Here is a 144,179-nt window from a genome sequence, read left to right as displayed (position 1 = left end):
CTATCTACCCAGCAGCCAGCTGGACCAAAGCTATGCCAACACCAACCTTTCTGAGCACTCCACAGTTGCCTTGAACAAACGACACTATAATCAGAAATGATGTCTCTGGCTCCTGTAGGTGCGGCCTCTGCCAGGGCTTTTTCAAACATTTTTGTACCAGACACATTGCTATACGAGCTGTCGTGAACTCTAGATGACCTTGCTTGCATTTATTTCAACCTTGGCCAGAAGTGGGAACATACTTCCCCTTGTGACCTCTCAGAGGCTACCCTGACTGGTGCTGGAGGGACCATGCTGGGATTGTCCTCAAGCACAAGCCTTCATTTATAAGCAAGGTTTATTATGATTGGAGCAAGCACTCCCTCTCTGCATGCATAAGCAGACGGCTTCACTCTTGGTGCAGATGGGAGACACCCCCAAGTTGTCGCTACTGGTAGTGCCCAATAAAAGGCTTCTTTGACACTATTTTTAGTATTTATTTATTTATTTATTTATTTATTTTTCCCAATCTGCTTTTATACCATTTTAATTACATGCAAGTATTAAGGTCAGTTCTAAGTTGAGGAACTAGCAATACAATAGATCCAAATAGTCAAGGAACAAGCAAGACAATAAACACAATAGTCAAAGAACAAGCAAGGCAATAAACAGAGTCCCGTGATCAATGTTTCTAAGGGCTTATCAGGATGACCAAGCCTACTTTCCTGTCCTAGCCCAAAGTCATTTCCATGCCTGAAGCCTACTTCTTTGTTCCAGCCTTAAGATTTAGATTCCTGCCTGAAATTACTTCTTTGTTCTAGCCTAGTGTCAGATTCCTACCTGAAGCCCATTTCCTTGTCCTTGGCCAATGTCAGATTCCTGCCAAGCAGCCCCAAAAGCTCTCCACAACTGTCCTGACACTGTTAAAACCTCATATAGTAAAGTCTTCTGCTGTATCAGAATGTGTAGATAAAATCATAATGGTGAAAGATATAGAAAACTTATGAAAAGTATAGAAAGTTTTTATGACCCCTAGACCTGAGGGGGAAAAAAAAAAAAAATGCAGGCCAGCTGGTTCAATAGTTCCACAAAGAAAGCAGAACTAAATGTGAGATTTCACTGCCCCAGCGGATACATTCTACATTCCTGGAGGAGTACATCATCCCTGAGTCAAAGGACACTTGCTGGATTAACATTTAGGAGAGGAAGGGAGGGACTGATTAACATTCCTCAGGCCTCAGGGAAGAGAACCCACCTGCAGGTGGGGAAGGCTCAAAGCACAGAGATACATTCCACAAGGTGAATGGTACAAAGAAAGATGCAAGTCATCTGGGTGGTTTCAGGAACTAGCTGACCGACTGAATTATGGGTTGAGACTGTTTTTGTGATATGTTTCCTTGCTTACTCCCTCATCCCCCCATGGTTTGTGATTTTACCCTTTAAAATTCCTCCTCCCCTGGGCCGCTGGGTCAATCCCTCTACTCCTGCGTGAGTTATGGATTAACCATCAGACGGTTGATCCCAAAATATACCTCTTGCTGATTGCATCTAGATCGGTGTCTTGTGAATTATTGGGTGGCCATGACATCCCGAGACTTGAGTAAGGGACTCCTCTCTCAGGGATCTTTTGTAGAGTGAAAAATTATAAAGGCCATTTTATGAAATATGTGTAGATTTTTCGCCTTACAGAACTCGGAACTGAAAATAAGATTTCAGGCCTTCACATTCCAGGTGAAGGACACTTGCTGGATTACATTCCCCAAGCCTCGCCCAAGGCAGGAAGGCATTCCTGATTACAGATAAAGATGCTACCACCTAGGTGGGGCCATAGCCCTATAGCCGGAAAAAGTAAAGATAGTAATCTGAAATGGCAGAATAGGACACAATAGCATGGTGAAAACCACATTTTTGAGAAGAATGAGTGTGCAGAGTGATCTCACATGACTCTAGATCATTTGGGCTAGATTCTCTGAAATGTTCCACTGTTCTTGGTTACCCCTCCCTTGGTCTTCCCAGTGCTATGTTCAAAATTTGTAAAACAACCAATCATGTGTAAGCGCGCGAAAATGCCTTCCTCCCCCCACCCCATGCTATAAAAGACCCTTTAACCCACCACACAGGGCCAAAAACCCTGCTCTTGGAGCTAAAGAGCTTGTCGGTTTTTGACCGCCGGCTCCTCCCCTAATAAACCTCTGCTGATTGCATCCAGGTATGGTTTCTTGTGATTTTTGGGTGGTCGCGATTCTGGAGGCTTGAGGAAGGGTCTCCCGAGTATGGAGGTCTTCACTTTCAATGGTTTAATATAAATTTTAGGACTGAAAAGTGTGACTTACATAAATTTGTCCTTGAAAGTAAGAATGACTATAATTGAAATTTTATACTGGAAAACGTCATTTCTAAAACAATATTCATTAATTTAATCAAATCTGTCTGTAAAATATAAAATTCAATTGGTTTGATGAAAAAAGATACAGAGGCCATTGCTTAACTATTCTGGATAGAATGTTAACCCAAGCTTAGCTTGATACAGTGACATATATTTGAGAAGCAGTGTTGCTGAACATGTTAATATTGATGCTGCCAAAATGAATAAAAATAGAGAGAGAAATAATAGTACAATAAGGTACAACAATGAGGCATTGAGAACATAAAAGCATCATAATGGATCAATGGATTCTACACATCAGTAGACTATGGGCTATTTGAGGTTGAGATAGTGGAAGGTGTTTAATGGAAACAAGAAGATATGTATGAATGGTTTTTGGATACAGGTTCATTGGTGTTAGAGACCAGAGAAAGGAGCTGATAGCTCCTCAGCATTGGAGGCACTGTTGCTGGGCAGGGCTGGGAGCATCTTGTCTGAACTTCTGCAGTCTCACAGAATATTAAAAAAATAAGCTTTGTTCCAGAACTACCATGAAGACCTGAGCTTGATCCCCAGAACCTACATTAAAAAGCCAGACATAGCCATGAGTGTCCATAATCCTAGGACTGGTGAGGCAGACACAGACGGATTCCTGGGGTTACTGGCAACCTAGCCTAGGGTATTTGGTAAGCTCCAGGTTAGCTACAGAACCCTATTTCAAGACAGTTATACAGCAATAATAGTGGATGAGACCCAAGAAGTAACACATAAGGTTTACCTCTGGCCCTTACACACATGTGCATGTCATACACAGAGGGGGGGGAAGGGAGGAGGAGAGAGGGAGAGGGGGAGAGGGAGAAGGAGAGGGAGAGAGGGAGAGAGGGAGAGAAGGAGAGGGAGAGAGGGAAAGAAGGTGAGAGAGAGGGAGAGAGAGGAAGAGAGGGAGGGAGAGGGGGAGAGGGGGAGAGAGATAGAGGAGAGAGAGAGAGAGAGAGAGAGAGAGAATGAATGGGAACTCAAAGCAGTAATTTGTTAAGGCTGAGATGAAAGCAATGTCACTGGAGCAACTATTGCTTTTGGTAATTTCCTGGCCAGGACTGAGATTCCCTTATTAAGGACATATCTGGCAAACAGAATGGCTGTTGCAATATACCACTGAGTTGAGTAGCAAGAACATTGGCTGAAATTGGCTGATAGCTCTAATTGATAGAGGCTAGAGTGATAAGTTAACAAGGCTGGAAGGTTGTTTCATTCAGGCACAGAGCTTCCAAGGCTGCTGAGAAAATTCCCCACCTCTTGTAAATGATTGACTGCTGTAGCCAAACATCATTGCTTAATTACCATGTATCTTTAATTTACAACCTCACCTGAACTCTAACATCACATGTAAGATAAAGAATGTGACATCACAAATCAGAAAAGAGGGGTGGAGAGATGGCTCCATGGTTAAGAACACTGGCTGCTCTTCCAGAGGTCCTGAGTTCAAGTCCCAGCAACTACATGTTGGCTCACAACCATTTATAATGGGATCTAATGCCCTCTTCTGGCACACAGGTGTACATGCAGACAGAGCATTCATATACATAAAATGAATAAATAATTTTTTAAAAAAGAATTAGAAAAAAGATATTTTGTAGGATTCTCTTGATTTATAAAAATATTCTCCCTCTTTGAGAGTTGTCAGCATAAGTGGCCTTTCCTTACATGAAACCAGGATGAGTTTTGACTTGTCTGGAAGCCCTGCAATGATTTTTTTATCAACTCTAGTTGTTTTGTTAAGGAATGCCACCTCTCCTCAAGCTCACCCTGACCACCTTATTGTAGAAAGACTTGAGGGGACTGAAGGGGACTGGAGGGGATATGACTCTCATCTTAGATATGTATCTGCCACCTAAATCAACTAGCCATACCATTCACAGATTTAGTGGTGCCTTTCAGTAATGTAGTTTCTTGATAATTCTATTTAAAAAAAACAACAGAAGTCACCATAATTTTGGAGATATTGACCATCAAACATTTAGTCCACTGACTGAGCCAAGGAGCCAGGACAGGAATAGAATAAATCTAAGGTATATCCTTGATTTCTTCTCTAATTAATGGGCATATTTCTAGCACACACAAAAGAGGCTCTTTAAAGTGGGAAGGGATAGCTCACATGCATGTTAAAGCTGTTCACATGATCTATCTATCTATCTATCTACATATTTATCATATATGTAGATGTAGGTAGGTAGGTAAATATGTATATATACATATTTACAGGTCTGTGATCCAACAATTTCATTTACTTGCTCATATCTTTAGTTTTTGAGGATGCTGCTCTTTGGCTGTCTTTGAGAATGAATGTCATTCATCTCATGAGTGAGCATCATAGCTTAAAAGAATATTAACTCCTTATATCAGGGACAGGCATCCGTAGTCCCCTTTCTTCCCAATGGCTCCATGGACATAAAGTACCAATCCCCACAGGCAGAGCTGGTGTTGCCATGTTACTTCTTATCCTACCTCAGCTGTGAGGCTCAGCCAGAAAAACAACTCATCTTTATGGGCTGTAGAGCATGACCAGAGAACCTCAGCCACCCTGGAGGCTCCACTTAACAATCTCTTAGACCTGGTCCATCTCTCAGGTTTTTTTTGCTTTCTTGTTTCAAAAGTGAAAGAAATTCCTTTAGTTGTTTTCTTGAATGTTTCTACTATCTGTTCTTTCCCTTAATTAGGTTCCCCCCCCCCCCCGATTTCTAATCCTCTGACTTTACTTTGGAACAACTGGAGCCTTGCATACGCCATTCCTAACTCCCACACCAAGACCCTCTTCCTTTAGGTTGTTGTCTGGCATCAATAGCTTTTGTAACCACCTCTCTCATCTGTGGCCACACAACCTTCTCATGTGGGTCTTCAGGGTTTGGCCCAGCAGATGTGCAGCTTACACATACATACAGCCCCATACACAAAGCTAAAACTATCCTTTCCTATTGCACTCATTCCCTTCATTCGAGCTGACAAGCGATCAATCACAAAGTCTTACAATTTTCCACCTACAAAATCCCCCATTCACCCAAGCCTCTGAGGTAACACAGGACCTGAATTTCTGTGGCCTTCTTTTTAATTTGTCTTGTCATTTTCAATTTCCACAGTTGACTTAGAATTCAACTCAGAAGTTCTTGCTTTGCAGGACCTGAAAGTAGACACAGATGTTTCAGAAGCAGGGCTGAGGCCACTGTAGAGGCAGCCATCTGTTGCTGTCTCTTTACCCTCAGGTACTTCTAACACGCAGCTCAGTGTTGGTCAAGAACCATTCTTAGCCAGGTTCAAATTTGTTTTTTCTCAAGTGTGTGTGTGTGTGTGTGTGTGTGTGTGTGTGTGTGTGTGTGTGTGTGTGTGTGCGCGCGCGCGCACGTGCACATATAGTTTTTCATCAAATTTACTTGCCTTCCCTTTGGCTTGGTATTTATTTCTCTACTGTAGATTGTGTTTAAGAAAATTTTCCTTCCTTTAAATAAACCTACAACTTTTTAAGATTGTTTTTTATTGTATGTGTCTATATGTTAATGTGAGTATGGGTATAGATATGCCATGTATGACATGCATGCCCCAGTACATAGGCAGAAGCCAGAGGACAACATTCTAGAGTCAGTTCTCTCCTGCCACCATGGGATCTGGGGTTGACCTCAAGTCAAGCTTATGCCAGGAGAAGAACTAAGACAATGTTTTCTAATGTTTGGTTTTAAGAAATTATTACAAAAATATCAAACCCAATATAGGCAGACAAAGGAAATAAGAAGAGAAAGAAGAAATCAATTAAGTAGAATACAAAGGGGCTGTGATATTGTAACTGGCATCTAGTTCCTTTAAAAGATCAATATAATTGCTAAGCCTTTAGCAGACAAGCCCACTGGGGGTGGAGGGAAAACAACATAGAGTTATTATTTGTAATCACTTTGGACCTCACAAAAAATAAGAGGATAATCACAAATAGCAACTTTATGTTAGTAGCCTAACATTTGCACAAAAGGAGAGGAGAAGGAGGAGGAAGAGGAAGAGGAGGAAGAAGAAGAAGAGGAAGAAGAGGAGGAGGAAGATGAAGAAGAGGAGGAGGAGGAGGAAGAGGAGGAGGAAGAAAATGAAGAAGAGGAGGAGGAGGAGGAAGAGGAGGAGGCAGAAGAAGGGTCTTGAGCTAGGGTGTAAACTACTCTGCACCCAATCGCCACACCTGCCACTCTAGGCTGACGCCCAACCTGGCAAAGCTGTAAATAAAATCGCTTTGGGGGTCACATCACTCAGTCTCTGGTGCTCTTCTTAGGTAGTGAGGATCATTGCTTCTCACAGGGACCTCACACGACCTTTTTTATTTTATCCACGTCCAATTCATCATTTTATACAGGAAGACAACTGGGCCAAGGAGTACGTTGAGATTCATTTGTGTTCTCAGTGGTAAAAGGATCAAGATTTCCTTTGTTCCTGAGCACAGGACATGTGACACAGTAGTAACTCGGAAATTACTGATTTAACGTTAATACTTACACAGACATAAAAATATTCAGATTTAAAATAGCACTCCAAAGCACTTACATACTATTTTAAACCTAAGAGTGATGAAACTTCAATTCCTCTGAGGAAAACTAGATCCTAAACACCCATATTTGAATAGCTGACTCTATAATTAGTTTTGCTAAGTAACGTAGGGCTGAACCTTTACTTCTTACGAGCTATGGATTAAATGCTCAGTTTTATGAAGAACTGGAGAAACAGTTCTGCTTTACTTTCTGGTTTTGTAGGACTGTCTTCCATCTTTGCATACTGGAGTGACTTGACATACCCTAAGGACTGTCTACCAGTGAAGCAAAGCAAAGTTTCCTTTTTAAATGCTTTACAGACGTGCTCTGGGCATACCTAGAGGGGTGGTCACCTCAGGAATAAGGCCAGTCTCTTGTACCTTCTGACATGTGTGGAGAGCAACATCATTCCAAGTTACAATGTACTGAATTATAAGCTGCTTAAGGACACAAAAATCCACCCATCCTCTTTTCTCCTGCCTGCCTAGACTGTGCTTCTCTTACCTGTTGCCTAGGTGACAGCTCAAATGTCCTGGCTTGGTTCCTGCTCCATATAAAGACTGAACCTAGGTCCTCACACATGCTAGACAAGTACTTTACCACTAAGCAAAGTCGCTAGCCTTGTTTTGTTTTTGTTGTTGTTGTTGTTGTTGTTGTTGTTGTTGTTTTGCTTTGTTTTACTTTTTATTTTGAAACAAGGCCAGACTAAATTTCAGTCTAATGACATTAGGCCAAGCTTGGAAATGTCTTTTCTTGTGTGAATGAGATAAACCTGTTAGTCTCAGCTCACAATGTATATCCCATGCTAACATCCCAACACTACAATACCACTTAGGGTGCTCGGCTTGTCAGAGCAAAGGTTTACTGTGTCTCACAGTACAGAAAGGGACAGCCCATTGTGACCCCATTGCTATTAGGGCCCTGAAGGGGTGTGGAAAAGCATGTTGCAATCGGAAAAAAGCATTTACCTTCTAGCCAATATTCAAGATGAAGAGAAGAAATGCAGGCACGATGCCACCATCCCTTTTAAGACCATTACCCCGAGGTCCCAAAGACCTCCTAGCAGGCCCTTATGCTTCCATTCTCAACAGTGCAATGCAAGGTACCAAGCCCTTAGCACATGGACCTTCGGGTAAATTTAACATCAAAACTGTAGACGCCCCCTTACCACTCACTTCTATGGCTCTACTTTCTTCCCAGTTTCCAGTCTACATTTTGCCTCCTATGATTCCAAAGTGTATTGTCTACAGACCCTAAGTCCCCCAGCCCTAAGAACACCTCTGTCTCTCTTTACAGAGCCTCCTTGTGAGCATTTATAGAACTCCTATGCATACACACCTCATGATTCAGATTGGGCATCATCACTCCTGACCTTTGCATTCTGAGTTCATTGCTGCAAATCTCTGTGCCCATCCTCCCTAAATGTCTACTTAATATCTTCCACATCTGACCTAAAGTTCTCTTCAATTTGTGTATCTCCCAAGGAAAATTTACAGTCTATACTCTTCCCACCATAAGAGCCCATATATACACTATAAAAGTTAAATTTATTTAAATTACCCTGGATTTGGGGTAGAGAGAACATAATAATTGGATGCTAAAACTCCCCAGTTTCCTCTGGCAGAATATACTTGTCACTAGTTCTAATTAATCTGGAAAGCTTCAGTTCACAGCCACCTAGGACGGCAGACTGCATTTGTCATCCATAGAGATTTTAACATTCTAGACTAAACTCATTAGCACTAGCCAGAAACTGTGACTTCTTGTTTCACAACTTGTAGCTATTCATAGACTACATAGGCAGTTGACCAGAGTAAGATAGATGCGATGTCCACCTTCAAGTACACCGCCTGGGATCCCTGAGCTAAGAGGCACTGCTGTGTTAGGTTTATTTTGTTTTTGTTTTTGTTTTTTTGAAACAGGGTTTCTCGTATAGTTCTGGCCGTCCTGGAACTCACTCTGTAGACCAGGCTGGCCTCGAACTCAGAAATCCGCCTGCCTCTGCCTCCCAAGTGCTGGGATTAAAGGCATGCGCCACCACTGCCCGGCCACTGCTGTGTTACTAACATATTACTTGCGAAAGGCTCAGAACTTCTTGAGCAAAATATTCTAAATTGGGAAAAAATGCAAAGTATTGCCATGTTCCTATCTTTAAAACACATCCAAGTTGCTTGTCTATTTCATTCTGAAGGCAACAAAATATCCAAAAGTGTTGGTGACTAAATAAAATTGTCCTCATAAGTATCTTGAACCCGTCTGACAACAATAATAAAGTCAAAAGTCCCAAAAGAAGAAAAAAAAGTCCTAGTAATGGTCAAGTTAAGGTAAACTAAATCTACACTAGATAAATGACATTGAGAAAATGGTTGGTTGTCATTCAGATGGTATGACCCATCCTACAATAACTGAGCTCCAAACACAGCCGACTATGAAGATAACTAGACTTTCCAGCAGAGCTTACAGAACCCTTCAGGACACTTGCCTATCCCTCTTTTAGTCAGTATCAGACCTTCTTAGGTTAGGCATGGGGACCCCAAACCAATAGTGATCCACATGTGTGGGAGACAGCATCTTCTCTCCAAGCATCTTTTCTAGTTCCTCATTCTTAAATTCTACTTAAATTTAGAATATAACAAATATATGGGTGCTTCAGATGACAAACAAATTAAAAACATGAGTGGTCCTTCAACTAGTTCATATTTACTCTCAAAGGCCACAGATGGGGAAAGGAAAGGAAACAGGAAGGCAGGACTTGCTGACCCTTCTTGTGTTTTTTTGTTTCTCCATAAGCAATGAATTAGTGAGATTAATGATCACCAGATACCACCCCCCCCCAGAAAGATGAAGCAGATGTCATTGGTTAGGATTTGCATTTTAGGTTTTAATCAACATAACTGAGAAACAGAGCTAGGCAAGGGGCCCAAATGCCCACAACACACACGGGGCAGCTGCCTGCAGGGAGAACAAGGCACACTCTTTTTCCTCTTGGCAAATACAAACTGGCACTGAAAGTGCATTGGCCACTGACCTCAAAAGAGGAAGCTCACAGCACAGGGGAGGTCAGAGGTAGCAAAGGTGTTTTCCATTACGAGGCAGGGCCTCAGCCACATCTCAAATTGGAGTAAAAACATTAAAATTCCAGCTAATATGGCTAATCTTAGAGAAAGTTGGGGTTTTCAGGTAAAAGCCAGTTCACAGAATGGGTCTTCCTGGTTCCTGGGGGAGAAAATGCTCTTTCTAGCAGCTAAGGTGCCTTCCTCTAATCTAGGCTTCAAAAATTCAAAAAACTTAGTGAGGGAAAAACAATGTTGACTCTGTCATTGACCTTTTTGAACTCAGTGTTTGGTAGCCTTCTGAAAGGGTTCAAACTCTAGAAGTCATCTTGGGTGCTCTTCTCCATTGAAGTGAGGTGGTGTGAAATGCTGAAACCAAACAGAAAGGCTCTTTCAGAAAAGTGGGGTATGAGTTGGTTGCAGAGCAGCTTTCTGACAAGAGTCTCTCTCTCTCTCTCTCTCTCTCTCTCTCTCTCTCTCTCTCTCTCTCTCTCTCTCTCTCTCTCTTTTCACCACACAATGAACTACCATTGAGAATTACCATAGGCCCATTTGCCAAAAAAACATCATGTGAGGTAGCCTTGCATCTGGCCTTGGGCTACTACCCACTACCCAGAGGTTAGAAGAGAATTTCCCAGCCCTGGTACCACTGTTGAGCTAAGTCCCCAGCCACCCTACCCCAATTACTGCAGCTACAAAGACACCAATAGTGAAAGGCAGGATTGTCAGGTCAGATGTGGCCAGCAGCAGCAGAGCTAGGGAAAAGAACTCCTGAGAACAGCTTCCAATGGCAAGCAACAGATGACACAAGGGCCTTATGACAAACATGCATTACCTCATAGTTTCAGAAGCCAGAAACACTAGGGAGAGGTGTCCCTCTAAGCTTCATCTAGAGGCTCCAAAGTACAACCTGTCCCTCTTCTCAATTCTGTTGGCTGATGCATTCCTTAGCTTATGGTCACACCACTCCAGTCTCTCCATGGTCATATACCTCCTCCTCTTTTGTGGTCATGGGTCCTCCTTCTGCCTCTGTGGAATGCCCTGGTTACTAGATTTTTCTGAAGTCTAGATTAGCTGAAGCTTCTTTTGCTACTAAAAGGCCATTTTCTTCTCCAGCGATAATCAAGGCTCATGGCCCCATTTCCAGATCCGTAATTGAATCTTTTCCATATAGGGCAGCTGGCATTTGTATGCTCCAGAATTTGGGACCCAAAACCTTTGAGTATTCAATCTGCTATAATCAACAAGAAGCTTCCCTTTGTTTAACTCACTCTGCTCCTTTTGTACTGTACCAAGTCTGTTTAGTGGATCATATCCAAATAACAAAGAAAAGATGGATTAAAGAATAGATGTTTATTGCCTCACAGTGGTAACTGCTGCATCTGTGAGGTCAAGGTGCCAATATGAATGGTTTCTGGTAAAGGACTTCTCTCTCTAGTTGAAAGAGGTCACCATCTTGTTGGGTGTGGTGTGCGCTTTGTGTACCATAAAGGAAAGAAAGTGAGGGGAGTCTTGTGTCTCTGCTTGGAAGAGCATCAATTCCACCATGGACCCCACCTCATGGGCACATTAAACTTAATCATTAACCTTCCTAATCACCTCCCAAATGCCTCACACTCAAATGCTGTCACACCCATGGTCAGGATTTCGACTTTCTGATGTGGTGGAGAGATAATGTTCCATGAATCACACCTAACTCGAAGCTCAAATGGGCAAGAAAGGGTGCACAGCTGCAAAGGAGAGTCACCCAGACACCCAGAGTCACCTGAGACACTTGGGTCCTGCTCCATCCATAGCAGACCTGGCTGTGTATGGAATAACAGCTCACCCCACAAGGATGGGAACATTTTCTCTCCAGGATGAAGATGGTGATGTAGGCTTTCAAGACCTTGGGTAAGAGCAAGACAAACACTTTGCAGGGTACAAGTTATATCACTAAATGTTGTCCCCTACACATACCAATATTTAATTATTTTTTCAGCTATGAAACACAGCTATATTTAAAAAAAAAAAAAAAGACAAACGTGCAAAGCTACTGTGGTGCATAAGATCTAGTTCATAGCAATTCTCTATGACTGATGATTAAGAGCCAGGAATGCCCTACCTTGCATGAGAATCCCACACCATCTGCCATGCTCGTTCCTCTGCAGCTTTGCATCATGCCTGTACAGTCTGGGCTTAATCTTGAAACACCATGCAACGTTCTGCTGGGCAATAAGAAATCCTATAGCAAACTGAAAGACAGAAGGATGCTACAAAGTATCATGAAGGAATACGTTCTTGGGTTCTGAACAGCAGCCTGTCCTTGGAGAGCAGCAGTACCTGTTTCCTGGTAAGTGCCATGTTCCCTTAACAACAATGACAAAACAAAATGTGTGACTGTCATCCCTTATTCTCCCATTGACTGTGAAAAGGAGAGATTACAAACGTGTATTTTAGGGAGCGCCCACAACAGTGGCACTACCTAGTAAGAATCTCAGAGAAAGAGATAGAGAGAGATGATCACATCGGAAACAGAGCAGATCACAAAGGCTGTCTCAGGACCAGCTGGTCCTGACGCTGTACCACTAAACTGCTTGAAAAGTATGGTTTGTACTATTTATGGAGAAATCGCCCAGATTTTAAAGCACCTTTACTTTTTATGGAATTAAAAGCAACATGTAATTTAAATCTGAGTAAAAATGGGTATAAAGAGATGGCTCATGGGTTAAGAGCACTTGCTGCTCTCGCAGAGGACCTGGACTCAATTCCAACACTCATATGGGGACTCCATTCATAACTCTAGTTGCTGCAGTTACAAGGGATCTGACGCCCTCTTCTGACTTCCCCAGGCATGAGGCATGCATGTGGTACACACACATACAGACATACACATACACACACACAGACACACACACACGCACACACACACACACACACAGAGAGAGAGAATACTCATACACATAAAATAAAGTAAATACATTTAAAATCCAAAGGAGCTTTATAAAAGGTTTTTCTAATAAATAACCAAAAATAAGTAATAAACAACACAACCTCTGGCTGTGTTTCCTCTGAAAAATTATAGCTGTACTATAAAATATGCTGGATTTTGCTTGAAATATATACACTCCATCTACCCACCTCTTCCATTTTAAGAGTGCTTCGTCTTTTTCCTATTTGTAAGATAGTAATTACCACAGTGTGATGAGGGGAATTTTCGAATGTCTATATGTGATTTTTGTTCCTCTAAGGATAATGGAGCATTACATAAATGTGGAGGAAGTGATGCATAAATATCGCATCCATAATGCTGTGCTTCTTAGAGACACAATTGAAAGGTGCTATTATCCAGAGACAACTACATGGAAATTTCTACACAGCTTGATATGTCTTGACCTTAAGCACTCTTTCAGGGGCTTTGCGGGGAGATGCTCTTCCTCAGTAAGTGGGTAAGAAGCTTGCAGATGACTGGTGTGGCAGACAGGGGTGCATTTGCACTAGGGAGAGCTTCCTACCAAGAATGGACTGTACTTTTCCCTGGACCTCTCCCCTCCAGGCACTTGCTATTAAGCCCTGCCCACCCCCACCCTCACCCACTGCTACACCTAGGTAAACATTGGGTAGACCTGCATCTAAATGGTTATGACTGGAGATAATGTCTCCTTTAACTGGAGCAGCCGGCTTCATACATCAAGGATCTGTGAACTATAGCTTGCCAGACCAAGCCATTCCTTTTTGAGCTTAGATAACTTTTATGTGCTGAAACCATACAATTTTCACCCCATCCAGATCTGTTAGGAGAGCAAGAAGCTAACCAAAACAAACAAACAAACAAAACATTGCATAAACAAGTTTCTTTCTATTGTTGAAAATTCTGGAATAATTTTGTTTTGATGTATAATATTCTAATCAATTACTTAAAAATAAAAACACCAGTTGTGTCCCCCAAAAAAGTAAGCAGTAAATAGGGAATAAGACACACTATATCTGAAGAACAGAGTGGCTTCTCTGACCACAGCAAGGCAGAGTTCTTAGTGACTAGCGCTTGTGAATAGCCGGTTGCTTAGGCAAGAAACTCTTTACAGGGAAACATTTCCCATCCAATTAGCTGCAAATTAGCCCCAGGCCTCCCCTGTCAGCCTGCCTATGCTGTGGTTTTATGATAATTATTGCCTGTATCATCAATTTGTATTTACTATATTCCACTCTTAAGTGAAAACAGAGTTTACTGCATAAACCACAAAAGCCTGGCTATTGTTCTCGATCCAGCATGAATAATACATCTCAGTTCGATGTTCGTGGATGCTAGTGCATTTACAAACTACACATTAACCATCAAGGCCTCCCAGGCCTCCAGAGAGCCTACTACCCTGGCAGCCACAGAGACAACAGAGATGGATCAGCTGGGCCCTAACCCAGTAGCTGCCCACTGGCCAGCACTCATTAAAATCCTCAGCAGTGTCTAGATCCCCCAGTTCGAGGGCAGACACTGAGACTCGAAGTCTAACTGGGTTGGCTCCTCAAAAGGAGGCATCTTTAAATAACCTTCTCCTGATTGTGACTGATAGTGTTGTAATCACTAGAAGCTGTATACAAGTGGGGCACCATAGACATTTTACATTTAAGTGAAAACATCCATTGCAAATAAAGATGCCTCCTTGAAGCCTCGATTTTGACATTTCAAGACAGACTTAATACTTTCCACTCCATATCCAATAACAGTCTATTGCTTTTGTGGTGGCTTTAAAAGATGAGGGACCACACATCCTGTGTGACTGGTGATACCTGCTACATTCTTGCTCCTGCTCCCCTCCCTATTGTCAGAGTTCTTATGAGCCCATAGCACCAACATTACCCTTCACTCTGCACATCATTCTGCCTTTCTGTCTTTTCTCTACCTCTTTGCTTACACGTACTTCACCATTTCCCACCACCTTACCCCTCTTGTTGGAAATCAAGGATTTTCAAGGAAGCCACCTCTGGGGTGGTGTCATTTACAAGCTAGGCACTCCAAAACAAGTTTATCCCGACTTATAGCAAGCCCAGGAGTAGATCCAGGGAGATGCCTGCCTTTAAGTAGTCTTGTGAGAATAAAATGAAATCATACTGTGGCAGCATCTGACAAGCTTGGAACATGAGCTTTTTTCTTTTCTTTTCTTTTCTTTTCTTTTCTTTTCTTTTCTTTTCTTTTCTTTTCCTTTCCTTTCTTTTCTTTTCTTTTTGCTATTTTTTGCTACTTTTTAATTGAATATTGTATTTATTTACATTTCAGACCTCATCCCCTTTCCTCATCCTCTCCCCCACCCAGAAAACCCCGTCTCATCCCCCTCCTCCTTTTGCTTTTATACCACTTTAATTACATACAAGTATTAAGGTCAGTTCTAGGTTGAGAGACTAGCAATACAATAGATGCAAATAGTCAAGGAACAAGCAAGACAATGAACACAAATACTCAAAGAACAAGCAAGGCAATAAACAAAGTTCCTTGATCACTCCCATGATCACTGTTTCTTAGGGCTTATCAGGATGACCAAAATATCTGAGCCTACTCCCCCATCCTTTTGCAAAGTCATTTTCATGCCTGAAGCCTACTTCCTTGTTCTAGCCTAAGATTTAGATTCCTGCCTGAAATTCTTTCTTTGTTCTAGCCTAATGTCAGATTCCTGCCTGAAGCCCACTTCCTTGTCCTTGGCCAATGTCAGATTCTCACCGGAGCAAATATGGAGACAAAGTGTGGAGCAGAGACAAAAGGAGAGACAGTCTGTCTGGAGACTATCCCACTTGGGAATCCATCCCATGTGCAATCACCAAATGCAAACAATTGTGGATGCCAGGAAGTGCATGCTGACAGGAGCTTGATTTCCCAATCTCCAGAGAGGCTCTACCAGAGCCTGCCATATTCAGAGGTAGATGCTTTCAGCTAACCATTGAACTGATCACAGGATCCCCAAAGGAGGCATTAGAGAGAAGACTGAAGGAGTTGAAGGGGCTTGCAGTCCCATGGGGAGAGCAGCAATACCAACCAACCAGAGCTCCCAGGGTCCAAACAGCCAGCCTGGGAACACACATGAAGGGACCCATGGCTCTAGCTGTATATGTAAGGGAGGATAGCCTTGTCGGGAGAGGAGGTCCTTGGTCCAGTGAAGGCTGGATGCCCCAGTGTGGGGAAATTCGAGGGCAGGGAGGCAGGAGTACGTGGATAGGTGGGGACACAGCCTCATAGAAGCAGGAGGAGGAGGGGGGATGGGATAAGGGGTTTCTGGGGGGTGGAGAATGGGGAAAGGGGATAACATCTAAAATGTAGATAAATAAATTATCCAATTAAAAAACAGATAATGAAACTGGCTATTGCAGTCAAGCATTTGAGATTTTTGGTCAACAATTTAATATTACCCATATTACTGGGACTCCTTATAATCCTCAAGGACAAGGGACTGTAGAAGGGGCCCATGGAACTTTAAAACAATATCTTCATAAAATAAAAAAGGGAAAGGTGTATTCCCTTACACCATGAACATATTTCTAAGTTCTAGGTTTCACTGACCTTTGTTCCTAGGTCCTAGTTCTCTGTATAACTTGACTTGATCTGAGATAATACCTTTTCTAATGAATATTTAGCAACACAATGAATTCTTGCTGTTTTACATTACTTCAGCATCCATTGCAAGTTTGACACCAGTCATTTAAAAGCCAGTCGTTCATACCTTATCACTTCCAGACAACTTCTCCCACCTCTCATAAAGTGATTTATTATATACCCTGAATGTCCCTCATTCCAGTTATTTTAAAAAAAAAAAAAAAAAAAAAAAAAAAAAAAAAAAAAAAAAACCAGCAAATCCCACAACTTCCACCATGGTAAAGTCTAATGTCAATATTAGAATCAGGTGAGAGTGGTCTCTAATTCTCACCCATATTCCTTAGGCTAGTCAATCCATCTCTGTGGGAAGCTCAGAACAACCCTGGGTACCAGTACAGCAGAGCCCCATGGTCTCCCTTCTCTCTTAGTCCTGTACCCTGCTACCTTGGGACTTCCTGTGGAACTAGAGCTCCCATTTGTTTTCCCAGATCTATAAGGAAAGCAACCCTTAAGCTACTGTTTTCAGTGTCCCCTTCTCTGTCTCATACCAGACACACACACACACACACACACACACACACACACTTGAGCCTGGCCATGGGGCTTGAAGATTTAAGCTGTAACTGGTGATGGCATTAGATAGGCAGCAGAATTATCAAGATGGACTCATGATTTAGAGATGATCTTTTATGACCACTAAGATAGCAGAAGCAAAATGGGAAGTGTTTGTAATAGTGTGGGAAGAAACATCTCTCTCGGTGGTCTTGTTCAGCTATCAGTACTAACTCATTTAGAAGACCTTCAACCCTGGGAGGATGCCTCATTTGCTTGTAGAACAATTCAGAGTGGAACAAGCCATCTTGGGCCCCTCCCAGTAAGTTAGTGGGGAAATCTCTTAAAGGAAGAAATATCTAGTTTTCTCAGGCAATTTAGTTTCTCTAAATAATGAATGTCTAAGTGATGAAGAATAAACCCAAGATGATTTCCATAAGCTATGAGTGGATACGAAAGTGGCAAAGAAGAATCATCATGAGCAATTTAAGTTTTATAAGCCACATTATCTGAATGTCATAAAAGAAACATTCGTGTGGCTGCTTTTTTTTTTTTTTAACATTGAGTATATTTTAAAGAGTAGGAGAGGACAGAGGCTGATTCCCTATTCATTCTTCTTCAAGGAGAGTATGATCCAGCAGAGGCTGTTTACAGAACCCTGGACAAAAATACTTTGCAAACTGAAACATTCGAAAGACACAGCTAAACTGTCTTGAGTGTTTGAGACTAGCATCTTCTTCTAGAACATATAGAGTTAAATGGTTGGCAAATTTTAAAAGGCGCTAAAATAAAAGTTAAAAGGGGAAGGGGGTGGGTTTTTGCTCAGCAATAGAGTGTTTGCCTAGCAAACATAAGGCCCTGGATTTGGTCCTCATGCTCAGAAAAAGAAAAGAAAATATGTTTGGGTGACTTAGTCACTATTCTACTACTGTAAAGAGACAGTATGACCAAAGCAATATAGGAATGAAAGGGGGTTCGGACTTACGCTTCCACATAACAGTTCATTAAAGGAAACCAGGACAGAAACTCAAGCAGAACAGGAACCCAAAGGCAGGAGCTGATGCAGAGGCTATGGAAGAGTGCTGCTTACTGGCTTGCTCCTCTTGGCTTGCTCAGCCCGCTTTCTTACAGAACCCAGAACTATCAGCCCAGAGATGGCACCACCCAGTAATGGGCTGGACCCTCCCATGTCAATCACTACTTATGAAAATGCCCTGAAGACTTGCCTACAGCCCAATCTTATGAAGGCATTTTCTCAACTGAGGCTCCCTTCTTTCTGAGGACTCTAGCTTGTGTCAAGTTGATAAAACAAAACAACAGAACCCTAGCCAGTACATACTTTAAATACATAGACACTGGAGTCCATTGAAGACTTAATAAATTTTTATTTGGTCAGTCAATGAGAAGTAATTAAAAGTAATAAAAGACATAATGTTAGGTGTGAGTTTTTACCTGAAGTTCAGCACGACCCTGGGATCCTGATTTTTTAAAAAAGCAATGCAAAAAACCACAGAGATGTGTTCCTTGTCGTATGATGCTATGTTAATCGACCCAGATACTTTAGGGCTGAACCTACTACGTTGTGTTTGTTTGGTTTGGGTTTTTTTTGTTTGTTTGTTTTTGGTTTTTTGTTTGGTTTTTATTGGGTTTTTGTTGTTGTTGTTGTTATTATTTTGGTTTTTTGAGACAGGGTTTCTCTGTGTATCTCTGGCTGTCCTGGAACTCAGAAATCCACCTGCCTCTGCCTCCCAAGTGCTGGAATTAAAGGCATGTGCCATGACTGCCCAGCATGTTCCTCTTCTTAAGATCAACTTTAATTCATATAGAAGGATCATACCTCAACCTTCTATCTCTGAAACTCTTGAGGAATGAGCATTTGGAATGAGCAGGCACAGATGGGTGGTGGAACTAAACAAAGGAATGTTGTTCCAGTTTTCAGCAACCACATGTGAGCACAGCAAGCTGGACCATTGACAGCACCAAGCACATGTCTGTGGCAGAAAGGAAACCTCCCCAGAGTTCATTTTGTCAATGCATAACTCCAGGCTAGATACCTTCTCAAAGTTATTTGACCTGCACAGACTCCGTTTGTTTTACCACGGGCATGGCCTTTGGACAGGGATTAGTCCACACATCACTTACTGAGGACAAAAAGAACTCACTTCTAGGAGAATCGACACTGGGTATGCCAATTAAGGTAGCATGTATATACTCATTGTCCACTCAGTTGTCAACCAGGGCCTGGAGGCATTATGGGAGTGGGTGACGATGAACACAAAGTTACAGTTGCTCAGCGTGAAAACACCTAAGATGCCTATACACCAACTCTCATCCAGTGACCAAAGACCACCTTCTGTAAGTCCATACTGGCAAACAGAGCCTTTGCCATTTGACTCCATGGGCCAACAAAGAGATGGAAGCAGATGTTGTTAGGCCTGGGTTTTAATCTGACAAGAGCAAGGTGAGCCTTGTGGGAACAATAGCACATACCACTCTTGAATGGTCAAGGCAGGCACTTTCAGATCAGTGCCCCAGGTCTGAGAGTCAGTAGACAGGCCACCCTCAAAACCACCGTGGGCTCTGCTGACTTTATTGTGAGCCTGGCGGTAACTGACTCATCTATCATACCCCACCCCCTGTCAGTCTCATATCAGTCTCCACATAAGAAGACACAATGCATTTCTAGAATCAAAACCAGGAGCCATTCCCTGTCCCTGGAAGCCACCAGAGAAGCGAGCTCTGACAATTGAAGATTCACCCCTTGCTATTTCCCAAGAACAGGAGAAAAATAAACCACAATGTTGAACTCTGCCAAGATACTTGCAGTCATCCTGAGAAGACTGAAACAATTTCAGAGAAAGAACCAAAAAAGCTCAGGCCAACTGAATTGGGAACATCACTCAAAGTTGCTCTAAAATAAATTAATATATCTGAAGCCTGTAATGGCTTTCTGATGACCGTCTAGAGATTTAAAGAGAAAACTTCCCGGCTAATGTCAATCAGCTGTGGACAGACTCAGCCCAGTCTGCTTTCTTTCCACAGCCAGTCCATGACAGATGCCTTTGTCAGACTGTCAGCTACTGCCATCTACAAACATGGCCTCCAGCTGCCCTTCGAATACCTGTGTCTGTAGTGACCAGAGCTCTGCACAAGTGTCGCAGTCATGGTGAGACCATGTTCAGCTCAGCTAAGGGGGTAGGCGTTTCCATGCAGGCTTGGGATTTCTGAGAAAACATTTCACTTCAAGGACTATGAGAGTCTGAAATTCCCGAAAGAAAATATGCTCCTTATGCCTTTGTCTTCAGCAAGACTGCTTCTGCCATATTGCAAATGTCCGGGCTCAAGGGCGTTATTTGTTCTACAGACACACACATACACACACACACACACACACACACACACACAGTGGTAATACCTTAATGAAGATTCTATTAATAGGTAAAAATCAGTTTATTCTTACTTTAGTTGTTTAAGCACACCTCTTTGCTTGCATTCATCTTAGCTGTTTTTAGAGTTACATGCATTTGTAGTGTAGTTACCTCATTTCCATGCTTCCTTCCCCAACTACTTCTCAAATTCATGACATCTTTTTCTTCGGTGTGTGTGTGCGTATGTGTGTGTGTGTGTGTGTGTGTCTGTGTGTGTCTGTGTGTGTGTGTGTGTGTCTGTGTGTGTGTGTGTGTGTGTGTGTGTGTGTATACAACCTTCTAAATGCATTCAGTGTTCCTCATACGGTAGATATGACTAGGGGTGACCACTTGGGATTAGATAACCTGTCAGAGGGCCAAGCAGAAGGGTCAACTGTTAAAGCCATGTTTGAATAAAACAGATATACACAAACTGTAACCAATAGAGCACTCTCTTTTACTACCCCATTTTCTATGGCCTCCAGCAGAGAGGAGAAGGACTGCTTTTCCCTTTCTGAGGAGTCTTTAACTACCTGTAGCACTTCATCTAGGGGTGAGAGTCTTGTGAGATTTTTTTCCCTCATTTTGATGGGATGGCAACTGTCGTTGTCACTGTGCAAGTCTTGTTTAGACAACCACACTGATACGGTTTCCTGGGTTAAGTACACTTCTTAACTTATGTATTTTAATTGCTTCTTTCTTATTTTTTAATTATTTCTTTTAGATTTGTTTATTTTTATTTTCATTTCTATGAGTGCTTTGCCTGAATATATCTAAGCGCACTTTATGTGTTTCTAGTGTCTTCTGAGACTAGAAAAGGGTACACTATCCACCTAGCCTGGAGTCACTGATAATAGTAAGTTGCCATGTGAGTGCTGGGAACTAAACCTGGGTCCTTCGCAGAGCAGCCAGAGCTCTTAACTGCTAAGCCTTCTCTCCAGCCCCTTTCAGACTTCTGTTAAAAAATATTTGTTGTCTAAACTAAAGATGCTAGCCATGTGCTAGATTTTAGATGCCATCACAAGAAAAAGTAGCAATATTCTAATCTTAATACTTGCTCTTAAGTCAGTATTTCTCAACCTTCCTAATGCTGCAACCCTTTAATACAGTTTCTCCTGTTGTGGTGATGCCCAACCATAAAATCATTTTATTGCTATTCATAACTGTAATTCTGCTACTGTTATGAATTGTAATGTAAATATCTGGGTTTTCTGATGGTCTTAGGTGGCCCTTGTGGAAGGGGTGACTCCTGTGGAAGGAGTGACTCCTAAAGGGCTCACGACCCACAGATTTAGAACCACTGTCATAAGTGAAACTCTGTGATCCCAGTTAGTTGGGCAGCTGCTTGGACCCAAAGCCTTTCAGAGCTTTCTACTCACCACAGAAGCAGATTATATTTACAAGCAGAGAAAAGGAAGAAGCCAGCAGGAAATTTAGGAAAGAGACGGCCTGATTGGTTAGTCTGTGCATATCTACTTTGTTCAAACATGGCTTGAAAAGTTGCCCCTTGTGATTGGCTGACTCTCAGCTGCTTGGCTTCACTTCACTTGTATATTGAATTAGTTTTTAGTTCACTGTGTACTGAAAAACCTTTGGACCTTTGTGTGTTGAGGCAGCTTATACCCAAACTAAGAGTACAGCGATGAACTGAGGTCATCTCTCCCACCCTGTTACAAGCACCCAATGAAGAAAGCCACAAAGAATGCTGTGGGTACTTTGTTTTATTAACACGTGTCCTTCAGTGCTACCCACTGCCTGCATGTCCTTCACACGGCCTAGGAACCCTGCCAGTCTTCCTTTGAATGGCTACCAACACCTTTCCTTCTTTGTTTGTTTCTTTCTAAAGAAGAATTTATTTGCGCTAATGGTTTCAGAGGGATAAGAGTCTGTCATGGCAGGGAGGCATTATGGCAAGCAAGAGCAAAATGATGAACATACATCCTTTGTGCAAGCACTAAGCAAAGACAGCATCTTAAGTAACTTCTAAGTGAATAATTTGTAGGGAGAAGAGGTTAATACAATGGTATCCTAATTTGCTTTTATCATATAATTCTGCAACTACATCAAAAAGAGCATCCTGGACATGTTTTCTATACCTTTAGAACTAGATTCTTCTCCTTCTATTATCCATAGAATTGGTTTCCTCAGAGCTCTAGATATATCTGTAAATCCCCACTGGTACCTTCTTATGTTTTCTTTGTCATTGTTGATTGTCCCAGTTCCCGAGCTTGTCTTCCACTCAGTGTTCAGTCCTCTCCTGGCCTTTCTTATTTCATCAAGCTGTTTCTGTTCCCACACTCTGGGGTTACAGGCAGGCTGTCATTCCCACTTAATGTTTACACAAGTTCTGTGAATCCACATGCTGGTCTTCAGGCTTGTATAACAAGAGTTTCGCACACTGAGCCATCCCCTCACACCCAAATCAGGGTTCTTAAAGGGCTACAGTGAGGAAAATAAGGGGTGCTTGCTTCAGCAGCACATACCCTAAAGTTGGAAGGATGAAGAGGAGGTTAACATGGTCCCAGTGCAAAATTTCCTGGAGCATTCCATAGTTTCCATAGTCCCGTGACTAGAGAAACTCTAGGGCTGAGAAGAAAGTCTATTATTTTGCTAAATGAACATGTTGTCAATCTGCCTGCTAAATATTTATGCTATTACCCATAGATCTGTACTGCTCTTGCTCAGTCAGAGTAGCTTCTGTTTGCAACAGGTCAACGCAGAGACTCATGATTGGTACTGAGAATACGTGGCCATGAGTATTCCTCATCCCTGAATGGGATATCTATGCCAACTCCTCCCTGCAAGGCTCCGGATGTGCTGTGAAAGAAGGATTGGAAGAATTTAAGAACTGGAGGATGAGGAGAAGTAGCATATAGTGCTGCCTTCTGGGAATGGCATGGGCAGCCCATTCATAACTCAATAGCTGTGGCTATCCTCACGAGTTGAAGCCACTCTAAATACCAGCATGGATTGGGGACAGATTTGTGAGATCCTGATCCCTTACTGGGGTGCTACTGGCATGATGGCTGTTGGAAGACAGACAGTCCTGTGGGGGTTGCAGCTACTGGTACTTTGTTCACGCTCCAATGAATGGCTTCATTTCCATGTGCATGTGTGCATCACTAATTAGACTCAGCAGGATTTTTAAAAAAGAAGACAAAGTTGGGAAAGTGCATGTTGGCAGGTCGGAGAAGAGTTGGACTGGGGAGAGGGAGATGGGAGATGGATACAACGAAAATGCTTTCTACACATGTATAAAATTCTCAAAGAATAAATTTAAAAATATTACTTTTACAAAAGAAAGAAAAATAAACTATACAATTAAAAGGTTTGTAAATGTCTCATCAGAGAACATGGGTCAATATCTTGTAGTCAATACAGACTAAGACAAGACTGAGCACCACTGGAGACTTAGTTTTCCTGTTGCTGGGACAAAATACCTGATGGAAGATTTAGGGCAAAGGCTTCTTTCAGCTCACATGTTCATGGTAGAGAAGGCACTGATCACTCTAGAGAGGACACTCCCTGCTCATAGGGAGGACAGCTCCTGTTCTTGGGGAGGACAGCCCCTGTTCATGGGGAGGACAGCTCCTGTTCTTGGGGAGGACACTCCCTGCTCATAGGGAGGACAGCTCCTGTTCTTGGGGAGGACAGCCCCTGTTCATGGGGAGGACAGCTCCTGTTCTTGGGGAGGACACTCCCTGTTCATAGGGAGGACAGCTCCTGTTCTTGGGGAGGACAGCCCCTGTTCATGGGGAGGACAGCTCCTGTTCTTGTGGAGGACACTCCCTGTTCATAGGGAGGACAGCCCCTGTTCATGGGGAGGACAGCTCCTGTTCTTGGGGAGGACACTCCCTGTTCATAGGGAGGACAGCTCCTGTTCTTGGGGAGGATACTCCCTGTTCATAGGGAGGACAGCTCCTGTTCTTGGGGAGGACGCTCCCTGTTCATAGGGAGGAGAGCTCTTGTTCTTGGGGAGGACAGCCCCTGTTCATAGGGAGGACAGCTCCTGTTCTTGGGGAGGACATTCCCTGTTCATAGGGAGGACAGCTCCTGTTCTTGGGGAGGACACTCCCTGTTCATAGGGAGGACAGCTCCTGTTCTTGGGGAGGACAGCTCCTGTTCATGGGGAGGACAGCTCCTGTTCTTGGGGAGGACACTCCCTGTTCATGGAGAGGACAGCTCCTGTTCTTGGGGAGGACAGCCCCATTCATGGGGAGGACAGCTCCTGTTCTTGGGGAGGACAGCTCCTGTTCATGGGGAGGACAGCTCCTGTTCTTGGGGAGGACACTCCCTGTTCATAGGGAGGACAGCTCCTGTTCTTGGGGAGGACACTCCCTGTTCATAGGGAGGACAGCTCCTGTTCTTGGGGAGGACACTCCCTGTTCATAGGGAGGACAGCTCCTGTTCTTGGGTAGGACAGCCCCTGTTCATGGGGAGGACAGCTCCTGTTCTTGGGGAGAACACTCCCTGTTCATGGGGAGGACACCCCTGTTTATGGGTGGGGGGACAGCTCCTGTTCTTGGGGATAGGTTGTTCACATCTCAGTGGCAAGTGAGAACACAGAGTCTGGGCTAGAACTTTAACCATACTTAATCCATAAGATCCATCCTAGCAACCCATTTTGTCCAATGAGGCTGGCCCCTTTCTAAAGGCTCCAGAACTTGTCAGACAGTACCACCACAAAGTGGAACATAACTCATGCTCCCATTATATGAATGGCATTCTGGAATTTAAATTATAGTGATGTCCTGATGTTATAGGTTGTAGGAGAAGGAAAGGGAAACCGAATGAACCTTATTTATTTATTTATTTATTTATTTATTTATTTATTTATTTATTTGCTTTTCATTACACTGAACACTTAGACATGATGCAAACGCTGGTTTTTTTTTTCCGACTTACATTTATTGTGAAATGCAAAGCTTTCTCGGGTTCCAATTATTAGACTCCATCAGGGATCGTCACCCTGACTTTTACTTGCTTAGACGTTTACAAGAAGAGAGCTTGTGGTCTCTTGTGGCAAGCTGGACTTGACAGGGTAATGGACCACACCGAGAAGAGAGGTTAAGAACCTTCAACTTAAAGCCACTTCCAGGCAGTTTTTAAAGACCACTCCACATACATTTAGTCCTAGATTTAAAAACAACATCAACAACAAAAAACCATGATGATTATTTGACAGGAAAATGTGGTCACACAGATGGAAAAGTATTAGCTTGAGATCTCAGCATGCTGAAAGGGGAAGCAGTGTGGAGGGTAAGACAGTCTAGAGAAAAAGGCATCTGTAAACCTATTATCAGTTTCCACTGGCTGTTTTACAGAGAGCAATCGGAGACTTGTGACCGATGCTGATTTCGGATTCCTGCCCAGTGCATGTGGGATGGAACCATTAATCAGTCAGTTAAAAGCTGAACGTGGTTTTATTTTATATTTCAAGTTGAACTTTCCAGATGGCAGTGAGTTTGGGAGCCTGAGAGCCCTCCTGACTTTCTATGCATTTTATTTTTCTGTTTTGAAGCCTTGGTGAATTTGCTGGATCAGGATCACAGGATCCCCGTGTGTCTCTTATAAGTCCTCAGAGTTTGCACAGGGAGTGGGCTGTATCCTGCCTCTTCAAATAGCCTTGTGGTTTGCTGCGTTGACAGAGTACTACAGATGCTACACTTAATTAACTGACCAATTTGTTTCCCCATCTTTTTACGACACTCCCTTGAGACAAATCACGTTGATGGAAATGGCGCTGGTGGGTGCTGACATGCATTCTGCTCACTACTAAGGAAGATGCCATGAAGTGCATTTAAGCTACTTCCTTGTCAATAAGGGTTTTATATTTATAATATAGAATTTTTAAACAAGAAGGAATCTAAATGATTATCTAACCAAAGCTATCGTCAGGGTAGCAATGATAACGATAATCTATCTCTGTCTGTCTGTCTCTCTCTCTCTCTCTCTGTCTGTCTGTCTCTCTCTGTCTGTCTCTCTCTGTCTCTGTCTCTGTCTCTGTCTCTGTCTCTGTCTCTCTCTCTCTCTCTCTCTGTGTGTGTGTGTGTGTGTGTGTGTGTGTGTGTAGGGGTAGCCATTATAAATTCATCCAAAGACTGACTTTGCCCCTCAGAGGGACTTATAATAAAAAAATAGAGCAACTGTACAAATTGGTCAACCATCATAGCCTCTAAAAGTACAAGAGAAAAGAGAAAATGTCTCAGCACTACCATCTCACTGAGCTAAGTACTCTGAGCTTCCGTGCTGGCTGATTGCTACCGTCCTCTGTGAGGAATGCCCTCACCATGCTTCTCTGTGATAATGAGCCCACATCTACCACCGACTCTCTTTTCAGCAGTTTAACCATTTGAACATATGCAAAACTGTGGAAACATCAGCAGCTCACAAGCTTCACTATTTAGTATGTCTAGTGTCAGAAACGTCATTCACTTTTCTTCCTTAAACAACTTCACTGACGCCCAATAACTTCAGTGACCAACTGATGAGTTTGAGCAAAGGAGATTTACAATGCGACTACCACCACATTCAAGATCCAGATCCACCGTATCCATCCAGAAATGTTCCTCATAACTCTGCTATTGTCTCTCCTCCCATCAGACCATTTCCACTGCCACACCAACTGTATTCATAAGTCTACTGAAACAAAATCTCAGTGCCTAGAGTTGGCTCCCTTCCTGTGAGATGTAGGCCAGAAAGATGCTGGGGCCAACAAGATGGGTAATTGTCCTTGCTATTCATTGCATGCCAGAACTAGATGGTTAAGACCCTATAGCTGGTAGTTCATACACATACACATGAGGAAATAAAATTGGAGCTCTGTTGAAGGCAATCCTCTTGTTGGTGGGCATTTATAGTGCCAGAAGGTTCTATGTGGACTGATGGTGAGGAATTGTCACCAGTATCTCTGATTATAAACACAACATGCTAACTCTATCAGTCTGCCAAGCAAGATGTGCTTGTCGGTACAATAGTGGTCCTGATGTTTCAGGCACTATTAACCATTTTTCAGTTCTACTTAGGCCTGGTTCACAGGACAGAACCTTTGTAGGGATACTGTCCAGATGTGGTGGTGCACACCTTTGATCCCAGCACTTTAGAGGCAGAAGAAGGAAGATCTTTCTGAGTTTGAAGCCACCCTGGTATACAAAGAAAAAGATAGATATTGTAAGGTAAGTCTTTAACTGGGGTGATCATGGGCCTTAGTGGGAAAGCCATTGTTGTTGGTTTGCCAAATAGATATTACATGCCTGCTACATTCTTATCTAAACATTTGTGTTTGTGCCCATAAATTATTACTTCTGACAGGCTCAGTTTTGGAGAAAAAAACAAAAACATTGTTTTACATGGATGGGGGCTTCTGCAGAGACTCATAGCCTATGAAGCTACTAAGAATAAAGTGACTATTTCTGTGACATAGTTAATAAATGAATGTTAAAAGATAATTGCCATTATCTAGCAGGATTTCTTTTGAACCTAGAGATTGATGCATTCTAGGCAAATCCTCTATGACTGAGCTGCATCCTCAGTCCTTTCTTTGTTTTGTTTTGTTTTGTTTTGTTTTGTAATTTTGGTATAGGGTCTCAGTAGGGTATCCAGCCTAGCCATGAACTCCCTTTATCACCCAAGGAACCCTTAAGCCCCCCTGCCTCAGCTTCACACGCAGCTGGGATCAGGGGCTTGTATTACCAGGCCTTGATAATCTAGCACAGTGTGTGAGGATAAGAAGCACAGCAGCAACTTGGTTGAGGATTGACTTTGGGGTCTCCCCATGGAGTGACAGTAAAGCTGTGTGTTATGGTTGTGGTTGTCTGTTGGTACTGTTATGATGCCTGGTAAGTCTGCTTCCAATATCATTAACAAGGCTCCCCTATAAGTAAACCACAATGCAGGGTGGGTAACACAAGAAAGAGTGATCATGTGATGTTTATTGGGCACATAAGCCACTCATAACATGAGGCAGAAAGAGTACAAAAGTCAATTTGATGTCTTGTGGGTCATCCTTGCTACACAGCATTCCAAAAGATCTGTCCATTGAGTGAACGGAGCCTTTCTCTGACATCATCCAGCCAACTGCAGACCAGAACAGTACAGCCACCCTTCAGATGGCCCTCTCCCATGCTAGACGCACTGCCTACTAGTGATCCTCAATATTAACCTTATGAGAATACCAATCCCATGGAGTAGTTAACCAACTCTTTAAGATTTGTTTTGGAATCAAAGCTATAGTAGCCAACTGCTTATGTCTGATATAGGTACCTTCAGTAGGCTCCCCCAGAACATGTTCTAAGCAGTTAAATTGCAAGTACAGTGTTTTTATGACATATTTTAACTACATGTAAAACATTCCAGGTCACAAATAGTTTGTGTCATTTAGTAATAGATATAACTTTTAGTGATCAATAAGGGGATAATAGTAGTTTCTCAGAAAGAATATATCTGGCAGCTATCTCCATTTCCCAATATTAAATATTAAGAAGCCATCACTCATGGGCAATCAAGGACTTTTGTCAAACATGAAGTCAGCATAAGTACATGCTGCTGACGATTTTTTTTTATATAATTTATTCAAGTTATTTTTACTTTAGGGATTACAGCAGGTATCTTTAATTTATCACAATCTACATGAAGCTAATTTTTAATTCCTTTGGATAAATGTTGAAACTTCAACAGAATTGGATAAAATTGGAGATAAATACAAATACCTGTATATACACATTTATAGCTACATATTTACCATATGTGATTATTCTGTTTCTTTGTTGTACCTATGACCTTGCTTTTACCTTAAAGACTTCCTTTAACCTTGATTGTATAGTGGTTAATATTCTGGGTTGTGAAAGACTTTTCTTTCATACATCTTGAAATAGAAGTTGGCAATCAATAAAATCTGTTGTTCATGTAAAAATGTCTTAATTTAACACATCAACTTTGAGAGGTAGTCATGGACATAGAGTTATTATTTACAGTGATTTGGTTTTGTTCTGTACGTGTGTGTGTGTGTGTGTGTGTGTGTGTGTGTGTGTACATGCGCATGTGCCAGTTGAAGCCAGAAAACATTGGATCCCTTAGAGCTAGAGTTACAAGAGGTTGTGAGCACCTGCTATGGATGCTGGTAACTGAACTCTGGTCCTCTGTAAGAGCAGCAAGTACTCTTAACCACCAAGCCATGTCGCCAGCCCATTTCAGCCTTTTGAGTGTGACATTTCAACATCTTCTGAATGCCATTATGTATGGTACTGGTGTCAGCTAGTCATCTCGTCATTGCCCTTCTGTAATGTGTCATTTTTTCATCTCATTCTTCATTTTTTTTCCCTGAAATTTTACTTTTGAGGAATCAGATTATGCAGTACTTAGTCTGCTTTCTCTGTATTTGGTTTCTTTGGGGTTGTTGAGCTGCTGCCTTTGTGAGTTAAAGGATTTCACTAAGGTTGGGTATTTCGGGAATCATTGTTTCTCTCTCTTAAATCTCCACTTTTTGTCTATGACTGTTGTGGCTTGGGGTATGGAATGTCACCCCAAAATTCATGCACTGAAGGCTTGTTCTCTAAATCAATGTTGGCAGGTGGGGTTTTTAGGAATTGATTGGACCATGCAGACTGTGGTCTTATGAATGGGCTGATCCTTTGAGTTAATGGGATTATTAGAAGCCATAGAAAGTAGGAGGTGTAGCATAGTCAGTCAAAGTAGACTACTTGTGTCCATTCATTTGATATACCTTGTCCCTACACACACATACACTGCCACGAGGTGGGTGGCTCTGCTCCTCTGTGCCCTCTCTGCCATGATGCTCTGCCTAGCCACACCCTGAGAGCAAAAGGGACAAGCAACCATGGACCACACATCCACAAGCCAAAATGAACCTTTCTCCCTCTAGGTAAATTTCCTCATATGTTTTTGTAACAGCAGCAAAAGGCTATTACTAACTTGACACTGAATCTCCTGATGTTGCTGGGCAAATACTGGAAGGTTTCTTCATTTTTCTTCAACTTTTGCTCTTGGGTCTTCAAATGTACATTTCACAGTAAGTTCTCCAATGTCAAAGTTTGCTATCATTTTGTGTCTTTTAAAATAGTAATAAAAAGTAAATGTCTTTGTCTTAGTGTTTGTTGTAAAATCATTACTCAAGTGTATCTTCTGCTGATTTTTTTTTTGTGTTCTTATATATGTTTATTTCTGGTATCCAATAAAAATAGGCACATATTGTACATTTAAGTTTACCTATACTCATGTCAATGTCTTCAGCCATTACTCCTCGTTGTGTCTGAATCTCTATTTCTTGGTTGAACTTCTTTTGGATTAAGTTCTTCAAAAATCCTTTCAGTAGGAGTTTGTGCTCAGTGACTCGCATTCCTCATCCCCATTCCGCCCTTACCCTTGGAGTACAAATTTAAATGACTGCCATTATATGTTGTTTTCTCCAAAAACTGTATGTCTGTGTTAGGTTTATTTTAATTGCATTCTGAAAACTTTTATTGGTTACATTTTTATTTGCTATGAAATACTGCCATAATTTTTCTCCTGCTTTCATATGCAACCCATGAGTCACTGCTAAGCATGTTATTTAACAAATATTGTGGTATATGATCTAACTGTGTAACTGTCCGAGGATATGCTTTCCACATTTTTCATCTTAAAGGACTTATTGGCATTTACTTTATGGCATAGCATGTGTTTTATCTTACTGGATGTTCTTTCATGTTGAAAGTTAATTGGTGTAGTGTTACTGAGTAATGGTCAGACCAATTTGGTTTAGGGTTTTACTGATATTTCATTATCTCACAATTACAGAGAAGAGTCTATGAAAAAATCTCTCATACCAAATAACTTTACACATTTCTCCTTCTAATTCTGAGCACTTTTGCTTAATTTTTAAAGCTTAATTGTTAGACATATACTCATTTGGGACTGGCATGCTTTCTTTGTGTATATCTTTGTGAAATATTTTATTTTTGAGACATATTTTATGCCATTTATATTCATTTAATTTTTTTTTACTTAGCCAAATATATTTATTTTTTGGATATTGTATTTATTTACATTTCAGATGTCATCCCCTTTCCCCATTTCCCCCTCCCAGAAACTCCCTATCCCATTCCCCCTCCTCCTTTTTTGCTTTTATACCATTTTAATTACATGCAAATATTAAGGTCAGTTCTAGGTTTAGGAACTAGCAATACAATAGATGCAAATAGTCAAGGAATAAGCAAAACAATAAACACAAATAGTCAAAGAACAAGCAAGGCAATAAACAGAGTTCCATGACCACGCCCATGATCAATGTTTCTAAGGGCTTATCAGGATGACCAAAATATCTGAGCCTACTTCCCTGTCCTAGCCCAAAGTCATTTTTACGTCTGAAGCCTACTTCTTTGTTGTAGCCTAAGATTTAGATTCCTGCCTCAAATTCCTTCTTTGTTATAGCCTAATGTGAGATTCCTGCCTGAAGCCTACTTCCTTGTTCATTTAAAAATTTAAGTTTACTTCATATAATCTTAGCATACTTATCATGATGTGGGTGTTTATTTTTGTTTTTAAATGTTTCCCTTTACTTTTCTCCCTCCAAACCCTTCAATATGCCTCTCTTTTCTCTCCTTCAAATTCATGGCCTCTTTTTTCACTTGTGTATTCCATGCATATATGCTTATTCCTAAATATAACCTGCTTAGCCCATGTATTGTTACTATATATATATTTTTTTTTCAGTGCCAAGCATTTGGTACTCAACAACTAGTTGGTGTGTTCTCTCCTGCAGAGGACAATCTCTCTCACTCCCAATTTTCCTTGGTTGCCTATAGCCCTTTGTGTAGGGTTGAGGCCTTGTGGGCTCTTCCCTGTACATTTGGCATGTCCATTGGTGTCATCCTTCTTCAGCTCGCATTTGGACAGCCCTGTTGGACTCACACAGCAAACTTCTGCTCCTCAGGATCTTATAGTCTTTGTGCCCGTAATGTTCCCTGAGCCTTAGGTTTGGGCTAATCTCATAATGTTTATAGTGTAAGATGTATGTTGTTCTACTATTATTATAAGTTTGTATCTTTAGAATTAAAGTGATCCTTGTAGAAAGTCCAAACTATTAGACTTTCTTTTTACATTCAAATTGAATAACCCTTTGCCTTTGACCTTAAGGGGGAACACAGGCATCCTTAGTGTTGGTACTAATGTTGCTCAGAAAGAGATTACCTCATTGCTTTAAACACTCTTTTGTCTGTCTTTTTCTTCAGTTACTTCTATCATGAAGTCATCAGAAATAATTAAAGAAGCTTGGAGTCTTTTATTTTTTACTCTCTTGGTGGGACTTGGAGTTGTGTCGACAATTCATCATAGTCCGCTTGGATTTAATAATGTGCCAACTCACTTGACATCAAGACCTCTCGAACCAGTATAACTTCAATTATATTCTTTGTCAGACATTTACTTCCATATCCACCATGTTATCATTTATCTGTATCTGTTATAAATCTCAAATCAGAGCGCTGTATCTGTTGATATGCTGCCAATTTTCTACTGAAGAAATGAAGAGGAGAGGAAACAATGATTACTTATATCTGCCAACATCAGTCTTTATTCCTTCCTGTTCTAGGTTTCTGCCAGGGGTCATTTTCCCTCAGCCTCAAGAAGTCTCTTTGTATCTCAAACATTTGCTAGACATGAATTCTCTCACTTTTCACTTGTCTGAAAATTCTTCATTCTGAGTTCTTATTGGAAATCTTAGCTGGATATAGATTTCTTAAGTAATCTCTTTTAAAAATTACAATTATTTATTTGATGGTGGGAACTACATACATTCAATGACACATGTGGGGGTCAGGAAAACCCTCGGGAAGCATTTCTCTCCTTCCATCCTGTGAGTCCATCATTTAATCAACCTTTGCATCAAGTACCTTTCCCTGCCAAGATGTCACACCTCTGGTCAAGCTGTAGATTCCTAACTTCATAAACATCTCATCCTCACTGGCTGATCTATAGATTTCTGAGCTGATAGACTGGTTTGGCCTTTTCCTATCAAAGATACTCTGTAGTTTCATGTTCATTATGTGGAATGTTCAAAGATTTGTCCCCTTATTTTTGTTGTTTAGCCATGCTGCCTAGAGACATGAAGCTTTAGTCTGCTCATGTGCTTTGTCTTTCATTTATCGGGTTTGGAATTCTCTGTGCTTCCTACATCTTATAGTATGTAGGTCTTTGAAAACCATAAGTGACAAATCATAGTTGCCATTTTCTCAATCTTTCCTCCTTCATTCTTCCTCTCCTTACTTTCTGGGAATTCAGTTACACCTATGTTAAGATATTTGACATTGGATTAGAGAGATGGCTCAGAGGTTAAGAACACTGACTGCTCTTCCAGAGGTCCTGAGTTCAATTCCCAGCAACCACATGGTGGCTCATAATCATCTATGATGGAATCTGATGCCTTCTGGTGTGTCTGAAGACGGCCACAGTGGATGCATATATATAAAGCAAATAAATAAATAAATCCTTTAAAAAAAGATATTTGACATAGTCTGATACTTTCCATTAGTCTTTAGGCCCTCAAAATTTTCTAGTTTTTGAACCAGATTATTTCTGTTGATTATTCTTCAAGATGACCTTACCTTTTGCCCTCTTTAATTTGCTATTAAATTCTATACATTTGCTTCTTTCTTGTTTTCCCCCCAAACTCTAGTTCTTTGCTGAAATTCCATGAACTATACCCACTCACATTCAATGACTATTTTTGTCTTTTTAGTCATGTCAAATTTACATTTTAAATGTTTTTGTATTAGAGTCATTGTTAACTGAAACATGAAGAGAGTTTTGCAGTCTGTTTTTAGCATATGCTTTCTTTCCTAGTGACTTTTACATTTTATCAATTTCCCCATGCATAGGTATTTTGTGTGGAATCCTGGGTTTTGTAGACAATATCGGTTATATTGTTGAATTCTAAATACTGTTTACTTTTGTTCCTGAGTACAATTGAATAGCTTGCTGCTCTCTTTGTACATGCAGAGACACAACTTTCAATTCGCTGGAAATCAAAGGTCATAAGGATTCTTTTAGATAGATTCAGCATTATTGTATAGACAGAACTAACTTTTCTTCAGTAATGAACTCTCCAGGGTTTCAGTGGAAAGGCAAAATCCATCTAACTTGATTCTAACTTCAAACTCTACTATAGTTTGAAGTTATCTCTACTATAGTCCAAAGAAGTTAAAATTCTGCTTGGAGATTTTTTTTTTTTTTTTTTTTTTTGGCCATGATATTTATCTTAGTCACTTTTCCTGTTGCTGTGATAAAACATCCAACAAAAGCAACTTCTGAAACGAAGTGCTCATTTTGGCTCTCAGGTCAAGGTTACGGTCTATTATGATGAGTGAGTCACAGTAGCAGAAACTTGAGGCAGATGATGGAACTTTGCATCTGTAGTCAAGAGACTGATAGTAATGAATACTTATGCTTAGCTCACTTTCTCCTTTGCACACAGTCAAGCATCCCAGCCCAAAGGATGGTGCCACTCACAGTGGGCGGGTCTTTCTAGTTCTATTAACTTAATCAAAATAATTTCTCATAAGCACTCCCAGAAGTCCATCTCCAAGGTCACCTTAGATCTTATCAAGTTAGACAATTGAACTTAACAATCACAATTCCTTTCACATCTTTATAATTTGATACTAGAACACAGCCTTCTATCCTGGGTCCATAAGTCTCATGTTCATTTTATAATGCAAAATATAATTCAACTTCAAAAGTCCCTTTAGTCTTTGACAATGTTCCTGCTTTCTTATGGGCTCCTTCCAATCACTTCCGAGTTCTTTGGTAAGCTAAGAAGAGATAAATAGTATCTTTAAGATACTGTGGTGATTTCAGAAGAAGATGGTAGGTGTGTAGATTATGCACATTAGTGAATAACTCTGAGTCACCAATAATGCATCAGTGTCCCATTAAGAAAAGAAATAAAAGCATTTTCCCTTGGAGAAGTTTAACCAAGAGCAAATCTAGTTTTGAACACTCTTTTTCATGCCCCTCGTGTCTTCCATCCTCTATCTGTCTGTTATATAAGTCTGAATCTCTGCCTTCCTGAAAGCCATTTTGTGAACCTGTCCCTGTCTGTGTGTCTTCTATGTGACTAAGTGTGTCTGTTCCTAACAAAAGACTTTGTTCTGTCTTTATTGAAGAGCAGAGAAAGCATCACATGGGGGAAGGAATGGGATTTTTTTTACAAAGGACTAGATCCCTGGCTCCAAGTGATCCCAACTGACTTCGATAGCAAACATCACTGTTGATCAAGCAATATCCAAAAATGTTTGCTTTCAACTTTATGGTAGATTTTTAGGACGTTCCTGTATTTGCGGCATTCAGCAAGTGATCCACACACATCATCTGGGTCAGGAGCATGGAAGGACTCACAACTTATGGTTGCAGCTATACATTAACTTAGATTGCAAGAAGTAATTACGTGGGAAATCCAAGGCAAGTAAGATTAATTATTACATTGTTCTTTTAAAGTCAGGTTAAAGAGATAGTCGAGTATACAGTGGGATAGCAGTCTTAAGTCTTAAGTGATCTCAAGGGGTCTTATTATCTCTGGCTGCGAGTTCCAGCAAAAGTTCCAGTCTCTTAGAATAAAAGAGACATTTTCATAATATTACATTGCCAGAGAGTGGGGTAAATGCCACTCTCATCTGGTTTTTATTTTTTTCTTCCCAAGGTCAATCAATCATCTTTTCCCCAGTTTGAGCCTATTGCTTTTCATTCCTCAGTAGCTTCTAAGAGTTGTGGTTAGAAAAGTATTTTATCCCATAGTTTGACAAAGGGGATTCCACTATTTCTGGATCTGGGACTCGAAGAACTTTGTTTAAATATTAATTGGCTCATGGGTTTATGGTTTACCAGATCAAATAGGCAATATATATGCAAACCACAGACCACATGAAAACAGGCCTGTGGTTACAAATTGTCAGGTGTGATACTCCATTTGTATAAAGAACACTGGCTAAACTCAACATATTCATCTCTTTTTACATTTTACATTTTATTTTTTACAAGGGGCCAAAATACATTTTAAGTTTACTGTCTCCATGGTGGTCTGTATGGTATTCCAAAGTCCAAATGTCATTGTCTTAGTTAGGGTTTTTATTCCTGCACAAAACATCACAACCAGAAAGCAAGTCGGGTAGGAAAGGGTTTATTCAGCTTACACTTCCATATTGCCATTCATCACCAAAGGAAGTCAGGAAAAGAACTCACACAGGGCAGGAACCTGGAGGCAGAAGCTGATACAGAGGCCATGGAGGGATGCTGCTTACTGAATTGTTTCCCCTGGCTTGCTCAGCTTGCTTTCTTATAGAACCCAGGACCACCAGCACAGGGATAGCCCCATCCACAATGGTCTGGGCCCTCCCCCTTCCCTTGATCACTAATTGAGAAAATGCCTTACAACTTGATCTCATGGAGGCATTTCCTCAAGGAAGCTCCTTTCTCTGTGATAACTCCAGCTTGTGTCAAGTTGATACAAAACCAGCCCAGCCAGTCCAGTCATGCAAGCATTTTAGATCCAGAAATTCACATTACATCATGTCACTACCTAACTGCTTGCCTCTACATGGCCATTTAACATTGCCCCAGTAGGTTGTTTCTAACACTATTGGCTGCTGTGAAGGCAGCCAGAGGAAACTTACCACACACATGCTCCTTAAGTTATCACCCTAATGTCTAATAAGACCTTCAATCATTATGTGCCAAACAGCTGAACAACTTTTCCCTCAACCATCATTTCCCCAAGCTTCTAAAATTCAGTCAATAGCCTGATTATTATCTACTTTCCCCAGTACATCTTAAAGGTGCCCAGTTATTTCTTCATCACCACCAACCTAGCTACACTTCCTACCATCTACTGTGGATCGCTGCAATGTTCTCCAATTAGGTTCCTTGTTCTTTCCTTCCTGCTATCTCCTCCACAGTAGTCAATGAAGTATTTACATAGTACCATGTTATATCACCTTCCTGATTAAAGCTAATTGGTGGTATAACATGGATTATAGAGTAATAGTCAAGCTTTGCCCTGGATAAAGGCCCTCCCTGACCATTGTCACAACATATTATCACTTTTATCTCTCAGAGCACAATGACCCCCAAAGACTTCCTCTTCTCAGCAACCATTTGAATAAATTGCCGGGCGGTGGTGGCGCACGCCTTTAATCCCAGCACTTGGGAGGCAGAGGCAGGCGGATTTCTGAGTTCGAGGCCAGCCTGGTCTACTGAGTGAGTTCCAGGACAGCCAAGGCTATACAGAGAAACCCTGTCTCGAAAAAACAAAAAACAAAAAACAAAAAAAAAAACATTTGAATAAATTATAATCTTGTACAATGGCAAGTAGGAGGGCCTTGTGTCATACTCTTCCAAACACTGGAAGTGATAGAATCATTACCCAACACAGCAACTGAAAACCTGTGCCAAGATTAGAAAAACTGGCTTAATCAGTTCTCCCTTTGAAGGCTAAGGTAGTGTGGATGTTTGTTTGCACTATAGTGGCTGCTGTGGTTTTAAAATAGAACATGGTTTCTGAAGTGTCCAAAGTGACTCCATTTTGTCATAGTTTTAGCAAATTTCATCTTGTGTTCCTCGCCCACTCTGCTGAGTAGAATATTCTCATGCAGTCAGCCCTGCTGCTTTGGGGGTACATTGTTTTACAACATAAAACAAATTATGTTAGCCAATTGAACTAAAAGTTCTGCCACCAGGCCTGCCTCTGGTATAATGTAATTGTGGATACTGGCTTTATGAAGCCTGTTTCTTTCCTATGAGACAGTCCTTTCTGGCATGAGCCTGCTCTTGTCTGAAGGCAAATAAAGGAACCTTGATCTGACTTTCATTGGGTGGCATCTTCAGTGACCCACCTCTGGGACTGTTGAGAGTTTGGGGAATGTTGACTGTATCTCACAATGGTGGGTCTATAGAGTTGGGCAATGTTCAGAGTTGGGTCTAAAACCAAGTCTACCCTAATGGTTCTTGTTCTAAGCTCAGTAATTTTTGCTGGTTCTGAACTTCCATTTATTCCTTGGTAGAGATGAGAGAGATGCTGCTGCTGTTTGGATCTTAAATGCCCCCCAAAGCCCTTGTGTCAAAATGTTAGGCCTCAAGCCTTGAGAATCCTTTAAAGTGTAGGACCTTTAGGAGTTAGGGTCTACTGGGAGGGTTGTAGGTCATTAAGGCCATGTCCTTGATGGGAATATTAGGAACTGAAACCATTAGGTAAACTAAATCTCACCTCTTACATAGAATGATATCTATCAAATGATGCAAACTGTGCTAACTCAGATGCCCAAACAGGCTTCAAGAACAGAAGACACAGTGGGAAACAAATGGAATTTACTCAGTCTTGCAAAATACATCTATTAGGTGCCTTACTTTGAGCCAAACATTGATCTTGAACACTCAACAGAGACAGTATGTGTGTGCATCAAATTTGTGGCATAGCAAAGAAAGCATGAAAGTGCATAGGCATTAATAATAATGAGACTTTCACTGTGACCGAGGAGCAATAAGCATCTTTAGATAATCCCACTAGGAGAGCCCTGCACTTTGAGTCAGAGGAGGTCTTCCCAAGGAGATGGTAGATAAGCTGCAGTCTTCAGACTGCAGAGTTACAGGATGATCATTTGTGGCCAGGTGGCTGAAAGATACACACTCAGAGGTCTTAGAATTCTCATCATTCAGCTGGGCATGGTGGCACATACCTTTAATCCCAGCATTCTGGAGGCAGAGGGATCTCTGAGTTTGAGGCCAGCCTGGTCTACAAAGTAAGTTCCAGGACAGCCAGGGCTACACAGAAAATCTCTGTCCTGAAGTGAAGCGGAACTTAAAAAAAAAAAAAAAAAAAAAAAAAAAAAAAAAAAAAAAAAAAAAGAATTCTCAACATTCACTTTCTAATCATGGTGCCCTCAGGAGACCCAGCCTCAGCTTCTATGTTTTAGGGGAAGTAAAGAACTGGTTATCCTGTTGAGGCTAAGGATAACCAGTTATGGGCTCCTGGGAGATCACCTCTTCTTTACCCTAAGGTAGAAGAGAGTTAAGCTGAGGAGGGGAATAGCTTTGCTCTCCTGTAATGGGGAGAGGGCTCCCATTAGCTTGACAAGGGTCCACTTCCTTCAGGCTTCTAAAGAGCCAACAATTTAAGACTATCGATCCACTAAAGTGGAATGTTGGCCTCCAAGAAGCAGCAAAAGGACAGCATAAACAAACTCCTCTCTGCCAAGACATCTTGTTTTATCTTCTGAGTGCCCATACCACTGTGAGGGTTCCACTGAGCCTCCTGCATCCCCAGAAAGCAGAAAAAGCAACAGTGGGAGCTCCTGTGATAGGGCACCTATGAGTCTTCACCCTTGCTTTATGAAACTTCATTCCAATAACATTTATAATTTTCCTGGCTATCTGCATTAGAAAGATTCAGACTATATGTTTATGAAACAGGATTAATATCCCCATAGCCACTGATCACTTCAAGTCCCTGTGCTCTTTCCACTTCTGGATCTTATAAAGTGCAACCTAGCTAGGGCAACCCAACCACTAGCTTCCTGCTACTTCCTTGTGATAGATTACATTTGAACCCCAAGAATGGAACTACAGAGAGGTAGATAGCATCAGGCTCAGGTGGATTGAACCCCAAGAATGGAACTACAGAGAGGTAGATAGCATCAGGCTCTATAGAAGGGCTATTTATAAAAGACAAAATGAGGGGCTGGGGAGGAGATTCAGCAGAGTACTTGCTATGTAAGAAGAGAATCAAGTCCGTATCCATTAGGTTTGGGATATGGAAGTAAGTTCAAGGAGACACTGAGATGAATCACTGGGGACTCAAGAGTTATTCAAGCCAAGAACAGACAGACAGGGAGGCAGTAGCAGAACAGGGAGAACAAGGAGAGTTCAGTCCCCAGCACCAGACAGAGCGGGGCGGGGTCTCTGAAGAGAATCAAATTCTCCAATACAGGTGAGGGAGTCTCTTTTTAAATCTTTCTGAAAAGGGGAGGGTGCTCCACTGCAAGAACCTGCAGCTAGGCTCCCTGATTCCCACCTCCCTGTAAGGAGCCATGGACGGGCGTGGGGAGGCGGGCATGGCACTCCCAGGTTAAATGTGGTGGGATCGATGAGTGTCCTAGCTGAGGACGCATAAACAGTGTCCCAGTGAGTTGCCTATCAGTGTCTGTAAGAGATGGTCCCAAAGAGCCTGAATTCCAATGTTACATACACACAAGACCCCCAGCACCCACATAAGTGTCAGAACTGGGGAGACAAAGACAAGGGTCTCTGTTTGCTGGCCAGCCAGTGACTTCAGGTTAAGTAAAAGACCCTGCTCCAAATGAAATAATGCAGAAAGTGATTGAGACACCTGACATTAACCTCTGGCTTTCAGATGCGTGTGTGCATACACACACATACATACATACATACATACATACATACATACATACATAGACATAAGAAAAAGAAGGGGAGGAAGAGAGAGGAAGAAGGAGGAGAGAGAGAGAGAGAGAGAGAGAGAGAGAGAGAGAGAGAGAGAGAGAGAACAACATGTTGGTGATAATGTAGAGAAAGGAGAACTCTGAGACATTGTTGGTATGACTGTAGGTTAGTACAAATGGAGAACGGTATAAGGGCCCCTCAAAGAACTAACGTTGGGTATACCCTGTAATCCTGCAATTTTGCTTTTGCTGATGTCAACTTGTCAGGCTCTAGAATAAACAGGGAGGTAGGTGAATGAAAAAGAAAAAGAAAGGATCTGACTGCTCATAGGTAGGTACCAGACCACAGAGATAGGGGGCATCCCTAGTATTATGTGATAAATATTGAAGGGGGAGGGGGAAGGGGAGGAATGACAGGAGAGACAGGGGAACCAAGTGCAGCAGCCAAAGAGAGTAGACAAAAAGACCAGGTAACCAAAATGGTTAGATTATACAGGGAAGGATAACTGGGGTAAAGGCAGCTGGGAGAAGAGCAGCCTAGCCCCTGGGATGCAGAATTCAGGATAAGGACAGGGGCATGCCAGCCTCAAAGGCCCTGGTAGGTGCTGAAGAATTCAGGGAGAACCTTGATCTGTTAGTAGGCACCTCAGCCTTTTTTTCCCTGGTTTGAAATCTAACAGTAGGCCTTTAGACACACTTGTAAGGGACTGGAGAGACTATTCAGTGATTAAGGAAAGTACTTACAGGACTTGAGTCCCCAAGCATCTGTATCAGGCAGCTCACAACCTCCTCTAACTCCGACTCTTGGGAATCTGATGCTGTCTTCCTTAGGGACACGCTTGGTTTTATTAACTGCTCCCTTCAGCTGTAACACATACATAGCCTCCAGCTCCCTTCAAATCAGGCTATATGATGCACCTGCCCAGTTATAAAGCCTGATGTCTGCCACCTGTCTTCATGCCTCATCAAGTCACAACTTCACTTACAGGTATTGGTCCTCAGCCAGATGGCCTCAGCACATCAGTTACCTAGGCTGTGTTTGGCTTAGTGTCAAGACACAGCCCTGGCCAGGATGAAGCCAACAAAATACTAATAGGCTTAGTACTTCCAACTACATGTACAGCCTGTCCAAATACTGTAGATCGTTATTGGTGTAGACTCTGGATCTGAGGAATCCTCAGAAAAAAACTTGAAAGGATTCAATACTGTCTCCATTTTTCATAATGGAACTTCATAGGCAAGGAATGCTTCTTTTATCAATACAAATTCAAACATGACACATGAATCATGTAAAATGCATCATAAGTCATAACCTACCAGTAAGTATTGTCGATGCTTCAGAATACAGTACAAAGCAAGAAGCAGCTAATGCTGTTCCACTCAGGAAGTCAGCATCTAAACAAGGGCTTGTCTGACACGGAACTTTGGTGAATGAATAAACTTTTTTGTCCATGGCAAATGAATCACTTCAAAAAAAAAAACAAATTTGTAACTATAGATATATATTAACATTAGGATTACCACCTCTTGATATCAACATCACCATACTTTACCTTTTCCACTTCTGAGGTAAAGCTCAAACCCTCAGTCCCTCGGCAACTAACTCGAGAGATCTAACCCTAAGAAACACCTCAGAGAATACAAGCCCCATCTTTCTGAGATACCCTGTGATAACAGAGCATGTGCACAAAGGTGCCGATTAGTGGCCATCTTGACATAAACGGGAGTCATCTGGGAAGAGGGAACTTCAGTTGAAGAATTGTCTCCATCAGCTTGGCCTGTGCGCATGCCCGTGGAGCATCTTCTTGATTGATGCTTGACGTGGGAGGGCCCAGGTACTGTGAGTCCACCCCTGGCCAGGTGGTTACTGATGGGGGATTACTGAACAAGCCATGGGAGCAAAGCAGTTAGTAGGGTTCCTCGGTGGCTTCTGCTCCAGATCCTGCCTCTATGTTCCTGCCTCGAGCTCCTGCCCTGATGCACTCAATGATGGAGAATGAAGTGTGGGCATGTAAGATGAAATTAACCCTTTCCTCCTCAAGTTGATTTTGGTGTTGGTGTTTATCACAGAAGCAGAGAGCAAACTATAACAGCAAATGACTCCTAGATTCAACAAAACCTTACAACTCTCAAATCTTATCACATTTTTACTCTCACAAACATGATAACAGTGGCATACTACACCTGAAAGATATTTCTACTTCAATGAACAAAACCATCTTTCTAATCCTTGGCCAGTTATGCTAGTAAAAATTTAAAAAAATTATCTCTCTAGCCCAAGTAAAATATGCTTTACTGAAACCATCCATTCTTAAACCAACCAAATTCTGAGGTGCTAGAGAAGAAAAGCAAAAGAAAAGGAAGAAAGGACCTCGTGGTCTATAAAGTTTAGAAACAGTGCATATGGTATCCAGGGCTCAATGGAAAAAAAATACACAGAGCATCTGAGAGATTCTGAATCGTGAAGAATCAACTGAACAATATGTGCTGTGTACTATATGTGATTGATTGTTGTGTTTAGGTATGTGTGTGGATATATAAATATGAATATGAAATAACTACTTCCAAAAACTTCAGGGAGCCATAATGTCTACATACCCAACTGTGCTCATTTTATACTATGAATGATAATTAATGATTATTGTTATACCACAATAAAATATAGAACAGTTACATCACTCCAAAATGTCTCTTCAGCATTCTTTCCAAAATCCTTTGTCCCCAGTATAATATGAAGAAAAAAAAAAACAGTACATGAACCCCAAACTAAACAACATTACATGAATACCTTCTGATGTACCTCAAAACTGTCAAGTCACAGAAAACAAGGGAGCAAGAAACTACCAGACCACAAGAGATGGGGAACACCTCAAGTGTTTTGTGGTAAATATTGAGGCAAGGAAGGACACTGATCAGTCAGCTCAATGACTAGCAGGGAAAGAATTCTCTCTTAATCACATGACTTATATGAACTCTGTAGCTCTCTTAGGAAAAGCAAGGCTGCTGTTGTGCCTGAGAAGACTAGCCCACTTACCTCCCTGAGCTCTGGTCTCTGGATCTCCTTGATGAGCAGAAGTCTTTAACTTGTGATGTTTATGGTGCAAAAAGTCTTTTCAAACATTTTGTGAGAAACCCAGCAACTTGTGGCACCCTCTATGCACATAGAGTGAATGCAAAGTCCAGACCTCCTAAGAAGTCTCCAAATGCAAAAGACTCTTTGCTACTCTTTCAAGAATTGTATTTACATAATTTAATAATCTAAGTTGTTTGCCCAATGATATTATCTTCGAGAAACCAACATTCCAGTATCCGCAGTATATGCTGCCATCTTTCATTGTCTCAAAAGGAAAAGTGATGATTTATCCTGAGGTGCAAATTATCTCTATGCGGCCAATCAGTTTCTTGGGTGTAGGTAACTCTATTTTCTTAAGTATCAACCACCACTCAGGTGGGCTGACAAACTAGGATTCTGAGTCAGCCAGAACCAGTTAGCATTAAAGTGTCTACATCTCAATGGCCAACACAAAGTTCTTAAGATGTGCTCTGCCCTCTCGGTGATAAATACGGCAATAAATATGCCAGTGGACTGGAGTCGTGATGACGCTGAGCACAGACATAATTGTGTGCTCCTTTTCTTTTTCTCTTTCCTTTTATCCCCTCACAACATAGGGGTTAGAATAATGAGCCTCACACATGTGAAGCTAGTGTTCTAACCCTGTGCTACATCGCTGGCATCTTCTGTACTTTCTGTCTCTATGCTCTCCCAAAGGAAACCCAGCACTCCTGAGAGCTTGAGACCTGTTTGATGCTACACCAACACTGAAAAAAAACTAGTATTGCTACTCTAAGGTTCCTCTTGTCTTATGAACACACTGTACTATACATGCTATTTACATGAAATAATTTCACCCTTACAGTAGCTCCACAAACATAAAGTCAAAGTATGTAAATCATAGATCCCATAAAGTCTTAAAGACCTCTTCAACTTCTATTTTAGGGTTTCATTATAGCTTTCATAATGATTTTTATATATTCTAAATAATATTTAGAATAACTTTATTTTGCAATTTTTAGAATACTACTAAGACATAGTTATCCCTCCTCACTGTGGTTGTATTTGTATTTAGCACAAACTAGTGCTAGAATGAAATTACATAGGCAATCTTTGCACTCATCACTATCAGACACTCCAGTTGAAAAAAAAAACTATTTTAAGGATGTTCTAGAAAAACAAGTAAAAATGTTAATTCTACTAAACTTTAACCCTTGAGTGGATACCTTTTTCACACTCTGTGAGACAATCAGAAAATTCCCACAAAGAATGTCTGCTGAGAAGGAAGACAGGAGTCACCATGAAGAAGAGATTCCCCAGAACTTGACTGTACAAGGTGCATGCTGATCCAGCTGTATTTTATGGAGCGCCATTTTCATAGTGCTTGACAGAATGACTGACAGGTCACCTAAGGTTGTCCATATGGCCCATTTCTTTCCAATGTGCCAAATAAGCATGTGAATTTAAGAAAATGACCAAGAATGTGTGTTTTCTAGAAAAATTTGAGAAAACTGAAACTATAGAATCAGAACCAAAACAGTGAACTTGCCCCCTTTCCAATACCAATAAATTTTTATCAGGCCAGAGGTAATATTCACAAATGTGGGGGTTGTGTATGAAGCTCTGCCTAGCTCTAATTTTTCTAATGAGATATTTAAAAATAATTTTCCCTACTTTATCTTCATTATCTCTGTGGATTAATTTAAAGATTGCCGTAAAGAACACATTCTATTTACGGCCCATAGATTGACCAATCGTGTCAGAGCCTCCTCTTTGAATCTCAACCGTAGATCTAGGTAATAATTGTAATTGCAACTCATGGAGATATTCAGAAAGAAGCATTCGCTCACCTCACATGACTGCTCCCTCCTAATCACTTCTATCATCAATGTCATAACAATCCCAGATTCCTGTTACATTTATGTATTTTAAATTATTATAGTGTGAATGTTTTGCCTGTATTCATGTCTGTGTACCATGTACATCCCTGATGTCTACAGAGACCAGAAAAGAGTATCAGATGGTCTAGAGTTAGAGTTACTGACAGCTGTGAGCCATTGTGTTGGTACTGGGGATCGAACCTGGGTTTAAAGAGCAGCCAGTCAGTGTTCTTAACTGATGAGCCATCATTCTAGAGCCAATGCATAGGATTTTTAAACCAATAGTTTGTGTTAAGCATTACCCAGCACAGTCCAGAGAGATTTGAACTTAATTTGTGTGGTGTAAGGAGGAAATCAACGGCTAAAAAGGTGGCTCAGGGGTTAAGACCATACTGCTCTTGCAAAGAATCCAGTTTCAACTCCCAGCACCCACAACCACCTGTAACTCCAGTTCCAGGAGATCAAATACCCCTTGACCTCCCAGACACCTGCATACACACGATGCACATGAACTCACATGAGAACACATAAATACATATAAATAAATATATTAAATCTTTTTATAAAAAAAGAAACCGACTAACATATTCAGTTCTGAAAAGAGTGAAATAAATCACATACAATTGAATGTTTCACATTTGCCTGGATCTTCAAACATGCCAGCACCCAGAAAACTGATACCCTGAGCTAACAGTATGCCGAAGCACAGACCTAGTTTAAGTGTAGCATTAATAGAAGTAACTTAAGAATGACAAGATGCTTTACAGGCTCCAGCGGAAGGCTAGGACTGTGGGCTGGCCTGAAGGAAAGTGGCAAAATGGTCATGAGAAGTAATGAAACAGCTTTGTCAGGTTTGCTGGTCAGCAAGTTTGAGAAGTGAGACATTCATTAGAGTTCTGCTCCTTTCTTGATCTGACACCACCCTTTTTCTCATGCTCACATCAGTAGCTGAACACACACTCTTTTAAAGCTCTGCTTGTAATCCATTATTTAAGGAGCTTATGCATAATCCATCACTCCGTTACCTCCTTGTTCACATCCCTGCTGCATAGGCAAACAGTAGTCCTCTGCACGGAAATGCATTAAGGGACACTGAAAAGAAAACATTACTCATCCTAAGCAGAGAGAGAGGACTACCTCATCCACTGATTGGCCATCTGGAGTTATGAAAAATACATTATTTACAAAGCAATATTACATAGTTAAAGCTGTAGTAGGCGGAGAGACTTGCATTCACATGGACTTGGGGCAAGTTATTTAGCCTCTGTGAACCCCAATTTTCTTACTGATACAATAGTCTCATTCTTGCCTGAGTGAGATATGAAGATGCAGGGAATATATATATATATATATATATATATATATATATATATATATATATATATAGTGCTGGCCCAGGACCTAATCCATTCCCAGTAAAGACTCAACAGCAACAACAGCCATGACCATAAAATGACCTTTGATATATTCTAACCCCCAAATCAAAGGCCATGGGCTTTTTAAAATAATGAAGACATGGGCTGAACCTTGGGGGTAGAGCATAGACTTAGTAACTGTGAGACTCTGAGTTCAATCCCCAACACCAAGAAACAAATTAATAAAGGGAAACAGAACTTTGAGGGAGTAGTGTATAGGATGTGTGATTCATAGGGGAAAAGAGCTTAGGAATTTTTATTCTCTATATAACTAAAAAACAAATTTGAAAGTGTAAATGGGAATAAAAGAATAAATGCTAGAATAAATATTGCTTATTCTTCTCTGATAATTTTAATAATAGTATCAACAACAACTCTGCATGCCACCTTCGAAAATTTTGTTCATCTAATCTGGAAATAAATTCCAGGAATTCAGAAATCTGTCACTTGAAAGAGCTGTGACTATGCTCATCCCTATCTAGTGATACCAGCAGCTAAGGCCTGGAGTTTGGCACAGAGTTTGGCACATACTGGTTCAGTGATCAGACAGAACTCTTGTTTCCCAGGAGATCTCTTAGGGTGGATCATAACAGTTCTGGATTTGGATAGAATTTTGGTACCTACACTTCAGTCATCCTCATACCCTTAAAGCCTTACCACATCACATGAAACTCAAATCCCTAAATTTCTATTTGTAAGCTGTCTCCACTGGAGGTTGAAAGACAGATAAAGATGAGTAGCAATACAAACTAGGTTATTCTTGATGGGAAACTCATAACAGCTCAGGAAAAGACAAAAGCAAGTCCGTTTTTTTACACATGGAATGTAGGCGGGTCACTAGTCTCAAGTGTGCATAAACTAACAGATTCTGAGTCCCTCTTCTCCTAAGGTCTTGCAAGGATAGTAAACCAAAAATCTGCATGAAGAGAGTGATTGACATGTGTAAAGGCAGGGATGCAGGGACAAAACAACTTCCTCTTTGAAGAATTCTATCATCAGGAACAGGTCTAGGCAAGCTTATAGTTCATAATCAGTCTTCTGCTAAACTTTTGACTGTTGAGCACTAAAACACAAAAATCCCTTGATGGGTTAGCATGTACACCTCTACGTCCATTCCACATCAAGTCAATAATCACTAGGCTTCCACTATCTTTTATGACTGTTGTATTTACAGACTGCATATAGTTGACATTGGTACCTGAGTTTGCTTTTTCTGATGCTATGATAATCACCATGACCAAAACAACTTAAAAAGCAAAGGGTATATCTCACTTACAACTCCCAGGTCACACTCTATTATTGAGGGAAATCTTGTCAGAGTAGGAACCCAGAGGCAAGAATTGAAGCAGAGACCATGGAGGAATGCCGTTTAGTGGCTTGCTTCTTCTAGTTTGCTCAGCTACCAGTCTCACCCACCTAAGAATGGTAACACCCATAGTGGGCTGAGCCCTGCTGTAACAATTAACCATCAAGAAAATGCCCCCACAGACACACTAACAGGCCAGTCTGATGGAAGTAATGCCTGTTTTGTGATTACCTCTTTCCAGGTGACTCTACCTTGTTTCAAGTTGACAATGACTAACAAGCACACACAGCAATAAATAAAATAAAATTCCCTGCCCATATAGTGTTTTGTCTTCCTCTATAATTATCAACAATTAAAGTGTATGAGGTCAGTTTACAGCTGACTTAAAACTGGGTTGAAATAAAAGTCTAAGCCCAGAAAATGATAAATATTGCCCACATAAATAAAGCTAAAGACCCTGAGCCCATGGGATTGAGGGGGTCATGCATAAACCCAGATTCCATGGAAGGAATGGATATTAAAAATACACACACACACATGCATGCATGCATATATACATGAATTTGAAGGGAGTACATGGGAGGGGTTTAGAAGGAAGAAAGGGAAGAGAAATTTATGTAATTATATTATAATCTCAAAAAATTAAAAATCATCCTTTAGGAAATCATGCAATGATAAGCAAGGCCTTTGCCAACTCTAGGTTTGTCCCGTGCCTGCCAAATGAAATGGTAAGATGGCAAAAATAAATGGGTGCCCATAAAGTACTTAGCTAAAGCAACTCTGCTGTCTTCATTGTAAGTCTGATTAGTTTCATTAACTATTTATTTACATGAGCTTTGCTAATTGAGAAAGGCACTCGGGGAATTCTAAGAGGGTGCGTGCTTTTAATGGGGGAATTAAAAAAGTTGAGTCTGACATTAGTTTTAAAACAAGTTGGGAGAAGTAAACTGATAGAAGAACTCCGTCAATCTCTCTTTCTTTTCACAGTGGCCTGGTCTGAAGGGAGGCCCTGAGTTTTGTGGCAGGGCTGCTATCCAGGCCTCAGCTCAACTGACTCAGCCAAGGGACTGGGTCCACCTCTGAAAAGTAAGGTAAGCATTACAGACAGTTTGAAGCTGTTGGCTTCAGCTTCCGGTGTGTTAGCCTCCTGCAATTAAGAGTATATCATCAATTCTCACCAAAAGAAAAACCATATGAAGAATTATCCCCACTTTAAAGGAATAGTATTGAAGACTCTGGACTAACGTATGCTTCTTCTCCTCACAACACAGGTAGACTGGGGATGGGAAAAGAAAGGAATGGCAAAGACGTGAGCAAGGAAAAATTTCAAGAACCCGCAGTCTTGTGGTAAGTCATTCCAGTGTCACTGGGACACTGCAGACCGTGTTTTCTAAAAGTGATCCAGATCACAGAGCTTTTCTGAACACTAGCTATTAGCTTCTTCACATCAGGTTAAGATTCAATCTTCCTTCCCTTGAGTCTGCTTGGACTGGTGACTCTTGTCATCAAGAGAAAAGGGTGTAATAGTAAAGCTGTCACCACCTTAAATTTAGATCACACAACACCTTCTCAGCTGGATCTTTGCTTCGAGAGTTCTGACCTACAATGTCAGGATCTGGCTAACGTGAGACCATCGTGTTCTAAGAAAGTTTAAGCCATGTGGAGAAGCTTGTATATGCCCTAACAATATTCCTCAACAAAGCTATACTGAGAACATTGACACACACCACCACCATGACTGCCGTGCCTAGAGGCCTGCCTAGTCACAGGTCTTAGGTCTTAAACCTTCTATCAGAGGTGCGACTAGACACTAGAAAACAGACACACCAAGCCGTGCTTACCTAAACTCCTCTCCCACTGGATCCATGAGGACACCAAAGGGTGTTTGTTTAATCTTTATTTATGTGTATAGGTTTCTGCCTGCTTTCTGTGTATCACATATATATAGTACCTAAGTTGTACAGAAGAGGGCATAGGAGCCCCTGGACTTGGAGTTATAAATTATATATATATTATTAATATAAAAATACTATATATATATATATATATATATATATATGATTGTGAGCCATCTTGTGTATGCTGGGAACTGAATGAACTTAGGGAACTTAGGTCCTTTTGGAGAGCAGCCAGAACTCTTTTTTTTTTTTTTTTTTTGGTTTTTCGAGACAGGGTTTCTCTGTGTAGCCCTGGCTGTCCTGGAACTCACTCTGTAGACCAGGCTGGCCTCGAACTCAGAAATCCGCCTGCCTCTGCCTCACAAAGTTCCGGCGCAGCCAGAACTCTTAACCACTGAGGCATCTCTTCAGACACGAAAGAGTTGTGTTTAATGTCACTGTGTTTGGTGGCTTTTAGTTTTCCAGCAATTCCAATAAAACAGAAACTCCACTTCATTGCTATATTACACTTCTAAGACAAGCTCCAGTTCCCTGTGGCTGCAAGGATTCTAGCCCTTGATATCAAATTGAGATTTATTTTTAGAAACCATATTGGTAATGGTGCTGCAGGGAAACCGCATCAAGAAACCTATTGTCCTAGGTGTCAAATAGCTTGTTCAATGGTGGCAGTGTATCGTGTTTCCTGGGATTCAGACCTCCTATCTCATCACACAATGATCTGGAGGAAATGCCCATATTGGATTATATCTGTTCCCTGGGCTGTGCAAGAGTAGACAAAGTGAACTCAGTAGCAAGCATGGCTACATTCCTCTCTCTGCTCCAGACTGTGCATGTGATACAACAAACTACATCAAGCTCCTGCTGCCTTGATTTTGCCCACAATGATGAATTCTGAAATTCTGAACTACCATGCACTCCTGAGTTATGTTTTTGTCTGGGTATTTTGCCAAAGAAATGAAACAGGGAACGAGGACACCATAATCTGAAAATCCAAATGTTACAAGGACTGTGATTTTTTTCTTGAGTACCAACATAAGGACACAAGTAGAAAATCCCACATATGATCATGAGTGATCGATAGTGGTCAGAACATAGGTACATAAGATTGTTGTGTCAAGTTGTATTTTGTCTGTGTGGATAAGGTATATTCGGAACACATATGCATGCAGCTCATGGCTAGCCAAGTCACGTCAAGTTATGATGCTGCACATGCAAATATTTCAAAACCTGAACTATTTCTGCCCTCACATGCTTGTTGAATAAACAATGACCAATCTGTATTACTCAGAGGAGGGGGTGTTTGGGCAAGACACATATGAGCAGAGTACTCTCAGGGAAACATGTGGGACCTTTGATGAGTCATAAAGGGAAGCAAAGCACAGGAAGAAAGAATGTGGTTTCAGAGGTCTGGCTTCAGCCTCATCCATAGGGATTCCTGAATCATAGCACCTGCTCAGCCTTCAAGCAGGAGCACACAGTTCTGTTCCTTGTACAGGTTAATCACGGGCTCAGGACTATGGAATAAGATTAACCTCGGCAGCTCTATTTGCAATCGGCCAGCTATCCACACAGAATGCAGATTTGGACCTGCAAGAGCAGCATCCAACTGAAGCAGAGATCAGTGCTTGGAACCAGTTAGAGGCATCCTCACTCGCAGACATGCGCCTATTAACTTTATACAAGGTTAGGGCAGGTGGCAAATACAGGGAGGCAATGGGCTAACTGTGGCCTGTGACAACTCATGATAACTAAAAGAGACTGTTGCTTGTTTGTTTGTTTTGACAATAAAGTATGTTTTGGCAATGGAACTTTCTATGTAAACCATACTGGGATCAAGCTCTTAGAGACCCACCTACCTTTGCCTCCTACACTCTGGTATTAAAGTTGTGTACTACCACGCCCAGCCCTGCCTCACTCTCAACGTTTTGAGGTTAACTCACCTTCCTCTCACTGGCTGTGAGAAGTGATTCACACAGCATAGCATTATGAGCAGCTTTGAATCTGATCCTTTCTGTGTCTCCTCATATGTAATTAAAAATAACAACAGGCTTATATTATATTAGGTCAAATGGTCAAGCACTCCACACGTGCTAACCACATGCATGCATGTGTTACCAGACACTCTCCATGATTCTAGTATACGGTGCCATTATATCTTTGGATTTATTTTTGTTCCTACAAAACTCAGGGTGTTAGTAAGATGTCTAGGTTGGTTTGAAAGTTTTGAATTGTGTATTTTATGAGTTGCTATGACAAGCAGATTGTTGTATCAAACACAAAACCACTCCTTCTGTTTTTAAACATCCAGTTGTAAAGAAAATAGGTAGGTATCTTTCAAGTAAGCCATGAGCCAAATAGACTGTGACTACTATCAGTGTAATTCAAAACACTATAGAAAAGTATTAAATGAGCTGTTTTTTAGGTGGATTTTATTGTTACTTGGAGAGGCACCTAAGAAACACTATAAGACAAAAGAATTACGATACCATGGGGCATGAAAGCACTGCATACAGAGGCTAGACCTGTCAGTGTGTGACTCTCTGAATCCACAGCTTGTCTTCTGAGTCCCCATGCTCCAAAACACCTGTAAGCAGCAAGGCCTTCAGTCACATACCTATAAGACCAAGGCAATGACAAATTGAAGTCCCATTAGGTCAAACATTGTAGATAAGCAAAAGGGCATGTTGGCAGGAGAAATCCTGATCAGCCAATGAGAAGAGAACATTGATTGCTGATGTGGATCTAAGGGCCTGCAGTAGCGGCCACCTGAGCTTGGCTCATAGGCCTTGCAATCTTCAATAAGGACAGCGACTGGCTATCTCTGGTTTTTCGGAAGGAGTGAAGTCATCTCACTCATTTGTGAAGAACAGAGATGTGCCAAGTTATATAAATCAATTGCAGTATACAAGCGGCAGTGCATTTCATATTGGATCTGTTTTCTGTACAACAGTCTTCCTGCATTAAAAGACTAGAGATTTAACAGGAAAATCAAGTCCATTTGAGAGATCATTAAAAGGTGAAGACGGTTGCTGACTTGCTTGCAGGAAGCTCCAGCCTGAACTTATGGACCTCCAGGACCTACCCCCAAACTGCTACCATCAGATGGGTGCTTTAATGGAAAATTTGAAATGCAAAAATATAGAGTAGGCTTATGACAATGATGTCTCTAAAGCTACATACCTAGACCTGGTAGAACAATGGAGCTTCTACCTCACTGTATGAATCTAGCAAAAAAAAAAAAAATTAACTTGAACAATCTTGATCAGCAGACACCCACAACCACATAGCTGAAACCATAGTTACATGACATGTGTCCTAGTTATAATTTCTATTGCTAGGAAGAAAAATATTGAATAGGCCTGGCTTACAGGTTTAGAGGTTTAGTCTATTATCTTTATGTGGGGAAGCATGGTAGCATGCAGGCAGACATGGTGCTGGAGAAGGAGCAGAGAGTTCTACATCTGGATCAGCAGGCAGCAGACAAAGAAAGTAAGCCACTGGACCCAGCCTGAGCTTCTGAAGCCTCAAAGTCCACCCCCAGTGACATACTTCCTCCTACAAAGCCATACCTACTCCAACAAGACCACACCTCCTTATAATGCCACTCCTTATGAGTCCATGGGGGCCATTTTCATTCAAACCACCACAGCATGGCTTTCTCTTGTCTTTGCTCACTTCTCCCTGGTTTCTACTGATGGCTGCCCTCCATTTTCACTAGGCTGTCTGTGTCACTGGAAAATGTATCACACAGTAATTACCACCTTCACTGTCACCACCCAGGTAGTGCTAGACCCACAAGTAAACAAGTAACAAAACCACTTGTAACCACAACTGCATCTTTGCTTTGTTGCTATGAGATGCCCAGTCAGTGTAGGTCAATGAACTTGCCTTTTGTGTGAATACACATTATGTTTGAGAGAAGACATTCAGCTTACAGTAGATTCTCTCTCTCTCTCTCTCTCTCTCTCTCTCTCTCTCTCTCTCTCTCTCTTTCTCTCATGTGTGTGTGTGTATACATGTGGTGTAGATGCATGTGAATATGTGGATGCATGTGCCTGCACAGGAGAATGTATATATATATACACAATCTTTTGAGACAAGGTCTCTCACTGAACTCTGTGCTCACTGGCTGACCAGCTAGCTCCAGGGATTAACCTATCTCTGGCCCTACTTTTACATATGTGTCAGGGATCTGAACCCAGGTCCTACAGAAAGATGCCCAGCCTGTCTTGAAATGTTTCCTTGGTGAATAAGATATATGTTACACATATTCCACCACTACATAAGGTTTTTATAGTTATTTGGGTTTCCTGCTTTGTTTTGTTTTCTGAGGTCCAAGAGTGAGGCTGTTACTATATTGCCCAGGTCGGTCTCAAAGTTGTGGACTTAAAAGACCTCCCTGCCTCAACCTGCAGTGTAGCTGGGACTACAGGTGTGCATCACTGTACCAGGGTCAGTGGACCAACTTGTTAAAAGTTCCCATATGTAGGTCTACCACCGTCAATTGGCCAGTCACTGTGTACCTGCAGTCTCAAGATTTTGAGGAGCTGGGGGTTGGCTGTAAGCACAGGGGGTATAAATGACTTGGAGACTGTGTCAGAGGACAGCTTGTTTATTGAAATAAAGGGATTATATATATCAAGTCAAAGAACAAAGGAGGAAGTGTTGCAGCAAGGGGCACAGACCTTCCAAGGATATCAACAGACTTGCCAGTTACGCGATTTCTGAGAAGCCAGTTCTCTTAGCAAAGAAATGAAAGTTTAACTGGTTTTATCCTGATGTGGCCTTTGTTTCTATGGAGTTGAGTAGGCTGATTTGGGTAGGGCTCCTCTCTTGCCCTGTTCTCTGAGAACTGTCTGGGATATGGACAGTGTTCTACTCTCCCTCATTTGGCTTGGGAACCCATACCCATAGTTATCTTCATTTCAAAATAATTTTGATTCAAACAACTCATTTAAACTAATTTATTGTCTCCTATCACCCAGTAGATCTTTAATGGTTGTGTGATTTATTATCCCACTGACACCATACAAAGAGACCACGATGTTCTTCTCATTCATTGCTCCTTTAAAGCATAAGTCTTCTTATTCTTCCTGCATCAGTGTGTCTAGGTGCAGAAGAGCATGTGCTCTGTTATTTCTCAAAATTCCCTCCCTCTCTGATATTTTTTAAATTGAGCCCCAAATATCACAATGATGGATTAGGTGGCTTTGCTAGGCACACTGAAAGTCATGAGCAAATGTTAAATGACTTTTCATTAAAGACGACTCCATCAGTGTGTTGTCTCCAAGCATCTTTGAGAGAAGCCCTGTGACCCCCTCTAGCATAATCTCTTATAAGACACGGGAATAGAGGAGAATCAAGGCTTACTTTCATCAGTGAACATTAGTCAGTGTTTTTCAAAGGGGCTGAGGAAACCAAGGAATGGTTGCTGACCATTCTGGAAAAATGAGTCCTTGGTGTTACAGAGACCGTAATTATACATATAGCTCCAAGAGAACAGGCATGACTTTATCATTATGAGGGACTGCATCTGCCTTCCACATGTTTAGAGAGATAAAAAGGAAAATCAAAAACCAACATATTATGACTTTATAAAAAATATCTCATCCAAAGATATAGTAGTAAACGTCCAATTATTTTAATTGAGAAGACAAAAAACACTCAGTTGAAAATAGTCTTAGGGGGAGTGTGGCAGTTTGAATTAAAATGGCATTTATAAGCTCATATGTCTGAATACTTGGTCTCTAATTGATGGAATTGTTTGGGAAGAATTAGCAGGTGTGGTTTGGTTGGACCAGGTATATTGCCAAAGGGTAGTTTTGAGGTTTCAAAAGACTGGTGATATTTCTCTCCCTGTCTCCTATTTATAGATCAAAATGTGAGATGCCAACTGTTCCTGCCACCATGCCTTTTCTCTCCCATCATGGATTGTAACCCTCTGAAACCATAAGACCAATTAAATACTTTCTTTTATAAATTGCCTTACTCATGGTGTTTTATCATCACAATAGAAAAGTAACCAATACAGACGTTGGTGCTAGGGAGTGGGTTACTGCTGTGGCAGTTCTGATCAGGTGGGGGGAGTTTATTGGGAAAGGGTGGTAGAAGACTTTGGGGTGTTGGGCTGTAATAGCAATTTAATATTGGAAATTCTGTAAACAGAGTTTACCAAATGATCCTGGCAAGAGCTTGGAAGAAAAACAGTATGGACTATGGAGGCTCAGCTCAAGAGGTTTCAGAGGGGAACAGTATTAGGAACTGAGATAGAAACCATCCATAAAATGTCTTGGCAATGACTGTGTCTGTTGTCTGCTCTTATCCTTTTGCTCAAGGCTATACTGAAAACTCTGGACTAATTTCTTTGGCAGAGGAGATTTCAAGACAACCTAATACTGATTCTGTGGTGTGGTTATCAGTAATCACTCTTATGCATGTCTACTATAAAAAGAGCAAGTGAGGCAAAAATAAACAGAAAATCTATAGTTTGAACATTAAAATAGCATCTGGAAATTAATCTAGAGCCAAGATGTGTGCCGGAAGAGGTAGTGAGGAGATAGGAGAGGCCTGATTCAAATTGGAATAAAGAGGACAGAGCCCTCAGCCTAAGACACCACACAGGCAAGTTTCTATCTTATGTAGAGAAAAGGGCTAAGGATTTTTCTGCTCCTAAAAAGCAATAACACAACGAAAGCTTCTGAAAATATGATTCAAGTGGCCCAGACACCATCTCAAGAGGGCAGACAAACCTGGCAATATTGTTCACATGGTTCTAGCTTTAGACTAATGAAGGACAAACAAGTAAAGGATCGTAGAATCGGCCTCTATAGCTAAGAGGGGTCACTGGTTCCAAGCATGTGGCAAGGAAGAATTTACATCAAAGCCATGAAAGACTGTTGTGTGAACTTGTGAAACTGAAACCTGGATTGCACTGGAGACCCTAAGATGTTAGAATTGCCAAGGCTGTGAGGTATCTGCCAAAGAGACATATACATAGGGAGTAGAACCATCCAAGACAGAGAAGAATGTTGTAGGCATCAAAACTAGAAGAGAAGGAAGAGTTATCCAAGCCCTTTGCTGACTAAACGATTTATATTTTTGTGTCTTAACTTTGCTGTGGTCAAATATTTCTTCACTATGTCCTCATTTCTCCATTTTGGAATGGAAATGTATACTCTGTGCCACTGTATGTTGAAAGCATGTGATTTCCTTTTTGAAGTTTATAAGGGTTTACAATTTAGAGATTGCCCTGAGTCTCCGAAAAGAATTTAAGCTCTGGACTTTTAAACGATGTTGAGAAAGAAAGAGTATGGAGACTTTTGAAGTTGAACTGAATGCATTTTGCATTAAGATGTCACTATGACTTAATAGGGGCCAGGGTGTTGAATGTGGATGTTTGAATGAGAATGACTCCTATAGGTTGGTATGTTTGAATACTTGGTCCACACTGGTGGAAGTGTTTAGGAAGGATAGGAGGTGTGTCCTTTTGTCAGATGAAGATGTGAGTGCTCACCTGCTCCTGCCACCATGCTTTTGATCCACCTCAAAGACTGCAACCCTCCAAACCCATAAGCCCAATAAAATGCCATCCATGCTCAAGCTATTTTATCACTGAAATTGAAAAGTAACCAATATAAGAAGCAAACACCTTTGACGCACATTTGCAAATGGATTAAAACAAACAAACAAAAACAATTGAATACACTGAACTGCCTCTAACATAGTGTAGAGTTGAAATCAGTATAGTTGGATCCTGTTCTCCTACCCTTCTACCTCCTTAGAACAGAATCCACAGTACTGATCCATTACAGGGTTCCAATACCTGAGATGTGAGAGCTCAGAGAAGTGATCAAACCTGCTAAATGTTCGCTAAAAGTCATATTCGTGGTCAAAACTTCTGATGACTTCTCTCCACACTTGGACTTGTTCCCCTGACCTCACTGCTTGCCCAGAAAGCTGTAAATCTTCCCAAAAGTATTCTTTGGCAGACTGGAAAGAAAATAGTATGTATCTGTGACTTAGAGTCAGTTCTCTAAAAAGATTGCTGTATTTTCCTCCACTTGGATTTTACTTCAGTTTTTATAGTTAATCACCTTGGGGTGATGGAGACTCTCTAGGCTGCCAAACCAGTGGAATTTGCTCATCCTGCTGCTCTCCTCTGACCATCTGTGGCACCTGGCACACTGATTGTTATGCTCTTTTTAAAATATCACCTTCCTCTGGTTTCCAGGAAAGAACATTCTCTGGGTTTTCCTTGAACATTTATTTTTTACCACCTTGTTTGCTGGATCACATCATGAAATATAGTTTCTGTAAGTTTATTTATGATTCATGGGTTTCCCATTCTCCTGGGACCTATAGCCACACAATGCAGACCAGGTTCCTAGGCCCAATCTCAGTTGCTCTACAGAGACTCGATACTACACACACAGCCCACTCCCGTCTCCACTAGGATAGCAAAAAGGAATGTGTTACCGTCACACATTTCCAAAGACTAATTAAGTACAACCTCCATCAAACGTCTAGGGAACTGTAAAACTTAGGAGTCAGTCTTGTATTTCTGCCTCCCTACCAATGCTCTACCACTGACTCAAAAGGGACACCATTAGGGTCTCTTAGTCCAGGTTTTGGCCACCATCCTTGCCCATGTCTTCCATTTCCACTTTGCTTGCTTATATGCCATATGAGAGATGTTTGTCTAGAGAAGATATTGATATTATTAGCAAACTAATGGATTTAGTCAATTCATATCATTCAAATACCTTAGGATAGTGGTTCCCAACATTCCTAATGCTGAAACCCTTTAATACAGTTCTTCATATTGTGGTAACCCCCAACCATAATTTTTTTTTCATTGCTACTTCGTAACTATAATCTTGCTACTGTTGTGAATCATAATGTAAATATCTGTGTTTTCTGGAGGTTTTTACAGAGGCAACCTCTGTAAAAAAAAAAAAAAAAAAAAAATTAATTCGACCCCCAAAGGGGTCACAACCTTCAGGCTGAGAACTGCTACTTTAGGGGTTAATGAAAGTAAGTTGCAAAGACAAGTTACTAAGAATATAGGGCACAGCTGTGCGGAGGGCTACTTGCTTTGGGACTTCATGTGAATCATCCGTGATGGTGGAAAGAACAAAGTGGTTAGAGGGATTCAAATCCTTGGCCAAATAGCTAATAAAAGGTCATACTGTCACACTCAGCCTTAGCAACAGGCAATAAATTTGTTGAATCAGGTTTCTGCTCTTACCGTTAAAGGGATAGATTACTTCAACATTTCATTTTTTAAAAACAAATAACTCTTTCTCCCTTGATCCTCTGAAGAGCAAAGAAAGCCATGACGCTAGACTTGTGTCCAGTTACTTTGCCAGGACAGCAAATAGAGGCCTGTGGGCATTCAGGTGTTTTCCAAGATGGAATAGGTCACCAATTTCTTATGGTGAACAAAGGGATGGCAGATTTGCTTGTTGGTACATGAACTCTTGTATTTAAACTGGGAAATACATAAGTGTTTGAGTCTCCCACAAACAAGAATATTTCCTCAGGCTCGACATTTTGTTTTTTACAAATAAAGTAATTTATTGTATAGTTTCTTTATTTATATTTCAAATGTTATCCCTTTTTCTGGTTTCTCTCCACCCTGGAAACCCCCTATCCCATCTCCCCTCCCCATGCTTCTATGAGGGTGCTCCCCAACCCACCATCCACTCCCACCTCCCCTCCCTGGCATTCCCCTACATTGGGGTATCGAAGGCTCAACATTTTTAAAGAAAAATACTTTTTGATGAAAACATAAGAAGACATTTGTAAAGACTGGAGCTTTTCCAGAGATGGTGAAATCACTCAGCATAGAAGCCACCTCAGAAAGTGCATCATGAAACAACACAAAGTAACACTCTCCCATCACCATTGTCATTACCACATTGAGATTTGTCCATGGATGGAAATAACAATTGTGACCACTGCATCCGTTCTTAGGTCCTTTGTAGTCACTGAAAATAGGACTGTGGAGCTTTACTGTAAGACTTTATACCTTAGATATGCATATACCGATTACATGACAGAAAAGGTGATACTCTAAGAAGTTCATTGTTAATTATTGTTCTCAAAGCATTTAGAATATAAAACTATCCCAAAGCACTGTGGTAGTAGAGGGTGTGAATTCTAAAGCCGGGTTTCTACCTCTAGTAATCACCTGCTGTGTGATCATGACACGTTCCTAGGCAACTTGAACTCGTTACTTGGGTTGTTACATGGGTAAGCACACAGAGATGAGTCATTCAACACTAAGGAGGATCACACATTGGGGAGTATATAAAATATCATCTAGCACGTGATGTGCTCTCAAAAGATCTAGTGAGGTTTGTCAGTCACCTAAGGGGCTTGGGAAAGAGGAGATTATTACTTCAACCACCTTCCAGACATCCTGACTCATGAAGTTTGGGCAAGAGCCTGGAAAGCTGCTTTTCAAAAAGCCTGCAGGGAAACTGGAGAGTCACTGTTAGAAAATCAAAGATGCCAAGTCTGAGGTCCAGGTCTTATCACCTGGAAGTGCATTATTGTCAGACTTCTTATTTTTTCTTATTGGTATCCTTATGATTTTACAGAGGTGGTAGGAGTCAGTTCAATCCAATACCTTCTAAAATATCATCTAATCTTTTTCAACTAAATTCTCATATTTTCTTTTCCACTTAGCAGCTAATATTTTCCAATATTTTTCACATCTCACAAGACGACCCTGGTTGGACCATGATAGCCATCCATTCCATTGAATCAAGGTCTTACTCTCACTCTCTCTATATCCTAACCTGATCTCTTAAAAAAAAATCATCTAGAACAAGAATGCTTCAAAGCTGTCCTCAAGGCTGACATTGTCTCCACTGAGACAAGCAGGTCTATGTGCCCACACACCACACAGCTGGTCTGTGAAATTAGCTAACGATTAAACAGAAATATAACTAAGGTGCCTCTTAAAATATGAAGATCTTAGACCAAAGATCATATTTTATAAACTTTATCCCAGTGCCTTCTTAAAAAGTAACTTGTGCAACTTCAATTTCACTATGTTGATTTTGGAGAAAAAACTTCAGAAAATAAAGGCAAACACTCCATTATCTTCTGTGGCATTTACAGTGAAGATGGCATTGATCCATGCTTCTCGGTTCTCTTAGAATGATATTCAAAGAGGAAAGCTATTGTCAAGAACACAAATTTATTTTGCTGGTGTTTGTACATGAAGGGCTTTTTAAAAATATATCAAGATGATTTTACAAGAGAGACAGAAACTAATAGAATTATTCTTATTAGTGAGACATTCACTTCAAACAAAGCTCTTTGTGGCCTTTGATGGCTCACTGAGAGTCTTTGCTCAAATCCCCATGAATTCTGTCTGCAAAGAGAAATGCCATGAGGCTAGCCCAGCACAGTGCTCACTAGCACGTTGTGGCTTCTGTAACTGGAAAATTGAGGGCTGCTAGAACTTTTACAAATGATAGTGAATTCAGTTTTATTAATACATTGAAAGACTTAATATTTTATACCACTAAGACATGCTCCAAAGTTCAAAACCTTGAACTCAAAAGACTACAGAACTTGCTTTCAAGGTTTTCTTTTAGCATAAGAGCATGTGGGATTTTTTCTACCACTTTGTCATGTCCAGTCATCTCACATGTACACAGGTGTGAAGGCAAAGACACTTTTCAATAGAAGCTCTTTCACCTCTCCCTACTTATAATTAACAGCTGTAAATGTTAGTAAATTATAAAAGGGCATGTAAAATAACATGAAGTAAGAAACAGTAAGAAAACATACATAGCTGGTGATTACAACTATATTCAGCAAGTGGCCTGTACCATCACTGTCATAAAAGTTTACAACCTGTGCTCCTAAGACATTAGTTCTTAACCTGTGGGTTTCAAACTCTTTGGGGTTAAATGACTCCATCACAGAAGTCACATGTCAGATAACCTGTATATCAGATATTTATGATATAATTCATAACAATAGAAAAATTGTAGTTATGAAGTATTGAAAACATCTTATGGTCAGGGTTCACCACAACATGAGGAATTGTATTAAAGGAATGCAGCATTAGGAAGATTCAAAGCTGCTGTTAAGATAATGGCTAGTGGATTTATTTAGTGATTTTTTTTTGTGATGTGTGTGTGTGTATAAGATCTTCAAGTCTGCTAATATATATATATATATATATATATATATATATATATATATATATATCCCTTTAGTTCATTTGTAGAAATCCATTCAATGGAAATAAAAATTACAGAGCATTAAAGAATATGCAAACTAAATGTGTGTGTGTTGTGTGTGTGTACAATGACCTCTGAGTTGGTGGAATACACAGAAGAGTACAAACATACTCATCTTAAAGTGAAGAACAGAAACAAGGATGACATCAGGGTCTTGCTAATGGCATCTGTCATTACTGAAATGTATCATTTTATGATTTATAAAGTGCTGGTTTATAATTTTAAGAGAAATTTAATTTTAAAATTAAAGCAAAAACTATAAAAATATAAAAATCACAACTGCTGTGTAAAGATAAAGGGAGTTTTAGTTGGTGTGACATTTCTTTGAAAATTCAGTTCAACTTAAACCTATATTCTCAATCATAACTATAGCCTCATAAAATACACTCTATTGTGCCCATAAATGAAAGACTTGAAACTGACTTAAAGAGTTGGCACACCCAACAATTGGATGGTCAAATGTTCCCAGGCCATTTTTCATGCTTTGGAAGAGTTTTAACCTCTTACTCTTGTCTCAGTCTTTGATGACCTGAAGCTCTCTCACCTTCTTATCTGAAGACATTCTCTGAAGGGCCTCATGGATGACATGAGAAAAGAATGTTGACCGAGAATGATGTTGTGTTAGCATGAAGCATGATATAAGAGGAATCTAACACTGGGAGATCCCGGATCTCACAGAAGTCCAAAGGTGGAATTGGCACTTAGTTTCTGGCAACAATGACCACCTTTGTGATTGATTCTTCTTTCTGCATCTTTGCAGCCTTTCTCTCCTGTACTGGATCCCAAACAATTAACGGAAGCCACATTGACAGCCTCTGGTGTAATGTAAGACTACAGCCATGTGGGAAAGTCAGGTCAAGCTAGTACCCAGAGAAAGACAAAGAAGGAGGAGGCTGTATATTCCTGAGTGAGCCTCTGACAGACACAAGTGGGCTGGGAAATTTGATATAGATGAAACACAAAGGCAGCGTGGAGCCAGTGACACATGGAGACTGCTGGAAAGTGAACTTTCTTTCCCATCGAGGAAGGAAAACTTGAATAAACTTTTTCAGAAAAATAAATCATTTTTATTGATCTCATCATATTGGTCTCATCAGCTGACTAATCTAATTACAGCTTGCTGCAAATGCTAGCAAACTGGTGGCCAACCCTCTTCATCTCTAAATCTCTGAAATCTCAGGCCCAGTGTCATGGTTCCCATTCGACCAGGTAAGAACTGTCCACTGAGGGATAATCTAAACCAACCTCCACTAGGCATTCCCTGGAGAGAGGACCTCAGTGACAAGGACCTTATATCCTAGATGGCCAGGTTCCCAGATTACATCTCGACCCTCCTGCTGATGGGCCTGTGCAAAGCTTCCTGGCATTATTGTATTTTTTTACTTCTGGTAACTGCTTTAAAAGAACAGAGCTCTTTGTTTAAAGGGGCCCAGGGACCTGATAATTGCCACAAGGCACATGAGTGGTTCCTATACTTTCTAAACTGTTTCTCTTTTAACATTAAATATTAAATTCATAATGTTTAGCCAAACTGTAGATGCTACCTGGAAAGGGGTGGTGATGCTATCAGAAAGATTGCAGAGACTGGTAAGAGAGACCTCCTGCATTACTTACCTCAGAACCACAAGAAAAAAAAATCACACACACACACACACACACACACACACACACACACACACACACACACACGAGTGGGATGAAGAGGGCAGGCTCACCCACCTGACAAAACAATGGCTGGAAACAAAGTATTTTGGCTTCTGGACTGCCTAGGGCTTTGGTCTCAGGCTGTTCTGACTTGAACAGACTATGACTCATCTCTCAGTTGTCGCCTGGAGATTCTAGAAGAAGCGTTTCCAAAATCATTAGGAGCTCCAGACCTCTCCATGCCTCTTTGTCTCTTGGTGCCTCTCTTCTCTCATGACTGGCATTTGTTTTTCTCACCCAGAATATTCCAGCTGTAACCTGGGCAGCTCTCATTCAATTCCTCCTCCACATCAAGCTAATCCCCAGTTCTCAGGAGACCATCTGTTGAAGGTACGCGGTCCATGAAAGCAGGGAGGAGGCTGGGGAAAACACAGCTGTACCAATTTTTAGAATAATAAATAGCCATTATTTTTTATTTATTATAATAGCTATTTTGCAGACTGGCTATGCTACAAAAATCATCTGCGATTTCTTGATGCAAACCTCCAACTTACAAATAGTAGAAATATCTGTCTCTGGGCCAAAGAGACATCCAGTGCTCAGCAAACCATATGTGTAACCCCGAAAACAAGATCTGAGCTACTTTGTAAAAGCATAAAGGCACAATAATGAAACAAAACAGCAATAAAGCCTAGTTTGTCAACCTGACTCTGACTTGCAGCTAACTGATTCTAGACTAGTTAAATAACTTGATCTTGTGTTTGCAGACTTCACTTCATACAATACATGCTCATCGAGTGTGGGGTAGGCTGACTGAAAGATAAGAAAATCAAACCTGAAGCAGTTGAATTCATGTTTTAGCAACCACAGACCTGAGAAGCAAGTGGCCATGTTGGAAGCACAGCTTTGAATCTAATGCTCACACTGGGTGTTACAAAGATGTTCCTGTGCTTCCTGCACCAGGCTGATATCTGTGTTTGCTAGAGGAGCTGCCAGAACTAAGCTCCCTTGCTTGCTTTGACTCCAGTGCCATTGTAAGAATAGTTACTTTAGTCCTCGCGGTGTCCAGTATGTTGTTCATGAAATAAGTCAACATCAGCTTGGCCCTGAAAGTACCAACAAGCTATTTTAATTCTGGAAATCAAATTTGTATTGTTTCCCTCACAAAAGGCTCATGTGTTAAAGGTTTGGTCCCCAGCTAGTGGAGCCAAGCCCTAAGACATGATTAAATCACGAGGTTATCATCAATACAATTCACAATTTCTTTTTTTTTGACACAGAATCTCAATATAAAGTCTAAACTGGCCTTGAACTTACAATTCACCTGCCTGTGCCTCCTAAGTGCTTGGATTGCAGGTATATGCTGCCAACCTATCTTAATAGGCTCATAATCTGATATCATCATTTGGAATGTAATGGCAACCTTTGAGGTGTCATATTTTCCAGGCCTTGCCCTACCTTCTGTCTGCTGGTTGGTTGCTATGAGGTCTTCTCCACCACACCCTTTAGCCATGATGTTTTGCCTCTCACTGGCCAGGAAATGTAGAGCCAAGTGGTCATGAACTGAAATATCCTAAACCAGGACCCACAACAAAATTGTTTTCTGCTTTCAGTAGTTATCTCAGGTATGACAAAACACCACAACCAAAAGCAACTTGAAGAGAAAAGAGTTTGTTTGGCTTATGTGGCCTAATCATAGTCCTTCATTGAAGGAAGCCAAGGCAGGAACTCAAGCAGGGAAGAGACATGAATGCAAGAACTGAAGCAGAAGCCATAAAGGACCACTGCTTACTGGCTTGCTTTCCACGGCCTTGCTCAGTTTGCTTTTGGTCACAACCCAGGACTGCTCATAGTGAGATGGACCTTCTCATATTAATCATCAGGAAAATACCCTGACTTGTCTACAGGCCAGTATGAAAGAGTGTCCTCTTAACTAGTTTCATCTTCCCAGATGACTCCAACTTGGATCAAATCAGATGAAAAGCAATAGTTCCAACTAGCACCAGCAATCTGGAAGCAGAGCAGAGAACAGGGCAAAAATATACAGCTCTCTTTTCAGGAATGCTTCTTGGATCTATATGTTAATATTTTCTCTTATCTCATTAGCATTATTTAAACACATAGACAAATTAAGGTCTGAAGGATTCTGTTAAATGTCTAGATAAGGATTTAAGTCCAGCTCTTCCTGAAAGGAGAAGTGCACATCTGTGTCATTCTCTGAAACAGGTAAACATTTTTAATAGTGTGAACAGACACCATGATCAAGGCAACTCTTGTCAGGACATTTAATTGGGGGTAGCTTACAGGTTCAGAGGTTCAGTCCATTATCATCAAGTTGGGAAACATGGCGGCACTCAGGCAGGCATGGCACAGGAGGAGCTGAGAGTTTGACAACTTGTTCTGAAGACAAACAGAAGACTGGAATCCTCAGACAGCTAGGAGAAAGCTCTCAAAGCCATCCCCCACAGTGACACACTTCCTCCAACACAGGCACACCTACACCAACAAGGCCACACCTCCAAATAGTACCACTCCCTGGGCCAAGAATATTCAAACCAAACAAATAGTAAGTTTCTTGGTCTTTAACAGACATGAAAAATCATATCTTTTCAGATAAAAATTAATCAGTTTTTTTCATATAACTTACTACAAAGAGTTCTGAAAAAACTGGTCAGTTTGTAACCATAGAGTTGAAATGCACCCTCTAGGTAACCTCTGTGCACATGTTAATCCCACCAAATAGGATAAAGACCACTGACCACACACTACAGCCAAATCAAAGTAAGCTTTATTGTGCACTATAAGAGAGCTGGCTTCGGGAGAACACCTTCAAGTGAGTTTCTTAAGCCCTTGATAGGGCAAGACCATAGGGTGTGGATATGGGGAGAGACTCTGCAAGCAAGCATGGATACAGAAGTGAGACCAGCAGTTAAGGAAATTTTCTAAAATATTTGTTACAAAACATTCAGTGGTTACAGTGGTGGACACAGCCCAGTTCCCAGAAACAGAAAATTAAATTTTACAGAAAACAGAAACCGAAATGAACTAGAGTATCAAAATGGCTCCTGATTACAAAATGGAGCCTGGGTGGTTTCTCACAAAAATCTACATGGAGATCTGAAGAATAAGTGATGGCTTTTTCTCTTACATTTCATTCTCACTTCCTATAAGTTTTATCAAAGGAAGTTATAATGTGGCCAATAATGAAAAATTATGAGTTTCCAAGAATGTTATAGCACAGGAAAACATCATCCCTGGTTTAATACATTTCTTTGTTCACCTCCCACAGGTTATTATTAGTAGTAGTAATAATTAAAATGTAAATAATTAAAGTGTCGACTATTAGTTGACACTTGGTGAACTGAATATCATAACAACATTGGACTTTAAAAGCTGTAAAAACTTCTGTATATGCACTGTTTTATTGTTTTAAATATTTGTTTTTATTCTTTAAACTACAAAGTAACCTATGAGAGTTTTGTATATATTTTATTTGGGCTGATCTACCTCCCCAACTTTCTCTTCCCTCATCCTCCCTACCCCCAGTTTCCCTCATACTCTTTGCCCAGTATTCTTCTTCACTTTGTTCCACAGTCTTTCTCAGCCCCTTCTCAAAAAGTCTTTCTTTCCAGTCTCATGAGCCCTTTAAAGTCTCTTAGGGCCGGGTGGTGGTGGCACACGCCTTTAATCCCAGCACTTGGGAGGCAGAGGCAGGTGGATTTCTGAGTTCGAGGCCAGCCTGGTCTACAGAGTGAGTTCCAGGACAGCCAGGGCTACACAGAGAAACCCTGTCTCGAAAAACCAAAAATAAAATAAAATAAAATAAAGCCTCTTAGGATTTACCCATATTTATTCCCACCTGATAAAAGGAATTAACACCAGAGCCTAGAATCTACACGTGAGACATTCATCTCTGAGCCAGAGTTTCCTTGTTTAATGTGTTTTCCATTTTATCCATTTTCCTAAAATGTTTACAATTTCATTTTTCTACATCTGAATTAATTCCCATTATGTATAATGCATCTCTCTGTTGATGGGCCTCTTGGCTAATACCATTTCTTTGCTGTTGTGAACAAGGCATTAATAAAAATAGCTGTACAAGTATTCCTGCAGTAAGATGTAGAATCTTTTGGGTATATGTTCAGGAGATGTGAGGCTAGATAATATAGTCATTCTCTTTTTAGTTTTTTTTTTTTTTTTTTTTTTTTTTTTTTTTTTGGTAAGTCTCCATGCTGGTTTTTAAAGTATCGACACTAGGTTACATTTCTATGAACAGTGAATAAAGGTCTTTCTCCCTGTATCCTCCCCATCATTTATTATTTTTTTATGGTGGCCATTCTGATGGAATCTGTAATGATTTCTAATTATTGACAATGGAGTCTAGAATTTGATCTTAAAGACACATTTCTAGGCATGTGTGTAAGGGATAATCTTATTGGTTTAATTAATGTAAAAAGATCCACTTTAAATGTTGGCAGCTCTGTTTCCTACAGTAGGGTCCTAGACTATAAATCAAAAAGAAAGCTAGCTAAGCACGAGTATTCATTGCTTTCTGCCTTCTGACAAAGGGTACAGTAAGACAAGCCACTTCAAATCCCTAATGCTAGGACCTCTATACTATGGTGGAAGTATCCTTAAAATGAGAACCAAAAGAAATAGGTTTTTGCCAGGCAGTGGTGGCACACACCTTTAATCCCAGCACGTGGGAGGCAAAGGAAGGTGAATTTCTGAGTTTGAGGTCAGCCTGGTCTACAGAGTGAGTTCCAGGACAGCCAGGGCTACACAGAGAAACCCTCTCTCAAAAAACCAAAAAAAAAAAGTTTTTTCCCTTAAGTTCCTTTTGTCAAGATACTTTACCACAGAAGTAGGAAAAGAAACAAATACAGAAATTCGTTATCAGAAGTAGTGTCACTTTATGGAATAAACCTGACAATGTCGTTCTTCTGGTTTTGGAACTGGCTTGTGGAAGAGTTTTCATCTGTAGGATAAGGAAGTCCATTTTTTGACTGATAGTTTTGTGTTTTGAGTGTTTAATTTTTTGTAGTTCATTAGATATTTTCAATATTAGGCCCTTGTCTGAAGTATAACTAGAAAATAATTTCTACTTTTACAAACATTTTCTATTCATTTTGTCAATATTTTTGGTATACAGAACCCTTTAAATTTAATATTATATTTATTAATTTGTGCTATCCCCTGTGCTAGTGGGGTTCTATTTGGAAATGTGCTGCTTAACCCCACATCTTAGAGAGATTTCCTATGTTTTTAAGCAGTTCAAGCACATAGAGTCTCAAATTAAGATTTTGATACAGTTTGAATCAATTTTTGTACATGGTGATGAATATGGATTTAATTTCATTCTTTTGCAGGTGGAGATCCATTTTTGATAGACCCATTTATTGAAAAAAATATGGTCTTTCCAGTAGATATTTTGAGACCTTTATTAAAAATTAAAGGCCCATAATGTGTAGATTTATCTTAGGCATTTTAATTCATTTCATAGATCTACATGTCTGTCTTTGTTCCGTTGCCATGTCTACATGGCTGTCCTTGTGCCATTGCCATGTGTACATGTCTGTCATTGTGCCATTGCCATGTCTACATGTCTTTGTGCCATTGCCATGTCTACATGTCTGTCTTTGTGCCATTGCCATGTCTACCTGTTTGTTTTTGTGCTGCTGCCATGCTTTCTTTATCACTGTAACTCTATTACATAATTTGAGATCAGGTAATACAAGGCCTCCAGCCTTGTTCTTTCTGCTTAGTCAATATTAATCAATATTGAATAATCATGGTCTTTTGTTATTACATATGTTTTTTTTCTAGTTCTGTGAAGAATATATTTGGAATTTTGATGGGGATTGCATTAAATCTGAAGATTGCTCCTGAGCTTGAGGAACATCTAAAGTCAGGAGCATAGATAGTCTTTCCACCATCTAATGCATTCTTCATTTTCTTCTTTTGGTGTCTTAAAGTTTTCCCTTACACAGGATTTCACACCCAAGGTTAAATTTACTCCTTAATATTTTTGAGGCAACATATATCATCTAAAAATCTAGCAATCCTAGAGTAACAAATGCCTCTCAGTGAGAATGACTACATAAAATTCCAGACAAAGAATTCAAAAAAAAATGATGATGAATGTGCTCAAAGAAGTTAAAGAAGCCATTAATAAACTCCTGGATGAGTAACAAGAAAATACAAACATACAAATAAATGAAATAAAGAAGCAAATACAGAGCTGAAAATGGAATTCAACAAAGGTAAATGCTGAAGAGAAGACAAACTAAAATGATGCTTAAAATAAAAAAATTAAAAATTGAAATGAGAAGCTCACTAGAAACCCTCAATAATAGAATGTACCATGGGGAGGACATGGTCAGGGATTGAAGACTTGGTCGAGGAGTTGATATCTTCAGTCAATGACAATGATAAAAATTTAAAACTGTACAAATGGAACATGCACTATCTCTAGTACATCATTTTAAAAATTAGTAATTATGGCCCAAGAAGAAGGAGAACTCCACACAAAAAGCACTGAAAATATTTTCAATACAATCATAGATTTCCCAAATCTAAATAGAGGCCCATCAAAGTGTAAGAGGCATATAAAATATGAAATAGTAGCAGAAAAGACACACATACATCATATATTTAAAACATAGTGTCCAGAACAATGAAATCATATGAAAGCTAAGTGAAAAGTACCAACTCATATATAAAGCCAGAAACATTAAACCCACAAGGGAAAAATGATATCTATTTAGTCCTGAAAAACTACAGCCACAAACTCAAACTAATAAACCCAGCAAAACCATGTGTTATAGTTGATGGAGAAAAAGAAATATTCCATGACAAACGTAAACTAAGAAATTTTAATGACCACTAAATTACCTCTTCAAAAGATACTGGAAAAAATATCAGGGCAGTGGTGGCACATGCCTTTAATCCCAGCATTGGGAGGCAGAGGCAGGCAAATTTTTGAGCTTGAGGCCAGCCTAGTCTACAGAATGAGTTCCAGGACAGCCAGGGCTACACAGAGAAACTGTCTTGAAAAACCAAAACCAACCAAACAAACAAAAGAAGAATAATTAAGCTCTTTTGGCCTTGCTTGCTGCCAGACTTGCCACCATGGGCCGTTTGATCCGAGACCAGAAGAAAGGCGCCGGTTCTGTGTTTTGTGCACACATGTGAAACACCAGCACCGCAAGGGCACTGCTCGCGCCTGCGTGCTGTGGACTTTGGACTTTGTAGAGCAACAAGGCTACATTAAAGGTATTGTAAAGGACATCATTCATGATCCTACCACAGCGCTCCCTTCGGGAAAGTAGTTTTTCGCAATCCCTATCAATTCAAGAAGTGGACAGAGCTGTTCATCGCAGCAGAGGGAATCCACACTGGACAGTTTGTGTAACTGCAGCAAGAAGGCCCAGCTGAATATCCGCAATGTTTTGCCCGTGGGCACCATGCCTGAGGGTACTGTTGTGTGTTGTCTGGAGGAGAAGCCTGGGGACAGAGGCAAGTCGGCACAAGCTTCTGGGAACTACTTCACAATCTTCTCCCACAACCCGGAGACCAAGAAGACCCAAGTGAAGCTGCCTTCAGGGTCTAAGAAAGTCATTTCCTCTGCCAACAGAGCTGTTGTTGGCATAGTGGCCGGTGGGGGCAGAATTGGCAAGCCTATCATAAAGGCTGGCAGTGCCTACCACAAGTACAAGGCAAAGAGGAACTTCTGGCCACGTGTGAGGGGTGTGGCCATGAATCCGATGGAGCATCCCTTTGGAGGTGATAACCACCAGCACATTGGCAAACCCTCCACTATCCAAAAAGATGCCCCTGCTGGGCACAAAGTGAGTCTCATTGCTGCCCGCCTGACTGGTCGGCTATGTGGAAACAAAACTGTACAGGAGAAGGAGAACTAGAGTTCAGGAGCTAATAATGTATGTCCTTTGGCTAAATAATATAATATAATAATAATAATAATAATAATAATAATAATAATAATGATAATAATAATTAAAGAGGCTGCAGGGGGAAATAAAAGATGTTAAAATGTTAAACAAATAAAGACTAGAAACACACCAAACACTACAAAAATTGTTGAAATAAAAGGAACTCACTCACACATTTCAATAATAACTCTGAATTTGTTGGGGTTCAGGAAATTGCCACACAAATCATGTGTACACCAATTAAGCAAGTTAACACTCAGTTAAACATGAACAATGTATTGAACACACACCATAATACTGGACGCCCAGGTCCACAAGAAGGGAAAATCTAATTGTAGCACTAGTTGGCTCTCAGAGTAGACTTCTTTATAGAAAAACCCAGGTTCAAAAGTTCAAAGGTAAAAGGAGACAGAGCAGTTGGCTTACTAGGCCAAGTATTGTCAGCAAACCTTAAGCTGATTGGTCCTGAGTCAGGTAAGGAAGTGATGGATGGGTGGTAAACATGGCAGTTTCAGAGCGTTGAGATAACAAAGCATAAGTATTATAATCATAACTTTTTGGTTTAATAGTAGCATTCTTCAGTGTCAGCCACAAAAAACACAGTGATAGCCCTGACTCAAGATATTTTAGACATAACAGTTTATACTGACCTTTGGTTTGGCGGGTCTTATGTAAAGCTTTGTGGAATTTTTTAAGTTTAGCAAACCTCATCTAGAACATTCAGAACATACAGAACAAAACAGTGTATGTGGTCATCATGTCCTTGCTCCAGGTTACTTCTCAGTGTCAATGACTGGCATATATGTTACAGTAACAATATGAAATAGCTGGCAGGCATAAACAAAATGGTTACAACTACTCTGGGGGGGGGGGAGCCAGATCATAACAAATTGTTAGTCTTAATTTCCAAAATCAGAAGACACAGGCAAGCAGGCTGGATTTAAAAGCAGGATACTTCTGTTTGCCATCTCCAGGAAACACACTTTACCACTAAATATATGCAAAATTTTAGGAATAAATGATGCATAATTCACAGAGAACCTCAAAATACTATGTAGCAAAGCAGTCCTGAGCTAAATGAATAGTACTGAGGATACCAGCATACCTGATTTCAAGTTATACTATAGATTCATAATAACAAAAACAGCATTGTACTAGTATGAATACAAACATAGATTGATGAAATAAAATGGATTTAAGATTTGAACTTCCGCCGGGCGTGGTGGCACGCGTCTTTAATCCCAGCACTTGGGAGGCAGAGGCAGGCGGATTTCTGAGTTCGAGGCCAGCCTGGTCTACAGAGTGAGTTCCAGGACAGCCAGGACTACACAGAGAAACCTTGTCTCGAGAAAAAAAAAAAAAAAAAAGATTTGAACTTCCTGCTTCAGCTGCCATGCCTGCCTGAAGCCACACTTTTCTGCCATGATGGTGAATTTTATCCCTCTGGAACTATAAGTCCAAAGAAAACCTTCTCTCAGTAAGTTGCTTTGATCACTGTATTTTTGTTTCAACAATAGAAAACTAAAATAAAACAGTCGTGTAGGGATGAGGATTCTGTTTTAGATGTAAGTGTGACTTGTCATCATGGTCTTGAGATGTGACTGCTTTCCTCCAACTATTACACAAAGAAGCTGTTCTGGGCTAATGGCTGTCAATCAGCCCTCTGTGATGCTAACTGATGCTTGCAGCAGTCAACTTATAAACAGAAAAGACTTACAGCTTTGAAGGTTAATTCAGGTCCATATTTGGTCAACTGTATTGCTCTCAGATGTGTACCAAGGCAGAATATCATTGTGGCAGCATGTGGCCAAACCGTTCACCTGGTGGCAAAATGCCTAAGTTTAAGGGGGCAGAAGGTGTTGACTCTCAATATTCCCTTCATAGAACATCTCCAGTAGTTTTCAAGGTTCTCAATATCCCCTTTACAGAACACCTCCAGGAGTGTAAAACCATCTACTATACCTCATCTCCTAGAGAATCCACCACCTCCCAATAAAACCATTGAATGGTAGAGAATCTAACCAACACATGGAGGACACTTGTCTAAATCGTAAGAAATAGGGACCCATTTAGTGCCCATGGATTGCTTTTTAAACAAACACAAGAATATAACAGAAAGTAGTACATATAGATTCTCATGGTGTCCAAAGAAGTTCTGAGATGAACTGGTTCATGTTGCTGCATATGAGAAGATTTGGTAGGACTATAGAGTGTCCTGCTTTCAATGAGAAAGGCAGAGAGAAATGAGACTCTTCTATGTCATCTATCCAACAATGGTGGAATCTAAGTCCACAGTGGCCAATAACAGGGATACTTTAAGAGAGAGGCTGGGGGGGGGGCAATAATTTTTAGTGAGAAGTTAGGAGAGGAATGTACTTTTTTTTCAACCTGTTTCAGGCATCACAGGCCAGTAAGATGTTCCCGCATGAGATGTCTTTGCAATTACCCTGGACTTGGCCTAGGATGCTGGTATTTTCCAGCAGAAAGAACTCTCTCAAGGATTAACAAACTTGACCAAAAAGGTGAGAATCTGGTTTCTTGGCATGCTGCTCTACTCTCTGCCTCACACCACATGTCTCAACTTTTAATATGAAAAGGAACATGTGTCATGTATTTTAAAATCACGGCGGGCACAATAAAATCAAAACATTTAAGGTGCTTTTTTTTTTTCCTGGGGAGAGATACAAGTCCAGTAATTAATCATTGATCAAACCACCAATGCCTAAAAGAGAGGTGGTTTGACTGACTCATAGTCTCATAAAAAGAACTTGGTTTTTCCAAGAGCTCTTAATTGAATGCCCAGATCGGTAATAGGTGCCTGGCAGCCTCTTTCCTTGGTGCTTAATAGCTAAGGATGAGCACTTGACTTCCTACCAAAGTATAATTTCATTGGAACAAAGAGTAACTTGAGATTTACAAAGCTAGGGGTGTTTTGTGTGTGTGGGTGTGTGTGGGGTGTGTGTGTGTGTGTGTGTGTGTGTGTGTGTGTGTGTGTTTAATAAAGTACCGTGTTTAATCCTTAAAATTATCCCAGTTTCTCCAGTGTTTTAGTTAGACTAGTGACCTGATCTTAAAATGGTCTACTGGACAGAAACTGGTAGTTAGTACTATTACATTTTTGTTTATGTGCCTCATTAATTTAGTTATTCACTTTATATCCCAGTCCCACCACCTCACCCTTGTTTGTTTTTTAAAGTTCTTTGTAACTAATTATTAGCCATAAACTCAAAGCTTTATGTGTCCTGTATTATAAAAGTTATTTTGCTTTCGTATGTACCATTTAATGGGAAGTAGAAAGTTTCTGGACTAATTAGGTGAATGCTTGTGAAAGAACCTAGCTCAAAACATTACTAACAAATTGATTAATTCAGAATTAAACACTGCTGATTGCAAAGAGTAGAGCAGTGGTTGCCAGAGTCTGGGGAGGGGGGCGTGTGATGGTGATGAGGAAAGGTTGGTCAGCATGTGCTATGTTACAGTTTGATGGGAGAAAGAAATTCTGGTATGCTGTTGCATAATAAAAGGACCATAGGTACTGATAATATTTGGTATGGGGGTCCTGCTGAAGGCAAATAGATTTGGGGCAGTTTAGAGAGGAGGATTGATGTGGCAAAAATTTCCCTGCCCAATCAATTTGCAGTGGGATGCCTATGATTGGATAGGAAAAAGTGAGGCGGAGCTAAGGGAGGCAGAGACAGGAAGGCCAAGAGAAGTGAGAGAGAGTTGAGAGAGTTGGCAGGATGATATGAGAAGGTTAGGATAGATGGGATAACTTGTCTAATCTGTGTAAGCATCTTGTGATTTGAGTATTTGCTGATTTATAAATTTGTTTAGTTAATCTTAAGCTTTAGAGTTTTGATTTACTGGGTTACTGGAAGGTGTGTCTGCCGATAACTGCGTGGTTATGGCTGTGAAGGAACTAGCAGCTCCAAGGACAAGTGGAACTGGAGCTGCAATCACAGCAACTAGTCGCTACAGGGTCAAGCTAGAGTGGCCTGGCAGAACCAGCTAGGGAGCTCTGGCCCCAGCTTGCTGAGACAAAATGGGTTTAGTGAGGGAACATGGCGTCAAAGCCTGGAAACAGTCTCCTTTCTACCACTTCCCGCTACAGACTGAGAGTCCGTGTATGGCAGGTCCCAAGAAAGGTAGATGGGGGCAACCTAAGGAAGAAGAAGGAGAGAGTTCTACTCAGTGTTGATGTCAGCAAGAAGCCCTAGGAAGAAATTGGGAGGAGGAAGGATAGGATGGAGTCCTACATGGCAACATGATCAATATAGAGGGTTCTAGGAAAGGCAGAGAGGTGTTTGGGAAACCTCAGGAAGAGGAAGAAGAGGACCAGAAACAGACGAGTCTCAGGAAAGGCAGGGTCTTGGACAGCCTTGGACAGTAAAGAATACAGCTCTCCTCAGCAGTTCGCTCTCAGCACAGGGTCCTGAGGAAAGCAGAGCGTGGTTAGACATCCTAGGGAGAAGGCTGGTTTTTCATTTTATTAAGAAAAAATGAAGGAGAGATAAGCAAGTATCTTAGCATCTTTCTGTTTCATTCTCTAACAGAAAAAAAATAACTAGAACAATCTTTTCCTTCCATGAGCTAGCCTTCAAAGCATACTACTAATGTGGGTATCCTACCAGTTCTGTGGAGTTTGTGTGGTTGAGTGTGTTTAAAATTTTAATGGATGCATTTTTTAAAAACACAATTATATACTTAAATAAATGTTTTCCATTTACATTAATTCTATAGGTTACAAAGATGACATGCGAGTGTTTTTTTATCTGCATGTGTGTTGTGAAATTTTGTTCTCCAATATGGTGTCAACATTGCCCTCTTGAACCCAGCAACTGTAATTACCCACAGGACACTCACATAAGATTAGTCCCATTACCATTCAATCAGAGTGGAGGGGAGACCATGAGACAGTTGTACTACATGCATAAGATCCCATCTTCCTGAGGGTATATAAGTGGTTTGAAGTTGTTGAAGCAAGAAATTTCTTCTATGGTGTAACAGCCTGTACATTGCCCTTGTTTCTGTTAGCAACCTCAATGAAACTCATTAGGTAATCAAACTAGACCTGGATGGAATTATTTCTTTGGTCTGTCGTTTGTATCCTATTAGTGAATAGATGTTTGTGTCTCCCCAGGAAATGATGCTAGAACTTCAGTATCAAAAATGAAAATAAAGGAGATCATAAAGGCAATTCAATTTTTATTTAATTCTTACTTTTGCATTCGATTCCAAAAGCATGGGCCATGTCCATTCACTGTGACACAAAACACACACATGCACACACACACTTGAGCATGCACACAGAGAGAGAGGGAGACAGAGAGGGAGAGATAGACAGAGAGACAGAGAGACAGAGACACTCAAAGTCTGAGAGAATGATAAGCCTCACCTCTGAACATCTTGATTCTAAGTAAGCTAATTATTAAATGATAGCCAACTCTATCCATGCCCTGCTCCTGGCCTGTGCCCACATAGATCACCAACACTGAATGTCACAGAGCCTGGCCTCAGGTCCTCTTATCTCTTCCCTTCCCAGACACATAGCATATGAGGTCACAGCCACCAGAGCAGATTTACTTGGTTTCGGGATTAGAACAGTGATGTGAGTTCATTTTCCATCCCTGTAATAAACGTTGACCAGAAGCAGCTTTATTCACATAGACAGAGCAGATATACATAGCACTGTATACATCACAGTGCCATATACACCACAGTGCTGTGTACATCACAGTGCCATATACACCACAGTGCTGTGTACATCACAGTGCTGTGCACATCACAATGCTGTGCACATCACAGACCTGTGCACATTACAGACCTGTGCACATCACAGTCCTGTGCACATGACAGTCCTGTGTACATCACAGTCCTGTGTACATCACAGTGCTATGTACATTACAATGCTATGTACATCACAGTGCTGTATTCATCACAGTCCTGGGTACATCACAGTGCTGTGTACATCCCAGTCCTGTGTACATCCCAGTCCTGTGCACATCCCAGTCCTGTGCACATCACAGTCCTGTGTACATCAGAGTCCTGTGCACATCAGAGTCATGTGCACATCACAGTTCTGTGTACATCACAATGCTGTGCAGATCACAGTCCTGTGTACATCACAGTGCTATGTACATTACAGTGCGATGTACATCACAGTGCTGTATTCATCACAGTCCTGGGTACATCACAGTGCTGTGCACTTCACAGTTCTGTGTACATCACAGACCTGTGTACATCACAGTGCTATGTACATCACAGTGTTGTGCACATCACAGTCCTGTGCACATCACAGTGCCATGTACACCACAGTGCTATGTACATCACAATGCTGTGCACATCACAATGCTGTGCACATCACAGTCCTGTGCACATCACAGTCCTGTGTACATCACAGTCCTGTGTACATCACAATGCTGTGTACATCACAGTCCTGTGTACATCACAGTGCTATGTACATCACAGTGTTGTGCACATCACAGTCCTGTGTACATAACAGTGCTGTGTACATCACAGTACTGTGTACATCACAGTCCTGTGCACATCACAATCCTGTGCACATCACAGTCCTGTGCACATCGCAGTGCTGTGCACATCGCAGTGCTGTGCACATCACAGTCCTGTGCACATCAGAGTCCTGTGCACATCACAGTCCTGTGTACATCAGAGTCCTGTGCACATCACAGTCCTGTGTACATCACAGTCCTGTGCACATCGCAGTCCTGTGTACATCACAGTGCTGTGCACATCACAGTCCTGTGTACATCACAGTCCTGTGTACATCACAGTGCTGTGCACATCACAGTCCTGTGTACATCACAGTGCTGTGTACATCACTGTCCTGTGCACATCACAGTCCTGTGCACATCACAGTCCAGTCCTGTGCACATCACAGTCCTTTGCACATCACAGTGCTGTGCACATCACAGTGCTGTGCACATCCCAGTCCTGTGCACATCCCAGTCCTGTGCACATCATAGTCCTGTGCACATCACAGTGCTGTGTACATCACAGTCCTGTGTACATCACAGTCCTGTGTACATCACAGTGCTGTTTACAACATAGTGCTTTGTTTATCATAGTGCTGTATACACATGTGGTGCTCTGTACATATATAGTTCTGTGTACATATGTAGTGCTGTATATGTACACAGTACTGTGTATATCACAGTGCTTTACACATTCATAGTGCTGTAAACATACATAGTGCTGCTTCTCAGCTCATACCTACCACTCTCTTCGTCAGGGCTTCTATTGCTGCAATAAAACACCATGACCAAAATCACCTTGTGGAGGAAATGCTTTATTTCATCTCAGACTTCAAGGTAACAATCCAGTACTGATGAATCAGCACAGAAACTCTGGCTAGTTGAAACCTACAGGCAGGGACTGAGGCACAGACCTTGAAGAGATGCTGCTTAGCTTGCCATGGCTTACACGTTTGGCTTTTTTATGCCATCTGGGACCTCTGGCCCAAAGATGGTACCACCCACAATGACCTGCCCTTCCCACATCAATTACTAATTAAGAGAACACTCCGTAGGCTTGCCTACCTCCACTCTTACAGAGGCATTTTCTCAGTTACAGCTCCCTTTTCTCAGAGAACCCTAGCTTGTGTCAAGTTGGCAACAACAAAAGGACAGCCATGTCATGTGATAGAGGGACAGAAAAAGGTTGCACTCAGCAGGTAGACAAAGTCAAGATGGAACAGCTGACCTACAGCTGACCCTCTCAGTGATGGTTGTTCCTGGCAACAATTTGGGAGAATCTCCCAGTGAGTAGAAACTTGATTGGTTAGTGAGAATAACAATGAAGGCCCATCAGAATATGAACATGCACTCATGGCTAACAGTGACTGGCCTGGGCAGCTGAAAAGAGGTGGTTGGCTTTCTACTTCCCACGGCTGATCTTTCTGCCACCGCCAACTGACGCACTGTTAGGGTCCAAGAATCACTGAAGGAAGACCCCAGAATCAAATAGTATGCAAAGACAAAGAGTGTTTGTTCTGCAGAAATTACCTGCATTCATCAAAATGATGATAAACAGAGGGGCTCATAGGCCCCCTTTAATGCAGGGCTAGGGGGATTTTCCAGAAGGTTCAGATGACCTCTAATATGATTGGTCAAGACAAAGCTGTGACATTGGTGCAGTTTCGATTGGCTGCTAAGTTAGTTTCCTCATGTTTGGTGAGACCTTGAAGAGTTTAGAAACCAGCTCAGTTCTGGCCTTGTTATCTCCTCTAACCAGGTGTCCCGGGAGCAGACTCAGCTCCAAACTTATCCTCCCTAAGTCAGGGCCATCATGGACTAATGGCCCATTGTCAGTGGCTCCTTATGAGGAGCCCTGTATGCTTCCCAGAAAGTTGAAAATTTTTATTCCCAAGGATTCTGAACTTCTCATCACCTGAAAGTAAAAATGATGGGTGCTTAACCTAACATAGTGTTCACTCAAGACACAACTAGGTATTTACAGTGAGCCCCTCTACCCTGGAACAAAAAGCTTCCAGACATGCCTAGCCTTGATTCTTTTCATAACAGCTGGTATGAGGCTGGATCACCTGTCACAATGCCCTAGGGATCACTCCTGAAGACCAGGAGCTACTTAATAAGAGAGGAGATGAAAGGGAGACTTCGGTCCGTGGATCCCACTGATCTTCATAGCTATCCGAGAATGGTACCTCAGAGGTGCTGATTAAATTTGCTCAAAATCTCTGATGCGCCATTCTGAGCTCATGAGTCATAGCCTTTCAATTTCCTGAGAAGGCCCATCAAGAAAATATCACTTCAGTATAAAATCATGTTTCTCTCAGGACTAGCAATCAGGCATTAAAACCAGCTTATGTAATCATCCAAAGCCACTAGGTACAACAGGTGTGGAGCATAAAAGACCCCCCCCCCCTTGTCACTACAGATACTTCTGTCTTTCTGTGTCTCTTGTCACTACAGATACTTCTGTCTCTCTGTGTCTCTGATTCTCTCTCTCTCTCTCTCTCTCTCTCTCTCTCTCTCTCTCTCTCTTTCTCTCTCTTTCCCTCTACTCTATATCTTGTTTGATCTCACTCTGGTTATTTCCATCTCTCCTGTTCTCTCCCTCTTTCCCTTTCATTTTCTGTCTCTTTCTCTATCATTCTCTGTCTTGTTCATTCTCTCCAGTTCTCTCTCATGTCTCCACTCCAAGAAGACCTTTTGCTCTCTCCCTCCCTCAATAAACCTCTTACACTAGATCTGTTGTGGACATAATTGCTTAGCAGCACACTTTGGCACAGGCCTGCAAAGGTGCCCCCACCCTCTCTGCACCATCCTATCACTAAGTCCTTCCATTTTGAAACAATCTCCTCCAGTCACTATGCTAGTGCCCAGTTAGAGCTTGTGTCATGGGTTGGTTGGATATCTGAAGGACATTACATCACCTATGTATTCTTACTCTCTTTTCTCAGCCTAAGTGGGAAACTCTCAGTAAGTCTGTGGGAAAACACAGCGTTTCAGCTAGGATGCTCAAAAATGTTTCCATTTCTGTATCCCTACTTCATTCTTTATCCTGTAGGCTAGAGCAAGGGATGCCAAGAAATGAGGAATAAAAACATCCTGTGTAGAGGGAGCCAGTTCAGTGGTTTGTTCTATCTTTCTTCTTAGTGATAATCACCACAGGATCTATTTTTAGCTAGCTGGCTCTAACTCTAGCTCCTCCCTCCTTCCTTCCCTCCATGCCTCTTTATTTTCTCCTCTTTAGACCCACAAAAGCTGCAGTCTGACTCTGGGCTCACCTTGCTATCCTGAGGAGCATTAATGAACTTCCCAGAGTGTCCTGTATCCCTGAGGGGGTCTGTTAGGGGTCCAGGAACAACCAGCTTACGCTTCTCCCTCACCAATTCCCTGCCAGTCAGGTCCTGCTGGGGCACAACTAACAGAGGTAAGGTGTGCAATGTCCCCTGGCCTCCATTTTCTGGCCCAAGGCTCTGCCTGCCTTCCAGGGGAGCCTTTTGGGGCTCCAGGAGTGTCCAGCTTAGATCCCTCCCCAGCCAATCCCCTTCCCACTCAGTCCACTCAGGGTACCACCAGCAGAAGAAGAAAGCATCTTCCTGTTCCCTGAAATCCATTGTCAGGTTCTGCCTGGATCCCCAAGGAGTCCTGCTGACATCAGAATCATCCAGCCAGGGACAACCAGATGGCTAAAGGACAGCATAAGAACACAATCAACAACAGCTATGGCAATATGGCATCACCAGAGCCCAGCTATCCTGCCACAACATGCCCTGGATATCCTAACACAGCTGAAGCATTAAGTACAATCTTATGAAGATGATAGAGGCCTTTAAAGAGGAAATGAACAAATTCCTAAAAGAAATACAGGAAAATACAATCAGATAGGTGAAAGAAATGAGTAAAATGATCAAGAATTGAAAATGGAAATAGAAGCAATAAAGAAAACACAAACTGAGGGAATCCTGGAAATCCTAAGGAAGAGAACAAGAACAGACCCAAGCATCACCAACAGAACACAAGAGATGGAAGACAGAAATCTCCAGCATAGAAGATATGATAAAAGAAGTTGATATATCACTCAAAAAAATGCTAAATCTAAAAAGTTTATGACACAAAATATCCAGGAAATTTGAAACATTATGGAAAGACCATAGAATTCCTAAGAATAATAGGAATAGAAAAAGAAAAACATTCTCTCAGCTCAAGGGCCCAGAAAATATCTTCAACAAAATCATAGAGAAAATTTCTCTAAGCTATAGGAAGAGATTCCTATAAATGTACAAGAAGCTTACAGAATAGCAAAAAGACCAGAAATGAAAAACCTCCTGCTACATAATAATCAAAACACTCAATGTACAGAACAAAGAAAGATATTAAAAGCTACAAGAGGAAAAGGTCAAGTAGAATATAAAAGCAGACCTATCAGAATTATATATGACTTCTCAACAGAGATTCTAAAAGCCAAAAGAGCCAGGACAGATGTCTTACAGACTCTAAGAGAATACAGATGTCACCTCAGACTAATATATCCAGCAAAACTTTCTATCATCATAGATGGAGAAAAATATTTCATCACAAAACCAAATTTAAACTATATCTTTCCACTAATCCAGCCCTACAGAGGATATTAGAAGGAAAACTCCAATCCAATGAGGCTAACTACACCCAAGAAAACAAAAGAAATTTCACACAAGAAAAACCAAGAGAATCACACACAGACACACACACACAGAGACACAGATACACATACACACACACATACCAACCCACATAAACACACTCTCACGTTCACACCCTACCACCACCATCACCAAAATAACAGAAATTAACAATCATTTGCCATTAATATCTCTCAACATCAATGGACTTAATTCTTAAAAAAAAAAAAAAAAAGACGCAGGCTAACAGAGTGGATATGGAAACAATATCAATCATTCTGGTGCATACAAGAAACACACCTCAGCAACAAAGATAGACATTATCACAGAGTAAAGGGCTGGAAAAAGGTTTCCCAAGAAAACAGACCCAAGAAACAAGCTGGAGTAGCCATTCTAGTAGCTAATAAAATAAACACAGAACAGCATACAAGATACAGAACATAAATTTCAGACACAGGGCATTTTTGTTATGGGAGTTTGGCTTTTGCTGTTTTATTTTGAGACAGAGTCTCACTAGTAGTCCTTACTGGCTTCAAACCCACTGTGTAGACCAGGTTTGTCTCAAACTGACGTGGATCTGCCTATCCCTGTGTCCCAAGTGCCATCATGTCCAGAAGTACGGGGCATGTTAAAATCATTTTAAATATATGAAAAGAAATCTTTGGCAAGGTAACAAGGATCATTAAAGGCTCAAGCCTGATCATCCTAATCTAGCAGAAGCACAGCTTAGGTAAGCATTGGGCAAAGCAGGATTGACAACTACACAGGGCCTATTATTATTATTTTTTTTTTTTAGGGAAATGAATGATGGCTAGTCACTTGGAAGGCCAGACTGAAAATGCTCAAACAATCTAATGATGAACCTTTGCTACTTTACTAGGAGTCAGTCTTCACCTGACTCCCCCAATATCCTGATCATTCTTTAGGTTCTAATCCTGAGCTTTATCTCTCAGTGAATAGAACTCATCCTTATGAAAGAGGTCCCATGTGCTTTGCATCCTCCATCAATAGATTGTATCCTTATGCTTATCGCTGATCCTTCTTCTAGGGTCTAGCCCTGAGCTCTGTTTATCAGCCAGTAGAACTTACTCTTATTGTAAAGGTCACAGAGGCTTTGCTACCTTGCAGAGATATTCTATGTAGTTATGCTTAAAACATTGCTGCTATAATTGTCATGTAGAAATATTGAGCTTAAATGTGTAAAAAGAATAAACCATGAGGTCAGACTCTGGAAGTTTTGAGCCAGTGCCTGAAAGGAGAGTACTGACTCTGACGTTTCCTTCTTCACCTCACATGGATCTTCTTCCCACTGACTGTGAGTCTTAAAGAGTCCCCAACAGCAACCAAGGGCTAGTTTATCTCAAGAGTTGTAAGCGACTGGCATAGAAAAGAAAAATGTTAACAGAGCCCAATATACAAGCCAAAATTCCACTGATTGTATCAATTACTTCCTCAAAAGGTTAATACTAGATTCAGATATCAGTAGATCGGCACTACTTCAGTCAACTGTCCACAATCCACCGTCATTACCCATGAACCATCCACCTCCTTCAATAGGACTGCCATTCATATCAGACTCTATGGGGTCAGAGCTGGCTTTCTTCACTCACAAAGAGCTAGGCCCAAGGAGCAGCGTGGCCACATTGTACTTCCTGTAAGTGCAAGTCTCACTGGATCTAACAGTTTCTATGCTCAAGGTGAGTTTTGCTGGTCCCTCTATATTGACCATGCCTAAATACTCAGAGTGTCCTGGGCTGGGCAAGCAATAATTCCACCCACAGTATTCTTTGTTTTTGGATAGAAATGTACACAGTTACTCTAGGGGAAGAAGAGCTCACCATGGAACACACACGCTCTTTTTCTTCTGTAATACCACATCAATTTTGTCCTTACTAAGCTTTTGCCAGGGTTTCAGCCTTTGAGAGACTTATGAGCACTGAACTTTTCTGTCAGTCTTTCTCCTTAGAAAGGCTGCCTCAACACAATTAGGAGCACATTTACTTTCAAGTGACGCAGAGAGAGGAGTCTTTGTTTTCTCCTTTTCTTATCCCTTTTATATGTTAGCCATTTACAAACAAGATGTATATGACAGTCCAAATGAAGGCACTACAATCACTGTGGTACTTTAGTACTGGTGGCCGCCAGTACTGAGAAGGTAATTGTTCATCCACGTGCAAGAAATGAGAAGTGAGGCTAGCTTCCCCCTAAACTGAGGGTTAGAAACTAGGGAACCAGGATCACCACCAGGACAGTTCAACTGCTTTTAATATCCAGGGTGCATGTGTGGGAGCATCTTTACTTTACTGTAAGTTGTACAACCTTCCAAGTCATTCTGTGTTGTTGACAACTGGTAGACAGCAGCCTGTCCCTGTGTGGCATCTCGGGGGAACTTGTCCTTATCAGGCCCTTTGTGTTTTATGAGCTTGGGTCTTATCCACAAACCAGGCAGCAGATGGAAACATTGATTACTGAACTTGATGAGAGATCTTTACAGGGGTTCATCTGGGAGGTGAGTGGGAGTGTCTCCTGGCTGTCCATCAAATCTATGAGACCATTGCTTGATGTGTAGAGCTTTATTTTATGTGCTTGTGAGGAAAGTTGTACAGCATCAGTTGGAACTGGAGAAGGTACCCATTGGGAGATCTAATGTTATTCCACAGAGGTGTTAAATATATACATATTATGAATGAGATTTCCTTAACTTCCTTTTCTGGAACTGTAATCATCACTATAAAAAAAACACAATTAATTGTGTATAGTAATCTCGTACACAATACATAGCATGACTGCATTTGTTTATTGTTTCCAGAGGTGCTGGACAGTCATTGATTCTTTAAGATCTTTTGTAGATAGATGTTAGTGGGTAGGGAGGGAGAGGGGAAATGGAGGGAGACAGGGAGACAGACAGAGACACAATATAATTTATAAATAGAGGTAGTTTATGTTGGGTTTCAGACCTAGTACAAGGAACTGAGGTGCATATTTAACATCCCAAAGCAGACCTGGCCTCCAGATTCTCCCAGCATCCCTCAGTCTCTACCTGGCACAACCCACCCTCTACCTTGAACTCTCCAGCCCAGGGGCTGGGGCTGCCCCTCCCCCAGAGGCTCTTCCCTATATAGTCCAGACATTGTGGTCTCTTCCTCCTCCACATCTCTTTCTCTCTGTCTCTCTCTGTCTCTCTCTGTCTCTCCCTACTACCTCTCTTCTTCCCTCCCTCCCTCTCTCTGTGCTCACACTTTTCCCTCTTTCTTCTTTCCACTTCATCTCCCTTCCCAAGGCTATTTCCCTGGTCTCCTTCCTTAGGACCAGTGAACTCCCTGAGAGCAGTTTCCCAACAAACCTGCCTTGATATATCTGCTCTAATATGGCTTTAAATTGGCTCATTTTACTGGTGGAGAAATAACTTGTCAGTTTACCCATTCCTACTTTGAACTAAAATAGTTTATTTTCTTGTCTAATTACCATAACTCGAAAGCCCTCTGAAATAAAAGGTTTTAAAGCCCCGAGGAAAGGTTTGGAAGAAGATACTGGAAGACAACGTTCCCATACTCAGGGATTGGCAGGATCACTATTGTGTACATTACTGAAAGCAATCCATCTTCACTTTCACAGGCACATCATGTGATGAGAAAGGCATGTAGGTTCACACATGTACTGTGTCCCGGTGCTGTATGTGGCAGTCTGGACACGCCTTTTTGCTTGCCAGGCATCTCCAAGCACTGCCACATGACAGAGGGGTCATGCGTGGCTGAGCACATGCCATGTCCCAGCCCCACCATGAGGTGGTGTTAGCATACCTGTTCATGCTTCTGCTGTGATGCCATGCCACCATGAGGTGGTGTGGGCACACCTCTTCGCACCTCTTCGAGGTGACCTAGGCCATGCCTGTTCATGTGCCTGCCATGTTCTAGTGCTGTTGTGTGATAGAAGGGACACATGTTAGCCCACCTGCATGTCCCAGTGCCGCCACCTTGTGGCACAGGCACACCTGTTTGTACACATGCCCCGGTCTAGCACCATCATGGCGGTATGCAGGCTTGTGTGAGGACCAGCTATGCCAGATTGTAGAGCAGGTCGTATACCCACTTTGTAGAAATGTGTGCAATCCTATTGTCACAGCTGCTATATCCCAACTGCCGCTAGGTGATGGCACAGCGTTCCTCTTCGTGCATCTGCCTCCAGTGCTGACACACAATAGCAAGGCACTCCTTTCTGTGAGCCTGCCATGTTTCAACAAAACCACATGTTCACATGAGCACACCTGTTTGCAAGCCTGCTATGCTCCAGTGTTCATATGGTGGCCTACACACACACAAACACACACACACATACGCATTTGCACCTGGCATGTCCCAATGCCACCATGTGGCACACATTTTCATGCATCTGCTCTGTACAAACACTATGGTGGCATGGGCACACCCGGTGATGCATCACCCATGTCCCTGTACTGACACCTGGTGATACAGGTGAGCCTTCTAGCCCAAGGTAGAAGCTCACAGGAGGGAAGAGTTTATATATACATACCAGCACCGCAGCATGGAGGTGTAGACAATACTGTTCCTGAAGTTGCCATGTCCCCGTGCCATTGTGTGGTGAGGCAGGCATACCTGTTCACACGCTGGCCGGGTCCCAGTGACACCAGGTGATAGTGAGAGCACCCCCATTAACATGCCTGATGTGTCTCAGAGGCACCATATGGTGGCAAAGATATACCTCTTGGCATGCCTTCCATGTTTAAGCACTGCCATCGGTGGCATGGGCAGGATTGTTCATGCACCTGTGGTGTCCCAGTGCCACCACAAGACAATGTGGGCATGCCCGCTTATGTGCCTACCTTGTCTCAATGTTGTCACACAGCAGAGTGCGCATGCATGTTTGCGCATCTACCATGCCCCCAGGTAGCATGTAGCAGTGCCAGCAAACACATTAGTGTGCACACCTGTTTGCATGCCTGCTATGGCCCAGTGGCACCATGTGGCAGCTTGGCACATCTGTCCACTCACCTAACATGTCCCAACTCTGCCAAGCAGCAGTGTGGGCAAGCCTGTTTGCACACCTTCTGCATCCCAGCATTGTGAGTAGGCTTGTACACGTCTTCTGAATATGGAATCTTGATGTGGCTGCATGACGACACATGCTTAAAACGGTTTCATCTTCCAATGTCGCATTTGGCTGTGCTGGCTCATCTATAAAAGTCTGTTTGGTCTTAGTGCCATCCTCTGACATCACATGCATGCACACCTGTTCCATCCCTGCTGTGTCCCAGCAACACAACATGTCAGCGTGGGCAGGTGTGTTCAAGGCTGTCGTGCGTCAGCACCACTAACTATGTGAGGGCATGTGCATCTCCGCTCACATGTATGCCATGTGCACCACCTTGTGATGGCATGGCATTCTTGTTCACATACTGCTTTTTCTCAGATGCCCATAAATGGCAGCACAGGCACACCTGTTTTTAGGCATTCAGTGTCTCAGCACCGCCACCTGGTGGCCCAGGCATGACTGTTCATGTGCCTGCCACGTCTCAGAGCTGAGGTGGGAGTAGTGTGTCATCTGTTCCCATGTCTTCTGCGAACCAGTGCTGCCACCTGCTGGCGTGGGGTGCACTGTTTGTATACCTGCCATGTCCCTGTGTCACCACACATTGGTGCAGGCATGCCTAATCATGTCCCTGACATTTACCAGTGCTGACATATGGCTGTACTGGCAGACTTGTTACAACAGTGATGTCCAAGCACCACCATGCTAACCTGTCATTTTGTTAACCTGTCATTTCCCAAGGTTGCCATGTGGTAGTGTAGGCATACCTGTTTTACATGCCTACCATGTCTCAGGACCAGCACACGGGAACGTGGGCACACATGTCTGTGCCTGTCACGTACCAATACTGACCCTGCTAGCACAGAAACATTTCTTCATGCCTGCACTGTGTCCAGGTGCTCTCACGTGATAGCATAGACATACAATTTCACATGTGTAATGGCTATTCCTGGTTGTCAACTTGATAGTATCTGGAATGAACTACAATCCAGAATTGGAAGGCTCACTTGTGATCCAGATCTTGAGGCTGGGAGACACAAGTTTCTGACCTGGATCTTGGCATCTTTCTTCCTTCCTTCCTTCCTTCCTTCCTTCCTTCCTTCCTTCCTTCCTTCCTTCCTTCCTCTCTCTCTCTCTCTCTCTCTCTCTCTCTCTCTCTCTCTCTCTCTCTGTATCTTTTTTTTTTTTTTTTTTTATTTTCGAGACAGGGTGTCTCTGTGTAGCCCTGGCTGTCTGAAGACCAGGCTGGCCTCGAACTCAGAAATCCACCTGCCTCTGCCTCCCAAGTGGGATTAAAGGCATGCGCCACCACTGCCCAGCGGCAAGATCTTGAGGCATAGTGGCTATGAATCCCAGGAGACTAAGGCAAGGAGATCCCTGAGTTCAAGATCATCTGGGACAGAGCAAGTCCCAGATCTAGGTGTGGTGGTACATATCTTTAATCTGGACCACACCTTCTACTGGAGACCTACCTAGGGACATTGGAAGAAGGAAGATTTACTCTTCCTTACCTGCTTGCATTTACTTGCCAGCACATCTGTTGGAATCTACTACCTTGTGAAACTGAGCAACTGCTATATCCTTAGACTTCCCATTCACAGCTGCCCATTGTTGGGGAGTTGGACTACAGACTGTAAGTCATCATAACCCTGACTATAGAGACTACCCATAAGTTCTGTGACTCTAGAGAACCCTGACTAATACAACATGCCTATGATGTCCCAGAACTATCATGTCATGACACAGTGATGAGTGTTTGCATTCCTACTGGGTTCTAGAATGCCTGTTCATGTGTCTACCATGTCCCAGTACCACAATGTGATAATTCAGGTAAGCCTGTCCCCATACCTGCCATGCCCCAATGCTACCACATGGCAGCAGGCCTCTTCTATTCATGCACCTGCCATGTCTCAATGTCCCCCCGCCCCCGTGGTGGCCTGAGAATATCTGCTTGCTCACCTCCTCTGTCCTAGGGCCACCAGATATCATGACAAACATGCGTGTTCACGGTCACCATATTACAGCAGCAGCACTTGGCAGCTCAACACATCTCTTGGCACACCTGTCATGTCCCAGTGCTGACGTGTGGTGTTCCTGGCAGGCCTGCTCATGTCTGCCAACTCTGATACCATCAAACGGTGACATGCCCACAGTGCTTGCACTTGTGCCCTCTCTCAGTGCTGCCATATGGCTCACCTGTTTGAAAACCTGTGATGTTCCAGCACCGCCCTCTGTTGGCAAGGGCATACCTGATTGCACCTGTGCCATGCCGCTGCTATGTGGCAATGCAGACGTGACTGGTCTGTTCATGCACCTGCAGTGTCCCAGCACCACATGTGGTTGCTTGGGCATGTCTGTTTGCATGCCTGCTGTGTAGTAGTGATGCAACGCTGTGGTGTGGGCAAGCTTGCACCAGTGTCTGCTATGTCCCAGGGCCACCATGTATCAACCCGGCACTCCTGCTGTGCCCAGCACCGCCACGTGGCAGTAGGCATTTAGGCATAGCTCTGGTTTTCTAGCACTGTCATGTGAAGGCCCACCAGTGTCACCACAACTCAGAGGGGCACGCATGTACGTACACCTGTCATTCCCAGTGCCACCAAATAGCAGCATGGGCATATGTATTCATGTGCCTGCTCTGTCCCAATGCCACCACATGAAGAGTGGAAAACCCTGTTCGATCACCCGCCATGAACTGGCACCACCACATGCATGGCAGAACAGCAAGCTTGTTCTGTATATTTGCTGTGTCCCAGAGCCAACATGTGATGGCGCAACAGTCCCAAGGACCCAGCTGCCATTTCCCAACACAGTGGCATGGGCATGCCTGTTCATGCACCTGCTCTGCTCCAGTGCCTACATGCCGTGTCCTGGGCAGGGATGTTCGCACATCTGCTAAGGCCAGCATTGCCATGTGGTAGCATGCACACACTTCTTCACACCCAGGACATATCCTAGTGCTGTCAGATGGTATGACGGGCAAGCCTGTGCATGGACCTTCACATTCCAGTGCTACCAAATAGTGAAAGGCATGACAGTTTTTGTGTTTGTCATGTCACAGCGCCTCCACGAGGTGGTACAGGCATTGCATGGACCAGGACTGTCATGTGTTGCTGTAGAAACAGCTGTTTGTGTGCCTGTCAGGTTCTGGCACAGCTTTGATGGTGTGTGCAAGCCTGTCCCCACAAGCACTATATCCCCGCATCACCATTTGGGGTAACAGCACTCCTATTAACACACCTGCATGCCCCAGTCCTGACACATATTTGCATGACTGCCATATCCCAGTGCATGGTGGTGTGGCACATCTGTTTGTACACCTGCTGTGTCTCAGTGCCAACACCTGACATCAAAAATAGGCATTTTTGTACTTTTTTTTCCTGTGGCCCAGGATTGTCACCTGGAGAAATATTTATTCATGTTCATGTGCCTGTCAAGTCCAAGCAATGCCAAGTGGTGGTGAGTCTTCTCGTTCATGTGTCTGCCATGAGCCAGTGCCAGAATACAGTGGCACAGGAATCTTTTATCATGTATGCCGTGTCCCAATAATGCTGCCTGGTGGTGCATGCACACCTGTTCACGTGCCTGCCATGGACCAGCACTACCCCCCTGACAGTGCTGGCACATGTTTGCACCTGTGCTATGTCCACACAGGTATGCAATTTTCCACACCTTCCTGTGTCCCAGAACTTCCATGTGGTGGCAGGGTTGTCCAAGTTTGAGTATCTGCCATATCCCAGCGTTACCATGTGGTGGCCCAGGAAGCTGCCATATCCTAGCATCAACACACAGTGGTCTGAGAATGTCCATTCACATGCCTGCCATGTTCCAGCGCTAACACATGACATCACAAGCAAGCCTGTGTGCATGTCTGCCTAGTCTGGGACTTCATGTGATTGCATGGCCACACCTGTCCCAACCATTCCATCTCTCAGTGATGATGATGTTGTTGACTTGTGTGTCTGAAAGCCTGAGATGTCTCAATGCTGCCCTCTGACAATGTGACCAGGCCTTCTTTCGCTGGTGCCATCTTGTCGTAGCTACACGGTGGTGCCAGAAAACCTGTTTGCGCATCAGCTGTCTCTCAGCGCTACCACAAGGCAGTACATACCTGTTTTTGTAACCATTGTGTCCCAGTAATGTCATGTGTCAGTGCAAGCACAAGTGTTCACAGATACCATATACCAGCACCACTGGGTACTGATGTACATGTGTCTTTTTAATGCACCAGTCATGTTCCAGCAACATGTCATGACAGCATGGCTCTTTTGTTCATGTATTTGCTGTGTCCAAGCACTGGCATGGACATGCTTGTTTTCATGTCTTTCATGTCCCAGATCCGCCATGCCACAGCCTTAAAAGGTGGAAGCCTATGCATGCCTGTGTGCACACTTGCTATGTACTAGCGCTGTCATATGTTGGGCACATCTGTTTATGCATCTGCCGCATACCTGTGTGACTATGTGGTGAATGAGCTTGGCTTCTCACGCTCCTTTTATGTCTGAGTGCTGTTTACGTGCAAGCACACTTATTCATGTGCTTATCCTGCCCCAGTGCCTCTAGGTGGTGGCACAGCACTCCTGTTGGCACCACAGTGTGGCATTTCCACATGCCTACCATGTCCCTGGGCCACCACATGGTGGTATGGGCGAGGTTGTTCCCACACTCGCTGTGTCCCAGCGCCACCATGTGGCGGAACAGCTCTTCGCTTTGCGCACCTGCAGTACTTCAACACTTCCACGGGGTGTGTTGTGGGTAAGCTCATTCACCCGCTTTTTCTAGCACCTACCTGTGGCATCACGGGCAGGCCTATTTGCATGTCTGCTCTCTGCCAAGCCCAGTGCCACAGTGAAGCAGCACACCTGTTCACAACCTGTTCCATCTCCCAGGGCCACACTGGGTGGTGCTGTTTCACCTGTTTGCAAGCCTACGGTGTTGCAGCCTCAGGCAGCATGAACACACTTGTTCACACCTATGCTGTGTCCAACTGTTGCCAGGTGACTGTCTGGGCACTGACACCACATGGAAGTATAGGCGTGCTTGTTTCTGCAACTGTTTGTCTCAGTGGTTCCATGTGGCAACAAGGACATGCACTTTGGAGACTACTGTATGCCAGAATTACTATGTGACAGTTTTCACACCTGTTCACATGCCTGCCATTTTGGACCACACCTGTTTGCATCTGGATGTATCCCAGCACCTCCACATGGTGGCACAACCATGCCTGTTTGCATATCTGCTGTGGTACAGCCCTGCAAGTGATACCATGGACAGTCCTGGTCATACCCTTGCCATGTTACATGTCTGCTCTGTGGCCACACCTGTTCACACCCATGCCCCCTCATAAAGCCACCACACAGCAGCACTGGCTCGTGTTACTCAGAACATGGAGTGTCCCAGCACCACCTGCAGACAGCCCTGGTACATCTGTCCACATGACTGCCTGTCTCCTGTCACAGTGGTGGGAATGCTTGTTCGTTCACATGTCTACCCTTTCCCAGAGCCATTCCATGGAGGCAGGCATGTCTGTCTGTGCCTGTACCTGCTGTGTCCCAGTGTTGACATATGGTATCAGGATCAGGTCTGGTTACACTTGTGCCAATATGGAGGTGTCATGTGCCAGGAGAGCCACACATGCTCACCTTGGTGCCATCTCTTAGAGCTGCCCTGTGGTGAAGCTTGCTCACCTATCTGAAAGCCTTCAATATCCAGTACTGCCTTCTGATGACACAGAAACACCTGTACCTACCCATACTGTGTCCCAGCACCACCTCATGGCAATATAACTTTTGTGGACCAGCCGTGTCCCAGTGCCATCACATGGCAGTATGGCAATGCCAGTTTCCATGCATGATGGGTGTGTCCCCTGTCTCCAGGCAGCCATGGGGGTACACATTTCCATGCCTGCTTAGTCCCAGCCCCATGGTATGGGAACACAGCTCACCTGCCATGTCCAGTGCCACAATGTGGTAGCACAAAAATGCCTTCCCATGTGCCTGCCACCACCTGTTTGCATGTCTGCTATGTCACACCACCATTTCATGGCAGCACAGATACACCTGTCTACTTGCTAGGCCCCTCTGCCTCCAATGATATAGAGAACAATGCATGTCTGTGTGCTTTCTGTGTCCCAGCACTGGCACACGGCACTGTGCACATGCCTGTTAGCTTACATGCCATGTTCCAGTGCTGCCATATTGTAACACTGGCATCTGCTACATCCCAATGCGTGGCAGCGTGGGCATTCATGTTCAGGCATGTCATGTTCCAATGCCAGCACATGGTGGCACAACACTCCTGTCTATGCGCCTGCCATTTCATGAGGCTGCCAAGCTCACCAAGTGGCATTGTGGGCATGCCTGTCTATGTGCCAGTCATGTCCTAGTGCTCTCACATGGTGACCTGTCTACAGCGACACAAAGCATATGGTTCTGCAGTACACCTGCTCACATTCAGGCAATCTTCCAATGCCACCGCATGACAGTGCTAGCTCTCCTTTTTAAAATCCTGTGGCATGCCAGACCTGCCACCTCGTGGCATAAGCACATGTGTTTGCACCCATGCCAGGTCCTAAGGCTGTGCAGGGCAGCCTAGGGACATCTGCTCATGCATCTGTCATGTCTAACTACATGGTGGTATATCGATCTCATTTGGATACCTACCACGTTCAGCACTGTCATAGCATGCTGGCTGTGTGACAGCATTACCAATTGGCAGCATGTGTACCGTTTACATGCTTGTGTCCCAACACATGCAGGTAGCAGTGAGGATAGGCTTCTCCCAGTGCTTGCCATGTGACACTGTCACCAAATGGGCATGTCTGTTCATATACCTTCCGCTTCCACCTAAATGAAGGGGCAGGCATGCACATTTAAGTGCCTGTCATGACCCAGTACCACAAAACCATGCTACAGCATGACTGCTATGTCCTGGCACCGCTGTGATGGCATGGGCACATATTCACATACTTGCCAGATACTAGTGTTGCTATACAGTGGCATGTGCAAGCCCGTTCCCATTCTTGCTATATACCAGCCCCGCTGCATTGTACTCCTGTTCACTTACCTGCCACGTAGTGCTGACACATGATGCACTTTCCCAGCACTTGCCAGGGCCCAGCTTCTTCACTAGGAAGCACACAAATAACCTTAGGACAGCAGTGCTCTGTACCAGTGCTGTCACACGGCAGTGGTGACTTTTCTATTGCTGTCAAGAAATACCATGATCAAAGCAACATAAGAAAGAAGCCATTTAGCTGGGGACTTGCTCAGTATCGGAGAGTGAGTCCATCACAGTGAGGAGCACAGCAGCAGGCAGGCATGGTACTGGAGCAGGAACTAAGAGCTTCTATCTGACCCATAAGCAGAGGCAGAGACTAGCCTGGCAAGGGCTTTTGAAAGCCCCCTCCCCCCCAGGTGAAATATGAGAGCCAGGAAAGGACAAAAAGATTCTCCAGATGAGGCGCGAATGAAATCACCTATTATGCAGCAGTACTGAAGCTTTCTGTGTCAGCCTGTTTTTCTGAATTATTCAGAAAACATTTATTCTTTCTGTATCCTTTCTAGGTACGCTTTAATACGTCGGGTGCCCCAAACATTTTGGGCATCTTTATTTTCTCTAAAGTCTCCCCAGTAGCTGCTCGTCTATACATCTGACCAATTATTGTACAGTTTTCCCCTCCACCTCTATTCTCTAGGTAGCTAATAAAGTTTACTGCCCTAGGATTGTTTTTTCTAAATGCTAATAAAATTGTCCTTCAGCATACATCTGAGCCCATTCTTAAACTCTCCTATTAATGAAACCACTAATGTATTTTAAACTTGCCGTAATTTGACTTTTTATTCTGCAAAACTTTAAAATTTCATGGAACAAAAAAGCTCCCTCAATAAGACACAAAATTCAAGGTAATTTAAATGTGTTCCTGGGCAACAATCGCCAAAAAGTCTCCATAATAAACTACCCCTTTACAAAATGTTATGCCAGGTGTAGTGGCCCATGTCTTTAATCCCAGCACTTGGGAAGCAGAGGGGCAGGAAAATCTCTTGTAAGGCCAGCCTGATCTACACAGTAAGTTCCAGGACAGCCCTTCACAGGGAGACTCTGTCTCAAACAAACAAACAAACAAATAAACATATATTAAAATGTACTTTATTAATGAAACTAAAAAGTTTAGGAGAAAAATTCCAATTTCCCCTGTATCAATATTTCTCAAACATGATAATCAAATGAGATGAGTAGACAAATGAGATTTTCATATATAAACAATTAAGAAACTACAGACAAAAATTGTCTTTGGTATAATAAAAAAGAAACCAAGGGTATTGGTATTGCTTCAAGTAAGGTACATATTAGCAATCTTTTATTTTTAAATGTAATTAAAGTAACATAATCCTTCTTTCTCCTGCTGTGATTTCAAAGGCCCACACCATTCTTGGTTGGCTCTTTGCCTCTTAGTTCTGGATCAGATTGCATGCAAGCACTGCTACCACCTCAGCTTGCCTGCTGCCACGTTCCCCAACATAATGGTCATAGACTCACCAAGTACTAATGAACTCTATAGCACACCTTGGTCAGGAATATTCACAGCAATAGAAAATATATACCCATCTGCATGTATATAAATATAACCTGTCAAGTCCATTAACTACTGTTCATATGTATTTAGGGCTGACCACTTGGGATTGGATAACCTATCAAGAGACATTTCCCTGGGTAAGACTGGTTCTTAGTAGCTTTTCTTTTAGCGACTCAGCTTTGTAAGACATCCTCAATACATTTTGGCATGTCAGCTGACGGTGTCATTGTACAGATCTTGTTCAGGTGACCGCACTGTTAAGATCTGACAAAGGTGCAACTCCCTGTGACATACAGACTATATATCATTGCTGACATTGTGGTCTCAAGACTCTCAATTTAATACTAATGATAACCATAAGACAAATGCTGGTATTAAATGTACACTAATAGCAAAAACTATTAACACTAAAAAAAAGCATCATACACATCTTTAATCATTTAGAGAAACATGGTTGGCAGAAGGCTGACTACCTCCATCCAACACATTCATGTTCCAAGAGGGGGCAATTTGGTACCTGACAGCAGATAGCCAAAATACATTTCTAAAGGACCAACAGGAACACATGAGTGAAGTAACAAGTGCTAGTCTTGTTAGGCTTTCTATGAAAAGCCTTCTCATGGCAAGACTTTGTTTCTGCTGACAGAGCATTTCATTGTATGTCTCAACTAGGCAACTTGATGTGATTTGCTATAGCTGACAAAATAAATATTAGTTTTCTAGAAAACATTAAGAAATAGCTAATGATTAAAAAAAAAAGCCAAGGCTACATATTCTTCATGTTCTTTTCAGAAAAATTGTTACATGTAAATATACATATTTATGAATATTTATATATTAACTATTTTAGCTTAACAGAAAATAGCACTTTTAGCTTGATGTTTTACATCTCAATTATGCATACTTTTTGCGAGAAATTTGTGACGCATGTAAGCTTCCCACTAGCATTCTTCACTACTTCCATGTGAATGATGGAATATCTAGATGTTGCAACAAAGTTATAGAAGTCATATGAACAAAAGATCTGATGTCTGATTCTTTGCAAATGTGAAACCACGTTTACTTGGTTTTCCAAGAAGTCAAATAGGATGAGACCATTTACACCCAAGATGAGGCACTTTAATGATTACCCCACAAGGGGTAAGTATAAACTACAACTTTCCATGTTAATCTTATTCTCCATTTCAGGTGTGATTAACAACTTCAGGATGATTTACAAGTATTATAAACTTTTACTTTTTGTCTTACTTTCGTTTTAAGTCAACAAACTGTGAAATACATAAAATACAGACATCATCACAGACCAGTTACTGTGCTCACATACAAATGAACTGAACATTATTTAATGACACAAGTTTCAGAAAAGGACTAGTTCAACACTACTTCAATATCTATAGTTTTTTTTCATAATTATGTATAAATACATTAGTATCCAAAGGGCAAATCTCTGAACTATTTCTAGATAAGAAAGAATGTCCTCAAATGTATTAACTGAATTACAAGTTATAGTCTTACATATGCTTTTAAAATAATGAATTACAAGACAGATGTATAGGGCTGGAGCAGCAGTCTTGTAGAGGCCTAGGGTCAGTTCCCATCACCCACATGACAGTTCCCAAGTAGCTGTCACCCCTTTTCCAGGGGTTCTGAGGCTCTTCTTGCCTCCGCTGGGCACCCCACTCACATGAATATACACACCCATGGAGGCCAAACACACATACACATAAAACAAAGTATTTAAACATTAAATTTGCCAATAGTAAGTGTTAAAAAAGCCTAAGAACAAATATTTTGCTTAGCCAATCTTTTGTGAAAAATCTTTCAAACAAACAGTTGGGACAGCTCATTTTAAGCCTTAAATCATGTTCTCTATCTATATATTTACAGTGAATATTTTGGTGAATTTAGATAATAAATTAGACTTTAATTCTAATTTTCCATAAATTCATTGTTTTATAATTTTCCATTTTTTCTGAATTCAGTATTAATACCTGTATTATTAAAGGAAATAGCTGATCTAATTTTAGGTTTATACAGAAAGTTAAAGTCCTGGCCTGAGAGCAGGTTTAGTGGAATATGCCTCCAATCCCACCATCTGGGAGGCAGGCACTCAAGGATATCAACAGTGAAGCTAACCTAAAAACAAAACATTTGGAAATCTGTTAACTACCAGTGATAGGTAAGAGTATTGGGTGTTTATAATTGGGTGTTTATAATTTATAAAGTCTAGATACCCAAATGTATTTTGATAAAATAAGTCAGAATGTACTTGAACTTGGTTAACTATTCCAGAGCCATGCATCAAAAGCTTCCACATATATGGATGTTTCAAATCCTTATCAAAACATTCCATGTGTATAGACAGTATTCCTAATTCCTGCAACGGTCTGTTCCTCTAGAGATAGACTAGCTTTTAGTCAATGTGATACTAGACACAACTCTTCTAAAACAAAAAGTTAGCCAATCTTCAAATTTATACAGAATGACAAAAATTTAAGCTTGGCAAAAGTAATGACTTTTATTTACAACTGCATGTAACAAGATTACAATAGAAACACTAGTGATACCATCTGAACAAAAGCAATGATTTATTGGTACTGGCAACAAATAAAAGATTAACATTTTCCGAAGAGAATCAAGCAATTATCCAGGAGCTGCAAATCTGACTGCAGTAAGTCTTCCAGTGTCTTTTGTACCCTAATGGCTTTCCCCTTTTTTGCCAACTACCTAGAAAAACAAAAATAAAAATAAAAATAAAATTATGTATAATTTAATGATTCAGAAATATGTTTAAAAGATACTAGCATAATGATTTCAAGAAGACTTTAGTCCTTTTGTCCTGGTAGTAATTTTTAACCTTGAATCCTTTCTGCATGCAATGTGCCTTTATTGTGGCAGCAAACTGTAACATCCCCTCCCCCTAAACACAAGGAATTAAACGCATGCAAGCTACTTTTGGCTTCCCATTCTGTCTTAAGAAGAAACTTAATTTTTCCAAGCCAGGTTGACAGTTTAGAGAAGTTAATTAAAAAAAAAAAAAAAAAAAGACAATGCTATATGAGTAAACCATTCTTAGTGTACTAGTTTTAGGCAATTAGAAATCTAATGTCAATTACAAGATAACCTGTATTTAAAACGATACACGAAATTCATGTTTTCTAGACATTTCCTTCAATATGAAAGCAGACTGAGAATGAGTTCTTTTCTAGCTTAAAAAAAAAAACTGGTTGCTAGAAATGGTCTATAAGAAATATAAAAAATAAACCTTGCACCTGGGTGATTTAAAAAAATCTAGTCCTAAAGGTTTATAAAAATGCCTTAGTTCCTATAAATGTCATAGCACTGGAAGAAAGGAAAGAAGGAAGGGAGGGAGGGAGGGAGGGAGGGAGGGAGGAAGGAAGGGAAGATAGACAGACCTGGTATCTACCAGTAAGTCATGAAACCAGGTTCTCTGTTGGTTCTGTGTTCTAGAGTAATTTATCTAAACAGTTTGTTATTAAATAATATATTCCCAAAGCATAAATGTCGCAAAAGAAATCCCCTTTATAATGAACTACATGTCTGTTGGTAGTTAAGTTTCTTATTTTAAAGTGATTCTGTTCTTAATAGTAGTGTCCACAGGTCATTAATACATGTGTGTAACAGAAAATAGCTGGGTCAATGTCATTCATGAGAATATACCTAAAAACACCTTCTACTGATGTTCTCAGTTTTTGTGTAGTTTGTTTTTCACTTGAGCCAGGGACAACTTTTAAGGAAATTCCTCTTTGGTCCATGCAAACTGTAGCAGAATAGCTCAGAAGTCAAAAGGACAATAGCATCAAAAAAAAAACCAGAAAAGTGGACAAGAGTAAGAAAAACAGGGCTTTTTTTTTTTTTTTACCAATACACCAGAATGCAGGGGAGATGGTACCACCTATGGCGTGAATCAATTTTAGCTGACACACTACACAAAATTACTAATCACTGTATTACTTAGGAAATGCAAAACATGGAGCTATTAGATTAAGCAAAAGAAAACAATTAATAGTAAAACAAAATTTTAGAGGATGTGATACAGTAGAAGATGCAAGTCTGCATACTGTTTCACAGGTTGACAACTCTCAACTTGCCAATATGTATTCTCTGTAAAAAAAGAAGAAATTCAGCATTCCATGCGGACTCTTACCCCAAACATAAAGCTCTTTCATTCTGTCTTAATTCTTTCTATTACACCCCAGACAAACCAAAGTCTAGGTACATCAGAACTAGACGTTAAAAGCTTTCATTCAGTAAAGAATCCATTGATCTTCTGCATTAGTGTTTTAACCCAGCCTGTTGTTTAGTCCGTATGTCCTTCAACTGGCCTTGAGTTCAGCATGAGAGGATACACCTCAAAAAAATTTTGAGGATATTGTTCCAATGTGAAAACTCACAACTTGCAACTAAAACCTAAGAAGTACGTAACACTAGCTCTAATTTAAAAAAAAGAAAGAAATGAAAAGAGAAAAGAAAAATTTGTACTTTCCAGAACAATTCTCCTGCTCCTAAAATATAAAACTTTAAAATAGATAAAAATATTACTCAACTAATTAAATTTAAAAGCATTTATAACATTTAAATTTTACTTCAAAATTATTTCTCAAAATATTGAACAAAACAGCAGTAGGTTAAAAAACAAAACCCTGCCTTGTGAGCAGCCTAGTGTGGTAAGAAAACAAAGGCAGCTAACTGCAAGCAAATACTGGGCCGACTGAGTCAGGAGTGGGGTGGGCCTGAAGGAAGAGATGCTGGAGGCAATCTAGGTAACAAGAAGCTGATCCAGATGCTGAAGCTGAAGAAACCTCGGAGCCAACTGAGAACTGGGGAGGGTGAGAGCGATGGGTGGCAGATGAGCAATGAAGCAGGGGGGGACAGTGAGACAGAGTTTATCTGTGTATTACTTCATTAAAAAAATCTTCTGCTTTTAGTTCATTGAGTTGTATTAAAAAAGCTGAAAAATAAACAAATACAAGTGTTATAAAAATAGCGCATGTGGTAAATGGCCAGTTTAGAAAAGTCTATTTTTATAAAAAGTGATAAAATGTGGTCTACTTTTCACATGCGCCTTGTTCTTAAGAAGCAGAAGCCCCAATTTTCTCACTTTTGCACATTTGCATTTAATATGAAGCAATCTATGTAGAAAGCCTATTTTAGCAAAGAAAAGACTCACTCTTAGTTAAAACTGCAAGCTTTTCATGCTACACCACAAAGAATGCAAATACAGCAAATAGCCAAAGTGTGCACAACACCTTTGAGGGCCAAAACAGACAAAGAGAAGGTGTGTTCTAGTCTAGCAGATCTAAGGCGAGCAAGCTCAGAAAGCTGTGGCAACATGCGGAGGCTTCTATCAATATTACCTTAGCTTCTGTCAACTTAGTGACGTAAGGGGAGGTCAGTGACATGCTGAAAACTAAAATCATCTACAAATAACTCATACAACAGAAGAACATACACTGAAAATACTTAGAACTTACTACTTCATGGTCCATTAAACCATCTGATGTAGCTCTCTCTCCACTACAGCAGAGTTATCAAATCTATCTTTGCTTAAAATAGGATACACACCAAACATATTTTGAAAATTCAAAAATGACAACATAGTTCCTTTCAATATCACATCAACTACAGGTAGGAATGTAAGTGTCACATCTGACTTGTCACTGAATGACTCATGCACCTGTGTATTTTCATGCCTGTGTCTCAATGTTTCCATTCTATCCAGGGCACCTAATCCCTATGGTTTCCTCTATCCATTCTACATCCAAAACAGAGCAAGGCTCCCTTTATCCAGTTTTCTCCTACTTTCCTAAAGATGGTTGGAAAGAAGAAAATATCACTGTGCTGAAAATATATGAGAATATTTTAATTGTTATGTTCCTATTGCTGCTAAGAATGCAATCTTGTTTTAAACAGGGACAATGGTTGCTGTAGCATGGTAATACAGAAGCAGAAAAGTCAAACACATTACTGTCCCCTTTACTGGAATCCAGCGCTCACTGACAGTTTTTAATAAGGAACTCTACAAAAGGACCAAATAGGCCAATCTCACATAAATCCTCCTAAGTTTTTCTATACTGAAGATATTGTTTCTTACATAAAAAATAACCCTATAAAAATTAGTGACTGCTCACCCAGAAGCAATTACAAAAGCAATGTAAAACTAATATTCTAAATATATCTAAGAAAAACACTCAACCAATTAAAACTTCAATTTTGAAATCAAAGGGTTCTGAATCCTGTTTTTAAATTCTTTTTTTTTAGCAGTTCTAACACTATTGCTAGGAATCATAAAACTGCTCTTTGAGGAAGTCTGTGAAGTCAAAACTATCTTTAGAATACTCAGTTATTTTCTTTTAAATTCTCATTCTCTTTAAATACAGCACAAATGGCACATGCTACAACAGGCTGAGTACAGAAACCAATACTATTATGAGAACTCTATTAGGCTAGAGTAATTAATAAAAATATAAAGCAATGTTACTCTTATTAAATTGGTTTTTCTATTGGAAAAGTTGGGCTATTTAGGACTTTTTAAACTTTATTTTTTGTGTATAAGCATTTTACCTACATGTGTATGTGTCCACAGAGATCAGAAGAGGATTTTTCATCCTCTGAAACCAGAGTTCCAAACTGCTGTGAACTACCAAATCAAATCAGTGTCCTCTGTGAAAGCAACAAGTGCTTTTAACCACTAAAAGATGTTTCCAGGCTCTGAAAAATATGCTTTTTATTAAAAACATGACTGTTAATGTATAATCATTTACTAATTATAGGGTTTATTCACAGTTTAGCCTTTCTTGTTACGGCCTCACACTGCAGCAACCACCCTACGTCAACCAAAGCCGCAGGTAAATGATGGACTAGAAAAGAGTAACCCAGATCTAGGAAGGCAAATGCTGTGCTTCAGGTTCTCTCTCATCTGTGCTTCCTACACCACATCTTCCGATGTAAACAGACAACGTGGAGTAACCACAGAAATGGGAAAAGTATAAAGGTCTGTAGGGTGGGAGGTGGGGCCTGAAAGGGAACTAGCAAAACACAGGTGAGAGAAATGGAGTGGGTGGATCCAAAGGGGGAGGAGGGAGATCAATACAGAAGGAACAGGAATGATAAAGTCTCAAGAAACCATATCTTCTATTTGCCTAAGATTATACATCTAGGCAAAGACCTAGGGGCAACTTTTGACCTCTGGCAGAAGAAAATTTGTCCTCTCTCAGAGATGTGCCTCTTAAATGGCTTTCTGATACAGAGTTGTTAGGTTTGAAACCATGTACACAAAAATAAAGCAAGCAAATAACAACAAAAAATGGATTCAAGAGTAAAAAACACACCAGATAGTGGTGGCGCACACCTTTAATCCCAGTGCTTGGGAGACAGAGGCAGGCGGATTTCTGAGTTCAAGGCTAGCCTGGTCTACAGAGTGAGTTCCAGGACAGCCAGGGCTACACAGAGAAACCCTGTCTCGAAAAATAAGAGTAAAAAAATACAATACAATATATGCATATGTAATAAATACAACCAAAGAAAAGGTGGCTGACAACTTGAGATAGAGGGTGTGTATTACCAAGAACTTAAAAATGGGAAGGACCAGAGGGAGGCAAGGGGGGAAAGTGATATAATTCTATCTTAATTAAAAGTATTAAAACATAAAGTTACTAATATATAGTGGGTTTATTAATTGTATTTTTAAAAATTTCCAATTAATCCTTTTCTTTTGAATCTCACTCTGACACCTAGGAAGGCCTCAAACGAGGTAGCAAAGCTACCTCAACTTCCCAAGTCCTGACAATGACACGTATGAGCCACTACCCCTGCATGTCCCATTTAATTGCTACTAAATAAGTATGTTAATAAAAACTCTACTTGGCCAGACAGTGGTGGCGCCTGCCTTAAATCCCCAAACTTGGGAGACACAGACAGGGAGAGCTCTGTGAGTGCAAAGTGCCAGCTTAGACTACAAAGTGAGTTCTAGGACAGCCAGGGTTACACAGAGAAGCCCTGTCTCAAAAAAAAAAAAAAAAACAACAACAACAACAAAAATGCTTCTTGATTATCTTTCATATTTTAAATGACACCAGAGACCAAAAAGTTTAAGAACTGCTACTTTTTCATCATTTAAATAAGGTGAAAAAGGTAAACAAATAAAAAAACAAATACTCTCAAGCAAGCACACTCCTCAAAAGCAGCTTTGGCAATCAATAAGACTAAACAGCTAGATCGAGTGAGATTAATACTGCAGACTGGTAAAAATGCAGAAGAGAATATTACTTGCATCAAAAACAGAAGGTAAGCAGCATATGCTGAAGGAACAAATAAGACATTGAATCAAAACTTAATGGTAGGAAGATATTAACCTGACATACAATATAAACGTTATTTATAGAAGAATTATGCTGGTGATAAACTCTACGAAGAACAGCTAGAGCCAGGCCAGTGCATTTAATTCAAGCCAGACAAGCAGACAGCCAAAACATCTTTGTTGCTCACATATTTTTCCAAGAAAATACATCTCATAGGGTAAAAATGAAGCTGCTTTATACCTGCTTCTTCTGACTAAACACTGCACACATATGAAACATCTGGGCATGGCAGAGCTGAGTCTTAATTATTCCTACAGCTCCTAAGACTGAATTATGCTACGAGACAGTATCAAGTGACTGAAAAGTAACAGCAAACATATGTATGATCCAGGCTTTCCATTTTTTTTTTAAAGCCCACATGTACCTCACTGAACTATTGCTAAGCAATTTGATTTTCTATAATTAAGTCAGGTCTATAGATAGCACCAAAAAAAGAGAAAGACTTCTCAGGATGTTCTGATTCTACAAAACAAGTCCCTGCATGAAGTGTGCTGGGAACCATACCCTCATTGAACTGGCAGCCCTAAGGAAACTCATCCTGGTAATTAGGTCCTAGACCACTGGTTCGGCACAGCCATGAGAAGCACTGTGGCCCACGTTTGCTGTACAGTCACATGCTTCCCAGTATACTGCAGGTTGGCACTAAGAAAGCTTTCAGTGGCACCTCTATCATCTGGGTCTGCATATTTAAAAGCTACCCACAAAACTGCTACCAGTAACAAGGTGTCTCAGAAAGCATGACCCTCAAGCCTCACAGTCCTTGGTACATGGTAAGCTTCACGGAAGCCTTAGGGTAGCATCCTTCAAAAATAAAGACATATATTTATAAAAATAGAAGAAAACTCACACAATCACTTAAAAAGTATTTGCTGAAATGTGTCCTTTCAAAACACAGACAGTGCTTAGAAAGTCAAAAATGTCCATGTGTTAAGATTTGTGTTTATTCTTTCAAAATAAAATCATTCAAGTCTTTGAAAATAAATTTTCATTATCAGCAAAGTCCTTAAAAATCTCACTATGCCTTCCAAGTAATAATTTAACTATAATTTCTTCATTATTCCTAAGAATTTTCTATTATTATTATTATTATTTTTTTTTTTTTTTTTTACTCAGATGTATTTACTAATGTTTATTCTATCAGTTAGGAGTTATATTTACTAAAGACTTCTTTTAGTTGAATATCTCAACATGGTACCTTCATTTACCCTTTCATGAGACAGTTTTGAATCTTTATGTTTAAAAGCAAGAACAATTGAAATATAAGAAAATTTTCATTTGAAACTGTATTTGTGTTTTCCTTAAATATCACTTGAACAAACTTACTCGTTTGAAGTCATTCATATTTGTTGCCTGGACTGGAGTACCAATGAAAGTAAAATATGAAATTCTCGTTGTTTCTTCTTCTCCTTGATTAGACTGAACAAATAACTACAAAAATAAAATCACATTTGTAATTTATAATTACAATCTACTTTTCATGACCATGCTTTCTTTAGATTTAATCTACTTGCTTTCTTAATAAAAACATCTTCCATCCTTTTTACGAATGAAACAAGATTACTTTACACTTATACTAGTGTTTCTAAAAGATTGCCTGTTCCCTGCCTGCACTGCAAGTCTCACCTTCTCTCAGTACATAAGAAATAGAATTACTTATATATTATTTATATTGGATTTTGAAAAATATTTTCCTCTATTAAAAAAAACTAGATAATCTAAAAATGTTCTCTACTTAAAATATTGTCTCACTGAACAGAGCCTGCATTGGTCTGTACCAGGTCTTCTGTGTCTACATCACAGCTTCAGTTTAGTGTATCTATGGAATTCCTAAGTATGTAAACAAGTGGGTCTCTGATGCTTATGCTTTCCTCTCTTGGACCCTTTTACTTCTGTTGGTTTGTCCTGTCCAACTTAGATGCAACAGCTTTTGTTTCATCTTCTATTTTGTTATGCTTTGCTGTTCTCTCTTAGAAGCCTGTTCTTCTCTAATGAAAGACAGAAAGGGAGTGGAGCTGGATGGGAGGGGAAGTAGAGAAGAACAGGGGGAAGTAGGAGGGGAAATAAACTAATCTGGATATAGTGTATGAGAATAAAACCTGTTTTCAATAAAAGGAAAAGAAACTCTTTGTTCTAAGATATTACTAATTTTAATTGTTTTCAGTATTGAAACTCCTTTCAAAAAGGTTAATCTAATCAATTTAAAACATATAATAAATACACTATTAAACCAGTTCCCAGCTTACTTATATTTAAAGTTCATCTTTCTTTAATTAAACTCTTATCAAAACTATTATTCCAATTCAACCTTCATCATCATCAAAGTGACAGTATGCTTATGTGTCTTCCCTTAAGTCACTGCCCCACTCACTTTCTGGATATAATGCACAGGGCCTTGAGTGACAGTGCTCTACTACAATGTGACCTTCACCTTCAGTTTAATTTAGATAAAACGTTTCAGATAATTAAACCTCGGCTTGTTCACACAGACTGATCACAAGAACTGTCTTGTCTATGTCCACTGTAACCTTCCAAAAAAGAACTTACAGGGATCTTCTGATGGTCCATCGATATAAGGGTGATTAGTTTGACATGACTTGAACTCAGTGCTCTGTGGATCTTTCTCCTTTCTTTTCATAGATGAATCATTTAAAATCATCTCTGGCACTACTCAATATTCAGATAAAACTTAGCTATCTCTTAAAATATAAAGTCATCTCTTTCAAAATTATTTTTAGCTGGGTATATGAGTTATTGCCTATAATTCCAGCACTTGGAAGGGTGAGACAGAAGAACTGTTATGAGTTCAAGGCCAGTATGGACCACAGTAATAAAGCCAGTCTTAATACCATACTGAAAGACTACATTCTAGAAAATTAAACAGAATTTTCACCTAAGTACCAGCTCTCACCACCAGTTATGACAGAGTATATACAAGTATCTCCAGTTTATGTGTAAATGTTCTAGAACTGACAAATCCCATTAATCAACCTCCATTTCTCAACTTTACTGGATAAATTTTACTTTAAAAGATCATTTAGAGTTAGAGGGGCTGGTGAGATGGTTCAGTGGTTAAGAACACTCACTGCTCTAGGTTCAATTCCTAGCACCAACATAACAGCTCACAACTCTGTGACTCCAGTTCCAGGGAATCTGACATCCTTACACAGGCATACACGGAAGCAAAACACAAATGCACATAAAATAAAAATAAATAAATCATTAAAAAATTAAATAAAAAAGAGATCCTTTAGTATCACCGAGGACACAGAATTCAGCAATACTGCCTACCAACCAGAGGAAGGTAAATTAATCAAGTGTTACTCACAGTTACACTGTTAACATTCTGAAATTTAACATAACGAAGAGGAACGATGCCGTCTTCTTTAATGTCATCTTCTGTCAGTTCCAGAGCTTGAGTTGGCTCACTCCTTTCTGCCTCCTCAAAGTCCATAGAGCGGGGTAGGTTGATAAAAATCTTTACGTATTTAGGACCCTGACCTATAAAATCGTTAAAAAAAAAAAATGAAGTACTAAAAACTATAAACACAATAATATACTTTTCCTTTATTATCAAATGTATCTTATACAGAAGAAACCTGTGTAGGCCTACATATATACTGGCACACACCAACAAACACATTTTCAAAAACCTCCACTAAAACTTAATCTGAATATTGGTAGTCAATCTTTTTCCCCCAATACCTATTTGTTGGTATCTCCTTAGCCTAGTTGCACTCTTCATTAGGAATAAGAAAACACATGCGTGCACACAGACATAAGCAAGTCCCTACTCTCAATGTCAAAAGACATACAATGAGTGGATGTGGTGGGGCACATGTACACAGTAGGCGCCAAGCCAGTTGAGACTACATAGTGAAGCTATCCTATAATAAATATAACACTATCAGTGAAGAGCTATACAGACAGTGGCAATGGATTCTGATAGCATATGCAGGTGAACAACCTTTCATAAAATAAATGTATTAATTTTTTCTGACCAAAAAAAAAAAAATGCACATTTTGTTACCCAGGAGGAAAACATTATTAGCATTAAGACTTATCAAAAAAGGAATTAATCATAAAATTACTAAGTTTTACTTTCAATTAGTTAAAGAAGAAAACTGAATCAAATGAAGCCCCTTAGTCCTGACTGCCTTCTCTCTCAAAAACATCAGCAGTAACAGGGAAAAAAAAAGAGTTGTGGCAGAAAAAAAAAAAGAAGAACAACAGCTGATTTTATGAAACATAAACCCGAGTCTGTAAAGCCACACTGCTATTCATGAACATGACAGTGCATTATTAATAACTCACAAAAAGCAGGACCTGGAGCCTCATTTTTATCACCCTGAATAAGAACAGTTTGAAAACAATTTTGTTTCTAAAAAATGACTGCTAATAATTTAGAAATGAGAGGAAAGAATTAGTACTCTGTAAATTAAGGGAAAACAAACATTTTTACTTTAGTTCTTAATCCCACATTATGTGGACATAATTATAATATTCCATGAACAACATACAAGATTTACCTCTATTTGAAAAAAGAAGTTTTAAATGTAAGCCTGTTAACAGGTTTAACAAAGTAGAAAGTCAGATTTTAATTAACTGTCCTTTACTCACCATTATCTGGTCCTTGAAACTTCATGGAATAAAGTTTAACAGGCTGATTGAATGCCACAGTAATAAGTAGCTGTAGGGAAAATAGTTTAATTATAAAAGGGTTTATTAATACAAGGAATATACAAAATGGCTAAGGACACTAAAATAAAGAAGAGTGGTACAAACCTAGTCCATCTAACAAAACCATTGCAATATAGATTCTGTAAGGAAATTAGTTTGACAGTTAAGGACTGCCACCACCAATCACTTATAAAGAAAAAACTGAATGCAGTAAACGTGAGTAAAATTCTGTGTAAGAGCTTAGGCTCTGGGGCTGGAGGGATGGCTGGAGAGATGGCTGGAGAGATGGCCAGCCATTTATGAGCATTAGCTGCTCTTCCAGAGGAGCTGCTTCAATTCCCAGCACCCACATGGTGGTTCTGTCATCTCTAGCACTCCAGTCCCAGGGATCCAACTCCCTCTTCTCACATCTCTAAGGGCACTAGGTATGCATGTGATACACAGACATAAATGCAGAAAATAAATAAATAAATGTTATTTAAAAAGAAAGAAAAAGAAGCTAACAACTTGAGACCTACAAACTGACAAGCAACCTGCATTTACACAAATGAAACAAAATTCCCAAATAAAATAAATATAAGTTCTAACTTTTAATATGCAACACACATCTTTTCTAGCGTATCAAGTACTTAGCCACACTGCTCGACTACTGGAAGACAATACATCACTCTGCAGGGACTGACCCTCATGAACTGAGATATAAAATTCAGAAAACAGGACTCTCGGGACCAGGACTGTAGCTCAGTGTGTGTCCGATGCTCTGAGTAGTAAGAGAGAGAAAAGGGAGGGAAGGCACTAGAACCAAAGGCCCTAACAGTCACATTCAGGAACTAAGACCCCAATGCTGTCTGGAGTCTCTCTGAAGCTCTAAGTTATCCATTCATTTTTTGTCCATTAAAAACTGTAGTTTTTGTTCAGAGGTATGCTCCTACCCTATAAGAAGGACTTCCTTTAACAGAAGATTTCAGCAAAGCAGTAGACAATGCCACCATCCACACTGCCGTCTTTTTAGGTAAGTATACAAAGGGATATGTGAGTCATAATCCCAAAGCTGTCATAAGGCAACTCTAGTTAGCAGAAAAGGTTTACACTTATTATTTCAAAATCATATTGTGGTATAAGAAAGCAGCTATTTCCTGTGTTATATCACTTTTCATACTTAACTCCTAACAGTGTGTCAAGACATAGCACTCATGACGTGAAAAGCTGAAATGCTGGAAGAAAGCAGGTGAGAGGGGAGAGCTAGAAAGAGATCAGGTCAGCAAAACAGCCTAAGGCAGTAAAGAGCCATCAGCTCTTAGGAGAAGGAGCAACAAACATGCAGATACAGACTTTATCAACTTCTGTGACCAAGTAGAACAGGAAACAAGCACACACAGAAGCCTAGAAAGTGAACTATGGAAAGCAACGCCCAGAAGTTAAGATGGTGTGATTAAGGCATTGTCCTACTTTCTGTGGCGAGAGCAATGCAAGGAAGAGGAAAGAGCAGTATGTGTTTATCTGGGACCGGGAGATGGTCTTATATGGGAGTTCTCATCTAACCATTCTTTCCTGCTCAGACACAAACTATCTGTGTGGGGAAACATAGAAAGCAGTATAAAAAAAATGACCAATACAGTGATGATCTAAGCAGCAGTGGAGCACACCACAAGTTCTGCTTGTTCTTTAGGGCACATGGCGGTTCCCACAGAACACAGAAAGGAGGTGGATACAGATGGTGATGGGACAGGAGAAACACAAAGAAAATGAAGAAGTGCTCATCTGGAAAAGAAAGACACAGACACGAGCATAGCCACAGGACAAAGACAAGAAAAGGCCAAGGTCATCATCTGCAAGAGAGACAGAAGCCATAAGGCGAGAACACCACAAACAAGCTCACATGTCAATAGTGACAGTCCACACCAGCCTTAACATAAGCCCTGAATTACCTGCTCATCACAGTCAGATTCCAAGAAGGACATGTCTTTTCGCAAACAGTTGTCAAAGCCGTGCTCATCACTTTCATTAAGACATTCACAACCAGCTTTGTTAATAAAAGGCATTAAATCCATCTGAAACAAAAGAAATCAAGAACTTAGGCAAAACATTTGGCTTTAGCATAAAAAATATAGACTTGGACCTGTGCTTCTTTTTAGATCAGATAATTTTGAAGAAAATGTTTGGTTTAAAATAGTTACTGACTTCAGGAGAGGGCAAACCGCAAACTGAGAGTGGCAAGCTAACAAGCATCAGCAGCCTAACCTCATTCACGCTAAACAACAGACTGCCCCTTACTTCATGGGCTTCCTCCTCCCTTCAGAACATCTAAAGACGAACACGGCTCAGTCCTCTCTTAGGGAAGACTAAGTTGTTAGGAACTAAGTCCAGACAAATACAACCTGAAGTCAGGTCCAGGCACTCCAAGCACTAAGTAAGATCAAGGTGATGATGGTGACTGGGAAAATAGCGCATTAGTAGGACCCCACTAGCTTAGCTATAGGTAACAACAGGTCATAAGAGCACAGCTGCCTAATTTGGAGGCCGCTTTTCTTTAGGTCAAGCCAGCGGAAACCAGTGACACTGTAGCAGAGTCTAGGCCAGTGTCTCCAGGAACTTCTTTGTCTAGTCACTTCTGCTGAACATATGCACAGTGTATCCACACTGCAGAAACCACTAGTTACTTCACCTTCTTTCCTCCATCTATTGCTTATGCTTTAGAACTACCGTATCCCTTAAGTGTCCCTAAATAACATCCTTGGGGACACAAATTAGAAACTTGTTTTCTGGTCTTCCTGCTTGGATAACTTGTAAAGCAACTTTCTCTTTCACAAAACTTGTTTCAATAACTGGCATACCAGTATGACAGGTACAATGACCTAGTTCAGTAATTATCCATCCCAAATCAAACATGGTTTACACTTTATGATTGGGTATTATTTTAAATAAAAACTAATTGTATAGAGTAACGAAAATAAAGAATGCCATTATTATGTTACAGATACTCAATGACAAAGATACACACACAAACCATGTACACAAAACAAGCTCTCCTGTCCACCTGACTAGGTTTTCATCTTGACCTTAAACACACTGATCTGCTCTACTGTACCTAAGGTGAGTTGTTTAATGTATTGGCTGCAACTTGAGAAACAATTGTAGTACCATAAAGAATGATTTCTGAACTCAATTTCCTTCCTGAATAATTTCAAACTACACACAACTGCATTAGAATTACTCATACTATGTAGTTTCAAAATATTATTTTGAGTTTTTCAGTCTTCTTAATTAAAAACAACAATAAAAAAACCCCAAAAAAACAATACCTTACTCTTAACATACACTCAATTCTAAAGTTCCAAGATTCTAAACTAAACAAAAGAAGACTATAGGAAGTCACATAATATGGGAATTCAGTACATTAAAAACTCAAGCCATTTTACATAACTAATAAAATGAGAGATATTACTTGGGTGGTGGTGGTGGTGCACACCTTTGATCCCAGCATGGTGGGGGAGAGAGCAGCGGCAGGATAATCTCTAAGTTCGAGACCAGCCTGGTCTACAGTGTGAGTTCCAAGACAGCCAGGGCTACACTGAGAAACTCTGTCTTGGGGTAGGGAGGAGAGACACAGAAAGGAAGACAGAGACAGAGAGATAGACAGAGACAGAGAAAGAGCGAAAAATATAAAACAGTAAGTTTCATTTCAACCAAGTAACATCAGATTTAAGATACTGTTTTTACTCTTCTGATGACATACATAGCCTTTTGGAATGTCTGCGTCCTCATTGCTTCCAGGATCATTTTCTAAATGCTGCTTGATTTTCTCTTCTAGTCCCACAGCATCTGCTCCTTGATACTGATCGATTCTCACTTTGTTTCGAAAAAACAAAAATGTAGGTGTTGCTGATATATTGTTGGTGGCAGCTGTTCCCTAGAATCAGCAAATTAAAGTGTTAAAAATTAAAACAAATCTTATACCATCTTCATTTTTTATTCTACAACCTTAAGCAAATTAAAATATCACAAGTCTTAACCAGAAAAATAAAATAATGTATTCCTAATTGTTATTTAAGAGAGCAAGTAGGCTCAGTGGTTAAGAGCACTGGCAGTTCTGCCAGAGGACCCCAAGGCAGCTCACAACCACCTGCATAACTGTAGTTCCAGGAGACCTAATGTCCTCTTCTGGCCTCGGCAGAACCCAGGAACTCATGTGGTACTCAGTCACACAACAAGCAAAGTACCCATTTGCGTTAAATAAACCAATGAATAAAAATCTTCTTAAAGAGCAGACCTATGGTAAGGGAGTTGCTATGGAGACACAGCTATATTACCATACAGCCACAATAGAGAAGAGCTGTTTTTGTTTTTTAAAACATAAGCTTTATTGTCATACACTTTATCTAACAGAACAATTACCTTCTAATACAGAAACTACTTTATGGCAGGCAGCATTTTTGTAATTTTACAGTATGAATTTTTTAAAAAAGAAATAACCAAAAGCTGGGCATGCTAGTACACACCTTTAATCCCAGCACTCAGGAGGCAGAGGAAGAGGCAGGTAGATCTCTTGAGTGTGAGGCTTGCCTGGTCTACATAGAGTTCAGGCTAGCCAGGGTTAAATAGGACTGTCTATAAATAAATAAATAAATAAATAAATAAAATTTAAAAAACTAAGAAAGGTAATGATGAGTCAATACAAACCACTGGTGTTATGAAAAACTATCTACCTGAAGAAGAAAAGCCAGTCCATAGCACTACCAAAACAAAGAAACAGGCAAACAAAGACAATGTCTTTTATCTCAAAAAAGGGTCACCTCGTCTAATTTCTACTCTTACAGAACTGATTTCAGGCATCATACAAATAATAGCTATCTTTTAAATTTTCCTCTAGTTTTATGATTTAGTACTGAATGGAAATTAATAATAACCAAAGCACCACTATTTAAATTTGATGACAATGATTTTAAAACCACCAAATCTGTCTTTTCCCATATGTAAATTCTATTAAGACGTACAGAAGATATATCATTCAAAGAAAAAAAAGTACAAAAGGTATCCTCTCTAAACTCCAGAAGGGACCTATTAGAACAGTACTATCTTAAAAAATTAAAAATTAAGACACGAGTGTGAACTATACTTATGAACCAAGAATATTTAGCATATAAAAGTCACCTGCACAGTCCTTTATGTCTTAATTCTCTGCACGCACAGACAGCACTGCCATACAAGCACCACACTACAGTCAACCAGGCTGATATGCCTGCAGCACTATGCCCCAAATAACACACTCTCCTATCATTAGAAAAGGGAAAGAAAATTCATAGATTGGGCAAAAATATTTGTCGAACATACTAAACAAAGTACTTTTACCTGTAATGTGTAAACAACACTTACAAATAAGTAAAGTAAGAACAAGAATGACACCCAAAAGAAAAATCAACTTTTGGAATAGGTAATTGACAAATGAGGTACTTAACACAAAAATTAGTTAATAGAGAAATATAAATTGAATCTACTTTTACTGCAATATGTAAAAAAAAAAGTATTCAGAACAGAGAAACTGAACTTTCTTACATATACTGTTCTTAACAATGCACAAAGCATAACCACTCTTCACATAACTTTGTGAAGATGAAGATGAGATTGTGAAATGATTACATTAAACTCCAATCAAAATTGTATTGTTATACTTTGTGATCAATTACCCAATGCCTCACGAGAAGATACAGAACTGCCTGGTAACCTATTACTTTAACAACATCCTATTAATTTCACCTCATATAAGAAAAACTTGAAATATGCTAGCCAGTGTAGTCATAATAGCATTGATAATAATCTTAGCATTTTCCTGTCTTCTAAAGAATAAACGCAGTATGAATAAAGACAAAATGGGTAATATTAGTATAGAATGTTGATGTGTTTTATGAAAAAAAGAAGGAAAAAAAAAAACTCTCCTGCCATTACCTGGCACTGATGCACATCCACTTCCAAGAAGACCGCCTGTGGGTACTTATTACTCATAGAGCTGAATGCTGGGGCAATCCGTAAACATGGTCCACATCTGTGAGAAAGAGAGAGCTACATCCAGTAAATAATACAGAGACTGTACTAACTCATGCTATAAAAGCATTTATCACGTTAAAATAAGGTACACTAATACTCTTGGCTTTAGGTATTCAAGTATATTCATCTGGATTACTTATAATATTAATACCATATTGCCTTAATGAGTACAGACAGATACTGTAAAATTGTCTTTGCTCTCATGCAAAGAAAACAAAGGAAAATAAATAAAGGGTTATGTTTATAAATTTTTAAAAAGTCAGCATAGTAAAAAAAAAATCAATCCTCCTGGATTAGGATTAATAAACAACCTCAATTTTTTAAAAATGAAACTAAATAAATTTTTATGGGGTCTTTTCAGTGATAGTGCTAAATCAAGTGGTTATTCACATTTGAAAAACAAACAACAACAAAAAAAAACCCTCTCACTAAATACACAATCAATGATTCCAGATGAACTAAAGATTTAAATGTGAAGTAGTAAATACAACAGGAACTTAAAAAACTGTAAGAAAAAGACAACCTAAGCTAATGGTCAAAGCTAAAAAAAAAAACCCACTAAGACCCATCATAAAGCTTTACTAACAGCAAGCAATACAATACGTTGAGCATGTTATTTGAAAACTTTTAAAATTCAAAATAATCCTAAACCTCAAATTTGGGTATTAGATCAACATTTAAAAAGTGTGGATATCAGAGCATTCTGAATTTCAAATGTTCAGATTCGAGATATTTAACTGGTAAAGGCTATATTAACTATTCCAAACCCCACCACACTCTGAAAGCTGAACACTGAGCTGGCGTATCTCAGGCAGATACAAGTCTGTACAGGGACATACAAGCTGGTTAAGAGATACAGACTAGAAGCAGAGCACACTATAGTCAACCATTTGACTGATAAAACAGTTGAGAATCCAAGCGCTAGAGAAAGGTGGTCTCTTCAGTGATAGTGCTAGATTAGGTGGATCATCACATTTAAAACACAAATAGCAGCAACAAGAAAAACTCTCACTGAACACACCATCAACAAGTCCAGAAGAACTGAAGATTTAAATGTGTAGTAAGAACAACAAGAACTAAAAAAAATTGTAAGAAAAGATTTCTTAAACAACACATAAGACTGATATCTGATAACTTTAAAATATCAACGTGAGGGCTTTTTACTCATGAAAACAGCAGAAGAAAATACAACCCTTCCAGGGAACAAAGCGCTAGGTACAGATGGACAGATTTACTTTTATAACTTTAACTTTCTCAAACCTAAACAAGAAATGCCTTTGTAGCTGAGGTTTCTCCTTCCAGTTAGAACTTTCATTTCTATTTCTTCTGGTCACTATATAGGAAAAAAAAAATTCACAATACTCACCACGAAATGTTGGTGAGACAGCTAGGCAGATGTGCTTCCTGAGCAAGCCTGGCAGCCTAAGTTCTATGCCTAGAATGCAGACAGGGAGAACCAGCTCCACACGTCTGCCTGCAAAGATCTGTACCCATGAATATACTTCACAGACACATAAACAATAGTAAATAAATAAACAAAAGACACTGCTTTGAGAGAGGGTCTTATTAGTAGCTCTGGCTAGCCTGGAATTTACTGATTAAATGTGAACTCATTTGCCTTCCTAGTGCTAGGTTTAAAAGCATGCACTAGCATACCCAGTCTAGTAAGTAATTTTTTTAACCATTAAGTCCATGTTATATTGATATTCTCTCTCTGCCTATCTATCATAATCATCTAGCTACCCACCAACCATGTATGAGCTAATGTATGTTAATGAAACACCCTGTAGCTAAACAAACTTTTCCAAAACAGTATCACCATACAAATATCTACTTCAAAATCTAACTGGTCAAAAATCAAAATACACTGTTTCAGAGGTACACACTAGCCTTCTTTTACTTTACAGCCACCCAAATTAGTTTAGTTTTTCTTTCTTTTTAATGTTTGTTTGTTTTTATGTACATGAGTGATCTGTTTATACACACACACACAGACAATCAAATTTCATTACAGATAGTTGTGAGCCACCATGTGGTTGCTGGGAATTGAACTCAGAACCTCTGGAAGAACAGTCAGTGCTCTTAACCACTGAGCCATCTCTCCAGTCCCCAAAATTAGTTACTTTAAACAAGATGTTTACCTCTAACATTAGCACTCAAAGGTTAATAAACTTCAGTGGTGGAAAATGTGCCAAGTCCTTGGTTGAATTCACTACTGATTATTTAATTAATGAAAAACTTCTATAACTAACTCAATAGGCTAGTTAGTTTTGCCTGTGTGAAAACCTTTCATAGCTATTATCCAATATTTCCAAATGTCAGACTGCTTTTATCCTCTAAAGACCTTGACTAGCAACTTCTATCTCCCCTCACCCCCAAAGAAAACCAAAACCAGGATTTTTTTTTTTTTTAACTTGTTGCAAAGGGACTCAGAAACTATCTAGTCCAGGGGTTTAAAAATGGTGGGAAAAATAACTTTTCTGCCCTAAATCTCTTTGACTGAAAGGTTATATTTAGTACAATAAATAAAATGGACATGCAAAAAGGGTTTTAAGTTATGCTTTTTGAAGAACATAGCAAATAAGCTTATAGCTTCCTACTACACAAAAGAACCAAATCAACACATTTAAACTGATATAACTAAGAGAATTTTGAAGGTCTCTTATGTATATTGTATCATCTACAAACAGGAACGACTTCATTTCTTTACCTATTTGCATGCTTTTAATTTCCTTCTTTTACTTTATTGTTCCAGCTACTGCTTCAAACACTACGTTGAAAAAAAGAATTAGAAAGAAACAGTGGAAAGTTCTGTCTCATTCCTTGATTTAAATGGGATTTTTCTTCTTTCACCAAGATACTGGCTGAGGGTTTGTGATATGCCTTTATTATGTTGAGCTCTGCTCACTCCAGTCCTACTCTCTCCGGGACTTTCCCATGAAGACATGTTGGATTTTGTCATAGGCTTCTTCTGGATCTATTGATCTGATTGTGAGATTTTTCTGCCTTTAATTCCATTTATATTATTTGGTACATTTCTTGACTTACATATGATGAACCATCACTGTATATTCAACTTGCATAGATGTCTCACTGATATATCCCCCTTTTCAAGTATTTTATAAAGAATTTTTGTATCTTCACAAAGGAATATTAGCCTGTAGATTTTGTTGTTGTTGTGTCTTTACCTGGTTTTGGTATTAGAATAATACTGACCTCATAGGAGTTTGAAAATGGCCTTTCTTTCCTTCAAATATTGGTTGTGGTTACATATACATATACGTGTGTGTGTGTGTGTGTGTGTGTTGGGAGCAACCTTGCTTATACATTAATGGCCTAAGACAGCCATAGGCCTAAGTCAGCCATACATGCCTACTGACATAAAGTCTTGGTCTCTGTGGGAAAGCACTAACCCTAGATAACTAGAGATCTAGCAGACAGGTAGCCCTGGTGGAAAGTATCAGTCTAGATAACAACAAAATAATCATGGATTGTATGGACAGGTAGTTTTGGTGGGAAAGTACTAACTTAGATAAGAATAAATGACCAATAGATCTTATGGACAGGTACATAGTGACCTGTTCTGCCCTGCTTCTTCTGTGAACTTTTCACCCAGCCAATATCCTGTTCTGAAAGACATCTGTACTCACCCTGAGAACACCTGCACTCCCCAGAAACAAAGAAGATCCTCTATCACCCCCCTCCCCACATCCTGCTTCTATGTGTATATAACCCCCATGTGAAAAAATTAAAATTATGGTTTGATCAGACTATAGACAAGGCATTGTTCTTTGCATACCCCTGTTCCTACAATCCCTCTCAGGCAGTTCTTCAGTCTTAGTCCACTGCTAGACGGGACATTCTGGTGCCCAACGAGGGGCTTGAGGGGATCAAAGAGGAGAGAATGCTGGCTCTTCAGAGGAAGGTAGGCCTACCAGTTTTTTCAGGAGCATTGTGCCTGAGAGCACTTCGCATTTTGGAGCACTCTTAGAGTGACTCCCAGAAGCGCTGTGATTGAGAGACTCTGCATTTCTCAGGGGGCACCCAAGAGGGAGACTCCCGAAGTCCGCTTGAGAGCATCTTCGACTCAGAAGACATTAGGGTCCACCCACCCATGAGATGGTCCTGAGGAGGATCGGAGCATGAGGCCTTGAGGTAAAAGACATGGGACAGGCATTTTCTAAGCAGTCACTATTCGCATCAGGACTCAAGGAGTCACTCAGGACGTGAGGAACTAGGGTTAAAAAAAAGTATTTAGAAAACTTTTTAGATTTTGTAGCAGAAATTTGTCCATGGTTCCCCCAAGAGGAAACAATTGATCAAAACGATGAGTTGGCGACTGTATTAAAAATTATTTTGAAACATTTGGACCTGCAAAAATGTCTGTTACAGTTTTTAGCTATTGGTCCCTTATTGATGACATTCTTAGAATCACCCCAGAATGGCCAGATCTCTGATACTTGATCTCCTAGGAGAGCCGTCCTTTGAAGAGTCCGCCTCCCGTTTTCCTTCTGCTAACCAAGCAAATTGCACACTGTCTCCATCTCCTTTAAGAGCCGGGCGGTTGGTGGCGCATGCCTTTAATCCCAGCACTTGGGAGGCAGAGGCAGGCAAATTTCTGAGTTCGAGGCCAGCCTGGTCTACAGAGTGAGTTCCAGGACAGCCAGGGCTACACAGAGAAACCCTGTCTCAAAAAAAAAAAAAAAAAAAAAAAAAAAAAAAAAAAAAGAGAGAGAGGAACCTTTCAGAGGCTAACGGCACCCCACTTAGATAGGTCCGTTCCAGCGTCACTCTAGAAAAACCTTCTCCAAAACCTCCCAATAATAAGTCCAAAGGAAGCCTCTATTCCTCTTTGCATGCCCCTGAGGACCTTGAGGACAGCAGCAGATGGAAATAAATCTTGCTGGAGAGGCAGCCCCTATAGCCCCACCTTCCCGGCCAAGAAAAGCTGCCACTCCCACCCTTCTTTCCACACAATGAGACATTCTTTGATCCGCACAACTGATGCTCGCCATTGGCTAACTGCTGCCTTAACAGCCTGGTGCCAGATGATAGAGATCCAAAAACAAAAGGGTACAGCTTGCTCTTCAACAGGAGACCCAATTGCGTGGTTTAGCACCGCCCTCCCTAGCAGCCAAAAAAAAAAAAAAAAAAAAAAAGGCAGTGGCTCCTTTAAGTAGTAGGCACCGGTTCCCCAGGTCCAGCACAGTCAGTCACCGTGACACCGGTTGCTGCTGTAGCAAGAATGCCCAGCTGTAGTTCTTGTCATGTCACAACCGCAGCCTAAGTCCCTGCTACAACAGGAGCAGACAGATGTCATTCCCACCATGTCAGACACGTTGGTTCACCCCTAACCACCAAGTCATTCAGGAAACTTTAAGCGGAGATGGCCTCCTGCCATCACCCTCAAGTTCAGCTCCAAGAACTGGTTTCTTCCTCCCATAGATTTCCCATTACACATCCAGTTCATTGCTAAAAGATCTGCTACTTTTAAAAATTCTTTGATTTTATTAGGGCTGTTTTTTCCAAGAGGGGATTATTGATATATACCTCCTACAGAGGAGATAAAAAGTTAAACCTTGAAAATGAGAGAGAGAATGGGCTAAAACAGTTGTCTGCTCTCTGGCGTGGGGAGAGAGAGCGAGAGAGCTAGAGAGCTAGAGAGCGAGAGAGCTAGAGAGCGAGAGAGCGAGAGAGCGCTTATTACAGAGCCCTACTGGGAGCAAGAGAGAATCAGGGGGACTCTCTCTGGTTCCTACTGGAGAGATTCTCAGTTCTGCTTTCTCTGTCTATTGTGTGTCTTTGGCGCCCCAATCTGTCCAGGTGTGTCAATTGTTTATTTTTGTTTCATTGTCTGAATGATTGTTGTTCTGTGTTTCACGTTCAAATGAAAAACTGGTTAAAACTGCTTGCTATCCACCCCTCAATTTAATTTAAAACCTGCTTAAAAGCAGCTTCAATTTACACAACAGAGGCTGATAAATGACCCTGCTCAGTGGCTGGCCTGTGTGCTGAGCCCTGGCAGGAGTTAACTGCTTCCATAAGCAGCTCTTGGAAGGGGGCCAACAGTTTTTTGGCTTCTGTAGTAAAAGAATTGATAGTAGTTTTTCTGGTTTAACAAGTGATAGGATGCTTTTTTCCCCCTTAAAATTACAGCTAAAAAAGGTATAAAAAATTTGTTTGGATGTGCATTTATGTTTATTCTTGATTGATTTTAAAAATATAAATATGCTCTGTATATCCTGGTTGTATATTATTGGGTATGATTAAAATTTATAATTTTGGTAACAAAAAGCTAGATTAAAACTGGTTATTCAGAGTTAGAGTCATTCAAAAGTCAGATGTATAACAGAGATCTCTGTAAGAGTTTTTATCTGGGATCAAACAAGAACCTGATAAACACCTTCTTTTTGTTATACAATTGGCTTATTAGTTGATCCCTCTAAGGGAGTTTTAATACAAGCCTCTGCTCTCATACAATGAGCTTTAAAATTTTAGAGAGTGCTTATTGCTCCAGAAAACATCCAAAGATAATATCTTTTCAATATTTGAGACATCAGTTATATTTCTAAATAAATTGTGACACAAAAAAAAACTCAAATAAGAAAAGATAGTTTGCTTATTTTATCTTAAGCTCACCACAAGAGGACTTAAACCTCTGTTTAATGTTCTTCAGAGATACAAACCCTAATTTTCCTCTACAATTAACCGATAAAAGAATAATTTCACAGAAAGTATAAGAAGCCGTTATTAATAGATATATTATATAGATTAGTTGTTGGCTGTTTTATAACAGTCCTTTGATAGAGATCATTAATATAAATTTATATTTATTTCCAAAAGAAGTTTTAACATCCTGTTTTGAAGCTGTTGCTGTGTTAATATAAAATTATAGGTTAAGATCACAAAGGTATCTTAAGGAAGAACTTAATGAAATATTTCTTATTCTAAATAATAATAAAATTGGTTATTAAAGAATAGATATTTGATCTATTATTTGATTAATTTGTTAGTTTTCCTCTATACATGCTTTTATATTTCTTATGAGTATATACATACACATATATATATATATAGAGAGAGAGAGAGAGAGAGAGAGAGCGCTCATAAAAAAATGTTTACTATATTAATAAACAGCTCATCTAGTGGGAAGACAATATATATAATTAGATTACATGTTTACTCTCTTGAGTTTCCCCCCGCTACAGCACAGATAATTGAACTATGTGCTGTAGACACTATTTAAAATACAAAAAATTAAGCTTTGAATTTGTATACTCATAGCTAGTATATAGCTCATGGTTTATAATTGTTTAAAATTGTTCCTTTTCTAGATATCGCTAATTTTTAAATTTTACAAATAAAGCTCAATTTAAGAAACATGTATTTTCCCTTAATTCTATAAGACATTTAAGAGCTCATACTGAATTGCCTGGACCTCAGAAAAATGCCATAATAAATTTGTATATCGGATAGATTACAGACCTTATAAAAACAACTGGCCATATAATCTTATTCTTTACATTGGGGTATAATAAAAGTTTATCTGGGTTGCTATGCCACTGTAGCTGATCTGCCTTTTGTGATTCTTTGAGGCCAGAAACTGCAGTTTTTGGCACTTAGCACCTCATCCTCAAAACAGCCAAAAATTAAATAAACAGCCTTTGTTTAATCTCAACAAGAATTGCTGGGCTCTAACTTATGCCTGCTAGTCTGAGGCCACTTAAAAAGGTTATTACAGAGCTTATTATTAAGAGTAAAAAAAGTTTTCTATAAAAGCAATCTAAGGAAAAAGTAGAAAGAAAACTATTTTATTTGAGAAAAGGAAAACAGTTCTACTTTATGTAAGTAGGGAAAGACAGAGTTCTGTTTTATCTCTCTCTTATATTTGCCCTCTTGTCTTTTTGTCCTCAGTATATTTTTTAAGATATATGATCACATGTTTTAAAGTTTATTACAAATTCACACCAAAAATTAAATCATAAATTGAGATAAAAGTTTATAATAGAAAATGTTATATACATATTTATTAAAAGTAATTATATGGCTAAACATCCATTACCTGCCTGGCTCCACAAGTTCACTGAATGTTTAAAACTATAACTGAGTTATCAGTGAAGATTTGTGTAGATAAGCCCAGACAATATTTTATTTTTTGTCCTAACACCTATGATAAATTGTTGGTTCCCTTTTAATGATCTTTGACAATTGTTTTATAACCTCTTGGAATGTGTTCTGAGTGGAAAAAAGTCTGGTTATTATCTAAGAACAATTAATTGATCATACTCGAGACTGACAGTTCTTATTACAGTTTTGACTATGCCTAGTAACAGTCTCGTTATAAAAGAGCTTAAGAATCATGAATATAATTTTGAAAAGTTTTTATAAGATCATCATTAAGACTAATAGGTCATCTATTTGTCTACATAACATCACCAGAAGATAGTACATCTTTGTAGATCTACAGAGATCTGCTCCAAAGTGGTGTTATTGCTTAGTGATTATTACATATGTTTAATAATAGTAGCTTGAGATAATAATTGGATATTTCTAGAGTATATAAGTCAAATTACAAAAATTTGTTTTTAGTGTCCTCAATTTTTCATAATGTTGGTAATACTTGAGGACTTATATCTAATCAATTACAATAAGTGGCTGTTACTCATTTCTGATTTTAGAAAATTAAAATATGTATATGTGATTTGACACCTTTTTTAGGCTTTCTAGTTACAATTACTTTAACAGGAGAAACAATTAAAAATGCAATTAATTATTGCCTACGTTATCTTTTTATGCTTGGTATTCCATATCAGATTAAGATAGATAAAACTGACTGTTACAGTCAGACATTTGAGATGTTTTGTTGATAATTTAATAATATTACCCATATTACTGAGACTCCTTATAATCCTCAAAGACAAGGTATTATAAAACAAATATTATGAAACTTAAAAATTCTCTTCATAACTCTCTGAGTATTGGAGAAACAGCTACTGGTGATTCTGCCCTGGTTTTACGAAGAAGTCTAAAAATTGGCTTTTAAAAACAAAAAAGGGGGAGCTACACTCCCAGAAGGAGTCTCCCAGAAATACTCTCCATCATGTCTTGTTCATTCTCAATTTTCTAAATCTAGACGCTTATGACAAATCTGCTGCTGATTGCCTCTGGCACGCAGAGGCCAATAAAAACTATGCCACAGTTATGTAGAAGGACCCTCTTACTTTTAAATGGAATGGCCCAGACCCAGTTCTTACATGGGGTCGAGAACTGATATGCCTCTGATACCAAAGAAGGCACAGCTAAATGGCTGCCAAAAAAATTAATGAAATAAATAGATACCCCCATGAAGCCAGGCCCAATTATAAATAAGATATAAATAAACAACTGATATCCAGGGAAGAGAAATCTCCCTGAGAATTCCCTTCTTTTTCCTTTCCAGGTAAAAATGAATCACCCGTGGTAGTTGCTGTTGGAGGTTCTAATCCTGATGCTGGCTTCCAGACTTATACTATTCAGACCTTCAAAGGGCCAGTGACAAGGACATCAAACAGCTAGAGACTGATATCATTAATCTGGAGAAATCCCTCATTTTGCTGTCTGAAGTGATCCTCCAAAAACTAAAAAGGATTTTATTGGACTTGATTTACTCTTTTACAACAGAAAAGACTGTGTACAGCTCTAGACTGTGTAGAGCCCTTAAAGAAGAATGTTGCTTTTACATAGACAAGACAGGGATGGTTAAAGAGAGCATAAGAGAGAAAGATGAGAGCTAGTACAAAAATCGGTTTTCAACCTCTCCATGATTGTTAACCTTACTTCCTTCATTTTTGCTTATTCCTTTTGATTTCTGGGCATTGAATAGGCTCACCAATTTTGTAAAATAATAGATAAATAACTTGACAACAAAACCTATTTAGGTCTATTATTGTAAGTTAGCTATGAAGAACCACAAGACTCAAGACGAGATGATGTTCTACCCAGAGTATTCCCAAAACTCACCTCCACACTACCTAAAAGAGGGGACTTCCGCCCCTAGACCAAGCAGAGAGGTGCCACCCCCTCTGACTGGCAATCTAAATTCTTGCTTAGGCTGCGAGGTTAAGCACTGCAAGGGAATATAAAAATAAAAATTAAAAATATCTTTCTGGATTCCCTGAGGGACAAGCCTGACTGCATAAGGGTTATGTCAAAAGTATACCCTCTCCAGAAAAAAGACATCGGGACAGGTATGGCCCCCATGCCTCACTGGACAACGCCAGGAGGACCGGAACCATTATAAGGTGGCCTTTAATTACTGGAGATCAGACCTCTATCCCTGCTTTGGCAAGATTAGAATCACCACGGCACTTCTATACTGAGAGAAGGGAGGAGATGTTGGGAGCAACCTTGCTTATACATTAATGGCTTAAGTCAGCCAAAGGCCTAAGTCAGCCATACATACCTACTGACATAAAGTCTTGGTCTCTGTGGGAAAGCACTAACCCTAGATAACTAGAGATCTAGCAGACAGGTAGCCCTGGTGGAAAGTATCAGTCTAGATAACAACAAAATAATCATGGATTGTATGGACAGGTAGTTTTGGTGGGAAAGTACTAACTTAGATAAGAATAAATGACCAATAGATCTTATGGACAGGTACATAGTGACCTGTTCTGCCCTGCTTCTTCTGTGAACTTTTCACCCAGCCAATATCCTGTTCTGAAAGACATCTGTACTCACTCTGAGAACACCTGCACTCTCCAGAAACAAAGAAGATCCTATGTCACCCACCTCCCCACATCCTGCTTCTATGTGTATATAACCCCCATGTGAAAAAATTAAAATTATGGTTTGGTCAGACTATAGACAAGGCGTCGCATTCTTTGCGTACCCCTGTTCCCAGATTCTCTCTTTCAGGTAGTCCTCCAGCCCTAGTCCACTGCCCTGCTGGATGGTGCATATATGTAACAATAAAGAGGTCATAAATTTGAAGGGGAGAGGAGGAAATGGGGAGAGTTGAGAGTGGGGAAAAGTGTTAATATGTAAGTACAGTTCTCATGAATAAAATTCTCAAAAAAAATTAAAATAAAATAAAACTGATGTAACCTAGCATAATCACCTACCAAGAACTGAAGAATAGGGCTTGGTGGGGTAACACATGCCTTTAATCCCAGTACTCTGGAGGCAGAGAGATAGGTCTGGCTAAATAAAAATTTAGGTATCATTGACACATGAGATATTTTAAGTAACCAAATATACATAAAATTTAACACTAATGGAGAGAAAAATATTTAAAATACTATGTAAAATAATTTTAAAATTTATAAAACTTATGATATAGTAGAACCAAAGAATTAATTGGCAAAAATAGTACAAGAAAGTAAAGAATAAAGGCAAGTGGGGCAATGAGAACTATAGCAAAGGACAGACTCAAACCTGACACTACTGATAACACTAGATGTAAATAAGTATTGAAAAAGCAAATTATGACGAGATGCGGGGTACACACTTTCCATCCCAGCACTGGGAAGGCAGAGGAAGGTTGATCTCTGCAAATGGGAAGCCAGCCTGGTCTACATAGCAAGTTCGGGGACAGCCAGGGCTACAATAAAAGAGGGACCCATTTAAAACAAACAATCAAAGAAACAAACAAATAAACAAATAAAAAAGAACTGAAGGCCAAAAGTTAAATAACACCTTAGTCAAAAGGGTCACAAGTGGTACAGACAATTCATAAATCTAATCCAATCCCAGTTCGTTTTAAAAGAGTTATTGAGTTTTTAGTAATAAATTTTTCTCCTTCTAGCTCTAATGTTAAATGAGACTCATCAAATTCTTCCCCCTACCTTCTACAATAACCAGTGCTTTTATTTTGAGCAAAGCTTGTATAAATATATATACAACTGTGGATAAAGAAAATGTATGCACTCTTAAAGCCTTATTTCATAAGGGCTTGTTTTTCCATAGGGGATAAGTTTCAAACAGGCCATTTCTAAATGTACTGTAGTTACTAAAATGAAGCTGTATCTGTAACTGGTTATGTAAATCACATAAAATACACCTATTTTAATAATTAAACTTTATTAATAAAATAATACACTTTGGCCACCTGCTATATTGCACAATTCACAAAGATGTTAAATTATTTTCACCTCATTTAAAGTTTTTCAGCTACCAAGAACAGGGCTAGGAAAAAAGCTCAACAACAGAGCATTTGCCTGGCACGTAGGAGTCCCTGGGTTCAATCCCCAGCCAAAACTAAAAACTCTCCAAAATCTTTACCTACCATCCCAAAAAGTCCATAGAGATCTCCACTGTTTAGCTGCTGTTATTTATAAAGCAATAGGCATATACTATATCCTACACACTCTTGAAGAAATTATATCCTCTTGAAAAGGAGCAATCTATAAAATACAATTCTGTTTTTATATGGTTTAAGTTTAGGCAAAACTAAGAGTGTGAGAAGTGAAGGGAAGAAGGAGCCTAAGGATGCAAGAATTGGGGTTGTTAATAATGGTGTATTTCTTACTTAGTATTGGTTATATGAATGTGGACCTTGGAAAATTTATCAAGCTACACAGTTTAGTAATTTGTGTCTTCATGAATGTTAGTTATCAAAGACCTCCACTCTCCATGCCAAGAACAAACAAACAAACAAACACTTCTGACTGAAACTTTACTCCTAGGCCTCAGCATGTCCCGGTCTTCACCACTTCACCTACATCAGTCACAAGTATTTATCTGTCTAGCTCCTGCAGGATACTGGGCTCTTATTTTGGTAAATTACTTTCAGTCCTCAGCAATTTTGCAATATGTAACTGATACACTGCACATGTTAGTAATATACTTTTTTTTTTTTTTTTTTTTTTTTTTTTTTTTTTTGGTTTTTCGAGACAGGGTTTCTCTGTGTAGCCCTGGCTGTCCTGGAACTAACTCTGTAGACCAGGCTGGCCTCGAACTCAGAAATCCGCCTGCCTCTACCTCCCAAGTGCTGGGATTAAAGGCGTGCGCCACCACCGCCCAGCAGTAATATACTTTTAAGCAAAACAAGCTAATGTACTACAGGAACTCAATATCCTCATATACACCACTAGCATCCTCTCTGAATGGTAACTATAAATACCTAATCAATTACAAAATAAGGCCTGCTTTAAGAAAATAAAATACAGAGGAAACTGTCTATAACAGGAAGACTCAAATAACTGAAGAAAACTATGATATATTCACCACTTCAAGATAAAAATCTTATTATACTATTAGGGAAGAAACTACATTCTTTTAGCTTAGTATACCCACAAACCAAAACAATAAAATGGCACTGTCGACAACCACTCAATGTATCTGGCTATATTTAAGAAGCAACTATTTGGAGACAATTATTTTAGAAATCTTGCCAGAATAGATACTTAACATATAGAATTCAGTCTCTTAACAGTATAAACAGCTTAATATGCTCATCTTGCCAGGAAAGTATTAGTAAACTGAACTGATGATAGGCTTAAGAGTATAATGCAGACAGAATTAATGCATTCAAAGCAATCTTTATCAAAAAGAATGAATTAAAGCAGACACTGAGAAAGATGTAATATGCCAATGTCCACAGTAGCGTTCCTTACTAACAGCTACAAGTAAACACAAGTGTCATCAAGAGATGAAGAAAAGGAATAAACTCCTGAGACATCCTTTACTGCAGATGAATCTTGAAAATATACTATGTGAAATGACTAAGAGAAGAAAGGCAGCATACACTGTCATAGTCCACTCACATGCGCTGCCTAAAACAAGCAAATTCATAGAGACAGAAAGCACAGATGATCAGAGAAGCCAGTGGACATGGGAGAGTGGGATCTAACAGAGTTTTGTTCTTCTGGAGAAGTGAGCACAGGGTATTTCTACTTAACAACAGGGAGTTTCTGCTTGGAATGAAATAGCTATTTCAGAAAATAAAGGTAAATATTGCACAATATTGTGAATGCACGTAACACCCCTGAATTATACTCTTTGAAACTGCTAAAAATGACTCCACGTAGTGGTGCATGCCTGTAATTCCAGCATTCAGAAGGCTAGGGACATACACACAGCACCAAAATCATCAATTTTATGTCATATATATTTTACTATAAAAAGGAAAATGAAGGCCAGCCATGGTAGAACATGCCTTTTATCCTAGCACTGGATAGCAGAGGCAAGTGGATCAATCTCTTGTGATTTTGAGGCCGGCCTGGTCTACATAGTGAGTTCCAGTAAAGCCAGAGAAACCCTGGTTAACCCTTATGGGGGAAGGGGAGAGAAAGGGGATTAGAAAAAAGAAAACAAGAAAAGAAAGAAAACCAGAGCTTGGAGTTTAACTCACTGGTAAGGTGCTTACCCAGTATGTTCAAGGGCTCTGTGCAAAAACCAAAGAGCAGCTGCACATACTTAAACAAAGCCATAGACACACTGCTTGAGGAAAATTAACTTAGAGCAATGGCTGATAAGACATATGCAATTTAGCTTAAAATACATAGTTGAAGTAAACAATTGGGCACTAGAGGAAATTATGCCCTCAACCTAAAATGAGGTAACATTAACTTTCCCTGAGCAGTTTCTGAGAAGACTTTATTGGACAGTTACTTGCAGGTCACAAAGTATAAATAAAGCCAGTAACACTGCAATGACCTCAGAGAGGAGTGCCTTGATTGCCCACATTGAAAGAATGGTAAAGATACTTAAAAACAGAAAGAATGTTAAGGGCAAAACACAACCTCACTAGATTTATAAACATTACCTAAATACTCTTTTACACTAAAAATGTTCTCCACATGTAAGCATTTATTTGCTTTAAGTTTTTACAAAGGAAAGGAATTTTCACTCCATTAAAGCATTTTAATAATAAGTAACCTAGCTCTTTAACAATCAGTTCCTACATGTATATTAAAAATGACTGCACACTGCTAACAGAAAAGTTCCATCAATAGCAACGTCTCTCCACCTTTCTCACTGCTATCAATAACTAGTTATTATCCTGCCTCTGCATGGTAAGGCCAAACTAAATCACCAAGTGACAAGAGTGTAAAAGCTGCAATTGCCCACAAGTAGAAGGATGGACTACAAATAAGATTCCTGCTGAAGCCATATGCTCTCTTTCACTGTGAGCAGCTACTTGTCTAGGATAAAAGCTATAAACATGGAAGACTGAGATGTTTCTAGAATTCTGATACTCCTTTGAGACATGTCTTAATACACGATAGAGCCTGACCCCTTCAATTTAGTAAAAGTATCCGTGTATCACATGGGGACTCTACTTCTCTATTAATTTACCCGGCCCCCCTTTCAATTCTATGGGCGATCGGCCCCAAAGCAAAACAAACACCAACAAAACCCTTATAACTTGTTTTCTTCTCTACTTGTACCCTGATCCCCTAAAGCTAGCTACATCTTATACACAACATTTACTGAATCCTGTACTAGAAACTAAATTTTTCTCTGGCTTTAAGAAAAAAAAAAAAAAAAACACAATAACACAGGCAAGTAAACTGTTACATAAACTGGGTCCCAATTGGTTTGTGTGTAAATAATGCCATGTGGTCAAATGAATATCTCTAAACCTTTTAACTTGGTACTGCTACATTCAAGGGCTCTGTAAATACACACTGAGTTTTGGCTCTTAGGGCCTAGTTCCAATTGCAGACGAGAACATTATTACACACACACACACACAAAAGCGATCCTCCAGCTTTTTGTCCTTTAGATCAGTTAACATCTTTGCACATTCCTAGCATCTTAAACCATCAAGTTAAAAACGCAATTTGGACAAACACAGGTCTGTCTAACCAGAGCCATGTACAAATTGTATTTTGTGTCTGTAATCTGCAAACACAGAGGAGCTTTAAGACAAAACGATGCCTGGAACAAAACATGTTATGTGCATTAAAAACACTGTCCCAACATTAATTCAAAATGCACCAACTAGGCCTTAAGACTACAGATTATTCCGACTAGGTGGACACCCTCATCTGGATCTTTCAAAGGCTTTGCAGAAAATGCAGGTGAAGAGAAATCAACGTGTTTGGAAAATGACGCTTTCAGAGACACTAAAATGCAAATGATCGTTGGCTCTTCCCAAAGACAGGGAGCGGCGCAAGTAGTAGAGACCGAGATTCCTACAACCTGGAAACGTCGCGGGCCGCCCCCAAGAGCAGACACTTCTGCGAATTTAAACTCAGCGGCAGGCATGTCCTGAGCGGCGGGACCCGCCAGAGTGGCCTCTGTGCCCGTCAGGAAGCCTCCTCTGCACATCAGAGACCCGCACTCTGGAGCTGAGGCCTAATCCTGGCGGCGGCCTGGGCTGTAGTCACCACCGGACATTCCAGAGCATAAGACGACAGGAGAACTGGGACCCGGAAAATGGGGGCGGGGAGGCCGGGGAAGCAGGGACCCATAAAGGAATGCCAGGAGGACCCAGACTCGGCCTTACCCTCTCATGGTGAACTTGACCACAGCAAGTCTGGAGCCCGCTCCACTCAGCTCCGGCTGGAAATCTGGATCGCTCCCGACCGGCTTCACTCCCACCATCCTCACAGACAGCCCGGCAGGGCGGCCACAACGCTTCCGGCCTCAAAACTTAAGAAGAAAGCCCAGGAGAGGCCGGAGAGAGGCTGCAGGAGGCCGGGGCCTGGGCGGGAACGGCGACCACGACGTGTCCTCCCGGAGCGGCGAGTGCCGAGTCACGCCAGGGAGCAGGCGAGCGGAGGGGGAGGAGACGCGGGCTGGGAGGGGAGCTAGAGCGGCAAGGCGCGCAGCACCCAGCAGCCACCGCGCTGAGGGAGCCTCGGCCCGTGCGCGTTTGACGTCATTTCCGCGACTTCCGACTTCCGTTTGCGTGCCTACCTGAGGCTTGCACTACCGGAACGGCTCAGGACGCAGGGCGCAGGTCTTAGATTCCTCTGCTCCGCTGTGCTTCTGGAGTTGCTTCCCTACTGGCTTCTCTGACCTAAAGTTCTCTTTTGTCCTGTCTTGCTTTGTTTTGACTAGGAGGTGACTTTGAAGAGACCAGGTTGAGGGACCCTTCTTCCCTTTGAGGGCGCATGACTACAGCCTCAGTGCTTGTATTCTAGGCAAGCCACTCGACACATAATAAATAATGGGAACATTTCTTCATGGATGTCATGACATACGGGTGTGCTCCGAGCAGACATTCGGAATTAATGTACCCAAATTATGCCAAAAAGAGGCACCCTCATTTCTTCAGGAATCTGGAGTCTAGTGACACACAAAATTAACAAATATGAACGTTGGAAGCAAGCGAGGCGAGCTTGTGACGCAGGGTAAAGGGTAGAAGTAACTTCAGAACTCAATCTTGTAGAGTTTTGGAGAGGGGAAAATGGGAAGGAGATTCAGGGGCACTGCAGCAGGAGGAAACTGGGGTTGGCGTGATCAAAAATACGTGTGCGTGTATGAAATTCTCAAAAAAATATATTTGATATAGGATGTAAAAATGCACGAAAATACATCCAATGGTGGGCTTTGAGTAAAGAAAAATAATTCAATTTTGCAGGAGAAAGGTAATAGAAATACTTCAGATAGAGGAGCCAGCATGTGTAAGTGGACTGAAAGGGCAGATAATAGGCAATATTTCCTTAGTACACGCATCAGACTATATATTTTCATATTATATCAGTGTAATGACTTTAATAGAATCTGGCAGAATTTTCCATAATCTCTACAACTGGTCCTATAGGGATGGGCAAGCCGTTAGCCTTTCTGAACCTTGTCTTTATTGTCTGAGAAGTGTGTTAATATCTACTTTCCAGAATTGTGAATTATAGTGATGTTTAGACCAAATATACAATACCCAGCAAATACTGTTTATAAACAGTTGTTAGTCAGCTAGAGCGGTGTTAACAAAAATACCACAGGAGAAAGTGGCTTATACAACAGAAATTTCTCATGGGTCTGCAAACTGAAAGTCTAAAAGAGTGGGAAGTTGTGGGAATAAATGGGACAGAGAGGTGACTGCAGGAGTGGTTTCCTGGGGTCTTTTTAAAATTTGTATGCGATTCCCTTTGCATTCTAGCTTTACATGAGCAGGATAAGATGCTGATCTGGTCGTTTTTTAAAAGAAAATTAATATTATTGGCAAAGATATCAACTGTCTTAGGGTTTTACTGCTCTGAACAGACACCATGACCAAGGCAACTCTTATAAGGACAACATGTAATTGGGGCTGGCTTACAGGTTCAGAGATTCAGTCCATTATCATCAAGGCAGGACCTTGGCAACACCCAGGCAGGCATAGTAATGGATGAGCTGAAAGTTCAGATCTTCATCTGAAGGCTGCTAGGAGAAGACTGGCTTCCAGGCAGCTAGAACAAAGTTCTTAAAGCCCATGCCCACAGTGACACACTTCCTCCAACAAGCCCACATCTACTCCAACAAGGCTATACCTCCTAATTGTGTCACTCCATGGGACAGAAATATTCAAACCACCACACCAATCTTCTTAAATTAAGACAGGATAGCTAATTAGGAAATAGGAGAGGTGTCTTAGGATTTCATTGCTGTGAAAAGACACTGTGACATATAGCCTTATAGAGGATAACATTTAAATTTGGAGCTTGCTTACAGTTTCAGAAGTTAAGTTCATGATTATCAAGGCAGGAAGCATGGGAGTGTCTAGGCAGGCATGATGCATGAGTAACTGAGAGTTCTACATTTTGATGGAACCCAGCAGGAAAAGACTTGCTTCTAGGCAGCTAGGAGGAGGGTCTCAAAGCTAACCACCTCCACAGTGACACACTTTGTTCAATAAGGCCACACCACTTAATAGTACCACTCAACTCCCTAGGCCAAGCATATTGAAACCACCACAAGGAGTATGAGAAAGGAAAACCCCTCCCTCCCTCTGTTCTAAATCTGTCATTGGCAAACACCCAGATGTTTTTAATATAAGTAACTAGACCATAGACCAAATAACTGAGAAACTTCACAAACCAGGTTGTTAAAAATGTATAATGACACCGACAACAAACACTGAGAAAGACATTGTGAGCACACTCCCATTTACGACATCATTCTAGTCAACAAAATATCTTGAAATAAACTAACTAAGGAGGTGAAAGACCTCTATAGTGAAAACTATAATGCTCTGGAGAAAGAGATAGAAAAAGACACTAAGATATGGGAAGGTAACCTGTGTTCATGAATCAGTGGAATTAAGATGTGAAAACGACCACCTTATAAAAAGTAGTTTACAGATTCAATGCAATTCCAATCAATATGCCCACAAAAAATTCTTTATAGAAATAAAGAAAAAAATCACAAAATGCATATAAAATCAGAAAACAATCCAGAGAGCCAAAGCAAATTGAGCAAAAAGAACAATACTAGGGATTTCCAGACATTAAGATAGATTGTAGAGCTACAGTAACAGAAACAATCTGATATTGGCACAACATAGAGATAAAGAGCAACTCAATGAAATGCCACCCACCCCTGTCAGAATGGCAAAAAGCAACAGCACAACTGATAACAAATGGTGGTAGGTTCTGAAGAAAGAGGAACCTGAATTCCTTACAGGTGGTGTCTTAGGGTTTTCTATTCCTGCACAAAGCGTCATGACCAAGAAACAAGTTGGGGAGGAAAGGGTCTATTCAGCTTACACTTCCAAATTCTGTTTGCCACCAAAGGAAATCAGGACAGGAACTCACACAGGCCAGGAACTCGGAGGCAGGGGTGGATGCAGAGGCCATGGAGGGATGCTGCTTACTGGCTTGCTCAGCTTGCTTTCTTATAGAACCCAGGACTACCAGCCCAGGGATGGCACCACCCACAATGGGCTGGGGCCTCCCACCCTTGATCACTAATTGAGAAAATGCCTTATAGCTGGACCTCATGGAGGCATTTCCTCAAGGGAGGCTCCTTTCTCTGTGATAACTCCAGCTTATGTCAAGTTGACACAAAACCAGCCAGTACAGGTGGAAATGCAAATGTGTGCAGCCACTATGAAAATCAGTATGAAAGATCCTCAAAAAAACTAAAAATAAATCTACTGTATGATTCAGCTGTACCATTTCTTGGCATATACTAAAAAGACTCAATAGCCAACTCTTTATACTTGTTCAACAGTATTCATAGCTATCCTAGCCATACAAGCCATGAAATGAAAACGGGCTAAATGTGCTTTAACAGATGATGGGTAGTGAAAATGTAGTACATGTAAGGGCCTGAAAAATTGCTGACGAAAGACCCCAGACTCAGATAGTATCCAAAGACAAAGAGCATTTATTCTGCAGAAACATCTAGGATGCAAGGAGTACCACTGTTTCCAAATGACAACACCCACAGAAACACTGGAGTTGCTTTTATACCAGGACTGCTTAATTGCTTCTGAGATAACAGCAGACTTCTAAAACTTAGGGCACATTAGTGGGTTTAAAGAAACCACTAACTGAAGTTCATAAAGAAGATATACACCACAGAACGCCAGGTGCAAAAACAGGAGATAAGATATTGACTGAGTTTGTCTAAACAAAACTTCAAGGATGGCTTATAGTCTTAAACTTTTCCATGACCCTGCAAGCTAGTAACAAATGGTGAAAGTTAAGCCAGATAATTGCTCCTAGTGTATACGCATGTAGGCATTCTCTGTTATAACCCCTTAATCAATTTATGTGCAAACTCACAATGAGCTTTTACCATGTGAACCCACACTCTGAGAGTACTGAGAGAACAAAGGACAAAGATATGTCCCCCTCCCCTTTTCTCCAAGATGTCAACTCAGAGAAGCACAATTTCCTACTGAGGCTTTACCTAGCCTCCTCTTGTGTCACTTAGAGGTGCTAACCAGAAGCTGCAGAGGCCAGCCTTAAAGTTACTCAGTCAGGCTGATCAGCTGCAGAACTGCAGAAAGAAAGCAGAGTACCTTTTCACCCAGATAGATAGCAAATGGTCCATGGCCTAGTTTCTGAGTGAAGATGAAATGGGAGGTGAAAAATGGACTCCTCAGTACATGCATACAGTGGGATACTATCCAGCTGTAAAGAAACATTTGATTTGCAAGTAAATGGATGGACCTAGAAAAAATTCCACAGAGTGAGGCAACCCAGACCCAGAGAGACAAAGGCCAAATGTTCATTCTCATCCTCCGTTTCTAGCTCTAAATCCTCAGATGTAAATATACAACAAGGAGCAGCCACAGGAACAAGGGAAGTATAAAGGAATGGATTTGGAAGGGGAATAGGAGGAAACAGATAATATGATGTGGAAAAGAACAAGGAGAGGACTCCAATGGGGAGGAGGAGAGAAGTCAGTACAGAGGGGGAGTGATAACTAACACCAAGAGGATCTGATAGGGAATCCCATTATTATATATTATATATTATATATACCTAAAATTATACACAATACACTTAAGCATGTGTGTATGTACACACATACACACACACAGAAACAGAGAGAGAGACAGAGAGAGACAGGGAGAGAGACACACACAGAGAGAGAGAGATAGAGAGAGAGAGAGAGAGACAGAGAGAGAGATAAATCTTAAAGGAAGTTAAGCAACTTGGACCAAGAAGTAGCTCCTCACAAGAACCAAATACCAACAAAAGCCCCAGCACCAGATACCAGAAACCACTGAAGGAGGGTTTAGTCAGGATTATCCAAATGACTCCCATCTTAATTTGAGTTTCATTGCTGTGAAGAGACACCATGACCAAGGCAACTCTTATAAAGAACAACACTGAATTCAAGTTACAGCTTCCATTACCATCATGGCAGGAAGCAGCATGGATCACGCAGGCAGAAATGGTGCCAGAAAAGGAGCTGAGTGTTATACATCTTGATCTGAAGGTAACCAGAAAAAGGCTCTCTTTTGCAGGCAGTAAGGAGGAAGAGGGGGTCTCTTCTGCATGGGTAGAACATGAGCACTAGGAGGCCAGAAAGCAGAACTACTCAGTGATGTACTTCCTCCAACAAGGCCACATCTCCTAAAGTGCCACTTATATTCAAATCACCACAACTACAAGGCAATACACTGTAGGCCTTGGTTGCTTCTCAGGGGTTGAAGTGAGCCTGTTTTTCTGAAGAAACCACAAACTGTGGACACATGACCTGGATCTGAGCTGAAAGCTTTTGCTCTATGGTCTAGCATTCATAATTCCAGAAAACACTATGAAAACTATCAAGGGAAGCGATCAATTAAACAGTCCTATCTATCTTCAACAGCTATGAAACATAACAAATTACCATCATGGCTAGGTAGGCATGAAGGTGCAAAAAGTGGTAACCAACAGCTATCTTAATAGAAATAAAACCCACTCAAAAAATGGGGAAATCATGTAAGAGGTTGGTCTGGTGCTTTAGCATTAGTATTCAAATGCTAAATTCTGTACCCCAAGATCTACTTGCTCCAGGACAGGCAGATCCTTGCAGGCCAGCTTTTGTTATGTAAACCTGGATCCCCAAGTTATGCATAATTGGTTAATAAAAATTCCCACAGCCTGAGCTGGGCAGAAGAGAGGGGGCAGAGCAAAGGTTCCTGAGCATGGGCTCTTAGGCCGAGACCAGGAGGAAAGAGGAAGAAGGAAGAGGTTGTCATGGGGTAGGTGGTGAGTGCATGGCCCTGAGGGCCAACCTGTTGGAGTAGGAGCAGTCCATGCAGACCACAGACCATGACAAGTGATATCTTGGGGTTATTGACAGGGAAGAAGACAAAATGGCATAGAGAGTTGATATCTGCCCAACTCTAATGTTTTAAGGTTAATTATAAATATAAAGGTTTTGTGTTTTTTATTTGGTAACTCTATGGTCTAAGTGGGCTAAACATCCCCCCCCCAATAATATTTACCCCTACAAAATCATGCCTGGTACTGGAAACCTAGCCAGTTTCCAGAGGCTAGTGAGGTCATGGATCTTGGAAAAGAATCTACCACTGACACTTTGCTAGATCAGTATAATCCATCACTGCATTCTAAAATCTTATCCTTACATCCACAGGTAAGTGTGACTATCACACTTCCTTGAAGCTTTTCCTTACAGAAAATGGAAACCATCACAGAAAACCACAACTGGACATAATGCAGAGATCAATGGATCATGGGGAACCAGCCCCAGTGGATGTGGCTACACCACAGCTCCTGCATCTTGGGCCAAGGGGATATTGTGGGAGAGAGGGGCATAAAGAGTCTAAGACCCTGAATTTCAGATGTCTGCTGTGAAGCACCGTTCTATAAACGTCTGTATAAACAAGATAGGAACAACAGCAAAAATCAATGGACCTATTAATGTAGGAGAAGAAAAAAATCACAGGGTCCAACACCTAGGCAAACACCTACCAGCAACAATTGACTTCTGGGAGAAGAGTTGGCCCCTCCCAGAAATGAGCTTTCTTCCTCCTATTGGTTGTCTGATGCTGAGTTGTTGGCAGCCTCAAAAACGTATATACACAAATAGCAAAGATGGACTCAGTGGGTTGTACATAAATTGGATATATTTGTGCACACACAGAATATGTAATAAATATAATAAAAGAAAATGAGCCTAGCGATTTAAGATTGACGATACACAGGAGAAGGTTGAGGGAGGGTAACTGGGGTGTGGGAAGGGAAAGGAGGGCCAAATCAGTGATGAAAATCTATTTCAATTAAAACATTTTAAGCCAGGCAGTGGTGGCGTGGCGCAAGCCTTTAATCCCAGCACTTGGGAGGCAGAGGCAGGTGGATTTCTGAGTTCGAGGCCAGCCTGGTCTACAGAGTTCCAGGACAGCCAAGGCTACACAGAGAAACCCTGTCTCAAAAAAAAAAAAATTAAAAATAAAAATAAAATAACTATTCCATTTCCACAATTAAAAAACTATGTAATGGCTGGGCAGTGGTGGCTTTAATCCCAGCACTTGAGAGGCAGAGGCAGGCAGATTTCTGAGTTCAAGGCCAGCCTGGTCTACAGAGTGAGTTCCAGAACCTCCTTGTGACATATCTGTGACTAAAGATCCCTTTGGTCAATGTTTAGTTTCTAACCAGGGTTCCTTTCTCCAGCCTGCACCATGAGCCAAAGGAAAACAAATAAACAAACAAAACCCCTCAGCTTTGGATTTAAAATGAGAATATATCAACACATACCTAGCCTCTAGGATCTAAGCTTAGTTACAGATTAAGAAGCTGCAAGCCCTACAACTGCACATGTACAGTCTCTCCAGAGGTACTGGGGTATGCTTCTCTTCTAATATCTGCTTCTTTCCCAAGTGTGTCTTTTGAATTAATCAATAAATTCACCAACTTTGCTTCACCCCGAATCATCCTTACATCACTTTGTGGCATCCTTGAGGACTGGGTACACCTTAGTAGCCTCCTCAAGCTCTGGGGAGGAGTCCTCAGACGTTGAACTGTAGTTTATGCTGCCAATAACAAGAACAGGGTCTTGACTTTTGACCTCATTTAACATAAGGATCTTTAACGAGCCTTAAATTCTCATTTTCAAAAACAGTGAAACCAGACTGGGAATCAGGGCTTTAACTTATGAATTTTGGTGTTGGGGGTGTGTGTGTGCATCCAGTTCAGTTCAGAAGAGATGAACTGTTATTATTTCTATCTGTCCTTCCACAGCTTAGAAATGAAGCTTTGAGTTTGTGCCTAAACACTGTGGGGACACACACACACACACACACACACACACACAAACGGTATGTTCTCAATTATAAGAAGATATTACTATAAAGTAAAAGACAATCATGCTATGGTTCATGGACCCAGAAAGGTGAAGTAACAAGGAGGACTTAATTGGGGGAAGCAAGAAACTCCTTGGGAAGGACAAATAGAATAAATTTTGCTGGTGCACTGGGGTGGGTGGGGTTGGGAACAGGAAGAATCAGGTAGTGTGGGGGGGATAGTGAGAGAAACAAATGGAATTGGGGGACAGTTGGAAACCTACTGCAATCGAAACTCCTGACAAAGACCTCTAGTAAGGGAGGCATACACAACGCCTGAATGGGCCATCTTCTGTAACAAGGCAAGGCCTCAAGCGGAGGGATTAGGACACTAACCCAGCCACAAAACCTTCAACCTACAGTTTGTACTTCCTGTCTAGTGTTCTGGACCTGGAGCCAAGCCGAATCATGATCAAAGAGTCCAGAGAGACTCCATCCAGCAACTGATGGGAGCAGATGCAATGTCACACAGTCAAACATTAGGTGGAGCTCGTGAGTCCTTAGGAGGAATAGGAGGGAGGATTGGAGGAACCAAAGGGGTTCTGGACACTAAGAGAGCGTGGCCCACAGAATCAACAGGCTGGGACTCATGGGAGCTTGCCAGGATCAGGGAGCCTGTAAGGATCCAACCAAGGTCCTCTGCACACAAATCATGGCTGAGTAGCTTGTTGTCCTTGTGGAAATTTGAGCAGTGGGAGTAAGGATGGGAGCTGCCCCTGACACTTTTATTTACTTGTGGGGCCCCTTTCCTCCTACTGGGTTGTCTTGTCTAACCTCCATGTGGTCATTCGTTCCTGGTCTTAGTGTAACTTGTTATGCAGTGATTGGTTGATGTCACTGGGAGGCTGCTCTTTTCTGAGGGGAAGTGGAGGAGAGAGAGACTGGGAGGACGGAAAGGGACAGGAAACTGGACCTGGATGTAATATATGAGAGAAAGAAAACAACAACAACAACAACAACAACAACAAAACAACAACAACAAAACAAGAAAAAACCCAAAACAAACAAAAAACTAACCCCAAATAATTTGACCTCATCTTTTTAAAAAAATGTTCATTTTTTTCTTAGCAATTAGGGTAATGCAAATCAAAATAACCTTGAGATTTCATCTTACCTCAGTCAGAAGGTCATAGATCAACAAAACTACTGACAACAAATGCTGGAGGAGATGTAGGGGACAGAGAAGGAAAGATTGGTGGGCTGGCTCTGCAGTCATCAAAGACTTTAGTAAAGAAGACCTGAATATTTTCCTAGGGCATGTGTGTGTGTGTGTGTGTGTGTGTGTGTGTGCTCGCGCACGTGCATGTGTGTCCGTGTGTGTGTGTGTGTCCGTGTGTGTATGTGTGTGTATGCTGTGGAGGTGCTTCCTTAGATGCTTGTCCTGACCAAAAGGAAACAGTCCTGCCACCTGAACCCACACTTCGGGGCTAAATGTAAACTTTCACCATCCTAATCCAGGAAAGATTTGATTTTCTCGGCTGACCATTTCATTCTTGAATGCTTTTCCGTCACTCTACAAAAGAACTGGAGGCGAGAATGCAGTCTAGACCAGACATACACAACATGGCGACTGCGCACTTATAGCAGGCTTTGGTCGCCATAGTAACCAGACCACGCCTGCCTGGGTGGGCGTGCTAGGAAACCGTGTGCGGTTTCCACCCCGCCTAGCTTTTGCGACAGTTGCAGCGACGTCACGGCAGTTGAGGCCGGTGTCAGCTGATTTACGGCAGTTGAGGCCGGTGTCAGCTGATTTACTGCAGCAGTGGCGGCGGTGGATCCTTGCAACCAGGCAGAGTGAGGGCGGCGGCATCGGCGTGGGGTCCCTCGGGTTTGCCCACCCGGACTTGCCCAGCTAGTCCTCCTTGCGTACGCCGCCTCCTTTGCCTCCTTTGAGGGGGCACGCACAGCATCTCCTACAGACATGATTATCGCCTGAGGTGAAGATTTGACAGGTAGGAAAGCTTTGGAGCCTCCTTGTGAAAGCCCAGCTTTAGAGCTTAGCCTTGGAAGGCAGGGGTTAAAGGTCAAGGGTCACGAGCCCTCCTTAGCTGGAGACCATCTGGCTGTCAGATTGTTCTAGTTGGCTGCTGCTCTGTTTGATGCTTCAGCTTCAGACCACCTCCAGGAGCCTTTCTCAGAAGCTTTAGGGTCCGTCACGGTCCCTCTGGGTTCGGGTGACATTTGCTGCTTGTGAAAGTGGCCTTAGTCTTTCGGTGTGACTGCTTTGCACCCAGGGATTATCTGTTTGCTCCCAGGGTCGGGTGACTAGTGATGATCGTGGGTGTTTATTGGTAATGTTCTTGAACTGGGTTTCCTATGTTTGGACTTATGTTTCCCTGTTGGTTCTATTCTTGGTATTACTGGCTAAGGGGCGACGCTGTCTGTTAGAGGATCATCTTTGAGCTGCCACTTGCCTGCTCTTCCTTGGGACTTGCTCTAACAGGATGTCTGCTATTTTTCTAACTGGCGAATCCTGGCATTCCGAAACTATGCTCGCAGCCATACTATCCTGCCTTCGATTTTAAAATTATACTGTTTTTAACCCACCTGCAGTGTCTGCACCTTAGGTCCTGTGCAGAATTCTCTGGTTTGTATTTTCTAGAACTCTTGCTGGTTCAGGTGCATCACAGACTACATACGTGTTTTCTTGCTGCTGACTTTAGTGTGTAGTCAGTACCAGCTATATATTTCTTTTCTTGTAATATTTCTCATGGGAAAAAACCCTAATTCTTTTCTTTCCTCTTTTTCCTCCTCCTCTTCCTCTTTCTCCTCCCTCTTCTTTCTCCTCCTACTTCTCCCCCCCCCTTTTTTTCTTAGTTTCCTTTTTTTTTTCTTTAAAGAGGTTGTCTCTCCTTGTATAGCTTTGGCTATCCTAGAACATGCTTAGAACACATCTTAGTACAGACTAGTTTCAAACTCACAGAGATCTGCCTGTCTTTGATTCCTGAGTATTGGGATGAAAGGTGTGTGCTACCACACCCAGTTATGATTCTTTTCAATGACATTTATTTCTTAGAGAACTTTCTTCACAAGATTACAATGATCAAGTACTATATGAAAGAAATTGGGTTGTTGATATTTTGTTGCATAAAATCTCTAGTTTGCTTCAGCTTTTCACTTTATAAGCAGTCTTATGACAGTGTGGAGGGGGTGATTGGCAGATCCTAAGTGAAAAATTCGCTTGAAATTGTCTTTATTTTAAAGAATGAAAAACCACTTTGATTTTTTACCCCAAATATCAGCTCTCTGGTGCTTCAAGTTGGAAGAACAAACTGCATAATTACAAAGGAAAGTGTCAAATGTCAATTAAGAATTACAGTAGAGAAGTTAATTTTTCA

At 40.8% G+C, this 144,179-nt stretch overlaps 2 protein-coding genes and 1 pseudogene across 5 annotated transcripts in view; 2 read left to right on the top strand and 1 right to left on the bottom strand.

Annotated features, from left to right (window-relative positions):
* The first annotated feature begins 71,498 nt into the window (after positions 1-71,498).
* LOC117719966 (large ribosomal subunit protein uL2 pseudogene) lies at positions 71,499-72,289 on the top strand (annotated as a pseudogene).
* A 27,286-nt stretch (positions 72,290-99,575) lies between these two features.
* On the bottom strand, positions 99,576-132,964 carry Txnl1 (thioredoxin like 1). Of its 3 annotated transcripts, none has more exons than XR_013103649.1 (9): positions 132,619-132,925; positions 116,085-116,181; positions 113,878-114,051; positions 112,070-112,192; positions 110,082-110,151; positions 108,790-108,962; positions 102,462-106,892; positions 101,252-102,055; positions 99,576-99,810 (listed from the first exon to the last, which is right to left on the bottom strand). XR_013103649.1 is itself a non-coding variant. In XM_034518085.2 (8 exons), the coding sequence occupies exons 1-8, from the start codon at positions 132,714-132,716 to the stop codon at positions 99,781-99,783; spliced, it is 870 nt and encodes a 289-aa protein (XP_034373976.1). In that variant the 5' UTR covers positions 132,717-132,964; the 3' UTR covers positions 99,576-99,780. The 3 variants fall into 3 exon arrangements, 1 of the variants encoding a protein (XP_034373976.1); XR_013103650.1 differs by having other exon boundaries at positions 106,788-106,892; XM_034518085.2 differs by lacking the exon at positions 101,252-102,055 and having other exon boundaries at positions 106,788-106,892; positions 132,619-132,964.
* A 9,605-nt stretch (positions 132,965-142,569) lies between these two features.
* Wdr7 (WD repeat domain 7) overlaps positions 142,570-144,179 on the top strand; it is a 259,944-nt gene continuing 258,334 nt past the window's right edge. For both annotated transcript variants that reach the window (XM_034517777.1, XM_034517776.1), the window contains exon 1: positions 142,570-142,793. The gene's annotated coding sequence lies outside the window, so the exon portion shown is untranslated. The remainder of the gene's footprint in view (positions 142,794-144,179) is intronic.

This window comes from Arvicanthis niloticus, chromosome 14 (genome assembly GCF_011762505.2).
Source record: "Arvicanthis niloticus isolate mArvNil1 chromosome 14, mArvNil1.pat.X, whole genome shotgun sequence".
NCBI lineage: Eukaryota > Metazoa > Chordata > Mammalia > Rodentia > Muridae > Arvicanthis > Arvicanthis niloticus.
The sequence above is the reverse complement of the archived record's forward strand: the minus strand, read 5'-3'. Positions and strand labels throughout refer to the sequence as shown.

Excerpts from the sequence above, each read along its gene's own strand:
- Txnl1 (XM_034518085.2), bottom strand. The coding sequence starts at position 132,716 with ATGGTGGGAGTGAAGCCGGTCGGGAGCGATCCAGATTTCCAGCCGGAG. Across the intron at positions 114,052-116,084 it reads TGGATGTGCATCAGTGCCAG|GGAACAGCTGCCACCAACAA; the intron begins GTAATGGCAGGA and ends TGCTGATTCTAG. Across the intron at positions 108,963-110,081 it reads GTTTCAAGGACCAGATAATG|GTCAGGGTCCTAAATACGTA; the intron begins GTGAGTAAAGGA and ends ACGATTTTATAG.